Here is a 144,179-nt window from a genome sequence, read left to right on the forward strand (position 1 = left end):
GAGAATATGTGATTGTGATGTAGATGAGGTGATGTGGCCAAACCCAAACAGGAGACAGGATGCTGCCAAATTGTATCCCTTTGTAGTTCTTTCCTTTCTTTTTCTATATCACCTTCTGTATTTTTTGCCTTGAAGCATACAATACAGTATGTTCCTGCCCAAACACTGGGTTAAATGTATTTGTTTTTGGAAAAATAAACTTGATTTTTGCTATGAATGTGTTATGGACTACATGCATACTGTGATGGAATCCAGGGCATCAGTGAGCCCCACACTCCAACACGAGCACACCAAGCATCCCGGGTTCAAATAAAGAATGTTTTTTATTTACCAGAATACCAACGTAACACAAGCACAGAGTTTCCACAATTCACCTTTCACCACCGCACTACCTTCATCCATTTGAGTGTTGCTCCAGCTCACCTGGATAAGTGAGTGTGGTCCCAGTACTTCCAGTGTCAGGGCCACTGTCCGATGGAAGTACTTCCGGGTCATTTGGAAGTCTCATGAATTGGTGAGCGCAACTTCCTGCAGCACCTCCTTGTGGCACCCATGGACCCCAGCAGGGCTGTACTGCCGGACTACAATTCCCAGCATTCCCTGCTGGTTCCTGAATGAGCACCAATATGGAGAGCTGCTGCCATCTAGTCACAGGGGGTATTACATCTCCCTTTCAGACAATCCTTCCTGTTCCTCTTGTTATGTCATGGCCAGGGAAAGTATGAAGCCCATGTCCGGTTGAGATGCCTGTCCATTTCTTTGAGGCTTCCCGTCCAGGTAAGGAACCATTTGTTCTGGCTAGGAGATCCGTCCACCCATTAGGTCTGCCTAGATCCACTGCAATCTAAACTGAGTGTACTCTTTTTGTTTCCCCAATGTGTATAGAGAATTTTTCACCTTGACTCAATGGAGAGCCCTCATAAATACATCTTTATGGATGAAGCTACAGTGGTGTGAAAAACTATTTGCCCCCTTCCTGATTTCTTATTCTTTTGCATGTTTATCACACAAAATGTTTCTGATCATCAAACACATTTAACCATTAGTCAAATATAACACAAGTAAACACAAAATGCAGTTTTTAAATGATGGTTTTTATTATTTAGGGACAAAAAAAAAATCCAAACCTACATGGCCCTGTGTGAAAAAGTAATTGCCCCCTGAACCTAATAACTGGTTGGGCCGCCCTTAGCAGCAGTAACTGCAATTGAGCGTTTGCGATAACTTGCAATGAGTCTTTTACAGTGCTCTGGAGGAATTTTGGCCCACTCATCTTTGCAGAATTGTCCTTCAGGATTTTTTGGTAGACAGTAGAATTCATGGTTCCATCTATCACAGCAAGCCTTCCAGGTCCTGAAGCAGCAAAACAACCCCAGACCATCACACTACCACCACCATATTTTACTGTTGGTATGATGTTCTTTTTCTGAAATGCTGTGTTCCTTTTACGCCAGATGTAACGGGACATTTGCCTTCCAGAAAGTGCAACTTTTGTCTCATCAGTCCACAAGGTATTTTCCCAAAAGTCTTGGCAATCATTGAGATGTTTCTTAGCAAAATTGAGACGAGCCCTAATGTTCTTTTTGCTTAACAGTGGTTTGCGTCTTGGAAATCTGCCATGCAGGCCGTTTTTGCCCAGTCTCTTTCTTATGGTGGAGTCGTGAACACTGACCTTAATTGAGGCAAGTGAGGCTTGCAGTTCTTTAGATGTTGTCCTGGGGTCTTTAGTGACCTCTCGGATGAGTCGTCTCTGCGCTCTTGGGGTAATTTTGGTCGGGCGGCCACTCCTGGGAAGGTTCACCACTGTTGCATGTTTTTGCCATTTGTGGATAATGGCTCTCACTGTGGTTCGCTGGAGTCCCAAAGCTTTAGAAATGGCTTTATAACCTTTACCAGACTGATAGATCTCAATTACTTCTGTTCTCACTTGTTCCTGAACTTCTTTGGATCTTGGCATGATGTCTAGCTTTTGAGGTGCTTTTAGTCTACATCTCTGTGTCAGGCAGCTCCTATTTAAGTGATTTCTTGATTGAAACAGGTGTGGCAGTAATCAGGCCTGGGGGTGGCTACGGAAATTGAACTCAGGTGTGATACACCACAGTTAGGTTATTTTTTAACAAGGGGGCAATTACTTTTTCACACAGGGCCATGTAGGTTTGGATTTTTTCTCCCTAAATAATAAAACCATCATTTAAAAACTGCATTTTGTGTTTACTTGTGTTATATTTGACTAATGGTTAAATGTGTTTGATGATCAGAAACATTTTGTGTGACAAACATGCAAAAGAATAAGAAATCAGGAAGGGGGCAAATAGTTTTTCACACCACTGTAGATTCAGTCTTGCAAAACAGAGAAGAATAGGTCAATGTGCCATTATAGAAGTGCTATGGGATTGTCCACCAGCATGTTACTGTTGGGGCATACATCACTGAGCTGCTGCTAACATTCCTGGGTTGTCTATAGGATCTTTCAAATGGACAAGAGCAGAGATCACAAGCAGGCAGAGAATCCAATTTACGTTATCATTTGGGACAATGTGAAAAATAACCAGCATTTTATGGATGTTACTCTTCCACCATACCCTCCCCTTCTAAACCCTTTTGAGGATTTTTTCTCAGCATGGCAGTGGTAAGTATATGACTCAAACCCCTACACACAGAAAAATCTAAACCCAGCAATGGATGCAGCATGCAATGATATCGAAATGAAATTTTTCCAAGGCTGTATTCCATACTCCAAATGATTCTTTCCATGTTGCCTTGAAACAGTGAACATTACATGTGATGCAGATGAAGTCCTGTGGCCTGACCTGGTGCAGAGGCATGATTCTGAGGCAGAATGAATGATTAAGTTGTGCTGCAGTTTTTTTTTTTGTTGTTTTTTTTTTTAATTAGGGCTGGGAAAATTAATGTATTATTATCGTGTTAACTCATTAATTAATGCTGACAATTATTTTATCGCTTGTTACTGTAACGCAGTTTTTGTTATTGTTATTATTATTTTTAAAGCCTCAGTCTCATTAGCAATTGATACAGATCAGTAATCTTCTTGTCACAGCGCTTTTTGATATGCTTTTGCTAGAAGGAAAGTTAGCTTTGTTGATTTGATCTCAATTCCCAGCATGTGCATGAGTAGTGAAGAGCAAACAGCTTCCAAAATGGCATTTGGAGAGATATCCAAGTGAATGCTCAAAGCAAAATAATCCATGGATGACTTTTTTCATATTATCGCTGAATCAGACTCTGATTTGTTGGACTCCGATTTTGAGGCAAGTGATCGGGAGATGTAGATCAAAAATGAAAGTGAGGTACCAGCTGATCGGTCCCCAGCTGATAGTGGTGCTGAAATCATTTGTGTAGCTGATGCACCTGTGGCAACGTTCGCCTGGGAGGACAGACACTTATGATGACAGGAGGTACAAACCATATTGCGTCTCACTGTAACTGCCACCCCCACACACCTGTCTCACAAAGCATTTCTGTTGGCAGTTGAGCAGCCCCCAGTGCAACCGCTGCTGCTGCAAACTGCAAACAGGCATTGACAGTAGGCACAACAGGCAGCAACAGACTTTTTATATTGATTAATGCGTGAAACCATTGCTTTGTGCACATTTTAAAAAAAGTTTTTTTAGAAAAAATATTAGCCTTCAAAGAGTTGCTACTGAACACTCTGAGAGTAACTTGTTTTTCTATAACAAACTAGATAACATGTTAATGCCCTGGCAGTGGCAAATAGCTTTGGTTTTATATTTGATTTGATTACATTAATGTTTAAGTTGAGATTTACAAGAAATATTTTATCTGGTACCATGTAAATGGAATACTGCTGTTAAAAAGCACCTCATTTGATTAAAGTGTGTGCAAATCAAATACACGCAATACGCTGCTTTAGAGTTCATTATTGAATTTTGCACATAACAATGTGATTGTTGTGATTGTCTGCAATTAATCACGATTAAAAATTTTCATCGCTGCCCAGCACTAGTTTAAATATAACTAAGCTTTCATAAGTACAGTGATATTCAAATATTGTAAATAAAGATTATTCTCCTATTATCTCAGAGTGCTTGCATTTATTTATGTAGTGTGCTGTAATTGCTGAGTAGTGTTTATCCATTGGCTGACTTGGTGTGTTTTCTGACAATAGTGCTTGATTTTGAGCAAAGTTATAGTTTTGGGTTAATAGTTTGATTTTGCAAGACAGGTTAAAGGCTTTGTGAGTTTAGCTTGAATTTTAGGGTTTGTGCTTAGTGTTTTGAGAAAAGGAGAGCAGATTTTAGCAAAAAAAGTTTCAGCAGATCAGAAAAACTGTAAGTGAAGCTAATGTAAGTTTGCCGTAAGAAGTCATGCAAAATGACACCTTTTATTGGCTAACTGAACAGACTGCAATTTGCAAGAATTTGAGGCAGCTTGGGCCCCTTCTTCAGGCAACTTAAGCTGCCTCAAAAGTTTGCATATTGTAATGTGTTCAGTTAGTCAATAAAAGGTGTCATTTCGCTTGACTTTTGATTGTATTATGGCTAACATAGTATAACATCCCACTACTAAGTTTGCCTTAGAGATATAAAACAACTTTTAAATATTGAAATTAACTAAAATTTAACAAGAAAAAGCTAAGATTACAGAAGAAACCTTTTTCACATTTTACCTTTAATTCTGCACATGTAATAAATGTTTTCCGAATTTTAATGATTTGTTCCTTTTTAAATTTTCACTAACCTTTTAAAACTCATTTTATTGGACTGAGAAATTTCTTTTGTTACACGCTTGACTCATGTCAGATTCTATCTTGCTAGCTCAGTAACTGCTCAACTGCTCAAAGGACCACTTTGTGAGGGACAGTTGTATGTTGCTGGGCTGATTGTACACGTGGTGGCCTAATTCTTTGGTTAGAGAGAATTGCATCTACACAAGAAAGTTATTTGAACCCCTTTTCAGGCTTGTAGTGTTTTAATAGATGTCAAAGCATACAGTGGTGTGAAAAACTATTTGCCCCCTTCCTGATTTCTTATTCTTATTCCCTTTTTATAGGGAGAAAAAAAAATCCAAACCTACATGGCCCTGTGTGAAAAAGTAATTGCCACCTGAACCTAATAACTGGTTGGGCCACCCTTAGCAGCAATAACTGCATTCAAGCGTTTGCGATAACTTGCAATTAGTCTTTTACAGCGCTCTGGAGGAATTTTGGCCCACTCATCTTTGCAGAATTGTTGTAATTCAGCTTTATTTGAGGGTTTTCTAGCATGAACCGCGTTTTTAAGGTCATGCCATAGCATCTCAATTGGATTCAGGTCAGGACTTTGACTAGGCCACTCCAAAGTCTTCATTTTGTTTTTCTTCAGCCATTCAGAGGTGGATTTGCTGGTGTGTTTTGGGTCACTGTCCTGTTGCAGCACCCAAGATCGCTTCAGCTTGAGTTAACGAACAGATGAGCCGGAAATTCTCCTTCAGGTTTTTTGGTAGACAGTAGAATTCATGGTTCCATCTATCACAGCAAGCCTTTCAGGTCCTGAAGCAGCAAAACAACTCCAGACCATCACACTACCACCACCATATTTTACTGTTGGTATGATGTTCTTTTTCTGAAATGCTGTGTTCCTTTTACGCCAGGTGTAACGGGACATTTGCCTTCCAAAAAGTTCAGCTTTTGTCTCATCAGTCCACAAGGTATTTTCCCAAAAGTCTTGGCAATCATTGAGATGTTTCTTAGCAAAACTGAGACGAGCCCTAATGTTCTTTTTGCTTAACAGTGGTTTGCGTCTTGGAAATCTGCCATGCAGGCCGTTTTTGCCCAGTCTCTTTCTTATGGTGGAGTCGTGAACACTGACCTTAATTGAGGCAAGTGAGGCCTGCAGTTCTTTAGACGTTGTCCTGGGGTGTTTTGTGACCTCTCGGATGAGTCGTCTCTGCGCTCTTGGGGTAATTTTGGTCGGCCGGCCACTCCTGAGAAGGTTCACCACTGTTCCATGTTTTTGCCATTTGTGGATAATGGCTCTCACTGTGGTTCGCTGGAGTCCCAAAGCTTTAGAAATGGCTTTATAACCTTTACCAGACTGATACAGTAGATCTCAATTACTTCTGTTCTCATTTGTTCCTGAATTTCTTTGGATCTTGGCATGATGTCTAGCTTTTGAGGTGCTTTTGGTCTACTTCTCTGTGTCAGGCAGCTCCTATTTAAGTGATTTCTTGATTGAAACAGGTGTGGCAGTAATCAGGCCTGGGGGTGGCTACGGAAATTGAACTCAGGTATGATACACCACAGCTAGATTATTTTTTAACAAGGGGCCAATTACTTTTTCACACAGGGCCATGTAGGTTTGAATTTGTTTTCTCCCTAAATAATAACAACCATCATTTAAAAACTGCATTTTGTGTTTACTTGTGTTATATTTGACTAACAGTTAAATGTGTTTGATGATCAGAAACATTTTGTGTGACAAACATGCAAAAGAATAAGAAATCAGGAAGGGGGCAAATAGTTTTTCACACCACTGTATGTGTGTATGGGTGTAAGATATTTGGTCAGTAATGCATTACACACAGTTAAAAAAGGCAGCTGCAGACTTTAAGTTGTGTGGTGATTATTCTTGTCAAAATAATTCTTCACAAAACCAAACAAAGGTTTGGGGACTGTCCCCATATATTGTCGTCCAGACAAATAAAGAAATAAATGATCCAGTGTCTTAAATCAAAACAGTGAACAGTTTACTTCAACAAAAATGGCGGATTTATAGACAAAAAGATTATGGGACAGGAAATGGTTGGCATGAAGTGACGTTGTAACAGGAACCGGAACCAACATCATAATGATGAGACGGAAGTGAGGTGGTTTGATGGAGCCGGAAGTGACGTCAGCATGGTTGGCTGGAAGTGACGTCATCATGATTGGCTGGAAGTGACGTAATTGCGGCCATTTTGGAACCCGGAAGTGGAGGAATTATTTTTCTTCAGGTTTTCTGTTGTCCAAAAGAGATTTAGGTAAGTACCACGTGACAACCCTCTATCTCGTGATGTTTCACTCACCTTTAGGCTCTTTGACTGCCTCCTAATCGCACATGTGTGACAGTTGAAAACACAAACAAGAAGGAAGAGACTGTTAGTATGTTAGAACGGATGAACAGAAATGCCATTCATGCACAATAGTCCGGCGGGTCTTGTCTTTCCCAGCTTGAGAAGGAAGTATTTTACACAGTGGGAACCAAAATCCTGGTGAACTTGTACTGCTCCACTTTTGAAAGTATATTGACCAGATGCATTATGGTGTGGTTTATTATCCTGACTTGCAAGGATTGCAAGTCTTTCCCCAGAATATATATTATATATACAGTATATATATATATATATATATACACTGTGTGATAATGTACTGTGTCACGAATACATGACAGCAGCGATGAGATTAAGAAGATAACTTTGAGCACTTTGAGCACTGTGACACTGAATAACTGCACTGAGAACCATACCAAGTAAGCAGAAAAGCAAAGGACCCGACGCAATGTGAGTACACTAAGTTGCAAACATGGCATATATTGAAAAGATAGATGGTTCTGATAGCTTCGCGGAAGACTGGAACATGTATATTGAAAGACTGAAGCAATGTTTCTCTGCAAATGATATACAAAATACATGTTCCTATGCTACTGAGTGCCATTGGAGGGAAAGCTTATGGCCTCTTCTGTAGTTTAACTGCCCCAGACAGACCTGTTGAGAAAAGTTTTAATGACTTTAGTCCATGTGATGTGGGATCATTTATCACCAAAGACACTACTGATTGTGGAATGTCTCAGATTCCATAAGCATAATCAGAATGAGAAAGAGACAATTGCAGCATATTTGGCAGAACTGAAAAAGTTATCGGAACATTGTCAGTTTGGTGATGGGGTAAACGATGTGTTGTGTGATCGTTTAGTATGTGGATCCTCCAAGAAGAGTGCAGACAGTGCCACTAAATGGACCATATTCAAAATGTTTGCCATAGTGCAAAGGCAAAGTGTAGTGCGCAAAACAAAATGTGTCACAGTGAAAAGAAAAATGTGCATAATACTGACATTGACAGTGAAGATGCATTAGCCATTCTGGAATTATTTAGTCTTAGTGGAAAAGCCAAGCATGCAATCTGGCCCACACCCAAGATAAATGGTCAAGTGGTAACAATGGAATTGGACACAGACTCAGCTGTTTCAGTAATGTTACTGAATGATTACAAGGTGCTTTACAAGAAGGAGAAGCTGAACCTCACTTCCGTTCTTCTCAGAAAATACACGGGTAAAAAGGATATGCCTATTGGAGTGCTGCCTGTTACAGTATAAGAGAAAGAAAGAGGCACTTCATTTACACATAATATAGAATGGAGGTTCAGCATTATGGAGCTGTAAGTGATTAAGGAAGTTGGGAGTCGACTGGAAAGAGATTAGAAGCCTTCATGCTTTGCTTGTTGTGCAGCAGACCACAGAAAAGAAACTGGAGCTGATACAAAGAAATGTCACCCCTGTATTTAAGAGTGGCATTGGAACTCTTCAGCACAATAGAGCTAAAATCGTACTTAAGAATGGTGCAACCCCATGGTTCCACAAGGCTCATCCAGTATCATGCAATCCAACCCCTGGTTGAAAGGGAATTGGATAGGCTGGAATCCACAGGCAACTCCAGTTGTCCCAGTAGTAAAGAGAAATGGCACAGTCAGGGTCTGCAGGGATTTTAAGTTCTCCATTAATCCTGCGCCACAGGCTAAACAGTATCCATTGTTGAGAACTGAAGACATTTTTGCCAGTTTGTCAGGTGGGCAATGTTTTTTAAAGTTAGATTTAGCAAAATCGTACCTCCAGATGGAAGTAGAGAAAGACTCTAAAGTGTTCCTTACCATTAATACAATAAAAGGCCTTTATTATTACAACAGGCTGGTGTTTGGGGTAGCCTCTACCCGAGCTATTTGGCAAACTTGGTAACTGTGCTACATCCACTCAATGAGCTACTACAAGCTGGCAAACAGTATGAATGGTCCAAAGAATGTGAGCATTCATTTCAAGAAGCAAAAACACTGGTAACATTTGACACACTTTAATTCCTCCTTTCCAATCAAGCTGGCTTGTGATGCTTCTCCAAACGACATCGGAGCAGTGATGTCTCATGTCAGTGAGAGGCCCATAGCTTTTGCATTGCGCTCATTGTCTGCAGCTGAAAGGAATTATGCCCAAATTGATAGGGAGGCATTGAGTCTAGTGTGGGGTGTAAAAAGGTTCAAACAGTATCTGTTTGGTAGAATTCACACTTGTCACAGACCGCCAACCACTAACCTCAATTTTCAGAAGGGAGTTCCTGCCACAGCTGCTGCCTGGATGCAGTGCTAGGCATTGTTTTTAGGTGGACATAGGAACAAGACTGAGTACAAACGTACTGCCAGCCATGCAAATGCAGATGGGTTGTCATGACTGCCACTGGAGGCTGAAAAAGATAAGCCTGGAGGAACAATAGATATGATCTCCATCAGTAGTATATAGCCAGGGGATATATGTCAAAATGTCAATGAAAGATGATTGATGACTTGATGGCCCCCTTTCCTCTGATTGGTGGATTTAAATGATGTACCCCGCCCCTATTGTTTGACTGGTGAATTACAGCCTGTCACCGACCCCACCCCCTCCACCTGATTGGCCAGGGTTTGTGTCAAGAGGAGTTTGATGGGTGTTGACCCCGCCTTAATCCTGCCCCCATCCTACTGATTGGCCAAGGTTTGTGTCAAGAGCACTTTGATGTATGTCGGTCCCACCTTAATCCATTCCCACCCACCTGATTGGCTCAAGGTTTGTGTCAAGAGCAGTTTGACGGACGCTGCCCCTCGGTCTGTCAACACCTGTTTGTTGGTTGGCAAGCCCCTCCCTGCCCCTTTTCCCATGGCCCTTTATATCATAAGAACAACCTTGCCATGAACCCAAGGCCTGATCAACATGTCCAGACATGAATTGCCCGCCTCTGACAGGTGAAAAGAACACATTTAAATAAGTCCCCTCCCTTCTGAAAGTTTTGTATAAAACAGCAGTTCATCTTTTTTGCCTCTAAAGACTGTGAAGAAATGGAATCTATTACCAATGCCCCAGTGAAGCGTCAGATCCACAGGGTCTATTTGAATGACCGGCTGAAAGGTGTTAAAAGACATCTGTTGCCTGAGTTTCTTGAAGCCGAAGTGGCAGACAAGGATCAGACTAAGTCGTGCAAAGCATGAACAGAATCAGGCGATGATGAAAAGGAAAACTACCCGCCAGCTTTAGTATTCAAGGCACAAATTTCTGAAAGCTGAAGCAGTGGACGAACAACTCAGACTACTAAATAAATGTTTTTTAAGTTGATAAGTTGTGTCAGTGTCTGTTTTATCACTGGCAATGGAGCATGTCTTTGAAAAAACATATTATAAGTCTGAGAATGGGGGGGTCCTTGGCGGGTAAAGAATCTTTGAAAAGAGCGCTCTTGCAATCGGATCACAATATTAGGGTTCATGAGGTGTCCGAGTGGTTATCGGGGCAATACACCTACACGATACATAAATTGGCCAGAATCCTTTTTTAACTCTTTTAGGGCGGATGTCGACTTTTGTTGACAGGAAGGGTTGAGGACGCATGTCGACAAAAGTCGACATCCATGGGTAGAGGGCGACAATCAGCTGTTAATGGCAACAAAACTCACTGTCACGTCACAGGCATTCCCTCTGTGCTTGGAGGAATGTTAGACTCATTGACTCGCATCTAATCCTTGCGTGTGCGTGAGTTACGAAATGTAAACAAATGTTAACAAAGGCAAGATGGCATCGACTTTTCACGAGGGAGCGAAGCGAGTGCAGAAAAGAAAATACTCAGCAGATGATGTTTTGCACATTATCGCCAAGTCAGACTCTGATTTTTCAGAATCTGATTTTGTTGACAGTGATCAGGAGATCGTGCAAGAGAGTGAGGAACTGGCATCAGCTGATTGGACACAAGCTGATGCCGTCCCAGCTGAGCACAGCTGATGCACCTACAACAAGATTTGTGTGGGAGGAATACCCAGACATTGATCCGTGGGAGCCAAACTGGCTACTGAACTTCACAAGACAGCATGGCTTGCTGTTGGGCACGACAGATTACCAGCCCCTGGACTACTTCAGGCTGCTCTCTCCTGATGCTGCTTATCAGCTACTGTCAGACGAGACAAACAGGTATGCAGAGCATTTTTTGAATCGTGGGCTGTGCTTGCACTGCATTCTTGTTTTTCAAAGTGGAAACCCACAACAAAAGATGAGATGAAGGGCTTTGTGGCTTTACAAATAGAGATGGGACTAGACTGGTGATATAACTTCAGGGAGCATTGGTCCAAATGTGCTTTGTCCCCTGGTGGCTTTGGACAGGTTATGCCACATGATGAAAGGTACATGCTGCTGCAAAGTTTTACTCACTTCTGTGATAACCAGAAGCAAATCCCAAGGGTTGAGCCAGGCTATAACCCCATGTATAAAGTTCAGCCCCTGCTTGACATTGTGGAACCAACATTGAAACAATTTTATCAGCCTGGCCGTGATTTGAATCTATGATAAAATACAAGGGACTCCTTTTTTCCGCCAATATATGCCAGACAATCCCACAAAGTATGGCATAAAGGATTTTGTACTGGCAGAAGCAAACACTGCTTTCTGCCTTAAAGTGATTAAATATACAGGAAAGTATTTCTTTCAAAGAGAGAACTGTCCCTTGACAAGTCAGGTTGTGATAGAGCTGCTTCAGGGCTATGAAAATTTGGGTCATGTTGTGTCCATGAACAATTTTTATACATCACGAGAATTGTTCATGGAGCTACAGAGCAGGGGAATTGGAGCTTGTGGCACAGTGAGGGTGAAAAGGAGACACATGGCTTCACAGTTGAAGCCAGACAGGCTGAAGATGAAAAGAGGTGACAATACAGTTTTCATGCGGGCGGAAAACTTGGTGGCAGTGGCATGGCACGATGTCAAATGGGTGACCTGTCTCTCTACAGTACACACTAACAATATATGTGAGAAAGTGTAGCAAAAGACAATTGAAAAGGAGGCACCAGTGCAACACGTATTGTAAGCAGTGCGATGTGGCAATGCATGCAATTGACTTCTTTGAGCGAGATCAGACTTGGCAGGACTTTGCTCTGTAACATGTATGTGATATGTATGTGAAATCATATAGTATGTAGTCTCATACAACATGCAAGATGGTGACATTTGTCAAAAGTAAATATTTTTTGTTGATTTGATATGTTAAAACATTGCTTTGTGTTCTTTTTTTTTTAAAAAAAGTTCATTTTTGGAAAAATATTCAGCCCTGGGAGAAAAGAAACAAAAAAAAAAAAATTAGCCCTAAAAGTGTTAAAAGTAATAAGGTGTATGTTTCCAATGTAGACGGGCAATGGCAGATTGATCTTGCAGATATGACAAACCTGGCAAACTATAACCAAGGTTACAAGTATTTATTGACTTGTATAGATATTCTTTCTAAATATGTCTGGGTCAAGGTACTGAAAAACAAAACTGGTAAAGAAGTCATGAAGGCTTTTCGAGAAATTTTGAAGGAAGGTAGAGTTTTCGTCAAACTTCAGACTGATAGTGGTAAAGAGTTTCTCAATCGAGAATTTCAAAGCTTGCTAAATAAGCACAGGATAAACCATTTTACCACCACTAGTGAATTAAAGGCTTCGGTGGTTGAGAGATTCAACCGAACTCTGAAGACCAAACTATGGTGTTATTTCAGCTCCTGCAATACCCGGTCCTATCTGCAAGTGCTACAGGATTTGGTGAAATCTTATAATCTGAGCTATAACCGAGGCATAAAAATGGCCCCTGCCGAGGTGAATAGTTCCAGTTCTTGGAAAGTCTTTAAAACATTATACGATCTGACTAAACCCAAAAGACCCCCAAAATATAAATTCAAAGTCATTGATATGGTGAGAGTGTCAGAATCCCGGAATCCTTTTACAAAGGGATATGATCAAAATTTTCAGACGAGGCATTTACCATTTCTGAACTAGTCCTGAGGGATCCGCCTGTCTACAAGCTCAAAGATTATGACGGCAAAGACATTATAGGGTCCTTTTATGAAGTGGAGTTAGAAAAGATTTGACGTACAGACGTCTTCAGGATTGAAAAAATTTTGGTGAAAAAAATATCATTTGAAAAAAGCATATTTTGGTGAAGTGGCTTGGATGGCCTGAAAAGTTTAACAGTTGGATCCCTGAAAGCTGTGCACAAGACTTTAAATACTGAGAATCAAAAATAGTATTTCATTAACAGTGTGTTTACAATGGAGAGAAAAAGCATTCTTCCCAGCAATTCTTCCAGAGATGTTTTCTCTAATAATACCATTGCCAATTTTACCATCAAATTATCCGCCCCAATTGAACTACAGGGCCTCTGGGAAGTTGAATTGGCCAAAATTTCGTATCCGCACACCTGGAATACCCTAGACAAACCGGATAATGACTTTATTGTTGTGTCCCTGCGAATAACGAGATTTTATACTATTCCTGCAGGCTATTACTCTAGAATCGAGAAAGTTACATCCAAGATAAATGATGTTATTACGAAAGAACCAAAAGCTGTCAAGGCCGGTTCAGCAGTCACTACCATACCGGAAAACACCACAAGATTCCACTACAGTGCGCTGGAGCAAAGATTCTACATCGTAAACTCTGTGAGGGATAAAGCTCTTCATGTCAGGGGCAATGCTGGGGATGATTATAGGAGCTCATTCAGACATGACCATAGGCCTTGTGAATGAGGCTCCTTACCCCACAGATATCAGATTGGGGTTTTATACCTTGTACATCTACAGCAACATTGTGTCTCACGAAAGACTCAGAGACAACTATGTCACTCTCTTGAGATGTGTACATATTGAGGATGAGATGAATAAGATTACCACAATCACCTATGACAAGCCGCACTATGCTCCAGTCAGTAAGACTCAGTTTGATACATTGACTATTGAAATAAAGATGGATCAGAACAAATCGGTTCCATTTCAGTTTGGCAAGGTCATAGTCAAGTTACATTTCAGACCCTCTGAGCGGTGTATGCACGACTAATACAGAGATGAGAACTTACCAGGACCCTAGCCCTTACATGTATTATTATGAATCCCAAGCTGGCAACGGACTCCCCAGGTTCTCTGGGAACCCCGTGATGTACGGTTCTGGGATTGGTGGGATATTTTGCGGTCTCTTTAGAAGAGCTTTGCCTCTCTTGAAAAGAGGATTTGAAATTGTCATACCCCACATTAAATCGGCCACTAAGAATATTGACAAAGACGTGGTGGCTGGGGCCATGTCCGGAGCTATGACTTGAGGAAGCGAAGAAAATCAAGGGGGATCGGGGCTGATGGTGATGAGGAAAATTAAGCGTAAGAGGCCTCCCGGGTCACACACAGGATCGATCATCAAAAAGACACGATGTTCAGCTTTTACATCATTTTCTTCTCTCCGCTACAAGGATAACTCTGGCGTCCACAGAAAAAAGTAAAAAAAAAAAAAATCAAAAAACATTTTTTAACTCAAGATGCCTTTCGTTCATCAAATGTCTCAAGAGTGTGTAAAATCTGAACTGGACTTGCTTACAGTGCCCTATACTCAGACTAGCATAGAAAAAAGTATCTTCGTCTAAGTACCTCCTCTCTCAGCTCTATCTGAAGTCGCGCTGCTAGTGTTTCTGATTACTGGGAATGGTGAAGACTACTTGGACCTGAATAACACGCTTCTACACATCAGATGCAAAATCGACAAGGCCGATGGAACTAATCCTGCACCCGTGGCTATGGTAGCCTTTGTTAATTATCTGATACAGGTTTATTTTCACAAGTGGATGTGGCCCTGGGAGATCGCTTAATATCACAGAGTTCCAGCCTTTACCCGTACAGGGCCATTTTCAAGGGACTGCTAAATTACAGCAATGAAACTCTCAATCCCCAATTTGCGGGTCTTTTTTACAAAGACACGGAAACGAGCATGAAAACATGGCCTTGGACAGTCCGAATGAGGGATTCAAAAAAAGAAATGGTTGTACAGCCCAGGGGATAACAGTAGACATATTAATTCCAACCTATTTTTTCAATAAAAATGAATTCTAAATGGGGTGGACGTCAGAATTAAAATGGTGTGGAGCAAAAATGAATTCTGTCTGATGTCTGGAGATACCGAGAGCTACAAAGTTAACATTTTATCCACAGCTCTTTTTGTCAAGAAAGTTCTCGGGCTCATGGCAAGGTTGTTCTTATGATATAAAGGGGCAGGGAGGGGCTTGCCAACAAACAGGTGTTGACAGACCAAGGAGCAGCATCTGTCAAACTGCTCTTGACACAAACCCTGAGCCAAACAGGAGGGTGGGGGTGGGATTAAGGTGGGACCAACACCCATCAAAATACTCTTGACACAAACCTTGGCCAATCAGGATGGTGGGGGTGGGATTAAGGAGGGGTCAAAACCCATCAAACTGGTCTTGACTTGTGCCAGGAAGCCAGTTCAACAACTATGGAAGCACCGAACCGCACAATAAAAAAATATACAAATATATTTGATGACCCTTATCTCGTACATATCCCGTACATACTACATCCATGATATTTTCACGTACATATGGGAAATATACGAGAGAAGGGTTATCCCATAATGGTTTATTATTGTGTGGTTCAGAGCTTCCAAAAACAACACTACTGCAGAGATGAGGAAGTTATTAACCTCAAAGACTATTTCAGTATACAGTACTGTCTCGATAAGAGTCTGCAAAGTCAAGTTGCTGACATTGTATTCTCTCCGTGGTTACACTTCTGCAAAGGCTAAGTATGGTACCGGCAGTATTAATTTCTAAGCATGTGCTGTTTTGCATTTTTCTCAACTGTCCCTGTTAATCCTGCCTAAAACTGTCTTATTTTCCAAGTTATACCTTATCTTCTTTTTACTTTCATAATACAAAGCACCACACATGATGGGGCTGTATTTTTTAACATAAATGAATATGTAATGAATTATGTCTCTTTTGTTTAGCAGGGTGACACACCAGCAGAGTTGAGTTAGCCATTTTCAGAATTTTTGACACGCCGAGCCCAAAAGGTTCAGTATCACTGCCCTACATGCTTTCCTTACAGCTCACACTTTTTAGGTTCTATTCTGTGTAAAGAACTGATATATGTACTAAGCATTGTGCTGTCCTCATTTTGGAAACAGATTAGAATGGAGTTCAATGGTCACAGTTGGATTAGTATGACCTCCCAGAGAAAAGAAGTGATTGTAAAGTCCCACATCTTTTGGTCAGTCCAGATGGGATTTAAACTTGACTTACACCACTGGATTTATTTAGAATGCAAGCTAAACAGATGTTGTCGAAAATTGGAGCAGCAGAAGACTTTTGTTTAATTGATTCAATTTAGTAAGCATCCTTCTGGAATGTGGATCTGGCAGCTGGCATAGTGCATCATTGTTAGAAAGCGAGCTGTCACTTTTCACCCCAGCATTCCACAAAGCAGAAAAAGCCTTCTGTGTGTCACTGAAGGCCTAGTGAATTGGAAAATACCCACATCGTTTCAGAATATGTTGTCTTGTACCAGATTAGGTTTTAAATAGCGTGAAGGTCATATGAGTTCATAGTATATGGTCATCACAGTGCAAATACCATGTTATAGATGGGAAAACTGAAAGGAAGGGGTGGAGGCTTCATGCTGTTTCTTTATAATATATTTAATTCCCAGCAGACATTCACCATAAGTCAGATACTGGGAGATTTAATATTATAAATATCTGTCACTTATGCAGTAGCACTAGAAGTAGAAGCTTTTTATTTATTTAAATTATATGGTGCTGGAAAAGTGATTTAATTTAGTGTGTTTGAATGTGGGGAATGACAAGAATAATTGATATTTTTTATTGATAATAATTTTTATTATGCTCTTTCACTTACTTTACTTGTTTCTACAGAAAAAAAATGTAAATGGGAAGGTAATGAGGACATCAAGTGTTGGAAGCAAACAAGAGATCGAATAAACTGCACACAGAAAAGGCAGATATTTTTCTTGAAAATAATTTTTAGAATTTGTTGTTTTTTAATCAATATAAATGTGGCTTTGTTGAATACAGATGTTATGGATATTTTATGACTTTCTAAAAAAAAGAAAGAAATAATTATTGGTGTGTTTTCAATATTTTAAGCCATCATTGTTATAAAATAAACAGAAAACACTAGGATTTACAAAACAATTCAGAAAGAATTATATATTGTATACTATATTAACAAAATGATAGCTGAAAAAATTATGTAATATATGGAAACATTTACTAATATACTGTATTAAACAATTAATATGCACAAATCAGCACCTGTGGAGTAGATGAATATGTTAAAGATAAGTTTTGCAAGGATAAAATTCACATTTTTGATCAAGTATAACACTTTTCAATCAACATTCTTACGTGCATTACTACTTAATACAATTTAAAATTTTAAATGAATATTAAAAGTTTTTCATCTTCCTCATTTGCCTATGTTACTATTTTAAACTAAAGTTTTATTGTGAATTATTTGCATAATGGAGTAGAAAGGATTTCTTTCTTTGTAGCTATTATGCATTTGTATCTAAGTATAAGGGTCTTCTTCTTCTTCTTCTTCTTTTGGCTGTTCCCGTTAGGGGTTGCCACAGTGGATCATCTTCTTCCATATCTTTCTGTCCTCTGCATCTTGTTCTGTTACAACTATTACCTGCATGTCCTCTCTCACCACATCCATAAACCTTCGCTTAGGCCTTCCTCTTTTCCTCTTCCCTTGCAGCTATATCCTTATCATCCTTCTCCCAATATACCCAGCATCTCTTTTCTGCACATATCCAAACCAATGCAATGTCACCTCTCTGACTTTGTCTTCCAATCATCCAACTTGAGCTGACCCTCTAATGTATTCATTTCTAATCCTGTCCATCCTCGTCACACCCAGTACTACCGTCATGTAGATCTTCCCTTTCACTCTTGCTGATACCCGATTGTCACAAATTACTCCTGACACTCTTTTCCACCCATTCCACCCTCCCTGCACTCTCTTTTTCACCTCTCTTCCACAATCCTCATTACTCTGTACTGTTGATCCCAAGTATTTAAACTCATCCACCTTCGCCATCTCTACTCCCTGCATCCTCACCATTCCACTGGCATTCCTGTCATTTACACACATGTATTCTGTCTTGTTCCTACTGACCTTCATTCCTCTCCTCTCTAGAGCATATCTCCACCTCTCCAGGGTCTCCTCAACCTGCTCCCTACTCTCATTACAGATCACAATGTCATCAGCAAACATCATAGTCCACAGGAACTCCAGTCTAATCTTGTCTGTGAACCTGTCCATCACCAATGCAAATAAGAAAGGGCTCAGAGCCGATCATTGATGTAGTCCCACCACCACCTTAAATGTATCCGTCACTCCTACCGCAGACCTCACCACGGTCACACTTCCCTCGTACTTATTCTGTAAAACTGTTACGTACTTCTCTGCCACTCCTGACTTCCTAATACATACCACAGCTCCTCTCGAGGATACGTAAGTATAAGGGTAACCTTCAAAAATCAGTTTATAATATCCAAATGTAACCTTTTAGAAAACCCATATTGCCAATATTTATTTATTTTACACTTGAAATTAAGCATCCATACTGTATATGCAAATAAATGCAGAAAAGCCTAACCATTTTTGAATATTAGAACATTAGAACATTAGAACAATCTAGACGAGAACAGGCCATTCAGCCCAACAAAGCTCGCCAGTCCTATCCACTTGTTTCCTCCAAGAAAACATCAAGTCGAGTTTTGAAAGTCCCTAACGTCTTACTGTCTACCACACTACTTGGTAGCTTATTCCAAGTGTCTATCGTTCTTTGTGTAAAGAAAAACTTCCTAATGTTTGTGCGAAATTTACCCTTAACAAGTTTCCAACTGTGTCCCCGTGTTCTTGATGAACTCATTTTAAAATACAAGTCTCGATCCACTGTACTAATTCCCTTCATAATTTTAAACACTTCAATCATGTCACCTCTTAATCTTCTTTTGCTTAAACAGCTCTTTTAATCTTTCCTCATAATTCAACCCCTGTAGACCTGGAATCAGCCTAGTCGCTCTTCTCTGGACCTTTTCTAGTGCTGCTATGTCCTTTTTGTAGCCTGGAGACCAAAACTGCACACAGTACTCAAGATGCGGCCTCACCAGTGTATTATAAAGGTTGAGCATAACCTCCTTGGACTTGTACTCCACAGATCGTGCTATATAACCTAACATTCTGTTAGCCTTCTTAATGGCTTCTGAACACTGTTGGGAAGTTGATAGCTTGGAGTCCACTATGACTCCTAAATCCTTCTCATAAGGTGTACTCTCGATTTTCCGACCGCCCATTGTGTATTCAAACCTAATATTTTTACTTCCTATGTGTAATACTTTACATTTACTGACATTAAATTTCATTTGCCACAAATCTGCCCAAGCCTGTATGCTATCCAAGTCCTTCTGTAATGATATAACGGATTCCAAATTATCTGCTAATCCACCTATCTTGGTATCATCTGCAAACTTAACCAGCTTGTTACTTATATTCCTATCTAAATCATTTATATATATTAAAAATAGCAGCGGCCCTAGCACTGACCCCTGTGGAACACCACTCTTAACATCGGCCAGTTCTGATGAGGTTCCTCGCACCATCACCCTCTGCTTCCTGTGTTTCAGCCAATTCTGCACCCATCTAAAAACATCACCCTGAACTCCCACTTCTTTAACTTGATGCCCAACCTCTCATGTGGCACCTTATCAAATGCTTTCTGAAAGTCCAGATAAATAATATCATAAGCTCCACTTTGATTGTATCCTTTTGTTGCCTCCTCATAGAATTCCAACATGTTAGTAAAACACAACCTCCCGCTTCTGAACCCATGCTGACTGTTCAGAATAACTCCTGTCCTTGACATGTGTTGCTCAATCTTATCCTTAATAATTCCTTCCATTAATTTTCCTGTGATGCTTGTTAAGCTTACTGGCCTATAGTTGCTTGGATCTGCCCTGTCACCCTTTTTATATAATGGGATGATATTTGCCATTTTCCAGTCCTTTGGAATCTCTCCAGTGCACAGTGACTTCCTAAAAATATGTGTCATGGGTTTATATATGTACTCACTAGCCTCCTTAAGAACACGAGGATAAATATTATCTGGGCCTGGTGATTTGTTTGATTTCATCTTGTTTAATCTGAGCAGCACTTCTCCCTCTACAATTTCCAAATCCCTCAGTACCTCCTTAGTAGTTGCGTTTACCTCTGGAAGGTTATCCACTTGCTCACTTGTAAACACCTCAGAAAAATGTAAGTTTAGGGCATCTGCTATTTCATTGTCTGTATCTTTTAATTCCCCTTTACTATTCCTGATGAACTTGACCTCCTCCTTAACTGTTCTTTTACTACTAAAATACTGAAAGAATCTCTTGGGGTCTTCTTTCGCCTTATCTGCTATATTCCTCTCCAACTGTCTTTTAGCCTCTCTGATATCCTTCTTAATGGTTGCCCTCATGTTCTCATACGTGCTACGATTCTCTTTGCAGTCATTAGTCTTATATGCCTTATACAGCAGTTTTTTCCTTTGCAACTTCTTTTTTAAATCTTTATTAATCCATCGTGGAGTTTTTTTTAGTTTCCTATTACTTCCAAATTTAGGTATGTATCTGTCCTGCATTACATGTAAAACATTTTTAAACCTGTTCCACTGCTCTGGCTAAGAAATATCAATGTTTTATCATATTCATACAGAATTGTCAATATTGATACACATTAAGTGGTTAACTCTGCAAATATAATAAAGGGAATATAGAAACACATTATCTCAGGACAGCAGATATACAGATGTGTTCTCAGAGGCTGGCAGGACAACACATTAATTCTCTTATCTATGCTGTAGCAGTAACAAATCTCTAACTTGTGCTGTGTGGCCAAGATATCCGTTTTCAGCGATTGCCACCTTAGACATACAGTAGTTCTGTGTACTTGGCCCTTTAAATAAATATATGAGATTAAAGATACAGGGACACCTACTGCTTCCTGATTTAGTCACCTCTTTTTGAAAGATTAGTTAACGTTTTGATATTTCTGTGAACTGCCAAAGGGAACTTTTTTAGTGTGATATTTCAATATGGAAACTGTTGAATGTTGCTAATTGTGTAGCAGACAATCCTGCGGCAACATGTGAGCCTCTGGAACCAAACAGTTACTTTAAAAAGAACCAGCTAGCCACAAATATGTATATATCTATTTATGAGGGATATTCAAAATGTTTCCGCACTTTTTTTTAACTCTATTTTTAAGAATATTGAAAACAAATTACATCACTTTTCTACATAGTCACGTTTGTTTGCAATGCAATTTTCCCAGCATCATACCATCTTTTTAATGCCCAATTACTACTACTCCTCTTCCAATGAAATTATGAAAGTGTGGAAACTTTTTGAACGTCTCTCGTTAATGTATATGTATACAGTATATGTATAATATATATATGTAGATATATGTGTATATACTGTATATGTATAATGTTACAGGCAACAGACAAGTGGACATGATAATACTTGAAATGTGCATAAGTTGGTGTCCATCATTACATCATAATAAGAAAAAGAATATGAAAAGACCCAAACAGTCTACAATGCAAGTAATTGGCAGAGCAAGGCAATGCAAAGCTAACAAAACTGACAGGTATTGTTAAATCACCTGTGGAGGAGGGAATGAGCAAAATGCAACCAGGTATTCAAGGGAGAGGATTATTATACAATACATCAGGTGAACTGAGAATTGTGGCAAACATTTTCTTATCCCCACCAACCTCATCCTATTGCAGAAGCACTAAGATTATTAATAGAGACTAGCCATAACAGCACATCATTCCATCCGTGGAAAGAAGGCTGTAATACTGAACAGATGCATGGTGGTTGTTGCGTGAAAGGAGGATGATATATGGTATAAATAACATGTAGGCTTACATGCTTGTTGTAAATATACTTGTGTGCTTAAGTAAATTCTTTTTTGAATAAAATAACATATTTAAGCAATAAATACGTCCCTATGCACAAAATATTGAGTAAATACGTTGTCTGTGTTGGGAATAAGATTGATAGTGTGGCCACCAGGGAGTGCACCAGCTCCCCAAGCATCCGATAACAACAGACACAAGGCACAATTCCAGCACAACACATGTTTTATTTAGTTGTGGGAAATGCCATCCTTTCGTTCCCATCACCTCAGCACAGTTACCGTGAGCACAGCACAATACATAGCACAGAATTCCTTTTATTTTTTCTTCTCTTTTTTTCTCTTTCTTCTTCTTCCTCCACCCCTCCTCTGGTAAGATTTGTTGCTCTGTTTCCTGCCTAACACTGGCTCCTTGAGAGAAGTGAGGCAGCTCCATTTATGCTGCACTTGGGACCACTTCAGGTGGCTCATCAGCATTATCTGGAAGTACTCATACATGTGGTGGAAACCCAAAGTAGGGCTCTGCAGCTTCCCCTGGTGGTTCCACGGAACACAACATGTCTGTGCCAAACTCCAGCTTCCATGGTACCCTGCAGTAATCTAAGGCGCAGCTGAAACCCAGTGGGGCTACCATCTAGTGCTCTGGGGAGGCAGTGTCCTGTGCACAAATACTTCCCAGCTGGGAAAGGGCCCTGGCTGTTCATAACAATAGATAGAACAATTTGTCCCGGGGGGAAATTAGGTATTTTACAGAAGCTCTTTAAATAAATATATAGATAAACAAATATAGGCACACACTCTGGTCTGAGCACACACCAGAATGAATAAAAAGGAAGAAAGAAAATTGACTTGGTGGTCACAGTCACAGTGAGAAGCAGTTTTCAAAAAGGTTTTCTTGTAGTGAGATGTTTTGCTCGCTTTACTGTATCAAGAATTTTAACTTTTCTCTCAATGTGTTGTAGGCCAAGTAATGTGCTTAGCCATGTATATAAACTGGCAATGACACATAAATACCAAAACTATCAAAAATTAGCCAAGCTATAAAGGAGAAAGAAATGGAACATGTGCATGTGAAATAACAATTAATACAGTAATACAGTTATACACATGCACATCTGCATCCACCTTAAAATCTATTCTTTGGTTATTTGGTTATCCAATTTGGAGTTTCTGTGTGTTTATTACTATATACGTACATATTTATTGCATTCATTTCCAAATGTTCCAGACTGCATTCAGTTCAGCATGTTGGATTATCTAACAAAATAGTTTTATTCATTTTACGAATGCAGGGCACATTCAGGATAGACATCTGCACTTGCATCAGATTTGGTTTAGTTCAAAATTATTTAGAGCATTCAAAGAAAAAAAAAATGGACAAGTGACAAGAATCTAGATAGAGTCGTTTTCTTCTCCAGTGTGATTGCAGCCTTAAAAGACTCACATTTTATCAGCAACGGCTGATGCTGAAGAGCAAAATTTAAAATAATAAATGTGTAAAAATGACCAATATAACAACAATGAATTGGGGTTATATTGTAAATGCAACCCCCCTCCTTACACATTATGGAGGGAGGGCTGGCACAAATTCTTTTCTAAGCCAGTGAGAACAGCAACATATGTAAGAAACTTCAGGATCTCTGAAAGCTCTTTATTTATGCAATAAGAAATAGTCTTGCATAACCTACCACAAAGTAGAAATAGACAAATGTTCTGCCCTCACAGTTCTGCCTTCCTTCAGCTTGGTTGATTTTTTTTATCTAGCATGTTAGCCACATTACTTGCCACCTTTCAAGTGTTGCACTACACATCTCAGACCAGTCATTTCTTCTCAACCTCTTTGTTTCTCTTCCTGTGTGTGACTCTGAATTCTTCATTTTCTCTAGTATACATTCATTTCAACACTCGATAAGACTGTACACTCAGTACTGCTCTGGTCAGAGATGACATTAAAACCATCCTGGTGTCTGTTCTGGAAAAGTACCCCAGCATCGCTTTGAACAGGGACAGTACAGTAAACTGTTTTTTTTTTTGCTGTCCCTGGTGTGTTAGTACACCTGAGATTCCAGATGCCCTAAAAGTTTTGTGGTCCAAAGTAGTGTTTATATGTTTGTGTAGTGGAGTCCAACATATCCCAGCTATAGCATATCTTCTTTAAACGTGGTTAAGGGTTGTCTGCCCTTTAATATTATGGTGGTCCACTGGATGTTACCTCCCATGGTGAGATGAACTGTCATATGCTGTGGTGCTTTTGCTTATTGCATATGGATCTACTGCTTCATAGAAGACCATGCTTTTTCAGACTGGCATGCTTAGCTGTGCTCTTCCTGCTTGTGTGTATCTCTGTCATGTGACACCTTAGTGGTGCCTTTACAGCTGGCACACCTCTTTCCAGTTGGATATATATATTTCTAAAGAGCAGAAAAATAATTTTTTTTTACTGTAAAAATGTCATTTACTTTGGTAACCATGTTTTAAGATTCATTGACTGTCATATTGACACATGTACCTATTTTGTGAGGTGCATATTGTGGTATCTGAGTTGGAAAGTGGTAAGATTCCTTTAAGAGAATAGGAATTATGGGCTAAACTAGGGGTGTAGGAGATTGGGAGGAGTGGGAGGAGAAAAAAAGAAGTAATACAACAAGCAGTGAGTGGAACTTTATGTTGGGTACTGTGTTATTTAAAATGTAATATGTGATTAATGGCAATGAGGATCTGTGAATTTTCTGCTATTATAGCAGCATAACTGTAAAAGAACTCTCATTTATGCAAATTACAGTGGTGCAGAACTATTACAGGCACAATTTGTGCCTTTGCTTAAACTGTCACAACTGTGTATAACCGGATGAGTTACAAACATGACTCCAAGCTGAACAGAATCATTCCCAGCTTTCCACATCCACAGTGGAGCTCCAGGCACTTGGGATCAAAGATTGGAAAAGTGTTTTTCTCTTTTCAACATCATTTTATGTACACTGCATGGACATCAGAAATGATATGAGGAAACCTGACATGCTACTTTATAACGCTGGTGAACAGGTATTTGATATTTTATTACCCTTCTGAATATGGAAGAAGATAAATTCTTTGACAAAACCAAATCAGCACTGAGTCAATACTTTTTCCCAAAAAGAAACATGAATTTTGGGGTTTACAAGTTCATACAAGCTACCCAGTCAGAGACTGAGATGATGGGAGAATATTACGTTCATTTACGTGCAGTAACCTTGTCCTGTGAATTTACAGACGTGGATATGGATATTGAAAGACATATTTTCCAGAGTTGCAAATCGAATAAATTATGTAGACAAGATCATACAGACCTTACCATGACTTTAACAAGATTACTTGAAATTACAATATTGCATAAAGAGTTGGAACAACAAGCACATGAAATGGAGTGGCACGTCGATGCTCCTCCCACCACCATGTTAGTGATACAGCAGTAGGATACTAAGAGCATTAGATCTCGCCACCCATCAACAAAAGCACTCACACACAAGTCTGTATGTTTCCACTGCAGAGGGCCACTCCAGCATGTGGATGTATTTGCCACAACTGTGGTAAAAACAACCATTTTGCCAAAGTTTGCAGGTCATGGCCAAAGTAACACACCAACTCTCTCATGTCTGAGCCAGACAAATGCCAGTGTTAACACACTTCAGTTTAGTACAACAACATTTATTTATATAGCACATTTTCATCCAAAAAAAATGTAGCTCAAAGTCCTTTACAAAATGAAGAATAGAAAAATAGAAGACATAATAAAAATAAAAATAAGTCAACATTAATTAACATAGAATAAGTAAGGTCCGATGGCCAGGTGGACAGAAAAACAAAAAACTCCAGACGGCTGGAGAAAAAAATAAAATCTGTAGGGATTCCAGACCAAGAGACCGCCCAGTCCCCTCTGGGCAATCTACCTAACATAAATGAAACAGTCCTCTTTGTATTTAGGGTTCTCATGGAAGGACTTGATGATGATGGTCACGTAGACTTCTGGCTTTCAGTCCATCATTGTTGGAGCATCATGATGCTTTGAGTATGTGGTGGTGGTGCAGGCCGCAACCACAAAGAAACCGGAAAAAGAAACAGAAGAGAGTAGGGGTCAGTACGGATTTTAGAGCCACTATGAATAGTTATTATGATGAATTGAACATACAGAGTATCAGTATTAAGTTAAAGTGAAGTTAGGAAAAGGCCATGTTAAAGTAATGTGTTTTCAGCAGTGTTTTAAAGTGCTCTACTGTATTAGCCTGGTGAATTCCTATTGGCAGGCTATTCCAGATTTTAGGTGCATAACAGCAGAAGGCCGCCTCACCACTTCTTTTAAGTTTAGCTTTTGGAATTCTAAGGAAACACTCATTTGAGGATCTAAGGTTACGATTTGGCGTCAGACATTCCGATATATAAGATGGAGCGAGATTATTTAAGGCTTTATAAACCATAAGCAGAATTTTAAAGTCAATCCTGAATGACACAGGTAACCAGTGTAGTGACATCAAAACTGGAGAAATGTGTTCGGATTTTCTTTTCCTAGTTAGGATTCTAGCAGCTGCATTCTGCACTCGTTGCAAGTGATTTATGTCTTTTTTGGGTAGTCCTGAGAGGAGTGTACAGTAATCTAGTCTACTGAAAACAAAAGCGTGAATTAATTTCTCAGCATCTTTCAATGATATAAGAGGTCTAACTTTTGCTATGTTTCTTAAGTGAAAAATTGCTGTCCTAGTGGTCTGATGAATATGCGATTTAAAATTCAGATTACAGTCAACAGTTACCCCTAAGTTTTTACTTCCGTCTTAACTTTTAATCCTAATGCATCAAGTTTATTTCTGATAACCTCATTGAATCCATTATTGCCAATTACTAAAATTTCAGTTTTCTCTTTATTTAGTTTGAGAAAATTACTATTCATCCATTCAGAAATACCAGTAAGACATTGTGTTAGTGAATCGAGAGAGTCGGAGTCATCAGGTGCTATTGATAAGTACAGCTGTGTGTCATCAGCATAGCTGTGGTAGCTCACGTTGTAACCTGAGATAATCTGACCTAACGGAAGCATATAGATTGAGAAGAGCAGGGACCCAGGATAGAGCCTTGTGAAACACCATATCAGATATCATGTGTCTTTGAGATGTGATTACCACAACTCACAAAGAATTTTCTCCCTGCCAGGTAGGATTCAAACCAATTTAAGACACTGCCAGAGAGGCCCACCCATTGACTAAGGCGATTTCTAAGAATATTGTGATCAATGGTGTCAAATGCAGCACTCAGATCTAAGAGGATGAGAACAGATAAATGGCCTCTGTCTGCATTTACCCGCAAGTCATTTACTACTTTAACAAGTGCAGTTTCTGTGCTGTGATTTGTTCTGAAACCTGACTGAAATTTATCAAGAATAGCATGTTTATTGAGGTGGTCATTTAACTGCATAATGACTGCCTTCTCTAGAATTTTACTTAAGAAGGGCAGGTTAGAGATGGGTCTAAAATTTTCAAAGCAGAGGGTCAAGATTATTTTTCTTGAGCAGGGGTTTAACTACAGCAGTCTTAAGACAGTCTGGGAAGACCCCCGTATCTAATGACGAATTTACTATGTCAAGAATATTATCAATTAGCACGCCTGATACTTCTTTGAAAAACCTTGTTGGTATTGGGTCAAGGACGCAGGTGGAGGGTTTCAGTTGAGAGATTATACTATGTAATTCAGGTAAATCTATCCTGGTGAAAGCATTTAATTTGTTTATAATGGAGTACCGGGGCTTTGGAGGTTCTGCAGTGTTGGGGAGATATACTATGTTATCTCTAATATCATTAATTTTTTGATTGAAAAATACAGCAATGTTCTCACAGGTTTCACTGGAAATATTCTGGGGGCATTCCTTTGTGTTACCTGAGTTTAACAGAGGATCAATTGTAGAAAATAAGACTCTGGGATTACTAGCATTGTTATTTATAATCTTACAGAAATAGCAGCGCCTCTCAAGACAGACTGTGTTATTGTATTCTGTTATTTTAACCTTCAATATCTCATAATGGATAGTTAGTTTAGTTTTCCTCCATTTACGCTCAGCTCTACAACATGTTCTTTTAAATCAGACACTCTTTGGGTCTTCCATGGAATAATAATGCTAGAAGATTTTTTAACTGTCTTTTCAGGTACAACTATGTCAACAGCAGCTCTTACTTTAGAAATAAAGTTTTCCACTTTACTATTTACATTATCCTCGCTATTATAGTTGGCACTATAAACGGACTGATTGCTTAGAATGTTTGTAAGTTTTAAAGCTGCTGATGAGTCAAAGAAGTTTTTTTTAACAATATGCTTCTCATGAATGTTTTCTATCATTATTTCTATATTAAATAGTAGAAGGAAATGGTCTGATAGACCGATATCAATGACCTGCTTTATATCAACTTTTAGTCCTTTGGTAATCACTAAGTCTAACGTATGACCTGCTTTATGTGTAGGTTGATTAACGAGCTGTCTCAAATCAAAAGAGTCCAGGAGGTTCATGAATTCTTTTACTTTTTGGTCACACTGATTGCCGATATGAAAGTTAAAGTCGCCGACTATTAAGAGTGTGTCATAGTTCGTAATTAAAATTGACATTAAGTCAGAGAATTCCTCAAAGAAAGACATGTTATATTTAGGAGGTCTATACACGGATAATACTAGAACGCCCCCTTTTTTCCCTGGAGGTCTGCACGAGTAAAACTGTAATCCGGAGGTGCATCGATTAAAACAGCCGCGCCGTCTGAGCTAAGCCACATTTCACTTAGTGCAATAAAATCAATGTTTCTATCACTAATAAGATCGTTTATAAAAAATGTCTTGTTAGTTAAAGCTCTAACATTTAATAGTGCCATATTTAATGTTTCGGAGGGGCAGAGCTGAATTCTATGTGCGTTATTGGTATTTGGAACAAAAACTAAGTTATTTTTGTTAACGCCGCTCTGTGTGTATTTTTTATGTAATCTACAATCTGTTTTTATAGTTTTAATGCATTGTTGATCTAAAGTAGTAATTGCAATTAAATTATTGGTGTTTGTGCTGCATAGATTTTTTACGTGCATTAAGATTGGTTATTAGATTATTAATGTTGTGCACTTTAACAGAAGACTGTGTTAAGCCATTATGTCCTATCAATGCAGTAGCATTACAGAAGGGGTTTAAAGCAGAAATAGACAGTCAAGATAGACAAATTACCTTAGCGATGTTTTCGGAGAGGACCCAGGCACCAAATCTATTCAGATGCAGTCCATCGCGCTTGAAGAAGCGCGGCCTTTCCCAAAAAAGGTCCCAGTTGTCAATAAACCCAATGTCTTGAGTCTCGCAGAAGCCTCTCAGCCAGTTGTTTAAACCCAGCAGATGACTGTAGTATTCATTTGATCGTCTTACGAGAGGTAGTGGACCAGAGATGAAAATTTTTGTTGATGGGGTCCTCTCCTTCGTGTCTTTAACTAGGGCTGCGAAGTCAGCCTTGAGAACCTCCGACTGTCGGTGCCTCATATCGTTTACACCAGTGTGTAAAATAATGGATCCAACTGCCCTCTTGTGCTTCTCGTAGATGGTCGGCGCCCATCTCATCACATCTCGGACTCGAGCACCGGGAAAACAAGAAACAAAAGATTTTTGATTAGGGCATGTGATATTGAGGTTTCGTACAATCGAATCACCTACCAAGATTACATCACCCGGGGTTGAAGGAAAACTGGGGACGCGGAGAGGGTCGAACCGGTTCTGGATTGGGATGCTCGACTGTGCTGATGGAGGTGTTCTAGCCTTGAACCCCCGCCTGCATAGCTGAAACCCGCCGAGGTCTTCATCGGCGTTGTCGTTGCTCCTACAAGGCACGGGGGTGAAGCTTACTTGCCCTTGGAATTGAGCGGCACGAGGTGGGGTTGATGTTGCGTCGACTTCAGATGTCGAGGATGGTTTATCCAGCAGCCGAGCCTTCAAGTCTCTGAGGTACCTTCGTCTACACAGGAGTTTCTGAATCTGTTTGTCAAGTGCCTGGAGTTCTTCGACGACAACGGCAACGCGATTCATCTCACTGTCCGCCATTGTCTGCTTCTACTTCCGCTTCCGCTTCGTGACCTAGGAAAGAAAGAGAAAGACAAATACCTTTTCACAAAAATTGACCCACCCAGAATAACTCCTTTGAATACATTGCAACAAACTATTTGGAATAATGAATTCACCAAAATTGACAACCTCCTCCTCCTGTTAATGTTCAAGTGGACACTGATGTTTCTATAAATGTCATGGACTTTTGCACCTTTCAGTCAATCCCAGAAACTCCACCTTGACAAGATAGTTCCGTTAAAGATTATGCCTATGGCTCAAATACATCTTTGCTAATGCATGGACAGTTTCATTCATGTCTGGGGTTTTGGGACAAAGTAATTACAGACATATTCTATGTAATTGACCGAACAGCATCCCCAGTGTTAAGCTGCAATACAGCAATTGCACTTGACCTTTTACACCTAAGAAACAATATTGATAAACAGCACATTGACACATCTATTTAACCAGGTGCCTGGTTGCTCATCTGCTCATCCCATTCCACATGAGAAAATGGGTAGAAAAGGAACTGGAGAACATTGAAAGTCTACATATTATTGAGTTGGTAGAGGGCCAAATGCCATGATTGTCAGCAAATGTAGTGACTCTGAAGCTGAAACAACCAGGCAAAATAAGACACTGTGTTGACATGAGACATCCAAATTAAGTCGTGATGAAATCATATCAGATCTCAATGGTGCCAAAGTTTTCTCTAAATATGATCTCACAGCAGGTTACGATTAGCTAGACCTATATCCAGATTCTTGTTATGTGACTACATTCACCACTTATGTAGAGCTTTATCAATACAAGCATCTCAACTTTGGAATTTCCTCAGCTGCTGAAATTTTTCAAAATACTATTAGAAAGACACTGTCTGGCATTACTGGTGTCTTGAATATCAACAATGACATGTTAGTCTAAGGCACCTCCCCACAAAAAACAACGATGAGCACCTGGAACAAGTCCTGCTATGATTCAGAACAACCTAAAGTTAAATCCTGTTAAGAGCCAGTTTAATAAAAGAAACTTTTATTTTTTGACTATATATTCTCTGAACACAGAGTCTACGCTGATCCCAAGAAAGTTGCAGCACTAACTGAAGCCACAGCCCCATAGAATCCATGGGAAGTTAGGAGATTTATCGGCTTTGAAGCATATTGTGGTTGTTTCATTCCTGAATCGTCTACTTTGACAGGACCCTTGCGAGACCTTAGAAATGAAGACCAGCAGAAGTAAGCGTTAATTTTTGTTCACTCCCTTCTGGTGAATACCTGTTAGTGGTTATGGATGATTACTTGTACAGTAGTTTGCAGAGGTAGAGAAAGTACCTAGCACTAGGGAATCCATTCCCTGCTGTAATTCCCAGGAAACCGGGAACAGTCAAGCTCACATATCATGTAAAAGTGTAAAAATCGATCAAGAAATAACAGAGTTATAGTTGAAAACTGAAGACTTCATTGATGTCTGTCAGACAACAGCTTTAAACAGCAACTTGAAATCGCAATACGTCAGTCTGTTGCATCCGCATTATCTGTGCCAAGAAACTTTCCATCAAAGAATGATGACAAGAAACTGGATGCATCAATAAAAGCTAAAATGGCTGTGTTTCAGAGCAATGGCAAGCGCGAGCATTGTTTAGAACAAGTATATCTGTGTCTGATGACTGTGCTACCTACTTCAGTGGAGGCAGAGCGTGCTTTCTCAGCGGCTGGCATACTCTGCATGAAGTACGCTCTCGCCTGGAAGACCGCACGCTGAACATATTATGCTTTCTATGTTCTTATTACTGCAACTAACTACATCTAGGGTGCCCACAGTTTTTCGGCTTGTGAGCTACTTTTAAAATGACCAGGTCTAATGATCTACCTACATTAAAAAGTATATATATATTGTGAATGGGATCTGGACACAGACAGACAGAGTTTCTTCAACCACACACATATTTATTTACAACTATTTACAAATATTTTTAGTGCACGAACCCAGTGCCTCCAGCATCTATCCCCCAAAGTCCGGGCCTCTCACAGTCCTTTAAGCCTTTCTTCTGGCCGCCTCCAGTACTCTTTCCAGCTCTGTCCTCTTCCACCTGACTTCCGCTCTCGAATCCAGGGAGGCGGCCCCTTTTATCACACCCCGGATGGGCTCCAGCTGCTTCCTGGCATTCCTCCGCGGACACGCCCCAGTATGGCGGAAGTGCCGGCTGTGCACCCGGAAGCCTTCCGGGTGTCTCCTGTCTTCTTCCCCCAAGCACTTCCTGGTGTGGCAGAAGTGCTGGGCTCCAGGGTTCTTCAGGCACCGGGGCACCGCCTGCCGGTGGCCACGGGCCCCTAAAGGGTTGGGCTTCCAAGCCCCCTACCCGAGGCCACCAACAAAACCAGGGCGCTCGCCCCCTCATGGTCAGGAGGAGGCACCAGCCCTCCTCCAGTCCCCTTGGGCATTCCGGCTGGGCTCCACCCCCAGCCACCTGTGACAATAAACACTCACCTAAAGGATTATTAGGAACACCATACTAATACGATGTTTGACCCCCTTTCGCCTTCAGAACTGCCTTAATTCTACGTGGCATTGATTCAACAAGGTGCTGAAAGCATTCTTTAGAAATGTTGGCTCATATTGATAGGATAGCATCTTGAAGTTGATGGAGATTTGTGGGATGCACATCCAGGGCATGAAGCTCCCGTTCCACCACATCCCAAAGATGCTCTATTGGGTTGAGATCTGGTGACTGTGTGGGCCATTTTAGTACAGTGAACTCATTGTCATGTTCAAGAAACCAATTTGAAATGATTCGAGCTTTGTGACATGGTGCATTATCCTGCTGGAAGTAGCCATCAGAGGATGGGTACATGGTGGTCATGAAGGGATGGACATGGTCAGAAACAATGCTCAGGTAGCCCGTGGCATTTAAACGATGCCCAATTGGCACTAAGGGGCCTAAAGTGTGCCAAGAAAACATCCCCCACACCATTACACCACCACCACCAGCCTGCACAGTGGTAACAAGGCATGATGGATCCATGTTCTCATTCTGTTTACGCCAAATTCTGACTCTACCATTTGAATGTCTCAACAGAAATCGAGACTCATCAGACCAGGCAACATTTTTCCAGTCTTCAACTGTCCAATTTTTTTGAGCGCGTGCAAATTGTAGCCTCTTTTTCCTATTCGTAGTGGAGATGAGTGGTACCCGGTGGGGTCTTCTGCTGTTGTAGCCCATCCGCCTCAAGGTTGTGCGTGCTGTGGCTTCACAAATGCTTTGCTGCATACCTCGGTTGTAACGAGTGGTTATTTCAGTCAAAGTTGCTCTTCTATCAGCTTGAATCAGTCAGCCCATTCACCTCTGACCTCTAGCATCAACAAGGCATTTTCGCACACAGGACTGCCGCATACTGAATGTTTTTCCCTTTTCACACCATTCTTTGTAAACCCTAGAAATGGTTGTGCGTGAAAATCCCAGTAACTGAGCAGATTTTAAAATACTCAGACTGGCCCGTCTGGCACAAACAACCATGCAACGCTCAAAATTGCTTAAATCACTTTTCATTCCCATTCTGGCATTCAGTTTGGAGTTCAGGAGATTGTCTTGACCAGGACCACACCCCTAAATGCATTGAAGCAACTGCCATGTGATTGGTTGATTAGATAATTGTATTAATGAGAAATTGAACAGGTGTTCCTAATAATCCTTTAGGTGAGTGTATACTTATACGTTATACATAAAATATATGTTGTTGTACCTTGCATAACTGAATAACCTTTATGGCACAATAACAATTCAATACAATTATGGTTGCTACAGTATTTGGATTTAATAATCTTCATGTGGGAAAAGGCTGACTCGCATAAATAAGTACAGCCAAATAATGCAGTTAAGGAATTCAACTGAGTGAAAAATGACAGCTGTCCAATTAACTGCAATTTTAGTTCCCTCTGCTTTTTCTTTCTCAAATCGCTTTTCGTAAGGATGTCAGTTTCGTAGTTTTTGTGAACAGTTCGAAAGTGCCTTTCCACATTTTCCTTCTTTGGAATAGCAATGATAGATTGACAGATCAGACAAACGCACTCCGATTGTGACATTGTGAGAAAAAAATCCTCTTTCAATTCCACATCCAACCCATACCCTCCCCAAACATTTTTTTTTAAATCCCTTCTTTAGTTGATATAAATTGGAAAGCTAACTAGATCACAGCCAGAGTTTTGCAGTAGCTTGCACGTTTGATCGTGCGTGTGGGATGACCATTGTGTTAGAAGAGAAGAGATCTCAGACTGGTCGTCCTGTATGTCAAGCAAGTGGCAAATGCCATAGGGAGGATATATGATAGACTAACGTTTAAAAAAAACTTTTTGGAATGCAATGCGATCTACCTGCACTACCTTTGCGATCTACCGGTCGATCGCGATCAACGCATTGGGCACCCCTGAACTAGATACATGTACTTATATATGACAGCATGAACTGCTTGTAGATAAGGTTAGTCTTTTATTTGTGTCTACATATTGCAGTAGTTTTATTAAAAATAAGTGTCAGTCGTTCTAAAACTGTTCACATGTGAGATGCCCGTAAACTGTGTCATCTCCGGGAGCCTGTGATTCCCGGGAATGACATGCGGGATTTCAGAATTCCCGGGAATGGATTCCCTACCTAGCACATCTACAAAGGTTGTAAAAAAGCGAAAATGGACCTCCCTTCAGTTCAAAAGACTTGTCACAATTTGCTGAATATTCAAAATTTTATCACAGAAAGATCACCCCACACTGGCCACAAGCCAATGGACAGGTTGAATGATTCATACAGACATTAAAAAAATCATTATGCATTGTATGGCTTCATAAAAAAAAAACTCTTGTAAGAACTGTATCACATCCTAAGAGCATACAGACCCATTCCACACTGCTCCCCTGGGAAACCTGCTACAGCTTTGTTTGGAAGATCAGTCTATACAACATTACCAAGCCTCTCATCCACAAATTCAGATGAAGACATAAGGGTTAAAGACACAAAGAGTAAACAGGAAATTAAATAATAGTATGATAAACATTTTTGCAAATCCTCTCCAACCCTGGTTGTGGAAGACTACAGTATGTATTAATAAGACAACTGCAACCTGCTAACAAATTTCAGTCCCCATTTCACTAAGACCCCTACAGAGTAACTGAAGTCAAAGGTACAATGATCACAGCGCAGCATGGGCAGCATGTGGTGACTAGTAATGTATCACAGTAGCCCAGCCACCCATGCTCAATTTTCCTGATCAATCTACTATCACACCTCCTTAATCTGAACCTATGGAGATGTAAAGTGACCAGGACCACAATACTTCTGAAGATCCCTTGCAACAAGTAGGATCAGACTCTGCGGCCCCCTGTGCACAGAGATACCCAAGGAGAATGACTGTAAGGGAAAAAGTGATAACAGTTGGATAATAGTTAAGGGAACTGTGTTCTCATGTTTATTTTATTTGACCATTTCATGTTCACCTTTATTTGGAAGTGATGTATAATTATCTTCCCTGTTCTAATGAGATTTGTGTTTCAAAAGCGCAGAATTACATACAGTTAACCATAACATTTTACTGCCCCGACCTTCAGCTATTGGTATGTCTGGTGCTGCTCTTTCTTGGTTCACATCATACCTCAGTGATTGCCAGTATTATGTCTTCATTAGGGAATACAAATCTGCCACTACTTCACTCACACAAGGTATCCCTCAAGGTTCAGTTCTAGGTCCAATCATTTTTAACATCTATATGCTTGCATTAGGTGAGATTATTCGTCGGTATGGTTTAAGCTTCCACTGCTATGCCGATGACACACAACTTTATAGAAGTGCTGATGCAACTGCAACATCTTCACCTGTTGCACTGACTGACTGCATTCGGGTAATCAATCATTGGATGACAGATTATTTTACAACTTAATCCTGATAAAACAGAAATCTTATTAGTTGGTACCAAATCTGTCCTCTCGACCCTTCATGGGCTAAAAATTCACGTTGATGGGATCCTGGTTGAATCCTCAGCATCAAGTCTGTAATTTGGGTGTCATCTTTGATCAGCTTCTTATTTTTCTACCACACGTTAGCTCAATAGTACAGACAGCTTTTTTTCATCTTCGCAACATTGCTCATCTGCATTCTTTCCTCAGTGTGAAAGATACTGAAACACTCATTCATGCTGTCATCACTACCAGTCTGAACTATTGCAATGCATTGTTTTATGGCCTCCCGACTAAATATATCAATAGATTACAGTATATTCAGAATTCTGCTGCACAAAAATTTGCTCACATCACTCGTGTCCTCTATGATTTGCATTGGTTTCAAGGTTCTTCCAGAATATAAAATTATTCTTCTCACTTTTAAAGCCCTTCATGGCTTAGCCCCTCATTATCTGTCTGAGCTGCTGCTTCCTTACACTCACACCCATGCATTAAGATCATTGTAGCTAAATATAGGTTAGCAACTATGGGTGGCACCCCTTTCATTGCGATAGCCCCTAAAATTTGGAATGCTTTTCTACTCAGCCTTTGCGAAGAAAAATCTATTATTCATTTCAAACTCCTATTAAAAATACATCTTTTCAATGAGTATTATTCATTTTCTTATATGTAATTTCTACTGTCTTGTTAATGTGTTTATTGAATTGTAAAGTGTCCTTGAGTGTATGAAAGGCGCTCCATAAATAAAACTCATTATTATTATTATTATTATTAATATGTCGATCAGCACAAGTAGCAAGCAGCCTGCTATTCCATTCCTCATGCCCTTACTCTGGTTATGGGATCTTTGCCTAAATACGGAGTGGCATTGAATATTTACTTTGTCTCCAAATCTGCTGCAACCCAAAACTTTATGCCAAATTTGTCAGGCTTGGTTGAGATGTTTTACATGAAAGGACAAACGGACCATGGCTGGAAACAGTTGCTCATCAAAAATAATATGTTCCCATGGGTTGTAACTCAAGACACAGTTTTTAGCAAAATGTTGCCAGATGTCCAAAATTGCAGAAAATCTGTCATTTTTCACACGTTCTGCACATGTGTCTTTGTTGTCAAAGTGCAAATGCTGCATGATAGCATGATAGCGGTCATAAGGCATTGTATCATTGATTGCCAGTACAACAAATAGTTCTGAGCAGGCATCAACCACAGCACCAACTGTGGGCATCACTGCTATTGTGAAAAGAATGGAGATAAATGCCATCAACTCAGAGAGGGTGAAGCAAGTTCATTGTACGACGTGAACGTCACTGACAGAATAAAACTAAATAATAAAAAAGCGCTAACTTTTACAAGTAGCCAAAATTCACACCAGGTGTTACAGGCTCAAATCAAATGTATGTTTTTATTATTTTATAGTAATAAGAGCAGCTCACTACTCAAAACAAGGAGCACCCAGACTTAAATCCACAACCTTTTGGTTATAATGCAACACCTCTGCATTATATCTTACCTCTGCACCATATCAAATTTCTGTCAATTGACATTTCAGCTTGGGTTTTAACTTTAGCAACATGTAAATTTAATCTTTTTTATTTGGTTATATTCTTGACATGTTTATTTGATATTTGGACTAAAGTCCACACATTATACACTTCATGTCATTATTACTATAACATGGAAAAAGTTTCTGTTTTAGTTATGTGTTCAGCATTTCTTGCATCGGATTTCCTGTCATCCAACATTTACACAGATCGTTGTAGACACGGAATGCACATGAAATGCATGTACTGTATACCAAATAATGATATATGATTTACCTTATACCACTTCAGGCACCTCACACACAGATAAAGAGCCGTTAGCTGAGAGAGCTTCAGCTGCGTCGGTGGGAGATAGGATAGCAATCTGCTTGTTGCTTGTGCTGATCGACACATTTGCAAAACAAGCCGCTGATGGCGAGGTGCGAAGGAATTTAAGGTGGCCCGTGATTACAACTTTTTTCACAGGCTTCAGGGATTCTAGTGTTAAAGTGTAACACTTATGCATTCAAAGGTGTCATAAAGGTTAAAACTTCTAAACAGCTCCAGAGGCATTGGTTCAATTCAAAGTCTGGTCATTACTTTTGTGGATTTTATATCTTATTCCTGTGTCTGGAGCATTTTTTCTGTAGATACTCTGATTTTTCTCTCACACCCCAAATACAGTATATGTTAGGTTAATTGGATACTTGTTCATTTTCCTAATGTGCATGTTGTTTATATTGTGTCCTTGAATGAACTGGCACTCCATATACTGTTGATTGATATCTTTTGTTGAAGTAACCTGGATAGGCTTCCTAATATGGTCAGAATAATAAATGAATTTTAGACTTAAGTGTATAACCTATAGGCACGTAGATATCCTGTAATCATGTTAGCTCTGAAATGGCACACATTTTGGGGCTGTTTTCTGCCCACTTCATACCTGTTGCTGTCAGAACAGGTCCCAGCCACATTTATTTCTGATTACAATAATAATTTTAGAAAAGTAATTGATGGATTGATGGATTCATTTTTTAAACATAGAGTGATAGTGCCTATTATGAAAAAAAATTGTTAAAAACCCAATTAAATGGCTGCTTGATGAGTAAAAAGAGAATTAAATGAAAATATGTGTGGTGGAAAACATCATATAGTTTATTAATAAGTTCATTTACATAGTATAACAAATAATATCCCAATAAATCTTTTCATAAACATAGAGACAGAATGCAATACAGCATAGTATTAAGAAAAGAAGGTTATCAAAATACTGTAATGCCTCTACGAAAGTGATGTCTTCTCACAGGCCAAAAGAGAGCGTGCTTTGCAGGGAACTGCATACAACTGTTGGTTTCCCATCTGAACACAGTCATTTCCTTCTTTGTCTTGTTGTACACCTTCTGGAAAGCTAGAAAAATAAAAATGTTGTAGCGCTGTTATTTTAGTACACAAACAAAACTACAACTACCCATCCATTACTAAAACTGCTCATTCTGTTTAGGACTGGTGGAGCCGAGTAGCTAACAACCCTAGAAGGGATGCCAGTGAGACACTGTAAAAAAAAATCGAAGTGAATTGTTAACCAAAGTTAAAATATAAGAATAAAATTAAAGAAAATATCTGACATGTACTGTTTTGTTCAGTTTTTAAATATAACAAATACAACATTTTGGAAATGCTGGATTGCTGAACCTTTTATTTATTAATGTAAATTACAAACAATTTCCATTTTTTCAGAAATTTTAAAGGTGTCATTTATCATTGTGAGATGTTTAAAAATTTTAGAGTAAAAGTAGTTAAGTGTTTTGGTTTTCAGTGCAAATTGAAATATATAAGCATTTGTTTTAAAAATGTCAGGAAGAGACTTCAGAAATGGTCAAATAAACAAGCAGAATATTCCAGGGGTATGTTTCAAGAAACTGGCTGACGTAATGTTGTTTCATGCACCAAGTAAGACTTTCTAATTGGCATGTATACAGTTTTCATAACAGAATAAGGGTTGAATTCAAGAGATATTGAAGAACAAGGACATAATGGAGAAAGACTTTCATTTTAGTCTGGCTGTGCTCTATGCTAAAGCACCTTGTGTCTTTTAACCAATCATAGTATTATAGGTAAAAATTCATTCAAGAGTTGGTCTCGTCCGATGCGAGAGATGGACGTCTGAAGTGGAGCGGTGTTATTTTTCATATTATTTGCTTATTATCCTGAGATATCTTGTATTTATTCAACCTGAGAGGGACTGCTACAGTATATGTAAGCACATATAAACATGGCCAACAAGAAGGGGGGTCCGAAAGAATCGAAGACTAAAGCTACATTCAAGCTACGATCAGCAAGCCCTAGCTCGAGATACGGCCTCTCAGAGACAGACCTGGATCAGATGGGCGAAAGTACAGACTCCTCGGGACCACGGTCCGCTACATTGTCGCCGGCTGAGAGCGAAAAGGGGAGCGAGGGTGCAATCGTGAGTGCAGATCTGGATAGCTCGCCGATCGGAGAAGATCACCTGAAGCTGGAAAGGGCCTTGAAGTCCGTGGCTTCAATTACGCAACTATGCGAGCCAGGAGCAGCAGGGACACCGACTACAGTAGAGTCTGCTGCTTCATCTACGGTACAAGAAAGCACAATTGAACTATCTGAACTGAAGGTGCTGCTCGCTGAGCTCACGCAAGATATAAAGAAAACCGTGAAGGCTAATGAGAAAGCAGGGGCAAAGGCACATGAGAGACTGAAACAGGATTTGAAACAGGAGATGGAAAGGCTGCGTCAAGAGGTGCAACTTGAGCTTCGACAGGTGCTGGGTAAAATTGAAGAGCGCATTCAGGAAAACTCGGTTAAACTGAGCACGCTTACTGATCAATTGGAGGATCTCAAGGAGACATTCACGTATCGGATTGAAATGGCCGAAAAGGCAGCTGCCAGTGCCGAGGAAAAAGCAGTTAATGTCAGCTTCGAATGCAAAAAACTCGGATACAGACTGGCTGCTTTGGAAGATGGGAGAAGAAGGTATAATGTCAGAATTGAAGGTCTGCCTGAGAATCGAGAAAGCTCAAACCCTGTGAAATTTGCAGCTGAACTTTTTTCCAAAATAATCGGGGAGGACTTTAAAGCAGAATCTGAATATAGCAGCGGCTTACCGCATACGCGGATCAAACACCGTTAGACCCCGACCAAGATCTTTTATAGTTCGTTTTGAACGATTAGCATTTTAGCTAGAGGTGATGGCACTCCTCAGAAAAAAGGAAGATATTACATATGAAAATAACCACATTCGTATCTTCCCTGACTTCTCTCCAGCAACAGCTACTAAACGCGCAGCCTTCTATAACATTAAACAGCGGTTACGGCAAGCCAGTGTCAAATACAGCCTCTTGTATCCGGCAAAACTGAAAGTGGAATGGCAGGGCCAATTCTATGTCTTCGCTAGCAAGGAAGAAGCAGAGAAAGAATTAAGAAAGCTGATCCCTGGACTATTCTGATACATAATAGTGAGTCATGGCCGTTAATGATATAGCAATGATTAACAATCTACTGTCTGATCTGTTTGTTTTAAAATACGTGTTTTTATCAGAATATATTCTCATTATTACTTAGTATTACTAGGGCGCTATCTGTTTATGTTTTATTGTGCTTAATTAATCTTTTTTTTTTCTTTCTTTCTTTCTTTTTTCTTTTCTAATTATTTTATCTTTACCCTAAACGAGACTGTTCATTATCATAGCCTTGGTTTATTGTTATTGCTATTACTGCATTAAGACATGTTATGCTTATTCTGGACACATTTTTAACACCATCCCCCGGGTTTATTATCTGGGTGTATTATCTTAATGCACTAAAATTGCTGTAGACTATATATATATATATTTTAAGTGCAAAACTCTTTAATTTTTTTTATTTATTTATTTTTTTTTTTGTTTTTTTTTGTTTAAGACTATATTGATAATAGATATCTCTATCTTTTAACCCTAAAGCGCCGCTGCATTGGGGCTTGTTTTGCTTTGGACGTACTCTATCTCTGGGTATGTCAGAGGACTGGGACTATGTGAAGTGGGTTTTAGCCTCACTTGGGGAGGCAAAGAGGGAGGGTGGGGGTTAAGGGGGGGAGAGAAAGAGAGCAGGCCTGATCTATACCTAATCTATCCTCACAATCTTTATAATTATTACTACCAACATAATAATAAGCTATATGGCAACAACTCTAGGGGAAATAGGAAATTAAAAATTCATTCAGCACTTCAATGCAAATTCAGTTGTTTATAAAACTGACCTCTACCCTTACTTTATTGATCATTCTGTAACAGACTGTGATTAATGATCCTTGTTCAGTATATGTTGTAAGAACAAGCTTTCACCTACTTGATTACTGACTCAAAAATGTTTTATCAAACATCCTGGTAAAGGATAAGTTTCTTTCTTTAATTAATATGTTTGATTTTTACCATATCATTCTACTAGTTAAACAACGAATGAGTACTGAACAGGATCAAGTCAACTCATTTTAAACAATAAGTCATTCAGGCTAAAGTGAGTTTTGATTAACTGTATATGATTTTATTCAAAATGTAATAAAATAATGTAATTAACTGTTGCACAGATTACCCATTGCTGTCATCTGTTAGACTATCAATATTCAAAAAAGTAATTCAGTTATTTAAATTTTATTAATTTGTAAATTACTTTAGACCAAAGTAAACTAACAAAGGGAAAGGTTTTACAATATAGCTTTAAGGATTCTTGGTGAAATGTAAGCCAGCACATTACAGTAAAACTGCAATCCTATAATAGCTATTAAAGTCCAAAAATAAATATTGTAGCTTTTCTTCTTGAAATGAAAAGAAATGTAAAGGGCTGGGTTCCTTGTGTCTACTTCCCCATGATCACCCAGAGGAAAACAGGTGGAGCTGCCATTTGGACACCTGACTATCAAGCCATGCACCAAAATAAAATAAAAATTGATCATTGGCTTGGGTAAAGCTATGTGGATCTTAGATCTAAAAATAAAATAAAATTGTCTTTATGAATCAACAGTTGTGCACAATAAAATCTTCTAAAAGAACAAAATGTATAAGTAGTGCTTAATTTGGACAAAGATAGGCTTATGAGAGAGAGAAATTACAAAATTGAATTTAATTTGTAAATATACAGTGTAAAAATAAAGCTCATTTTCAACAAAATGTTGCCACCTGTATGGAAACAATTAAGCAAGACTTGCATAGCTGGTCAACCCTTCATCTCACTTTAGCTGGAAGAATTAACATTGTTAAGATGAATGTGCTTCTTAAGTTTCTTTCCAATATGCATCAATAAACTGTTTTTAAGAAATTAGATTAAACAATAACCTCATTTATTTGGAATTCAAAACACCCACGTATCCAAAGGCCGACCCTACAAAGACCTAAGGTGGAAGGTTGCATGACTCTACGTAACTTTCAATTTTATTACTGGGCAGTAAATATACATGCCCAGTGTACATGCTGTGTACATCCCATATACATGCTGTAAAAACCTGGACATTGACACAAACAGATGAACATACACAGGCTTGGTCCGCAATAGAAATGAAATCCTGCAGTACTTTCTTCTATTCCTTGCTTTGTACCTCAATAAATACAAGTCATCGCTAATATACTAGCAACCCAATTGTACTTCACTCACTCAGAATATGGAACCAATGTAGGAGGTATTTTAAGATAGAGAAGCTTTTATCTGTGGCACCTCTGCGTGATAACCACCCTTTTCCTCCCTCTCAAATGTATGCAGTTTTTAATGTCTGGAAAACATTAAACCACTTAGGGATCTGTACATAAACAGCATCCTTGAATCCTATGAATAATTACACTCCAAAGTTAACTTTCCAGCAACACATTTCTTTCACTTCCCTTCCACTTAGAAACTTTGTTAAACAGAACCTGCCCAGTTTTCCTCACCTCCCACCTACATCAATGCCAGAAAAAAACTCTGATTTTATTGGCCAGGGATTAATGAGGAGATCCTCCTCTTTTGTGTCTCCTGTCCAGAATGTCAACTGCAGCAGATTCCTCGGAAGGACCATGCTCCTCTCGTTCCTGTTCACTCAGTGATATTCCATTTGAGAGGCTAGGGATCAATATTGTGGGGCCCCTAGAACCCTCTTCCAGAGGCCATAAGTACATTTTAGTGATGACAGACAATACCCAGAAGCCATTCCATTGAGAGTGATGAAGTTGAAAAATATTGCACGGGAACTTGTTGGGTTCTTCATGAGGGATGGCATCCCTAAAGACATCCTAATGGATAAAGGGGCACCCTTTACCTTGGTTACGTTCAAGGAAGTGGCAAAATTACTTTAAATTAAGCATTTGAAAACCTTTGTACTTCACTCCCATACAGACGATTTAGTAGACAATTTTAATCAGAACTTCAAACAGATGCTCCGCAAAGTGATCAGCGAGGATGGGAGGAATTGGGATCCGTTACTTCCCATCCTTTTTTTGCCTATCGGAAGGTCCAAAAGCCTCCACGGGCTTCTCACCTTTTGAATTTTTATATGGGTGACAACCCAGGGGCATTGCAGACAGTCGATAAAATTAGATTCAATAAAATTAGACCTGTCCTAAAGGAAGACATTGAATGTGTGCAATCAATGCATGTTCGTCATTATGACCAGGACTGGGATCGTGTTATGGTCCTTGTTCCAACATCCCTAAATTATTGGCTCATTGGCAGGGCCCCTATGAAGTTAAGGAAAGGAAGGGCCTGGTTGACTGTTTGGTTAAACAACCAAATCGATGGCCGGTTGAGTGAGTATATCATGTTAATCTATTGAAACTGTGGAAGAAAAGTAATCCAGATCATTACTCCACTCGTTCCTTCTTTGTTTCCTATAACGTTAGAAAGACATGAGCTTGAAGAGGTTATCTTGTCCATTCTGAATGTTGTGAATGAGACACCTGGAATGACCTCCTTGATTGTGCAAGACATCGTTACCAATCCAAACACGCTGAAGTTGAACTAGAAATCAAATGTATGTTGGACTTGAGACTAACAGAAGAGAGTGTCAGTCCTTGGTCTAGTTCCATCGTATTGATCTCTAAGTCTTCTGCAACAACTTCCCCCAGCCTAGATATCTCAGTATGATGCCTACTCAATACCCAGAGTGGACAAACTCCTTGGGAATAAAAAAGTATCTATCTATCTATCTATCAAAAGGCTTGGACAAGCACAGTATTTGATGAAAAGATATTGGCAAATTCCCTTAGCGGAATCCGCAAAGGAAAAGACTATGTTTAGTACCCTGAGAGGGTACTGGCAGTATACGATCCTTCCATTTGGTTTGCACAGGACACCCATGACTTTTCAACGTCTGATGGATAAATTGCTCCACCCATACCAAACCTGTAGTGCCTTCTATCTGGATAATATAATAATCAAACCTGGAAGGATCATATACAACAGGTATGTGCGGTAATCCAGACGCTTAGTAATGAATTAATGCTAAAAAATGTTTTTTGGGCTAGTTGAAGTAAAATATTTGGGCTTCTTGAGGGGCTGGGGAACCGTACGCATTGTGTTCAAAGGTTGCTGCCATTGTAAATTGGCCCTGTCCCAAAACTAAGAGGCAAGTACAAGCTTTTCTAGGATTAGTGGGGTATTATCGCCGGTTCGTACCTCAGTTGTCTGAGAGAGATGTCCTTTTAACTGACCTAACAAAGAAGCGTGCTCCCGATTCTGTGGCATGGGAGAGGCCCTTACGTCAACACCTGTATTGATAATGCCAAATTTTTCTCTACCTTTTATACTGCAGACTAGAAAAAGGCTTGGGTTCCATGTTGAGTCAAAGCGTCTATGGTGTTGAACACCCCTTGATGTACATAAGTCAGAAATTGTTGGATCAGGAGAAAAGGTATGTAGCAGTGGAAAGATAAGCCCTGGCAATCAAATGGGCTGTTAATCAGCTAAGGTATTACCTCCTGGGACACGAGTCCACACTGGTGATGGACCATGTTCTTTACAGTGAATGGAGTTTCACAGGGAGACTAATGTTCACGTTCACATGACCATGTGGTTTTTAGACCTTCAGCATTTTTGGTTTAAAGTTCTACATTGCTGGGGATCGCTATATGCCAACGCCAATGCACTTGCATTCATGACCTTATGGCTCGGGTCACCCGATTCAATGGATCTGGGCTAAGGGGGGAGGGGGGGTTCTGTCACAGACATACACTTGAGGAACAACTTAAGGACTTAGTCAACTGTATTACCTCCCTGGAACACACAACATTGCTAGGCAGTAACACTTTTCTCCTCTCCCTTCTGCAGAAAGGAGGATTGATGTGTCGCCAATCATGACGTCACTTCCAGGGTCACTTCACCTGAACCCACCTCTTCCTCCCAGAAACCATCATTACCGGAAGAGTAGCCATCTTGGACAGAGTCGATCTATTAGAAAAAAGTCTCAACAATCTTGTGTCTAACATGTTTTTTTTTTGCATCTTTGCGCCAATTCAAAATATGGGGTTTGCTATTAAGGTGCCCCAGACCATTTATAATTGTCTGTCTTCTTCTTACAAAAATTTTAGTTTTGCTAAACTTGACTTGCTTGTATGGAATGTTATGTGTTTTTAATAAAATCAATAAAATGCTTAAAAAAAAGAACATTACATTATAAAACAGTTCGATTCTTTTGGTGATTGATGGGCAATTAAATTATTGGTATCTTGAGAATAATTAGTTTTTACAGGGCACAAAGCAGGGTATATAATGTGCATCAAGATTTCATTTTCATTGCAGACCAGACTTGTGTATATTCAACAATTTGTATCAATTTCCAGTCCTTTGCAGCTCGTATATTTGCTGTCCAGTAAAAACCTTAAAGGCTGGGTAGTGCCATGCCACCTTCTGCTTTAGGTATTTGTAGAATCATCTTTGGAATGTGTGGATGCCTTGAATTTCAGATAAAAGAGATTATAATTTAGTCTAGCTTCTTAAAGAACAATTTGTTAATGTATATAGGAATGCTCTGAAATAGAAAAAGAACCTTGGGAAGAACATTCATCTTGACAATATTGATTCTCCCAGCTTATGTGAGATGGAAGGTAGACCATCTGTTCACATTGTGTTTGATTTTTTCCATGCTGGTAGAAAACCGTATTGTAAAAGATCTTTATATTTACTTCTGATGTTTACCTCTAGATATTTAAATTATTCTGATAAAATGAACGGATACATGTTCAGGCTAGTATGGCATGCAGGAGAGTTCACTTTAAAATGCACACTTTTATTTAAACTGATTTTGAGTCCAGATATCTTTTGAAATTCTGCTACTGCATTAAGGATTAATGGTGAAGATGTTTGTGGGTCTGAAATATACAGTACCCTATTATCTGCATATAGTTAAACTTTCAGTTCAAGCCCTTTCTCAGATAACCCCCTTTATCACTAATGCATTTTGAAAGTGTATAGCCAATGGCTCAATGTACTACATTCTAATATGAAGTACTTCTTGAGATAATGTTGTTAATACAGACTGAGACTTTTGGAAAGTAATTTGTGCAATGTGGAGAATAGCTAATCTCATCTGACTCTGTCAAAGGCTTTTTCATTATGGATATGATTTAACTTGTACTTTCCTATTTCATTACTGGCTTTAGATTCTTTTACTTCTTACTTTCAACAATGATTTTGTTTATTATTTAGACTTGACATCTCAGTTCTTTTTATCTTGTGTTTTTTTTTTAAATTACATGCTTTTGACTACATAAGTTTGCCTGGTCCCTGTTCCAGTTATGTGCCATATTTTTCTCACAGGAAGAACATTTCTGTAGTGTTTCTTAGAGTACTGGAAGTTAAAACGCACTACAGAGATGAAATTAATATTAGGGCTATTTTGCTTTATTTCTTTTTTCACTTCATTTGTAGACTTGCATTTTTATTTGGTCTTTTGAATTTGCTTCTGTCTCTTTCAGTATGCAGACCCATGCTCTTCAATGTATGCTTGTTCCTTGTCTTGTTCTATTCCTCTATTCATTTTTATCTATCTGTACACTGTCCGTCCAGTCTCCTTAACATCATGGCTTGAGAATGCTGCATACTCCTGTGGTGAACTCTCAACCCGTGATCCATGGCACAGTGCTAAATTGCCTATCTTTGCTTAGTTCTGGAGCATCATCCCTGTTAATTTGATTTGAATGGACCATAGATAAACAGGTTGCAGGTAGGATCATACATTTTTTAAATTTAGACATTAATCCACTTTACCACCAGGAAACTAGAGTAGTTATTAAAGAAGCTGACTGTAAACAAGTTGTTTACTTTATAATAAACTTTAAACTTGGGGGCTTTGCTTTGCTTGTACACCCCCTAAAACCTAAAACCACATCAGCCTCTTCACATCGCTGCCGCTCGTGTTGTGTGGGGGGGGGGTTTTGGGGTGGAGGCGCCTGAACACACGCTAAGCAGATGCGGTCGGATGAGCAGCTAGCTTGTCTTTTGTGATGTCCATAATTGATGGGATGCTTAATAGACAGTAGTCTTGCTTGGATTTAACATTTGCTATTACTACATATAGTGATCCACAATTTTCCAGCAGAATTCCATTATTTTTTTACTAGAGTATTACAAATCAAAATTGCCTTCTTACACAAAATGAGTAATGGAGATACAGAACAGTGTAGTCATACTTTGAAGAACAGAACTGTAGTCTTCTTGTGGCAGAGACAGTACTATAATTCTAAACAGTGCTTTCTGAAATCTTTACAGTATCAGCCAGCATATCACAACAAATGTCTTTGTTCCTTTTTTACTAAGAAACAGACATAACTAGATAAATAATAGACATAACTAGATAAAGAAGAGAGCAGTCACTCATAATCTTAATGATTAAGGCTTAAGGAAGAGGCAGAGCTCTGGAATCTGCCAACTGATAGAAGACAAACACAAGTTTAAAATTAAGACATCATGCTAAAAATTAATATACTTGAATATGACAATATTAAAAAAATACTGCAAAGTTTATAAGGTATAAATATTGAGAATTCAAACTTTAAAAGGAAAGAAAAATCATCCCCGCTCATGTGGGAAAAGTTTAGGATTTCATGGGAAGTAAAGATAATACCTGGAGAAATTAATTACAGCATGCTGCATCCAATTTTCTGTTAGGCTAGGGAAAAAGTATTGTTTGTCTGGCACTGTGGTTAAGCAGCACTTTGGTCACTGTTGCTAAGCAGCACAACAAGCCCTTTGGACTAAATAACATACTGAATATTGGCAGATAGTCAATGACAGTGAATATGAAAACAACTGGTGCATGCTCTAGATACCATATTAACTGCATGAAAAACATCAAATAGGATCATGTGCTATTTTTGTTTTAATTTTCTTTATTAGTTTGTAATTTACTCACATTGTTCTATTAAGTGTGTTTCCATTCAACCAGTCCCAGACCTTTTCTGACTTTTTTATAAGTCCAACCCAAACAAAGTCTTTGAAATTTGAGAAATAATCCTGTCAAAAAAAAAAACTCTGGTCATTAGACAGCTACTGTAATAATAGGTTTAATTAAAATTCTGAAGTAACAGTTAACGTCTAAGCTTTAAATGTATATTTATTGATCTAACTAACTCTTCATTGCAAGTGTGCAAACACAGACACAGAGTATGTATTTGGCTACGTATATATTTATTTATTTTTATTTCCCCTTAACCCAGCAACAGTAAAAATGTTCCTCTGCAGAACTGAGAATCTTTTTTTAGAAGAAACCACTACCAAGTACAGCCACGAGAGTATGAGTATTACTAATGAAGTTGCACTATGTTATCATTTACTGGCAGAAAAGAGTTTGTGATTTTTTTTTTAACTTTCTCAGAGGAATTAAACCCAGATCCCCATAGCTATAAGGCAGCAAGTCAAGCCACTTAAGTTACATGTTACACACATTGCATTTTTCACTGCACATGTAAAGTACTAAGTAGTTTATTATAAACAATAAACTTAAAATTGCTGTCAGTAGCATTCACTGGGGGCTAAGCTTTCACAAGCAGCAAAGAATGCTATTCATGTTATTGCTCTCTGACCACCTAATTAAAAACAAGGCGTTGTACTTAAAAAAAAAAGATTGCTTTTTGTTTTAATATTGGAAAGTGAGGGGATGAAGTTATTTTGTTATTTTTTGAAAATGGCAGTTGCTTATGATCTACTGTCACCCAAACTATCATACACTTTTGTTACTGTGAAAGAAGTATTCTGGCCTGAAAACTGCAAAACACAAAATTCCAAAAGAAGATTAAAACACAAACAAAGACAACACAAAATAAAGGACAACTGAAACATGAAGGCTCAAAAAAAGATGACCGTACAAAAAAAAGGTGGAAACTCAAACAAACAGCAAAAGTCAAATGGTCACTAGTAAAAAAGGCAAAAGATTTGATCATGAAACTGGAAAATCCCAAGAAGATTTGGAAACTCATTTCAAACCATTTCTTCCCACTTTTCAAACCTTCAAGCAAAACAGGGCAATGATGCTTTGCATGTAATTCTAGAAATGTGTAATTCTAGAGATATTCTCCACACATTTAAATTATGTTTCTTTTAATTACTAATTTAGGTTTCCTTGCTATTGTCGACTTATTTAGTGATATGACAATAGAAAAATCAGACTAAGGCCAATGTTTCTCAACATACAGTAAATGATGAATGCATTAATATAGAAATCCATTAATTTTCAGATGATGTGTTACAGTGAATAGCATTTGCATGAGAAGTTTAAGGCCTTTTCATAAGCTCGGAAGTGAATAATATTTAAAGCTAGCCAAATAATCCATCTATAAGAAGTGGATTACTACTGTACTTCCAAACTGTGGAAAAACAAACAGCATTTGATTCAAGTTCTTAAAAAGATTAATTTTTATTCCACCTTATAATGCGCATCGATATTACATTTATGGAAATACAATTAAATTGAAATAAAAAATACAGTATGCTGTTATTTATATAAAAGTCATCTGATGTGAATGTATATCAGCTGTCAAACAATTGTTTCTTTATAAACAACACTTTTTATTGTAACCCAGGGAGTGTATATATGCAAAGATCTATGGTATTTGAACAGTGACAACATTTTCATAATTTTGGCTCTGTAAACTACCACAATGGATTTGAAATTAAGCAATCATTATGTGATTTATGTGTAGACTTTCAGCTTTAATTTAAAGGGTTTAACAAAAATATTTCATGAACCATTTAGAAATGACAGCGATTTTTCTGCATAGCCCCCCTCCCATTTTCCAGGGCCTCAAAAATATATGAAAATTTAACTGACAAGCTATTCCATAGCCATTTGGGAGCAGTTCCGTCATTATTTCATTAACTATTAGGCAGAAGGTGTGGAATTTGCATTTTGAAGTTGTCACTGTGAACTCAATATGAGGTCCAAAGAGCTGTCCATGCAAGTAAAAGCAGTCCATTATTAGGCGGAGAAAACAAAACAAACTCTTTGGATAGATAGCAGAAACACAAGGAGTGGTCACGTCAACCATTTGGTAAATTCTTTAAAAGAAGGAACACAGTGGTGAACTCAGCAGCACCAGAAAGTCTGGAAAACCACAGAAGACAACTGTGCTGGATGACTGCAGAATTCTGTCCTTGGTGAAGAAGAACCTCTTCATAACATTTAGCCAAATTAAGAACACCCTCCAGGAGACAGACCTAACATTGCCCAAATCTACAACCAAGAGATTTAATGAAAGTAGACACAGAGAGTTTACCGCAAGGTGGAAACCATTGGTAAACCTCAAATATAGGAAAGACTGACTAGACTTTGCCAGAAAACATTTTTTTTAAAAGCAAGTCCATTCCTGGAACAATTTCCTTTGAAAAAAAGAAACTAAGATCAATATATATATATCAATGTTAGAAAGAGAAAAATAAAGAGAAGAGAAGAAACAGCTCATGATCCCATTTGTGAAATATGGTAGAGGCAGTTTAACGGCATGATCATGCATGGCTGTGGAAGAAAGTTAGTCACTAGTGTTTATTGATGATATAACAGTTGGCAGAAATAGTAGGATGAATTCTGAAGTGTATAGGACTATATTCTGTTCAGATTTAGCCAAATGCTGCAAAAGTGATAGGATGATGCTTAACAGTACAGATGGACAATGAGCCAAAACATACTGCAAAAGCAAACCAATGCACTTTTCAAGGCAAAGAAGTGGTATATTCTTTAAAGGCCAAGTTAATCAACTGCCCTTAACCCAATTGGACATGCATTTCCCTTGCTGAAGACAAGACGGATGGCAGAAAGTCCAATAAACAAGCTGCAACTGAAGACAGCTGCAGTAAAGGCCTTGCAAAGTATCACTAGGATGGAAACCCAGCACTTGGAGATGGCCATGGGTTCCAGACTTCACACAGTCATTGACTGTAAAGGATTTTTACTTTTGAGCCCCTGAATATAGGGAGACCATGTATATAATTGTATATCTTTTCTTAACAGCTCGTGAAATATTTTTGTTAAACTCCTTGCATGAAAGCTGAAAGTCTATACTAAAATTGTATCTTGATTGCTTTTTTAGGTGGTGTACAGGGTAAAAATTTGAAAATTGTGACACTGTCCAAATACTTTTGGACCTGACTGTATTTCGTTTCACTAGTTAGCAAGCAAGCAAACATAAAGATGCACATGAGAGTAACAATCTGTTCTTAAGTCAATGTCTGCTGTTTTTAGGGTCTGATCTTGTGATTTGTTTATAGTCTTAGCAAAACAGACACAAATAAGAAATTGCAGATGTTTAAAAAAAGAACAGAAAATTATTGTGAATCAGAGGTAATTTTTTGTGATGAAAACGATTTAGCTGGTTCCATCGCTGGTCAATGTAAAGATTCAAGTGGTTATTTTGCTCCTCTTGGCTTTCAGAATCTCACATCGGACACTTTCTTCTGGCATTCGCAGATCTTGGATTTAAATAGCTTCTCTTTCTAAAAAAGTATATTATTTGAAAATGAATAAAAAAAGTAGTAGTAGCAATACCTACCGACTTTATTCCACAGAATGTGAATGGCTAGATCCAACAGGGTATACTCTCAATGAAAATGTTTAACTATTAAAGTCCGTGAGTTTGTCCCTGAGGGCAGTACAAAGGTACTTCGTACACTGCTTTTTAAGTGGATATACCTTTAATTTATCTCTAAACTTTCATGACAATATTTTTGTATGCATGGAACTAAAAATGTAAGAAAATAATGTGTTGCATTGCAATACTTCTTAAAGTGAACATCGAGCAATAACCTTCCAATAGACTGGGTGCAAAAAAAAGTAAGCTGCACTGTGACAGTGACCAAGATAAATAAAAACACTCAATTCAACTACAACTACAACCTCAATGACTTCTGCTAATTACCCTTATATCTGCCATGTTATCTGTATATGTTACATGGTCTGCTTAGATTTTGTCCTGAGAGCAAACTAGCAGGTAAACAAACATTTTGAGCACAACCAGGAGATGCATGTAGAACAACAAAAAGGGAGGAAGCCAGGAAAACAAAAATAGAAATGAAAGGCAAATCAGAACACAAAAACAGAGTTTGAAAGGACAAACAAGGTCAAAACCAAAAGAAACATGCAAAAAGATTCAAAACAAAGGTTTTTGACAGAGTTTTGGCATCTGTAGATTAGATAAGGAAATTAATCCTTAGCCATCCTTTTGCACCGTTAAACAGGCCACAACCTCTGAGGCCCCTAGAAATTCAAGGAAGTGGACCTAATGATGGGAACTCAAAATGACAAGTGACTAAAGACCTAATATGGTATTCAAGATGTTGCAAAAACAGAACACAACATCTACACCATAAGGGATTCTGTGTATGTAATGACATAGAATCGGCAACCTCAAAACCCCCGATTCAAGAACAAGATAATACCATATAATAAGCAGCAAAACCAAATCCTGACATAACCCAATCCATCATCCTCCAGATGTGTCCATCAGGTTTCGGGGGGAACCTGCTGTTAAAATGAGCCAACAATCAGGGGGCATGAAGGGCATCAAACCAGACCCAAGAACAGTCTTTGGGAGTGTAACTTTTCCAAAGTTCAAGATAAGATACTCCAATGCAGATCAACATGTTCTAGAATTCACAAAGTATTGAACTTCATATTTCTCAGCACCATTCTCTGAAACAGCTGGGGTGGGGAACAGGGATAATAATAGGATAACAATGAACCAGTTGTAACTGGAAAACATTAAAGTGGAGTGGATCTCGAAGTGTGCTGGCAGGGACAAGCTGCATGATACTAGATCCAATCTGTGCCTAATGACATAAGGACTAATATTTCTAGAAGCCAGTTTGTGCAATAACACCCAAAAGCAAATGTCTTTAGTGAAGTGTTTAGCCCAAATTGCAGCTGTCTTTACATTCTTCCTTACGCTTTTCCACTTAGAATAGATATCATTGACCTAATAAGTAACATTAGGGACCTCATATATAATGGAATTCATAGAATTCACACTAAAACATGGCTAATGGACAAAAATAGAAATGTGCATATGCACAAAAAAATTCAGATCCATAAAACTGTGTATTAGCAAAGCTTTCCCTTTATAAATCCAATTCAACATGAATTTTAATGCACATGGACATACCTACAGCCTCATCTCGATTCCTCCCATAATTTCACCTATTTGAATATGCAAATCAATATAAATAGCCCCTTCTGTTCAGTGTTTTGTTAAAAGATCATGGCAAAAGTATGTGTAAAAAAGAAGAGTTTCAGCAAATATGAAATGGAGGCCCTGATCAGTGAAGTGGAGGCACAGAAAAACATACTTTTTGGTGGCTTAAGTAGTGGTATAAGCAACAAAAGGAAACTGATGGAGTGTTACAGCATGATGGAGGCACTCAAAAGTTCAAGTTCAGAAAGTCGCATAGCACTCAAAATAAAAAAAAGAAGTGGTCACAAATCAAAGTCGACATGAAAATTCGAGTCAGCCCATCAGTTTACTTTGTCATTAAAGTAGAATGTTGTTGACTTCATCTTACATTTGATGTTTAATTTACTAGAGTTTTTCAAACCCCATCGTAACGAAAGTGGCACATTAAATGTTTCGTATTCTAAGTGTTCCCTCACCCAGTCATTAATTGCTATGTGCTTCTTAAATGGGCTTTCTCTTACACCACCAGTAGCATGCAATAGCCACACAGAATACATTACATTCATGATATTACAGTTCTCTGAACATTTTAGTCTTGTCTAAAAGAATAACTAAAATAAGTTAAAATTACTGTCAAATGCTGAATATTAGACAATAATTTATATATACTTATATATATTCTTAAGGTTGGCTGGGATTGGCTCCAGCAGACTCCCATGACCCTGTAAGTTAGGATATAGCCGGTTGGATACTGGATGGATGGATGGACATATTCTTAAGACATTTATTTTGAAACATTATCAATAATGCTGCTTTAATTATTTGAGTAAATGTGTCTAACCATCAAAATGTTGATTTACTTGTGTTTTTTGGGTGTTAACATTTAAATGGCATGGACTAGATGAAAATGGGGGTGGATTTTTATGAAAAGCCTCTATAAATGTAGTATTTTCAAAAGCAGACATAGGCAATATTGACTACTAAGATTTAAATTAACTGTCCACAGACCTATAATCTTGTTCCAGGAATCACATCTGACCTTTCAAGTTCAATTAAATGCCTTCTCCTTTTTCTTACTGATCTATCCACTTCCCTACATTTACTGTAAATCTTGGCTAGCCTGCCATAGCTATTTGCTGAGGGAATCTCCACGATTCAATTATTGTTTTACATAAGAATCAGTTACATATCAAGTTTTAACTGGATTGGGTTTATGTTTTTGGTTTATACAGTACACTATATTTTCTCAAATGATAGCATGGTACAATTTTTTTCTTCTTTTATTTTCTGGAACATACATTTTATAAAGTAGCATTTTTGTGATATAGTTGTGTTTTTGAGCAGCATGTGAAAATTCAAATAATCTAAGTTAATGAACTATTGTCATCATTAAAATAACAGAAGAAGTCTTACTAAATTCAAGATACAGGTAAGTCTCAGAATTTGTAACTTTGCCACATGTACATTCATTATAACGTTACATATCATTTATTATATTTTTTCAGTATTCCATTAGGCCTACATATGAATGATTACATTCATTTTTCAATCTTCATTATTTTTGGTGCTCTGCTTCAAGGATGGTTTGAGGAAATCTATTGTTCCAGGTCTATATAACCATGTCTTTTTTCCTTCTTTTCAAAAGTGCTAGGTTTTATTTTTTACAGTTTTCTTAAATGATGAAGGCTGGCCAACCCATATTTAAACACAACAGAAGTGTAACACCATGAATCATTAGAAGAAGAAACTAAATAACTTTTCTTGCTTGTTCTCAAGCGCTTTCTCACCTCTTTTTATTTATATCCTTTATTATGTGATCTCACTATTTTCAAACCCCAAACTAACGTCTTGTTTCCTTTTTAAATAGCTGTTAAGTTGTCAGGAAATTCAGTATGAGAAGTAGCACATATCTTTAGATGATGTTATATGCATGATTGGTATATGAATGTATCATTGCAACAGCATGGCTATTAATGCTTTAGTATTCGGAAAGCACAACAGTCACTTATCAAAGATGGCCATCTGGTGGCTAAATGGTTTAAATAAGGCAGCAACATATACAGGTGGCTTCTAGTATTTGAGCTCTGCTCTACAAAAATCTTTAAAAACTAATCCCTGTATTTTTTCTGATTTAGTGAAAATTATTTGCACAGTCTGTTTTGGACTTGATTAATGAAGGCAGAAGTTTCAAGGTAAGATTGTTATACTCACTCATCATGGCACTATAGTGTGTCAATGTGATGGACGTTTATTAGCACATACAAAAAAAAACAAATTTCACTCTGTTCATAAGACAATAATGACCCTATAAAACTTTTAAACATATTTCCACACTGTGAGATTCTTCTTTACATTATAGTATAATGGTATAATACAATAACTCCTGATGTCAGTAACTGAATAACTTAAGTCTGGAATACCCGCCTTAAGCCTGATCATGGAACACACATAATTAAATTATCCAATTCATATTTTAGCATTTCTTTGAATTTTCTTTATTTTATTGCAATTTTTGGTGATGTTGCAAGCCAATGTAAGCAAAAGTGGCCTGGTGTGCTTCGCTGGAAGCTTAAATTGCACAACAAGCAGAGAAGTCACCAAGGAGACAGAATAATACAGGTTCTTTACATTTGTTTCCATTACATTACATACACCATTGCAACATCAACTGCATGGAATTTGATTTGGTGAAACTTATACAAATATAACATTAACAAAAACATGAAACAAGAGGACAATGAACATAATTGCTAATTGGTTATCAAGCTACCAATTTAATAAAAACACACTGACATATATTAATATAATAAAATTATTATAGATGTTAAGTCAGGATATTGTATTTCTCCATCCCAGTTGGCCTAATTCATGTACTACACAGAGAATGAACAGAGGGTGGGAGAGGTTACAAAATTGGATAAGATGTTAAGGACTTACTGTACGTTTCATTCTGGAAAAACAAAGTGAATCCACAGTGGGGATATTGCAGCCAAGGATTTTAAAAACTGCATACCATTTACTCAAGCCTCTTCCTGTCCTTTGCAGGGATATTGACATCCCAAACTGTGACAAATAAGGTCAAAATACTTTCAATATGACGAAATGGTCATTGCTTCCTGTGGAATGTTCAAACATCTTCCAGAATGAACAGCTTATCGTGAGCTTTGCTGACTTTAACAGATATCTGGTAGTGGTTTAAATGGTGGTGGACAGGAACTTACATCTACAACCTGAGGATTTATACAGTATGTAAAGGTGAAAACAATCTTTTGGCCTGCTTAAAGTTCACCACAAATTACTTTGTTTTCTTGAGATCAAATTTCATATTCCAAAGCTTTTAATTAGTTTTATAAATCTATTTCCGTACATAATTTGCCATAATTTACCCGAGAAACACAAAAGTAATATTATCAAAAAATCTGATACTACTGAAACCACGTGTTATGCTGTCATTGGTGTACAGTGAATGAATGAAAGATAAGATAAGACACAAAACTGTGGGGCTTCTGTACTCATGATGAGAAGCTTAGAGAAGAAGGTTGCCCTTCAGCTTTACCATTTGTATTATGTCGAAAAATTCCAATAATTAATAACCCAAGAACTGATTTATTTCCAAATAAATCGGTTTATCAAAATACCTGAAAGAGGTAGTTGTGTTAATGACAAACTGAAGTCAATAAAGAAGATGCAGATATACTGTATGCACTTGGGGGTCTTTAAATACTGAAAAATATATGCAATCTCCCTGGGGTACTTGTCTACTGTTTTTGCCCCGAAAGCATATTGATACTATTGAAAGTGCACGTTAGAAAGGATAATGGCTATGAATCACCAAAATACTTTTATTATAGTAGAAAACTTATAATGAAATGTTTTAGTCATTAAGGAAGCAAATTGCAGAGGTCTTTGGAAAAGGCATTATAACATCCACCTTGAAGCAGCTTGGAGTCTTTATAGGCACACTTCTCAGTATGTCGCACAACAAAACCACTTATGCATTATTAGTCAGACGTTGCTGTGCATGCCACTCCCATAATTTGATACTCTCCGAGTCTTTACATCCTTCAGATGATGTCAGTTGTGTAAAGTGCTCAAAATTTAAAACTAATATTTTGGATCTGAAATCAGTTCTAAAATCCTTCTGTTTATCCTTTGCTTTTGAAGAATCTCTTTACATACACTTTTTCCTCTTAATAACATTAGATCTCTCATCTCTAATGTGGTACATAGAAGGGGATACTTTTTAAGACTGTATATCTGTCACTGTATTATAACAACCTTCTTAAAATCATACCGTTATGAAATACGATATCCTCATTCAAGTAGTATTACATACATTTTTTATTGAAATATGTCAGGAGAAATTAATGGTGAATAACTTTATGATCTTTGAATATAAACTGCCCCTACTCAGATTGTGCAAGTGCTAATGTTTCTGTACTTTTTGTAGAATCAATTGTCTGCTTTAAGCAGGCTGTGGAATACAAGCCTGTAATCATGTATGTGAAGTCTACACTCGACCCATCTCAAGTAGGCAATTACAGACCAGTCTCTCCCCTCTCTATTCTATCCAAAACAATTCTCTCTAACAATCTTTTTTTCCTTCCACTGAACTGATCACTTGATCCTAATTAGTTGGGCTTCACAGCGGTCATTCAATTGAGACACCTCTTGACTAGAGCTATCAACATACCATTTGGCCTCATATATGAATATAAAAAACAGCATACTTACAGATTATACTTTTACAAAGGCAAATGAAGAGCAGGTATAAACAGATGTTTGCTACCTGCTTCACTGTTTGCTGCTTTTTTTTCAAAATGGAGTTTTAATAACAATTGAAAGCAATAATTAAGGAGGCCTCCAAAGACCCATTTAAATGGAGGGCAGAATATTCTTTGCCTGGCATCTGTAAAATGCCAAGCTTACATTTGTTAACAAAAACTTAACAAATACATCCAACCATGTAAAATACAATAATATCCATTGATCTGTACCCCTAGATATCAGAAAAAGTACCTCAGAGACAGGTCTTAGGAATAAATTGAATGCATCATCTTTCAAAATGTTCACCTCAAACTTACACCCATGGCACTGTCACTTTTCTCCTTCACTAAACTTACCTGAGGGTACAGAAGTACTCCAGCCTTTTGAGCAGGAAGCATAAGTAGAAGTAAGAATAAGTGGTTGATCTGGAGCTGTACATATTGGAGCGAGCGGCCAGAAATTGATTACAGCAGTAACATCAGCCATAAACATAAATTAAACTTTGTGTGCAAGCTTCCTGGATCCAAGCTGGATAAATAAGGAATCTAAGATTTGCTGTGCAATGCCAATCTTCAATTGACACTTGCTTCTCATATGTGAGGAGTGTGGAGGGTTAAACTGCCAGGCACATCCTTGATCTACAAGATAGCTGTTCACATCCTTGTTTGTGCAGTCATTACAGTGTACTGCATTTGTAACTATCTGCAGGCTCCTAAAAAAGTTTTGTCTCCAGTCAGACCTTGGCTTCTTTGCAAGTTTTCTGAGTGCAAATAATATCCTGAGAGCATTAATAAAACGAAGTGTCCACTGACTCAATGACCTTAGGGTCACACCTTGTGTGCTTTAGTTAGTACATATTACCAGCCAATGTCTAGAATTTAGGTAGCCTACATGAATTTTTCATGCAGCTACAGTCTATGGACCAAATTCATCTAATCTGACATGAGCGAATGGAGGATCTGAGCTTAGGTGATCTGCAGGCAAATCTGACATCTTTCATTCTTCCAAATTTTCCTTTAGTTTGACAGATTGCACAATTGTGGATTGTACTCCTGATGCCTTGCATTTTCCCCAAAAACCCATAGAGTAGCTGTTCATACAGATTCTTCAGTAAAATGCCCCACCTATTCATGTTAATGTTAAATGAGTAATCGGCAACATGGTGTTTACAAGAAATAATCACTGGTTGTACTTCATCCGATTATAGTTGTGCCTTTCTCAGCTTGTCTCCAATCTGAAATAGACCTTGTGAGATGACAAATGGACAAAGTCTGCTTAGAGGGCTTTGCGTCTGAACTGCCTTTCCTGACAGTACATAATGGATTTTTTTCTGCATAGGCCTCAGTCTGGACAACGATTGGTATGCTAGCTTTGGTTTGGTTATACTGTTCCATGGTATGAGATTTATTGCAGTCATGCTAGCCATGACAAGTTTTTTTCCTTGGCTTCTTGTGTAAACCTATGGACGATGTTAGGTGAACAACAGATTTACAGAGTGGTTTTGAACTCAAAAACTATTCACAACGTGCACTGACATTTGTGAGACACACAAAGACACCTCAGGATTGAATTTCTACATCAGATGCAGGATCGATGAGGTCAAATACTTCCATCTGTAGCTGACTTTGTCTGGCACCAGCTAGGAGTTCTGACCAAGCGAACCATTATAAATAAGCAGGATGGTTTGTGCTCTTGTTGATCAGCTGGGTTTAGGTGGGAGGGAATATAGTTCTACTAATTTGATTGAGATGCTTGATGTGTTGGATTTGGTTGTGTACATAAATGTAGAGCCTCCTGGGTTCATTAAATATATAGCTTAGCACTACCTTGTTGTCTGAAAAACCTTGTGTCATCGGATTTGGTGTCCAATTTATTCAGAAATAACTTCTGCTATGTTCATTGCAAACATGGCTGCATAGAGCCCCAGCCTTGGAAAGGTACATTCAGGTTTGGGAGCTAGTTTTGCCTTACCAAAGATGAAACCAACTTCATTCTGTGATTTGCCCTCTGTGATATTAAGATAGACAGTTGCAACAATTGCTTTAGCTGATAAATCACAGAAGGGAAATATTTCTTTTTTTGAGCCGACAAAAAGAACAGTGATTTGTAAATTCTGGGATTCATCAGGAATTTGCAGGTATTGAATGGCTTTGCTCCACTTCCGCTTCTCATTGGGAAGTGGTGTAACCCATGTGCATGCAATGGAGGCAGGTTCTGTCAAAATAACAGGACTCTGTATACTTAAAGGAGTAGCAAATCCAAGTAGACTGTTTATTGTAGATAACTTACCACTCTGTGTGAAGGGGATTTCACAGGCTGTTATTTGAAAAGTAAATGTGTCTTTTTTGAGATGTCATCTAAGGTCTTGACTGCAGTGCATTGAATTCAGGTCCTGTCCAAAATCAAGGTTGCACAGATTGCTAGCTAGGTCTTCTCCTGAGAATGTTTGCATCACTTCAGTGCTGTTGTAGGCACTCTTGTGCACCGCCTTAGACTTTATCTCATCTGCTCAAAATTTGCCCTACCAAACTTAAACTTAACAGTTTTGGACTTTACAGGATCAGTGTTCCAGAACACTGAGAATTGTATTATATTATGATCACTTGATGATAGCAGTTAAATCATCTCCACTCTCTCAATTCTATCCTGATTTTTACAAAATATTAAATCTAGACAGGCTTGCCATGGCACTGGTGTTTTAACATACTGTGTTATAAAACAGTCACTGATTATATCTAAAACTGTTGCTTATATGCTCCACCATTTGCAAGGTTAGCCCAGTTAATACTTGGATAATTAAAGTCTCCCATGACTGTAATACCCCCCTGTAAAATGTGCCTTTTTAATATTACTAGAACGATCTGCATTAAAATTACTGTATGCATTGGTCTGTCTATAAACACACTATTAAGATAATGTTAATTTGTTTTTGAACATTTGTCCTGCAGTCCATGCTATCATTTTTATACCTGATCTACATGGATACAAATACAGATGCCAGGGGCTTTTGAATCTTGAGCTTGGGAAGTTCATCCAAGTACTCAAGGACATGTCCTACTTAATCAGAAACAGAAAATTGATTAGTCTCAAGTAGACACTGCATGGGGACCTAATTCAGGTCTTCAGAATTCTTAAAAATGTTGATAACTAGATACAGCAGAATCCTTTCAACTTAAATTAAAATTTACTGGAACTGCATTTAGGACTAAAGCCAGGAGGCACTTCTTTACTCAAAGAGTTGCTGGAATCTGAAACAAACTATTGAGACATGTAGTTCAAGCAAAAACCTTGACAGCCTTTAAGACGTATCTGGATGAGATATTGGGACAACTTAGCTATTGGCTAAACAAATAAGCCTGATGGACAAAATGGTCTCCTCGCATTTGGCAAACTTCTTATGCTATAAATTATACAATTATAACACCCACATTGCACCATTTAACCACATACAAATGAGAAAACATTACTTTTCACAGAATATTTATATAAAATGCAAAAAATAGTCTACTCTTGAATGAATTTCATTGTTGAGGTTAAAGCACTCTTAAATTGCATGAGACACATAATTTTGTTGCTATCCAATTTATAAATAATATAACTTATGTACTGTTTGTAGAAAAGGAAGATATTTTATGTATTAAGCCTAGCACTTTATGGAGATAACACTGACTACTAACAAGTGACAAATGAGGATTACAAGTCTTCTAAATGTAGTGCTATTGAAACATACTCAAGATATCATGGGTTGATCGGGTCACAAATAAAGAGGTTCTCAGACCACCTAGGCAGAAAAGAAAACTATGGGATCACCCAGTGAATAGAAGAAAAAATCTGTTTGGTCACACTGTCAAGCATATTGGACTACTATGCATGCTCATCAAAGGTACAGAAGAAGACAGAAACAGCAGAGGCAGACAAATAACTCAGTATATCAGTTAAATAACTGAAGATGCCATCTATACCACTAATCAGCCTATGAAGAAAAAAAGCAAGGAAAAGGGAGGAGTGTAAAGCTTTCAGACAGAACTCATCCATGGCATTCAAAATAAAAAAAAAAGTATACATCTTGGTGTTTTATCTCAGTTTTTACAACCCTACTATACCCTATTTTGGTTGTTTGGTAAAACAACCCCCCACATTGCCCATCCCAATCAGACCAGACAGAGAAGCTCAACAGACATAGAAAACCCAAAATAAAGACTGGGAACGTGATGGATGCCATAGAATGGATCTAAATGTAATGGTACCCATGGAATTTAAAAGATAATTTGCCCTGTGATATTTTACATGCATTAATGATAAATTATCAAGAATAGTATATAAAAGAGAAATGCTGAAGGTCAAAGTATTACATTTTGTCATTGTATATAATGTTTATTTGCTATTTCATATATTAACCATATTAACACCTCAAGCTGAATTTTAACTATCAAGTGAGAGAAGGTAAGAATGTCATGTGAGAACAGGACAGTAACAAGCCAACTGGTTTACTGTTTTGGGAGTGTCTCATGTGGCCCTTACAGTAGGAGTGGGAGAAGACTGTAGCAAGGTGTCTGAAAAAAATCAATATACTCAGAGGTGTTTTTCATTTGACAAGTGACTGCAATATATTTAGGCAAATTTGTGACAAACAGTAATAAATGGGTCCTCTAGCACAAACTAGTCTAACTTTATTTATCAACACTTGGTGGACAGTATCAGTAATTTAACAGAAAAAATAAGAGACTAGCTGATAGTATATTCCTGTAAAAAAAGGGGCAAAAACAAATTTTGGCAAAAAATTTTTTTTTATTTAACAGTACAATTTTGGTGAGTGTATAGTTATGTCTGTGCAGCAGCCTCTTTGAGAGTCTAACAGGAGCACCATAATTGACACACCTGACTTTTTCCAAACCCAGGAAACATGTAATCCTTAGTTCTAGCTAATGTTCATTTGCAAATGATTTACAAAACTGACTCCATAAAAATAATGTTTTTATGTTCTTTTACTGATCTCCATGCATATTTGTTTGTCAGCACTACAACTTAAGATTTTCTGTTTCAATCATTATCAAAGTCCTTCTGTTTTCACCCTTTACTGACACCTTCTGTTTGAAATGGCAAATAAGGGTAACACATTGATGTAATTAAACAAAATGAAACAAAATATACATGATTTTAACAATGTTAATGAACTACAAGAAATGAGAAAAATTAAATTGCCTGAGAAAAAGCCTATAAAAGAGATACTTGTTGGTCAAAACAAATGTAAATACTGGAATTTGAAATACTTTGTTTTTTCAATAACCAATGCCACAGTTTTGAATCAAACGCAGAGGGAAAAATATTACTGATACACTGCAATAAAAAATGACAGTAAAGGACTGCATACTGTAAAATAACACTCATGAGACTGCTCGCATGAGATTGATCTAATACTGGAGATTCTGTATATTGTCTAGTGATTTCCTGTTGATGTTAAGTAGCCACCTTCTAACAGCTCCTGGGTCCTAAATTTGATTCCTCCTGAATGTGAGGAGATTGTAAATGAACACTATATCTATATGGGTTTCTCCTACATGTCAAAAATGTGCCTAGTGTGTCTATAGGTGTTAATGTGCCAAGGATCAGTGCATGCTTGTACTATACAAACAGGCACTAACTTTTTGTGACTCTATTATGGCTGTTTTAGGAAATTAATGAATGATGACCGAAACCTCAAAGCCACTGTTAATTAGGTACACATTAGTAAAAAATATAAATTTATATAATTTACCTAAAATTATAAATTTAGTAGGGGAACATAACGGAGAGAATGAACAGAATATAAGAGGATGTATCAAAAATAATAAAAAGGCAATCTTACCCTTTGCTTTATGGTCATTATTTGAACCATTCCAGACATTTTGTAACTGCAATTCTTTTGGTTCTCATTCCAGTTTACCTTTCTATTGTCTACAAAGTAACATTTATTCCTGTAGAAATTCCATCCATCCTCACAGGACGTAGCTGGAGCTACTGGAAAACCGCAAACAGATAAAAGGCATTATAGTTTGTACTGCAGGATAGTTTAATCAACTTGGACCTTAAATACTGATTTCTCACTTGTTTTGTATTAGCTAAGAGCTAAATTAAGGGACACAATAAATATTTTCAAATTTTAAATACACAACTAAATTGTCTTGTAATACACAACTAAATAGTCTTGTATTTTTCTTTATAAGCAATACTAAACATAAACAATGTTCTAATTTTAAAATTTACTTTAGTTCAGTAAAATAAAGAGCACCACATAAATTGTACATGATATTTAAAAGTGTATTTATGTGATGCTTTTAATCCTCTACTGTAAAGAAAAACAAAGTGAAAAATATATAAGGCAATAAGGGTATTAACGTAAAAATTCAAAAAATATTGTACTCTATGAAACTTTACCAAAAATAAACAAAAGACAGAAAACACCCTGTTTCAACAACATTTAAAAAACAAATAATTTATATAGTGAAGACAGTATTACCACTTGTAGTTGGAGCTCTTTTCATATCTTCTTTTGACTCGGGTATAGTTAATTCATAGAAGTATTGGTTCATAACCTTGATTGAATCTAAAGAAAGCAACATACAGATTGTACCTATACACAATTCAATTCAATTTTATTTGTCATTAAGCAGAACATCCGAAATGTGCTGCAGAACAAAAAAAAAAATGCACAAGACATTAATAAAAACACACAGTTAAAATCAATTACATTCTAAAAGTGCAGAAAAATTTCTGATTAAAAGTGCATAAGATTCTGATTTAAAGTGCATTCAGTGAAATGCTAAAGTACTTTTAAAAGACGAACGGCGGTAGGAAAAAAATGGTTTTTAAACCTGAAGGTTCTGCATTCCAGGCTGTGGTACCTTCTGCTTGAGGGAAAAAGAGTTCAAAGGCAGGATGAGTGGGGTCTCTGGAGATCTGCACAGCTCTGGCCAGATAGTGTTGTGTTGCCAAGTCTTGTACATTAGGCAGCGGGGCTCCAATGATCCTCTCAGCAGCCCTCACCACTTTCCTCAGTGCTTTCCAGTCCGAAGCGCTGCAGCCCTCCTGCCACAGAGAGCTGCTGCTGGTTAGCACGCTCTCTATGGTCCCTCTGTAGAAAGTGGCGAGGACTGACGTGCTGAAATGGGCCCTCTTTAGCCTCCGCAAGATGATCAGGTGCTGGTGAGCCGCCTTGGTGATGGAGGTGTGCAGGGACCAGGTGAGGCCGTTCATCACATTGACTCCCAGGAACTTGGTAGCCTGCACAATTTCCACAACAGTGTTCTTGATGTAGACCGGGGTGTGTGTCAGCTGTTTCTTCCTGAAGTCGATCACCAGTTCTTTCGTTTTTGACATTCAGGATCAGATTGTTTTTATTACACCATTCCACAAAATGACTTCACCTCCTCTCTGCAATCCCCCTCCTCATCACCTCGAATGAGACCCACCACTGTTGTGTCGTCCGCATACTTGATGTGGTTTGTGCTGAACTTGGCACAACAGTCGTGGGTCATGAGCGTGAAGAGGAGGGGACTCAGAACACACCCCTGTGGAGAACCTGTGCTCAAGGAGATGGTGTCCGATTTATCTTCCCTTACCCATACGTACTGAGGCCTGTCCGTTAGAAAGTCCAATATCCAGTTTTACAGAGGTGTGATCAGTCCCAATAGGCCCAGTTTGCTGATCAGATTCTGTGGGATTATGGTATTAAAGGCCGAACTAAAATCAACAAAAAAGCATGTGGACCAGAGCGTCTCCGTTCTCCAGATGCTCAAGTGAAAGGTGGAGTGTAATGGATATGGTGTCCTCAGTGGCACCGTTGGAGCGGTAGGTGAATTGGAGTGGGTTAAATGACAAGGGTGGGACAGAAATAATGTGGTCCTTGATCAGCCTGTCAAAACATTTCATCACTATTTGTGTTAGGGCTACAGGGCGATGGTCATTCATGGTTGTAAATGTGGGTTTTTTGGGAACCGGGATAAATTTCTGAGGTTGTAAAGCAAGATGGCACAACAGCCTGATACAGGGAGATGTTAAATATATCCGTAAGGACATGCGTCAGCTGCTCCGCACATTCTTTGAGTATGCGCAACCTGGTATCTGGTCTGGTCCTGCAGCTTTCATTGGATTAATTCTCCTCAGTCTGGAGAACATCATCCGGTTTCAGACACAGTGCCTTCGTCAGGATGAGGGGTGGCCTTCGCTGGTAATGTGTCATTCAATGTTTCAAACCGTCCAAAGTACTTATTTAGAAAGTTGAAGCTATCATCACAGGGGTGAGAAACTGTTTTGTAATCTGTAACATATTTAATCCCCTGCCACAATCTTCTGCTGTTCCTGTGATCTTGAAAATGACTCTGTATTTTCTTTCTATGAGCCCTTTTAGCTCTTCTGATAGCTTTGAGGTTGGCTCTTGCTGTTCTGAGGGCAGCTGTATCTCCAGATTTAAAAGCAGAGTTTCTCACTTTCAGCAAGTCTCGCACCTCAGCAGTTAGCCACAGTTTATCGTTTGCCCTGACAATGATGTTTTTGGCGACGCAGACATCATCCATGCATTTATGTAGCCAGACATAGCCTCTGCATATTCACTTATGTCTGTCCTTTGATCTGTGGTAGCTGCCTCACTGAACACGGACCAGTCGGTGCACTCAAAACAATCCTGGAGTGTGTTCATGGCTTCTTCTGGCCAAACTCTCACCTGTCTGGGTGATGGTTTTGATCTGATGAGCACAGGTCTATATGCTGGGATTAGCATAATAGAGATGTGGTCGGATGAGCCAAGATGGGGATGTGGGGATGCTTTGAATGCTCCCTTTGATGTTGGTGTAGACATGACCCAATATATTGGTTCCGAGTTGCAAAATCCACGTTTGCCTGGTTAAAATCCCCAGCAACAATGACCACTCCCTCTGAGGTGTGGTTTGCAAATCGTTGACGTAGTGGCAGAGTGTGTCAAAGGCTGTCTTGGTGTCAGCGTATGGGGGGAGGGGAATATAAACAGCTACTATAAGTACAACGGACACTTCCCCTGGCAGATAAAAAGGCCGGCATTTAACTACCAAAAACCTCAAATGTCCGGAGAGCAACATGTGTGGATTGTTTTTGAGTCAACACGCCATCTGTTGTTTATGTAGACGAGGATACCTCCGCCCCGCGTTTTGCCGCCGAGACTGCTGCTCCTGTCTGCCCGGTGGATAGTTAGCCCCGCTGGACCGATAGCAGTCTCGGTTGTGGAGTCGGTGAGCCAGGACTCCATAAAGACAAAAGCACAGCAATCCTTAATCTCCCGCTTCGATGTAAAATCCAGCCGAATGTAGTCCAATTTATTCTCCAGTGAGCGGATATTTGCCACCAAAATCTATGGTAGTGCCGTTCTGCATGGATTAGATTTAGCCTTAGCACTTAGCCCTCTGGGGACACCTCGTTTTTGTTTACGCATGCACCGCCGCCATCCTGTTCTCAGGGTGCGGGTAGCCCTGGTAGATGATTTCGGTGCAGAGCAGGCTTAACCGCTCGTCCGTAGCAGTCCGAGTTCTTTCAGTAGAACCATGATGTTTGGATTTACTAGTCCTTTATCCTGTTCCATACCCAGTGACATAAGGTTTAGACGAGTATACGTCTGGATTTCCATGTTAAGTGACATTAGATCACTATAAAGAACGTGTTTTTATCATAAGCCAGTGCAGCCGCAGCCTGCATGGCGCCGCCAGAAAGCATCATTTCTGAAACACTCTTCTCAAATACACCAGTAAACGGTAGTATTTATTACATGCTAAAATATGATATACAAAAGTTACATGGGTTACGTGGAGGTATTTGAGATTGGCAACAAAATCTGAACTATGGGTGAAAAATGCATTTTAAATGTAATTGGATCATCCTCTAAAAGGTTCAAACGGTGATCCCAGGTATCCTGACACTTAGTCCTAATTCACCATAATAGGCAACAGAGAACCACATATTTCCTAAACAATGAGCTTGCTTCCACTCACTGATCAGTAAGATTTCCATATTCCTGCCAGTTACAATTCTCCTGTGCCACTGGAGTAAAAACATCTGGTGTACTTTTTAAAACTCTTAGGCCAAGTTCAACCTAGTGGAGCTAAGCTACAAACCCTGGCATGGTGAAGTAAGTCTGTAACCAGTGCCAATATTTGCTATTTTCTCATTCTTGGAGTTTTGTAATACTCTGCTCTTGTACCATGAAACGTTTCCCAGTTGCAATGTCCATTTCTGCTTGGTTCTCCATTATAACCATTCCTTTCTTCTGTAAATAAAGGGGAATTGCATTGACCAGATTCTCCAATTGAAAGCAACATGGGCAGGCTATGAGGACTATGAAAACCATCTGAAAGTAAAAGTCCGTCTTTTTTCATTAAACAGAAAACACTTATTGTTAACACAGGCTATCAATAAACGTTTATTTAGTATATATGCTCTGTATCTAAAATAAAGTGATACGGAAAATATCTGGGGTTGAATGCATTAACCCACACAGTTTGTATAATTAGATATGATTTAGATTACTTTATCATGCACATGGTATTAAGACATATTTGAAATATACATGTTTCTTCAGTTATGTTGACAAGTTGAGTGTTGCCAACAACTTTTACAAATTATTATACAGTAGTGCATGTCTTGTGATTTCCTGTTGATGTTTTCATAAACCTCATTTCCGTGAGTTTACAATGTGCTTTGCAAAGGATGGGCCTATTTTGCTAATTTTATTTAGTAATAATTACAATTAGAAATAAATAGAAATTAAATATTTTTTTAATCAAGATACGGTTATATTAATACCAACCAAAACTAGTGCTGCTAATGACTATTACTGCTTGAAATTACTCATTTTAAATTATTCACATGACCCCATTTTTAGCAGCCATTCCTTCGTCTCAAGAAACATGTCAACCTATTGTTTTTTTCTAAATGAAAATTATTCCATGTGATAGATGGGCAATCTCTCAGCACTTTGTTTAATATGTATCAATCTAATTTTTTCAGTTTTTCTCAATAACTTAGAATTATTCTGTGTTCTCTTTCAAACTCTGTAAATGTCATGAACTGCAAGATAATAGCAGCACTAAATATATGTTGAAAGAATGGTTACCTGTAACATTTTGCAGTGGAGAGTTGGTCAAGTCACTGTCATGGCAGCAATTACTTAAATCTAAAAAGAAAGTTTTGATTCAGTTAGTCTTTAACCTGTTCAACAGTCATACCTAGGGTACGTTCAAGACCCTTCTGATAGCTTACTGTACAAAGTACCAAAATGAAATGTAATCGAATAGAGCAAATGAAATCCAACCAATTTTATTTTAATGATGGATTTGCTGGTTGAAAATATTTGTTCTTTTCCCTTGAAAAACACATTAGACACTTAACTTTCTAAGTATATGTATATTAACCTTCTATAAAATTGAACTTCAGGTTTAGATTGCTGTCCCTACTTAAAAGCCGTTTTATTTTATACGTGTTACTGTTGGGGCTCCAAATTTTATCCCCTTTGCGCATATACATATATACAGTACATACATACATACATACATACATATATATATATATATATATACATACATATATATATATATATATATATATATATATATATATATACATACATACATATATATATACATACATATATATATATACATACATATATACATATATATACATACATATATATATACATATATATACACATATATATATATACATATATATATATATATACATATATATATATACATACATATATACATATACATCTTTAATATACTGTATAGGCAGTTCTTGTATTGTCAACATAGTTTCATAAATAGATGACGTGGTAAAAAAAACAACAACAAACCGATTAATAAAACAGATTAGTTAAATCACTCAATACACAACCCATGATGATTATGCTATTTATTATTAAATAATGAATTAATAAAACTAGTTAGTAAAATATTTTTATTCTAGACTATAAGTGAAGAAAAAATAAAGCAAGTTACAGTAGGCGGTTGATACGACAGCTTGCGTGGTGCAATGCTAAGAACTGCTGATTTCCGATCCGTGCTATATAAAATCATCACATTCAAATATTAACAATTCCCACACACCCTTCCTACATTCACGACATGTGTACTTGTTGCAGTGTACACATCTCTCTGTGCTATGGTTCCTATTACATTAGCACCTGACATTGTACTTTCTTCCCTATATAAATAACATTCGAGTATAGCGTCTCCAAATAAATCACATTCGAGCTATAGCGCGTCTCCAAATAAATCACATTTGAGTTATAGCGCTTTTATGTGAAAACAGCATTGTCAGATTTGGGGGTGGGTCGTGAACGCGACTGAGAGAATGGAACTGAATTTTTTAAAAAAAGCTAACCTTTACAATTATCATGCATTTACATATTCGTTTTCAAACAATATTGCATTATTATATAGGAGCTTCCCTGTCTGCCTATCATATAGTGCCTTTCCTTCCTACCTATCTATATATCTATCCCCTTAGCTGTTTTTTATATATCTATTATACAGTGCCTTCCCTGTTTATTTATATATCTAGTGCCTTCTCTGCCTGTCTGTCTTTCTGCCTGATTGCATATAGCGCTAAACTCACTGCTCTGTACTATTCTGTCCCCTGCATGTCCTGGAGTATAAAAGAAACAGCACCATACAGCAACATGTGCGAACTGGCAAGTTCGGGGAAAAAACACGCGGTCACTGATTACAAACCGCAAGATGAATGAAAGAGACAATATATGTAAAAACATCATCGCACTAATGCAATATTATTTGAAAACGAATAGCGTCAGATCGGGTTTGAATATGCGCCCGATCTGACGCTGTTCGTTTTCAAATAATATTGCATGTACTGTGCGTTGAAAGTGCTGCACTGAATAAGCTGACTCCTTCTGTAACAGCGTGTATTCAAACCCGATCTGACGCTAATATTGCATGTACTTAACTATTTTAGAATAAAACATAAATTTGATTTCAGTCAGTCTGTAAGAGCCAGTGTACATTACGGAAGCGTATTAGGGCCACGGTGAAAAAAATACGGACACAGTGAAGAAAAAAATCTAAATGTCGAGATTAAAGTCGACATGTTGACTTTATTCTCGACATTTCCACTTTATTGTCGCCAATTATGTCGAGATTAAAGTCGACATTTTCCACTTTATTCTAATAGTTTATTTTGTCAGTAGAATGTCGCAAACTAAACTAAATCTTAAAATGAATGTTTAATTTACTAGATTTTCTCAAACCCCGTCATTAATTAATGTAGCACATTAAATGCTTTATATTAAGTGTTCCCGACCCAGTTAAGTTGTGTTTACACGGATTACTGTAGAAACGGAACACACGTGAAATGCGTGTATTCCAAATAATGATCTATTCTTTCCACTCTAAAACTCCACTTCACTCCCAGATAATCAATCAAGGCATGAGCTGGGAGAAGTTTGTGCACGTTTTAAGTCGTTGGGGGGATGGAATAGCCGACTCGGAACCAGTGGTGCGCTGTCAGATCCGGAAATCTCTGCATGACAGTCTCGTGCACATTCTCTTTTAAATTCTTGGACAATTTGGCTTTGCCGTTTGTCCCACTCCAGTTCAATGTAACCCATGGGTCTCAATCACAAAATCAGCCAACACTGTAAACAGATGACACAACAAATTATATACTCTGAAACGTTCATTTGAACATTTAAAAATACAGTATATACAAAAACATAAATATAAAAACAATCAACTATTATTGTTAAAGTCAGTCTGCTGTTCAGGATCAAGTTTACGGGGCTTCGTTTAACGTTGAAGCACTAACTGCCAAAGTGCCACCGGTGTGTGTGTGTGTGTGTGTGTGCGCGCGCTCCGGCATTCGTCAGGTTTGTCTGAGCTGGCTTTAACACAAACACATTTGCGCGCCAGCAGGACGAAAAAAAACATTTTAGCACCATCTAACAGTCAGTAATAAGGAGAAGTCAGTACATTCTCCGTTGAGATTTCTCACATTCCACTCCTCCTAAGTTTGTCTTTTAATGAAGTTCTAAGAAAACTAAGAAAAATATTTTGGGTCACTTAAGCACGAAATAGCACGGACGCAAATGATCAAGATTTTAATTGTTGTTGTCATTTTCTCAAACATGATTTTCCAACTTGGCGTTTATAAAGATTTAGACAGACTGAATTTAAGAATGCACCCCTAGTAACCTAAAAACACACACACACCGAAGAGCAAAGCGGAGCTGCGCATTCACACCTCAGACCGTCTTTTGTCTTGTAAATGAGGTATCCTAATTCACCTTCCAATCCCCACCAGCACACACTCTTTGTCTGTACTGTACACTGTTGCTGTTTGTTAGGGCACTTGGTTATACAGAGTACTTTAATGTATAAAACACTAACTTCCTGGTTTGTTTTATTTTAAATATAGCTTATTACCTTATTCAGCAAAATAAACAATGTTATCTTTGTGTTAATTATTAACGTATTGATGTCTTTTAATTAAGGACAAAAATAGACCATGCGCTTGTGTTTAGGACTGCTGAACAGCTGTGTTCATAGGTTTAATCAACGATTTACAAGACAACAGTTAAAGCATTTGTGGATGAGAGGTGTGTGTGTGTGTGCGCTCCTGCATTTCTCCGTTGGCTTTAACACAAACACATTTGCGCAGACAGGTCTAAAGAACCCCTCCCCCCGCCAAAAAAACACACACAGAGCAATTAGCGCCACGTCATAGTCAGGATTCTCCACTGAGGTTTCTCACCTAAGTTTGTGTTTGCTCTTTTGATGGAGTTCTTAAAACCCAAAAAATTATTTATACTGAGAAAAAATTATTATGGGTCACATAATCACAAACACAAACTAGCACAGATACATATGATCAAGTGTTTAACTATTGTTTTCATTTGTTTCTATGACCAGTAATAATATTAATAATAATTATTATTGTTAGCCCAACTCTTTGACTATTTAAAACAAAAGCGTCTCCCATTTTTTGCCCATTTACTGTAAGTAGTTGGTTCAAGTAAATGTTTTTTTTAAATACCCAAACAATCCCCCAACAATTAAAACACGCACACACGACTTTAGAAATAAAATGTATTCTTCCAAAACTAGTCAATCGCTTCTTAAAACCGTTCTCACCTCTCCGCCAGTGTCTTTTGTTAATCTAAATGTGCTGATAAAAGAAAAGCTGCAAGTAGCCGGCTATTCCATCCCCCGAACGACTTAGAACGTGCACAAACTTCTCCCAGCTCATGCCTTGTTGGATTATCTGGGAGTGAAGTGGAGTTTTAGAGAGGAAATAATAGATCATTATTTGGAATACACGCTTTTCACGTGTGTTCCGTTTCTACAGTAATCCGTGTAAACACATTTTTAAAACAGAAACGTTTTTCATATTGTAGTAGTAAATGACAAAATGTAAGCATAAACTATATAATGTATGAAGCCTGAAGTCCAAATATCAAACACTTTCACAAAAGGAACAAATATAACAGAACAAGTATGCTTTTATTCAAAAAAATATAACTGCAGAAAAAACCGCCTTAACATGCGACATTGACACTTGTTTATCGCGACTGCCTCCGTAGAGGATATCGCGCATGAGTCGAGGTACGGCTGCAATTCTTGAGAGACAACCTACCAAAAATTACTGCAGGGACGCGAGTTCGAATCACGCTCAAGGCACATTGCCGAATGGAAAAAAAAAACTTTCTCTTCAACGAACGGTGCTTTGAATCCTACGTTGTAGTTTGTTTATTTTTCTATTTTGATTAAACGAAAACTGTTTAGTGTATGATTTGTCAAGGAGCACACAGACAACAAGCAAAGTTAAAAATCACACTTAAACAAACTGCCTGCCCGTTTTATTGAATCATAATTATAACAAATAATAATGCATTTCACTTCCTTATAAAGTGCCTTTACTATCGTCTGAGACGGCTGCACAGATAATCGAGAAGGATAAAATAAAAATGAAAGCACAATAAAATTTAATAAATAATAGTGCACAGCTTTGTGTTTGTATATATTTATAACATTTGGGAAGTAATATATTCTAGTTGATGCTGACAATTAATTTGAAGTAGGTAAAATTAAATATTTGGAAATATTGCAAAGTAAACAGTAAACAGCACTTATATATATATAGCATTATATATATATAGCATTGTCTGAGTATTAAAGGTGTAGGTCTACTTTATAAGCATAATTTATAACATCAATGTTAATATAGAGTATTATTATTCTATATTGGCCTTGATATGAACGATTTCTGAAATTAGTGTTAAGTATTAAAAAAAAAGCATACCGGTCTCTTGTTTTTACAGGTACATATATACACAGTATATATATAATTTTTACTGCAGTAATTCATTGGTCTTTATATACCAGAAAGACTTTCCAAGAGTCTTTTGTAGGAAATATGTACACATAGTTGATTTATCATTTTCAGATAAAAATGAACTCGCCCAAACAATTCAGTTTAAAGTTTTTAATAAAGTCAAGAAGATAAAGTCAAGAAAAAAAGCTTTTCACTTTCTATGATTTGTATTTTTATAATTATAGAGCACTTCATATTATTTTTAAAGCTCACTATGTAAAATTGAACTGATTATACAATTCAATGTTTATTATATTTATAGATTATTATACATGTCTTTACACTTGTTGCATAAATATTTAATAAATGTAATAAACTTAACCAAGAATGTCATTCAAAAAATGTGCAGGTAAATGTAATTATATCTGCACAAACTGACATTCTTGAAGTAGGTAAAAATAAATATTTGGAAATATTGCAGAGGGAAATGTTTATATACTTAGTGCAAAATAGCTATATGTGTTCTAGTAAACAAGCATAATTAACTATATATATATATATATATATATATATATATATATATATATATATATATGCTATTCTACTGCATGATATATCTATCTATCTATATATATATATATATATATATATATATATATATATATATATATATATATATATATATATATATATATATATCTATATCTATATACAAGATATATATCTATATAGATAGATATACACTCAGCAAAAAAAGAAACGTCCTTTGACATTCAACTGTTTTTACTTTCAGTAAACTTAATATGTAAATATTTGTATGAACACTAAAAGAGTCAACACCATAAGACAAACTAAAAATGTTTCACAATGTGTCCCTAAATGAAGGGAGGCTCAAAATCAAAAGTACCAGTCAGTATCTGGTGTGGCCACCAGCTGCTTGAAGTACTGCAGTGCATCTCCTCCTCATGGACTGGACCAGATTTGTCAGTTCTTGTGAGATGTTACCCCACTCTTCCACCAAGGCACCTGCAAGTTCCTGGACATTTCTGGGGGGAATGGCCCTAGCGCTCACCCTGCGATCCAACAGGTCCCAGACGTGCTCAATGGGATTGAGATCCGGGCTCTTCCACTGCGAGGATGATCAGCTGTCCTTCCTGTCTCCCTGTAGCACTGTCTTAGGCGTCTCACAGTGCGGACATGGCAATTTATTGCCCTAGCCACATCAGCAGTCCTCATGCCTCCCTACAGCATGCCTAATGCACATTCAAGCAGATGAGCAGGGACCCTGGGCATCTTTCTTTCGGTGTTTTTCACAGTCGGTAGACAAGTCTCTTTAATGTCCTGCGTTTTTGAACTGTTACCTTAAATGCCTACTTTCTGTAAGCTGTTAAGGTCTTAACGACCATTCCACAGGTGCATGTTAATTAATTGATTATGGTTAATTGAACATGCATGGAAAACATTGTTTAAACCCTTTACAATGAAGATCTGTAAAATTATTTGGATTTTTAGAACATTATTGTTGAAATACACAGTCCTGAAAAAGGGACGTTTCTTTTTTGCTGAGTGTATATGTATATATATATATATATATATATATATATATATATATATATATATATATATATATATATATATATATATATATATATATATATGCTATTCTATGGCATGATATATAATTAACTATATATATCTATAATATGCATGCTATTTTACAGCATGTATATCTATAATATATATGCAATTCTACGCAGCATGAGTAGAATCATCTGAGTATTAAAGGTGTAGGTCTGCTTTATAAGAATAATTTAGTGTTAAGTATTAAAAAAAAAGCATACCAATCTTTTGTTTTTACAGGTACATATATATACATATATATTTATATACCAGAAAGACTTCCCAAGGGTCTTTTGTAGGAAATATGTACACATAGTTGATTTTCTCTATGATTTGTATTTTTATAATTAATGAGCACTTCATATTAGTATTTTTAAAGCTCACTCTGTAAAATGAAACTATGATTATACAATTCAATGTTTATTATACTGTATTTATACATTATTATATCTGTCTTTACACGTGTTGCACAAATATTTAGTAAATGTAATAAACTTAACCAAGAATGTTTAAAAAAATCATTCAGAACATGTGTAGGTGAACGTAAATATATCTGCACAAACCGACACTAGTGAGTAACATTTTTAGACAGTTCAAAAAGCAACGCAAATCGCGAAGCGTCTCTGTGTGCCGACTCGAAGAAGCTTTTGCAGAATACATTAACTGACAAGAGGTTGGCCCGCCCTCTCCGAGTTTTGCTAGTCGTGATTCGTCAATTCTTGGTAGCAGAGCGAGCCGTCATTGGCCAATTCTTGGTAGCCGAAACGGGGCGCGATTGGTCAATTCTTGGTAGCCGATACGGGCCGCGATTGGCCCGTGCTTTCAATTCTTGGTAGAATCTTGGTAGCGGAGAACGATCCGATTGGTTCTCGCTACCAAGAATTACCTCGACTCACGGCTGCTGGGAGGCGCCGTAGCGCAATTGAATCAGCTCCCGACTGCGAGTCAGAAGACCGTGAGTTCGATCCTGCACCACTTTGTTTTGAGAAGTAAACTGCTCTTATTCTTACTATTTTAGAATAAAAACATGCATTTGATTTCAGTGTGTAACAGTGTAATTTAGGATACTTGTAAAGGTTAGTTTTTTTTTTATTCACTTTTCATTCTCTCAGTCGTGTTCAGGATCCTTCCCTACCCCCCATCTGAGAATGCTGTTTTCACATAAAGATGCGCTGTAGCTCTGCAGTGTACTTGTGACTGCATTCTCGTACCAATGCTTGCGAACTGAAGTGCCTGCATGCAGTTTTCGTGGCATTACACGTCTATTTTTTTGAGCATGCCCATGTCGCTCAAACACAGGAACATATGTTGGTGTACAAGAATAAAAAACAAGTGCACTTTTATTCTAGACTATAAGTGAAGAAAAAATAAAGCAAGTTACAGTAGGCGGTTGATACGACAGCTTGCGTGATGCAATGCTAAGAATTGCTGATTTCCGATCCGTGCTGTATAAAATCATCACATTCAAATATTAACAATTCCCACACACCCTTCCTACATTCACGACATGTGTACTTGTTGCAGTGTACACATCTCTGTGCTATGGTTCCTATTACACTGAATGAGCACCTGACATTGTACTTTCTTCCCTGTTTAAATCACATTCGAGTATAGCACGTCTCCAAATAAATCACATTCGAGTATAGCGCGTCTCCAAATAAATCACATTCGAGCTATAGCGCGTCTCCAAATAAATCACATTTGAGTTATAGCGCGTCTTTATGTGAAAACAGCATTGTCAGAGGGGAGGGGGTTCGTGAACGCGACTGAGAGAATGGAACTGAATTTAAAAAAAGCTAACCGTTACAATTATCATGCATTTACACTGGCTCTTACAGACTGACTGAAATAAAATGTATGTTTTTATTCTAAAATAGTTAAGTACATGCAATATTAGCGTCAGATCGGGTTTGAATACACGCTGTTACAGAAGGAGTCAGCTTATTCAGTGCAGCACTTTCAACGCACAGTACATGCAATATGTAGGCGCATATTCAAACCGTTTTCAAATATTGCATTAGTGCGATGATGTTTTTACATATATTATCGCTTTCATTCATCTTGCGGTTTGTAATCAGTGACTGCGTGTTTTTTCCCCGATCTTGCCAGTTCGCACATGTTGCTGTATGGTGCTGTTTCTTTTGTACTCCAGGACATGCAGGGGACAGAATAGTACAGAGCAGTGAGTTTAGCGCTATATGCAATCAGGCAGAAAGACAGACAGGCAGAGAAGGCACTAGATATATAAATAAACAGGGAAGGCACTGTATAATAGATATATAAAAAACAGCTAAGGGGATAGATATATAGATAGGTAGGTAGGAAGGAAAGGCACTATATGATAGGCAGACAGGGAAGCTCCTATATAATAATATAATATTATAATTATAATAAAATATAATGTTAAAATCACGTGATTGCAACTCAGCGCAGCTAAATTGCTGGCGTGTGTTAACGTGTTCTTGAGAACAAAGCGCCATCTAGTGGTGGAACCAGGTAAATGAATAAATAGGGCATGAATGGGCGTGTTTACTGTGAAATCTTGACACGCCTTCTATCAGTAGAGGAGGGGGATCACGGCGTGCATAGGGCAGCCGTACGCCATTCGCACGCCATTCACACGGCCGCGGCTATTTGACGTGGCTCCATCTGTATACACATATATACATATATATACACACACACACACATATACATATATACATATATATACACACACACATATATATATATATATAATATATTTCATTAAGATTCAACCAACTTAATCTAAGTGTAATACAGTCAGAAGCCAAGGACCACAGTGATCCAGGACTGAGGCACATTCAAATACACACGCACACTCAAGCCGATTTACTTTAAAGCTAACATATTTCACATAAGAGAAATGAATTAAGAGTGTATAATTTGTGTCTTACAGTTTTTTAAAAAAAAAAAAAAAAAAAAACCAATATGGAAAGAAATCAGAGTAGCCAAAGAAAAACCACATGGACAATGGCGGGTGGAGTTTAATATAAAAAAAAATAAACCAGTTGTGTTGCCTCAAGTGGTACACCATTTTATTCCAACACGTATTATACATGGATATTTCCAACACTAAAAACGTTTATTTTGTTATTTTCATTGTACTCTTTCCATACTTTACCTAAAAATGTATTATTTGTACCCGGTTTGATTTCATTCAGGCTCATGTGACACTGTAATTTGTCATTTTTTAAAATCATCTCTCAGAAGACAGATCAACATTGCCAAGTGTAAATATATTTATCAAGCATTTAACAGTAGTGATTAAACAGAAGTATGTTTAACTTGTTTTTAATTTGTATTACTTAACTGTTAGTCCATCTTTCTAATGCTTTATATAATTTAAATGTTTCTAGATCAGATTTATTTCAGTGCAGATGGTCCATTTTCTCACTGCTTATGTCTGTTTTATCCAGAATCTCCAGTTTATTTCTGCCTGCTGGTTGCGTTTGTGTTTTGCAACACCAGGTTTCTCTCCACCAACAGCAGGATAAGCAGCAGAAGGTATTTGTCTTACCTATTACTTTTGTGATTTAGAAAAATTACATTCTGAAGAAATATGGTGCAGGACATATTTTCACAAAGACAGGCAATATATTCAGGTTCCAGGCATTGCAATGTACTAATATAGGCATTAATGAAGTGTCATAATCATTATCTATAAAATATGAAGGATTAGCAGAGGTGGGTTGAGTAGCCAAAAATTGTACTCAAGTAAGAGTAGTGTTACTTCAAAATATTACTTAAGTAGAAGTAAAAAGTAGTCATCCAAAAAATTACTCAAGAAAGAGTAAAGTACTTGGTGAAAAGACTACTCAAGTACCGAGTAACTGAACATAAATGATTTATCTTTTAAAAATGTAATAAGACAGACAAAAAAATAAAATAATGTGCAAATTCTGCCATTTCCAAATAATAAAATTAAAAATGAGTAGAAATAAACATCTTTACAAAATAAAGATGCACAAATAACAAAGTTCTAAATCTCAGTTTTTCACAACAAAGCTTTTGAAGCTAGTACCTACAGTAGGCAACATGTATGTTTGAACAGTGCAAACTGCTTACAGTGATAAGATATACTATACATCCATCCATCCATTTTCAAACCCGCTGAATCCGAATACAGGGTCACGGGGGTCTGCTGGAGCCAATCCCAGCCAACACAGGGCACAAGGCAGGAACCAGTCCTGGGCAGGGTGCCAACCCACCGCAGGACACACACACACACCAAGAACACACTAGGGCCAATTTAGAAGCGCCAATCCACCTAACCCGCATGTCTTTGGATTGTGGGAGTAAACCGGAGCGCCCGGAGGAAACCCACGCAGACACGGGGAGAACATGCAAACTCCACGCAGGGAGGACCCGGGAAGCAAACCCGGGTCTCCTAACTGCGAGGCAGCAGCGCTACCACGCCGCCCATATACTATACACTGACAGTATAATACTGGATATTCACTTGCCCTACAAATAGCACAGCTGATAGAAAATAACATAAGAAGGCAGCTTGTGCATGTACAACAAGTCTCACTTTACCTTGACTGGCCAGTTGCGGATAGTTGACACAGATTGCTCAGCCAATCAGAGCGCAGCAGGCCTGCTGTGCCTCACAGACCCGAGTTTGATGCCCTGCTGGGGAGGAAGGGATTCGTTTTTCTTTAACCTCAAAACGGACATAAAATTTATAAACTGGCATGCGCTGTTAATGAGATTATATTTTCATCTGGGATGCTCCTTTTAAAATATTTTTAACAATTGAGACTGCAATTAAACATGAACAAGTGTCCTTATAACTTTTTAAGATCCATAACACTGAAACAGAGCACTGCGTAAGAGAGAGAGAGAGAGAGAGAGAGAGAGAGAGAGAGAGAGAGAGAGAGAGAGAGAGAAGTCACTAGTCATAAACAGGGAAGGCACTGCATAATAGATATATAAAAACTACTAAGGGGATAGGGATAGAGATATATTATATATACACACACAGACAGACAGAGAGAGAGGCACTATATGATAGGCAAACAGGGAAGCTGCTATATATAATTCTTTTCGCATTTGAAATGGGAATTACATATGACAATGCAAAACGGAAATTACGTATGACCACAGAACATATTATAATACAGGAACTAATCACTTAGTTTGTGGACGCCATTTTTATAACATCTTTACGAATTGTTATTTCGGAGAGAGTTATTTCACCGATATTGAAAAGTAGTAAAATACAAACACGCCAATCTATCCCATAGAAGTGTGCCCCGCGTCGCCCTCTCCCAGCCCTCCTCTCTGGACTCCAGCACTGAGTTTTATTTATTCGTTCACATCACTGTCGCGGAAACAGCCACATTGTAACATTTTTTAATTGCCAGTGCTTGATAGAAAAGAGGAAAACATCTTTGCATCTTTCTACTTTTTAACTGCACAGAGCTGTAAACAATGTGAAGATGACACCGCCTTCAGCGGCGAGGGGTCGTGAGAACAAAGAGAACGCTGGGAAGCCACAGAATGTTGGGCTGATCTGCCTAGGTCGAGAGTTTTGCCGTTTCGGGCAGCATCCTCTATTCTCGCACTGTTTGTGACACCGAGTGCTCCATCAGCTCCTGGGAGAGTTGAAATCTTTGCAAATGAGTGTAACTGGCACCATCGAAGCAAGACTTTGTAAATTGCGCTGCATGACTACTTACTGTCCCTTAAGGCGAGTTTGGGTCACTAAAACCCTGCAACATTCAAGGTTGCTTTTGTGATGAATTCTTTTAAGAACATGGAGGGTTTACATCTAAGAAGATGTACCAACCTCTTCATGTAAAGTATTGGACATGGGAATTGTTTGGACCTACTGCTTGTTAAGCACAGAAAGGGAGTGTCCACATTTTTCAGAATAATTTTTCTCTTAAAATCACAGGCACGTAGTGCAACGTTGTCAGGCAGAAATTTGGAGGATCACATAGAAAATGTTATTTCTATACCACAGCAGTCGTGTAGCGCCTTTCACAAGGGATCTGCTACTGAGAGATGATCCAAATACATTTAAGCTGCTGTTAGTACTACTTACCTGTTGTGTTAGCGCCTTTAAAATGTACTTTACCCGAAAACACTCCAGTACTGCTCAATGCATCTTTACTTCGTAAATGTTAATGTTTTACTGTTTAATAATTTATATACTACATTTTATTTTTTCCCCTTGCACTCAGCGAGTCAAGCCACTGGGTAATCAGCTAATATAATAATAAAATTATTGTTACTACTATATAGATAGCAAGGGAGTTCACTGTATAAAACATAGACAGAGAAAGCACTACTAAATGAAAAATTATACAGCCTTTTTATCAATCAACGGATACTTTAGGAAGGCAAGCAGATAGTGAGAGTACATGTAGATGTGAAAATCACTAGACAGACAGATATGGAAGGCACTGTATAACAGATACAGTAAATATACAGGCAGAGAATCCACTAGATAGTCAGACATGAAAGGCATTATACAAGACAGATAGACATGAAATTCACTGTATAATAGGCAGACAGCGAAGGCACTATATACGAAAATAGACACAATGCACTAGACAGATCTCAGCATTAGCAATACACACACACACACACATATATATACATATACATATCTGAGATATGTTAAAATGATTCCGTCTATTTATTATTCAACACATGCTTCCGGAAAGCAAGAAGGCCATTAGGGTACATATAGGTCTGAAAGGCACTGGATAGACAGATGAATAGGCAAGTCACTGTATAACAGATGTGGAGTGCTCTTTTTAAAAGTATTAAGCATTAAGACTGCAATTAACATAAATAAGTGTCCTTTTAACTGTTCTTATTTTTAAGTTCTGTAAGACATACACTGTCAGATCACAGAATAATGCACAGACAGAGAAGTTACTAGATACATAAACTGGGAAGGCACTGTATAATAGAAGATATAAAGCTGTCAGGAGAAAAAAAAAAAAAATAGTGCCTTTCACATCTGCCTATAGGATAGGTGCTGCAGAAAGGCAAGCAAACAGTGAGTATATTCACATGTGAAAGGCACTAGATAAACAGATATATAGGGAAGGCACTTATATAAATAGGCAGACAGAGAAGGCACTAGACAGATACATAACAGTATTAATCTATAAAATGAAACTACTATATAGCTATGTACTGTATATGTATTTTACAACTTGGAAAACTGTCAAAAAGAAATACATTAAATCATATATCAAGGCAAGCGGGCAGTGTGAGTGAACATAGATGTGAAAGACGCTAGATAGATTGTATACAACAGGCAAAAATAGCGACCACTTGATAACAGTATTAGCTGTAATCAATGAAAGCATGAATTAGCCAACAGAAATAACCGCGATGGACGTTTTAAACTTAAGTTTACTTAAGAAAAAAAATAAACGCTCCAGCACGTCTATGAAAGCTGGTAGGCAGGCAGAGCCCCCAATAATATCCAGTTGCAGAGCCACAGCACCATACGTCACTGCAGTTGTAGACCCGCAGTTACAGACCCGGAAGTGGAATCACCTTCGTGTCAGGACAGACTTCGTAAAATTACTTTTGGCAGGTTTTGGCAAAGCCCGGAAAGTAACGCTGGGTCAAGAACCCGTTCAAAAATTAAGCAATAAAAAAGGGGAAGAAAAAAAAAAAAAATAGTACATCAAACCAAATAATACGCATCATTGTGAAGTTAAGAGGGTTTCTGCCATCACGTCGTGTCATACATCAAACTAAACAATACGGATCGTTTCCGTGAAACACGATTAACATTTACGTTGTGTTCGGGTCCGTGGGTACCATTTAACAAGTCGACAAAATTAATATCATCAAGATCTGTGTTAATTGAAAATAGTTTTTCGTTTACATTCATGAAACGAAATATACAATACAATTACAATGTTTACACCACGTTAGAGTTTAGAAAAACGTTAATAATAAAAGTTATTACTTTTTTAAAAATGTACAGTGCAATATTGTTCAAAACCAATTTAGAACAAACATTTATCCCAACTTAATATTTTTAAACATGTATGTGAAGAAAACAGCTATACATATTCTACACTGAATTATGCTGTATATTAATTGCCTTATATAGAACTGCTCTTAGTTTTTGTCACTTACTATTATAAACGATGGGCCATCAAAAGAAAAAATAATAATAATACTAATAAAAACACTATTTATATAGCACCCTTCGTATGCCCAACATTCACAAAGAACAACAGGGCCTATATAACATTGGCTACAAATAATATCTTCACTAAGTAAAGATAAATAAAGGATATACAAAACATTCAAATTGAATAAAAGACAATTCAGACTAAAATACAACATATAATACTACAAAAAACTCTTGAACAAATAACATAGATTGTGATAAAAATTCAAACCCTGAGTACCTGGACAGATAGAGGCGGTAAACTGAATGAAGGGGCAGAATGTCGGGTCTGTTTTATGTCTTCCTAAAGTAATGAGTTAAAAACAAATGAATGGAGTCAGCTGATCTCATTAATTTCGGGAGGTCATTCCACAGTCAGGGCAGTGGCGTAGCTCGAGTTCGCGCCGCTCGGGGTGGGGCTTCAATTTGCTGCCCTCCAACATATCTGAATATGTTAAACTATTTAAATAGAAAATTAAAATGACGTATAGAGAAAAATTAAGATGCATGTTGCATAGATTTATTCATATATAAAGAAACAGCAATATGTTTATATACATTTATAAGCATCAACTAGACAAGAATATAGTATAGACGCACTGATAAGCCGGTGTTCTAATTATTAGTTTAATATAATTACGCAAAGTAGGGTACAAGTGATAGGTGGGGATGTTTTCTGCGCAGAGCAAGAACGCATTCGGATTAATAACGAAATTATAAATTGTAAATTAGTTATTTTTCTTCCTAGAAATTATCGGTGTAATGTTTATGTTTATTTTTGTCATTGCCTCATACATTTAAACTGGTGTGCCTGGTGCAGAAGGACAGTCTGAACATTATTTTTCAAGCATTTGTGGTTAAAAACTCTGAGAATTTGACTTTTTTCATGCATGAGTGAATAAAAAAAGGAGGAATCAAAGTGACACCAAGAAGATCTGATGAGATCATCACCAAGAATGATTGAAGAGGAGCTTGTTTTCGTAAGTTGCACTTTAGTGCCACTTTGGAGGAGTTCAGTTATGTTGCAATTTAATTTTAAAAGGTTTTGCTCTGTTCAGGTTTTAATTTTAATTTAATTTCACTGAGGCAAGTTGTGAGCTGAGAAAGCTGTGATGAAGTGTCACTTTTAACACTGAAGTAGATCTAAGCATCATCTGCATAAAAATGATAAGCCAGTCCAAAACTATGAATGACTTGCTCAAGGGGAAGCATAGAGATATGGAAGAGAGAAGGATGTAATTTCATTAACAAAGGAAAGTCAGATGGCGGAATTCCTGTGAGAAATTAAGGCATGAGGGTTGCCCTGGACATGACATAAGCTGCATGTCCACAACGCCATATACAATAACTTTTACTTTTACACAAACTGGGACAGCAGCTCCTCAAGAGGAAGGTATCAATGCTTAGCACAATAAGGAAAAATAAGCCAGAGCTCCCATCTTAACTTCTGGTGACACAGAATAGGCCAGTGAAGACATTAAAGTTTGTTTAAACAAATGACACATCCTTGGTGCACAATGTGACCTACACAGGACTTGGAGATTCCATGGCCAGAAATGATAATAGACTATAATGCTACAAAAAGAGGAGTGGAGAATTTAGACAAAACATTATGCTGGATGCTGGCCACAGGCAATTTTTTCAACATGTTGAACATCTCAGAAAAATACTTTTGTCATCTAGACAACCTTGAACTGAGACTGGAACAGATAAAAGGAGATAGAGCCTTCTTGAGGAGCAGGGTAAACCATTGGTGACACCTCACATGCTACTGGGACGACAAATGCCAAAGACCCCAGCATGCACAGCCATTGTGTCGATTCAACAGTCCAATCCACAGAGGAACCAATGACAGCACCTGTAGTATGTATGAATAGTGAGTGTGTTTGTGTATCTCACTGTGTTATTTTAGCCTACTGAACTGTACAGTTATTACAGTATTGTGTAGAAAATGAAAATAGGGTAAAGAGTAAACTGGTTATTTACATTGCTTGTTAAAATAAAGTGATCATCTGATTTAAAAAAAAGTCCCTCAATAGTACATACGTAGCAAAAATGTAATCATAAGTTGAGATTCACCACAATTATCTTTCAAGCTTCTCAAAGAGAAATTAAAATATGATGTTTGTAAACTACTGCATTTTTGAAGGACTGAAGTGTGAAGGCTTTCTAAAACTATCATTGACTATATTTCAGTAATTTATGTAGTGACTTATAAAACCACAATATTACATTAAAATATACTGCTCAAAAAAATGAAAGGAACACTTTTTAATCTGAGTACAGCATCAAGTCAATGAAACTTGTAGGCTATTGGTCTGGTCAGTGAAGGAGCAGAGGGGCTTGTTAATCAGTTTCAGCTGCTTTGGTGCACTAGAGGGGCAACAACGAGATGACCCACAAAACAGGAATGAATTGTTTAACAGCTGGAGGGAGGCCACTGATATTTTTCCCTCCTCATCTGTTTTGTCACTAGTTTTGCATTTGGCTACGGTCAGTGTCGCTACTGGTAGTATGAGGCCATGCCTGGACCCTGCAGAGGTGGCACAGGTAGTCCAACTTCTCCAGGATGGCACATCAATATGTGTCATTGCCAGAAGGTTTGCTGTGTCTCCCAGCACAGTCTCAAGGGCAAGGAGGAGATTCCAGGAGACAGGCAGGCAGTAACTCTAGGAGAGCTGGACAGGGCCCCGTGTAGAAGGTCCTTAACCCATCAGCAGGACCAGAGGAACAGGATGAGCACTGCCAGAGCCTACACAATTACCTCCAGCAGACAGGCCACTGGTGTGAATGTCTCTGGCCTCTGACAAAAAGAAACAGACTTCATTAGGGTGGCCTGAGGGCTCAGCGTTCTCTAGTGGGCCCCGTGAAGCTTGATTGGCATTTGCCATAGAATACCAGAATTGGCAGGTCCACCACTGTCACCCTGTCCCTTTCACAGATGAGAGCAGGTTCACCCTGAGTACATGTGGCAGACGTGAAAGGGTCTGGAGAAGCCATGGAAAACGTTATGCTGGATGTAACATTAGTCAGAATAAGCGGTTTGGTGGTGGGTCAGTGATGGTCTGGGGAGGCATATGCATGGAGGGACGCATAGACCTTTACAGGCTAGACAACGGTGGGCAACTTGACTGCCATTAGGTACTGGGATGAAATCCTTAGACCCATTGTCAGACACTATGTATTTTATGTCATGTCCAGGGCAACCCTCATACCTTAATTTATAATATAATAATATAATCGTATATCACAGCTCCAGCTGATGCAAAACTCAACTGCAACAGTCCTGACATGAACCACCAACAGCGAGCACATCACAGTCATCCTGCTGCATCTTCACTGCTCCCTGTGTCTTACAGGATTGAATATCAAATTCTGTTATTAACCTGCCCACTAAGGTCCTCTCATTCTGTGCCCCTCACTAACCTGCACTCTGTGGGTGACAGCAGGGCCTTCAGCTGTATATAGCACCCTGACTGTGGAATGACCTGCCAAAATTAATGAGATCAGCAGACTCACTTCAATTGTTTTAAACTCATTAGTTTAGGAAGACATTAAACAGACCTGACATTCTGCCCCTTCATTCAGTTTACCGCCTCTATCTGTCCAGGTACTCAGGGTTTGAATTTTTATCACAATCTATGTTATTTGTTCAAGAGCTTTTTGTAGTATTATATGTTGTATTTTAGTCTGGATTATTGTCTTTTATTCTATTTGAATGTTTTGTATATCCTGTATTTATCTTTATTTAGTGAAGATATTATTTGTAGCCAATGTTATATAGGTCCTGTTGTTCTTTCTGAATTTTGGGCATACGAAGGGTGCTATATAAATAAATTGTGTTCTTATTAATATTTTTATTTTTTTATTTTGATGGCCCATCGTATAATAATAAGTGACAAAAACTTAAACAGTTCTATATAAGGCAATTAATATATAGCATAACTCAGTGTAGAATATGTATTGCCGTTTTCTTCACATACATGTTTAAAAATATTAGATTGGCTTAAATGTTTATTCTAAATTGGTTTAGAACAATATTGCACTGTATATTTTAAAAAATTAACAACTTTTGTAATTAACGTTTTACTAAACTCTAACGTGGTCCAAACATTGTAATTATATTGTATATTTTGTTTTATGAATGTAAACGAAAAACTATTTTCAATTAACACAGGTCTTGATGATTTTAATTTTGCCAACGTTAAATCGTTCCCACAGACCCTAACAAAATGTAAATGTTAATAGTGTATTTCACAGAAACGATCCGTATTGTTTAGTTTGATGTATGACATGACTTGATGGCAGAAACCCCCTGAACTTCCCAATGATGCGTATTATTTGGTTTGATGTGCTGTTCTTATTTTTATCGCTTAATTTCTGAACGGGTCTTTCACCCGACGTTACTTTCTGGGCTTTGCCGAGACCTGTCGAAACCTTTCAAAAGTAATTTTACGAAGTCAGTACTGAAACGGCGAAGACATCACCTCCGGGTATGTAACTGCGGGTCTTCAGCTGCGGTGACATATGGTGCTGTGGCTCTGTAAGTGGATGCTACCTGGCAGGGCAGAGAAAAGCGCAGAACAGCGCAGAAGTGGCAGAAAATAGACCGCATCGGTAGTGGTTTAGTACTACCATAGAGAAAAAATGGGAACGATTCGAGTGTTGCCCAATGTTGTGGAGTAAGAGTAGCGTTTCTTCTTCACAAATGTACTCACGTAAAAGTAAAAATTATGGTGCAGTAAAACTACTATTAGAAGTACATTTTTTTTTAAAAGTTACTCAAGTAAATGTAACGGAGTAAATGTAACGGAGTAAATGTAACTCGTTACTACCCACCTCTGAGGATTAGTAACAACATTGAAGTCACCATGCTAATCTATCTATAATGTACTCATCTACAATACTATACAGTATGTTAGCCTTACTGTTTAAATGAGGATACCAAGTATCAAGGCACCACCAGGCTAACTTGGAAATGATGTTTTGTTAACTTAGCTTACGAAATTGTCTTGTAATTGCGACAAAATTAATGAAAGAAATAAAGACCTTGCTTTACATTAAATTCTTTATGTTAACTTTGTGTTTTCAAAAATGTACAAATTTTTGCTTACATATCAGGGACACACCAGTTATTGCTGCCTTCGCAGTCACCCAGAAAATTATCCAGATAAATAGCAGGATCCATGAATTATATTTTAAGCTCCCTAAAACAAAAAAGAAACAACATTATATAATGCATAATACATATATAAAATTTTATCAAGTCACCTCTTTATCTTAGTTTGCTTAAGGTGAAAACATGTATCTACTTTAAACACATGGAAAAAGTTGATCCACTATGGCAACCCCTAATGGGAGCAGCCAAAAGTAGAAGAAGAAATGCATTTTGGCAGCTATTATGTCTCTTAACAGCTTTGCACATCTGGACACTGCAGTTTTTCCCCATTCTTGTTTGCAAAACTGCTCAAGCTCTGTCACGTTGCATGGGGATTGTGAGTGAACAATCATTTTCAAGTCCAGCCACAAATTATTAGTTGGACTGAGATCTGGACTCTAATATGAACATTGTTTTTTTAAGGCTTCCTGGCAACTTTGGCTTTATGCTTGGGGTGTTGTCATGCTGGAAAACAAATCTTCTCCCAAGCTGCAAGTTTCCAGAAGACTGCATCAGGTTTTCCCTGTATTTTGCTACATTCCTTTGACCCACTGCCTTCACAAGAGTTCAACGGCATATTTTGGTCTCATTAGATCATAAAACTTTCTTCCATCTGACATAAGGGTGTCCCATGTTACCTTCTGGCAAACCCTAGCTGAGTTTTTTAACAGTGGCTTTCTCTTTGCTGCTCTCCCATAAACCTGTGACTGGAGAAGCACCTGGGCACCAGTTGTTGTATACACAATCTCTTTAATATCATTCAATGCAACATGTAACTCCTTCCTAGTAGCCTCACTCACCAGTCCTGCACTGTTGTGTTAATTTACATAAGTTAGTATATGCCTTTAAGAATAGGATAATTTCAAATTAACATTGAGTAACTGGAAGATTTAATCAAATAAGAAGCTGGCCTGTGTAAGATGTGTTAATAAGTAACAAGCTATTACAGCAAAAATGGCCATGCAAGTAAGTAGGTAAACTCAGCCTTGTAAATTCACTTAGATGCTGCTCAGAAAAAAATACTGTTATTATTAAAACCTAGCAAACTAAGTACTTTCAAACATCTCACAAGTCTGTTACAGTCAATTCAATGAAGCTCACTATTAAATCCATGACAAGCAGTATTTCTAATGTGTGATGACTGCGAAAGTGTGAAAAATGAGTATAAAGTGTATGTGTTTCAGTAGATAGATGGATAGATGGATAAATAGATAGAGAGATAAAACTTTATTTGTCCATAGGGGTAAAGTTGGCTTTTACAGAAGCTCTTTAAATAAATACATGCATAAATAGTAAAGACGTTCTGAAAAAAAGACGAATAACAGTATTAATTACAGAGCTTCTGTATATGATATATTTGGAGAGGTTTGGGGGTAAGTGAATGTGTGGTGCGGGGGACAGGGGGTAATGAGGTGGGGTTAGGAGGGTGTTAGTCCTAAAGTTTTATTTATTATGAGGATGTTCTTCTTCTCCTTAAGTTTGCATATGCTGGGTTCATGTCCAAATGTCTGTTAATGGCATTTTCATTTGATATTCAAGATTCAGCCAGCTCTCTGGCACTTTTAGTACTGGCCTTAAATCTTACTTGTACACTGTCCCAGTTAAATGTATGTCCGGTTGAATTTGTGTGCATGTAAATCAGTGATCGTGAGTCCTTCCTTCTGACAGCGTTTTGTGCTCCTGTATACGTGTTGTGATTCTTTTTGACATTTGTCCTATGTACACCACTGAGCAAGAACTGCATGGAATGCTATAAACTGTGTTTCGTGTCTCTGCTGCTGATTTCTTGTTTTTGGCATTAAAAAGGACAGTGCGTAGATTGTTCATAGATTGTTGTGCTATTCTGATGCCTGATTTTGACAGGATACATGCTGCTCCTTCTGACACTCCATGATGATAAGGTAGTGTGTGCCAGGTGGGATGGGGGGGTCAGACTGGAGTAGACTGTTTGCTGGGTTCTCTGGCGTCTCCTGTGTAAGCATTGTTTAATGAATGTCTTTGGGTAGACGTTGGAAGTGAAAAGATGGAAAAGATAGTGCCTTTCATTCTATTTTGTCTCCTTCCTATTACAATGGGTGTGAATTCTTCTAAATAGGGTCTTAATACAGCTCCGTTCATGAGATGCTGGGTGATTGCTGGCGAAATGTAATATCTCCTCTGAATAGTATTCCTTACTGTAGGCACTTGTAATCAGGGTGGAATCATTACTTCTTTCAATGGAGATGTCCAGGAAATTGATGCGTCGCTTTGTTTCTTTTTCTATGGTGAATTGGATTGCAGAGAATATTGTGTTGATGTGGTTGTAGAAATTGTTCAGCTTTTAATTTTTTAAAATGACGAATGTTAATATGGTCGAATTGCTGCATTACCAGTTCCGCCAAAAGTCCTGATAACAGCGATCCCAATGGCATGTCTTCTTTTTGAATGTAGTATTTTCCGTTGAAATGAAAGTGAGTTTTCTGACAAAGTGATTGCAAAAAAGGCTTGTGTGCCTTTAAGGCACTAAAGCATGGTCACGTGAAAACCATGGAGTGTGCAGTGAGCATGTGCGTTTGTGAGATGTACCTCATGAAAGCTAGAACTACTGGAGCCACTAGAGAAAGTTTAAGTTTGTGTGTTGTTGACCAAATAACACACATACACCTACTCACCTACCTGTACATTTGTTCTAAATCATGTGAATTTTTGGCATTTCAACATTAAAGCAGTGTTCCTGAAATGGTTGGATTAGTTCCTGTATTCTAACCAACACACCTCAGCGACTACAGCGTATTGCAAGTCTGCCTTCTCAAATTACTTCACAATAGTTTTGGTCCTTCGAGCCAGAATGCAGTGGTCACTGTGGAACATGTATCCTTACTCCAACCAGCAAGCTGGAACAACCTATCCAAGAAGACAGTTGTGCCCTCAGAGGATTATGATTTAAGCTATGCAGGCTATAGGGTTCTAGAAGTATCATCTTCACTCCGGCCAGGAGTACTGCACACAATTTACCAAGAAGAGGATTATGATGCCAGCAGAATGTTGTTACCTCAAACTCTGCAAGCTCAAGCAACACCAAATCGTAGAGAACTAGAGATAGCTTCACCAGGAGCACAGAATAATTCTCATAGAAAGTTACAGGTTAAGAGAGACTATGAACACTCACAAAGACTACTAGCCCTTCTAATATTAGTCCTGACTCATTAAGAAAGGCTGGACCAGTTCCTGCACCATGGACTGTCTATTGAACACCAGTGCCATCTCTTAGGACTTCAAATGCCCCTTGCAACTACAACTATAACGAGGACCTGCCAATTAAGCAGAAACAGTGGTAAGAAGATAATGTAAGTAATAGCAGTTTTAATGCACTTTATTCACCTGTCCATGTGTAGGAGGATCCTCAGCCTAGCCAGGAGTCTGATGCGATGCTTGACCCAATGGAAGAGATGGTGGCACGGATGCATGAAATGAAAGCCCAAAGTAGACAAGCCAGAATTCCGCCCTACTCTTCTCCACCTAGACCAGATTCCCTTTCCCATTTGAATCGTGATGCACTTCCTCAAAGGACACCAACCAGGCAACAACCTACCTTTACTTCAGTAAAGTGTGGATCCTAACACACCTGTTCCTACTCATCTTCCTCGCCTTCCTCACTTGCCTCGCCAGCCTCCTCCGCAGCCACTTCAACATTATATCCTGCAACCTCCTAGATCCACAGAATGTGATCAGTACACTCTTGATCATCCCCAATGGGAGTACTTTCTACAGGCACAAGAGACCTTCTATAGGGGCCCAAGCCTTCAATCACAGACTTCATCCATAAAGATCCCGGTGAGTTTTCACGGCTCAAGATAGCTCTAACCATCCTTCTCGCTGCAAGCAGTACAGAGCTATTCAAGTACCAGATTTTGGTTGAGCACCTGAAGCTAGAGGAAGCCTGTTTAATAGCTGCTGATGCTTACCTGAACTCTCCTTATGGTATACTGATACCATGGCAGCGCTTACTGAGAAATATGGACAACTTCATCAATTGTCTTTAAAGAAAATTTTGTAGTGGTGATACTTTTGAGAAGTTTCCTTTAAATGTGCAAGCATTAGTAAGTATGCTGGGAACCATAGGGCCTGAGGGTGACATTGAACTCCGATGTGGATCTCATGTAGCTCATCTGTTGACAAAGCTTCCACCAGCCCTTCGGGTGAACTTCCGCAGACACATGCTGCATAGACCAGGAGCAACCTATATTTAACTTGATCTCTCAACTTCATTAAAATTTGAAGTGTGGTGTCACAATTCAGGAGGACAGCCCAGACAAGTGGAGAATCACAGAGAACTTAAACGTGGACCAAAACCAACTACGGTCTTACTTGGAGCAAACCAAAGCTCTGCGACTGAAACTTCCAACTCTTCTATAGATGAGCCATCAGAGAAGAAGAAAGAAAAGCCTAAACCTTACTGCCCATATTGTGAAAATACAGAGCATTTCCTTAGTCAATGTTCTACATTCCAGCAGTTCACTAAAGAGCAAGTTATAGACTGGATCAAAACCAAGAAACGGTGCTGGAGGTGTGGACGTTCACATCAAGCAGCTCAGTGTAATCTCAAAAAACCCTGCAATATATGTAAAGAGAAACATCTTAAAGTCTTGCATGAAGTTAACACTCTCCCACCAAAACAGGATACCTGTGTGCTGAGTTCATCTACTGAGACGCTTTATGGTGACAGACCCAGTGATGGCAGTTATTTGTTGCTTAAGGTAGTTAAGGTAATGCTTTATAATGGCAACAGAGCCTTGGAATATTAGACGATGGCACCAAATGAACTCTTTTGCTTTCAGCAGCAGCCAAAGAGCTTGGCTTAGAGGGAGAATCTGAAAAGATGATGTTAAGGACAGTTAGACATGACATTGAGACATTGGAGGGAGCATCAGTTTCATTTATGCTAACTCCTGCAACACAGCCACAAAGGAAATTTAAGATCCAGCATGCCTTTACTGCAACACGGCTAGCATTGGGTGAACATTCCTACCCGATGACTACTCTTCAGGAGAAGTATCAACACCTTAAAGGCTTGAATATTCCTCATTTTGAAAATGCCCATCCCCTTCTACTCATTGGAGCTGACCATCCCCACTTACTCAACCCAATCAAGCCTGTACACCATGGACCACCAGGAGGGCCAGCAGCAATCAAGACTTCTTTGGGATGGACATTGCTAGGGCTTGTAAGGGGACTTAAACATCAGATGTCTTCCACTCAGTGCTTGTTTTTCTCCTTCCAGTCCCCAGATACTGAACTGTTTAAAAATGTGGAAATACTTTGATAACTAGATTGTATGCCCTACAGGAATGTTGAATCAGTCACTCAATCCAAGCAGGATAAAGAAGCCATACTGCTTCTTCAAAGTCAAACTACTCGAATAAAAGTGGACGGAATTTAGTTATACACAACCCCTTTGTTACAAAGAAGTGACATGCCCTGCCTGAGTTCTTCATCAGAAGCAGTGATGCCAAGTCTCAGAAGTACAGAGAAAAGACTAGCAAAAAATCCACAACTTGCAGACATCTACACTGCAGAAGTAGAGAAACTAGAGAAAGCAGGCTATATCACTAAAATACTGAGGGAAGCAGTAGCTAGTCAAGAATCGTGGTACATCCCTCACCATATAGTTCATCATAATGGTAAAAACAGGCTAGTTTTTAACTGCTCATTTCAGTTCAGAGGATCAACGCTAAATGAGTACTTGTTACCTGGCTCCACTTTAGGCCCATCACTATTAGGAGTGCTAATTTAGTTTAGAGAACATACTGTGGCTGTTAGTGGAGATATTAAGGCTATGTTCCACCAGGTACGCCTGTTAGAAAGGGATAAGGTCTTCCATCGAAATCATTTGGTGAGATATTAGACAAAAGATGCATCCTGACATCAATGAGTGTCAAATTTTTCCATTTGGCATGACTTGTAGCCCAAGCTGTGTTAACATTTACCCTGCAGACTCATGTTCACAATCATAGTGAACCTGGTGATGAAATAAGATTAGCAGTTGAGAGGCATTTTAATGTTGACAATTTTCTACAGTTTTTCCACATTTAAAGAGGCAAAGTACTTGGTGGATAAATTAATAAATCTTCTTAATGTAGGAGGTTTTCAGTTACGACAGTGGGCTAGTAACAATCCTACTGTAATAGGTCACTTACCAACAGTCTGAAATTAGTGAACTGTGGCTAGCTCAGGATCAAATACATTCTCCAGAGCCTACACTGCGTTTATGATGGTATTGCTCTTCTGACACTCTAGGCCACAGGCATCAGGCAATTAAGTATGACAGGCCCACACTAAGGAATATTTTTAAAGTTATAGCAAGTCAGTATGACCCAATAGGGTTTCTTATTCCATTCACTACTTAAGCAAAGGTATTAGTTCAGCAGCTTTGGCAAAAGGAGCGACATTGGGATGACCCCCTCTTCCCTGAAGATTTACTTCAGGCCTGGAACTCATGGGAGGCAGAGCTAATTCACTTGTCAAAGATTACATTACCCCGGTGCTACCAAACAACTGATATGGATGTCCCAGAAACCAGACGGGAGCTACATATATTCTGTGATGCCTCAGAACAGAGCTATGGTTCAGTGGCCTATCTCAGAATGGAAGACGGTAAAGGCAACCGGCAGGTTTCCTTTGTAATGGCTAGATCCAGAGTAGCCCCAAAGCGTCAGCTTTCAATCCCAAGGTTAGAACTTTGTGCCGCTTTGACAGGGGCTCAAGTTTCCAAGCTACTCAAAACAGAAATATCCATACCGATCAGCACTGTCATTTTGTGGACAGACTCAACACCTGTTCTTAATTGGCTTCATTCTAGTTCATACCAATTTAAGGTATTTGTGGGCACCAGAGTAGCTGAGATTCAAGAGCTAACAGAACATGATACCTGGCACTGTGTAGACTCTGTTAATAACCCTGCAGATTACATTACTAGAGGAAAGACCCTAATAGAGATAGCAAAATTAGGTCACTGGCGATTTGGACCACCCTTTTTCTTACAACACCAAAGGGATTGGCCTGAAATGACTTGCACCAAAGTTGTTGAAGATATAGCTGAAATAAAGCTTCCTAAACCCTGTACAGTCCTCCTACTTTCAGTACAAGCTATTCCAGATACTAGTCAGTTTCGCACTTATTGTGAGTTCTTAGAAGCCACTATGAGATTAGTTGAAGGAGCTGAGCAAGATCATCAACCCTGTGCTTCTGATTACAAAAAGGCTGAATTGCTACTTGTATGAAGGGCTCAAATAGATAATTTCCCTGTTGTTTTCAATCAACTACAAGAAGGTAAACCTGTTTTTTCTAGTAGCAGACTGATAGCCTTATCTCCGGGAATTTGACCATTCCAGTGAAATTATCAAAGTCGGTGGTAGGCTGTGACGATCTGAGCAGTTGGAATGTAATGCAATGCATCCTATTATATTGGATCCTACTCACCCTGTGACAAAATTTGCTGATTCAAAGATTTGATGAACAATTTAGTCACCCTGAACCAGAACGTTTATTTGCTGAAATTAGGTGCACATACTGGATCCTGAGAGAAAGAGAGGCAATTAGGAAACATCAGCATGTTTGAAGAGAGTGTCAAAGATGGCGAGCTAAACCTCGAATGCCTAAGATGGCCGATCTGCCACTAGCCCAGCATTCTATAGTACTGGAGTGGATTGCTTTGGGCCTTTTACTGTGATGATCGGCCGTCCAGTGGTATTCAAATGTCTTACAACCAGGTGTCTATTTGGACATATTTAATAGCATGGACGCAGACTCTTTCTTAAATACTCTTCAACGCTTTATTCCACTGAGGTACAGGAAGACCCTATGAATTGCTTTGTGATTAAGATACCAATTTCCGTGGAAGTAGTCGAGAGTTGTGCGAGGCCTTTGCAAGTTTAACAAGTGATCTTAAGTTGCTTCTGGCCAAACAAAAAAATTAGGTTCCACTTCAATCCACCAGGTGCACCACATTTTGTTGGTGCTTGGGAGTGGGAGATTTGTTTGATAAAGACTGCACTTAACATAATCCTGGGGTCCCAAACAGTTGCTGAAGAGGTGCTGAGGACAATCCTAGTGGAAATAGAAGGGATCTTAAACGCAAAACCTTTGGGGTACGTTCCTTCCAATTTAGCTGATCTTGACCCAGTGAACCCCAACTATCTGCTTATGAGGCGGCCTGACTCATCTCTTCCTCAGGTTGTCTATCCTGAATCAGATCTCTTGACTAGAAGGAGATGGAGGCACAGCCAGGTGCTGGCAGATCGTTTCTGGTCATGCTTTCTGAAGTATTACCTACCGAATCTTCAGACACGTCAGAAGTGGCACAAAGAGGCAGCTAATCTAGCAGATGGAAAGGTAGTAATGCTTCTTGATCCACAGTTTCCCAGAGCTTCGTCGCCTGTAGGTAGAGTGCTGCGCGTCATACCAGTAGCTGACAGACGAGTGCAAACAGCTGAAGTAATGATTAATGGAAGAGTGTACACTCGACCTGTGACCCGACTTATAGAACTTCCAAAAGTATCTGACGATGAGCCTTCCAGTGACAAACCTTCGGAATGATGTAAGAGGTCAAATGGGGGCGGCTGTAAAAAAGGCTTGTGTGCCTTTAAAGCGCTGAAGCATGGTCATGTGAAAACCGTGGAGTGAGCAGTGAGGATGTGCGTTTGTGAGATGTACCTCGCCGGAACTACTGGAGCCACTAGAAAATGTTTAAGTTTGTGCGTTGTTGACCAAATGCCACACATGCACCTACTCACCTACCTGTACAGTTCTACTTCATGTGAATTTTTGGCATTTCAACATTAAAGCAATGTTTCTGTAATAGTTGGATTAGTTCCTGTGTTCTAACTGACATACCACAGCGACTACAGCATATTGCAAGTCTGCCTTCTCAAATTACTTCACAATAGTGATATTAGGTGCATTATGTCTTTAGTGGACAGCTTCATTCTTGTCTTTATGGTGGGGTCATTATTCAGTCTCATTAGTAGTGTTTCTGTGGTCAGATGAATCGGAATCATAGTACACTATATAGTGATATGATATCAGACGAGATCATGACCTCATACTCAGCAATTGATACATCTTTCAGGCATTGCAATGCCAACTCAGCACTGTTCACAGAGTATTCCGAGTCATAAGTTAAATGTTTGAGCACCTGAAAAAGTCTTTTTGATAAATTGTAAGTTGGTCCACCTATTAGGCTGACCACTGGTCTGAATTTCAGAGGTGTTTTATGTATTTTTGGGAGTCCATAAAATATATAAATAACAAAACCTCAATATCTACCCTGGAATTAAGCTGACAGGCGGCACGGTGGCGCAGTAGGTAGTTCGGGTTCGCTCCCTGCATGGAGTTTGCATGTTCTCCCCTGTGTCTGCGGTTTCCTCCCACAGTTCAAAGACATGCAGGTTAGGTGCATTGGCGATTCTAAATTGTGCTTGGTGTGTGTGTGTCTGTGTGCCCTGCCCAGGGTTTGCTTCCTGCCTTGCGCCCTGTGTTGGCTGGGATTGGCTCCAGCAGACCCCCGTGATCCTGTGTTAGGATGTAGCAGATTGGATAATGGATGTATGGAAGTAAGCTGACATTTGGGCCAGTCCCTGGCCCTAGGTGGGCAGCCAACAGTGGTACAATTGAGATTTGCACATTGGGACAGAATTTACACTAAAACACTTGTCTACTGTGGGAAAATAGACAGGAAGCTCAAATTTGATCATGAACCTGAGAAAAGTCCATACCTTACTGGTCCATCCATTTTTATACCTGCTTATACAGGGTACGTTTACTGGGCAGCTGTAGCCTAACCCAGCAAGTAACAGGTACAGACAGGAACAACACCATTGACGGGGTGCCAGCCTGTCACAGGGGGGACATATACATTAGTAGAGTCGGTCAATCCATTATAGGCAGCTGCCTAGAGCGTGGTTACCTGGGGGTGCGCCATTTATGAAAATTAAGGGGCACACGTTCCCCAGTGCAGATACAATCACTAAATTGATTCCACTGGGGGAAAGGTTTTAACCTCAAGACAAAATTCCATTGATAAAATCCACCGCGGAGAGCAACTTTGCATTCTTATTGTAAATCCTAAAAATGCCACGTTGGGCACTTCTGTAATAAATCGCAGGGCAGTCAATAAATAATGTTCTACAAGAAGGAAAATCCGGAACGAAACATGGCCCATTGTCTTCACCTGTATAAATAGGGAATGCGCTCAAAATGTGGCTAATATATTGTAAACGCTGTGAATCTGCACAGCGGACAAACACCCATTCAGCTTTATATATTAGAAAACGAGGGTGAGATATTGCAGTAATACAGCGCGTTGCCGCACCCACCACACGAGAACCACTTCAGGATCTCAAATTTGGAACAGAGCGCAACCATGCAACAGGTGACACCTCAGCACTACACTACCTCAAATGGAATCGAACAGTGTGATGTTTTTTACGGTATATGGAGTGCCAATCCTGCCATCGACCCCCAAAGTCTTCCTGCAAGCTGAAGGATCTGCTTATACATTAAGTATAAAACGACGCCTTGTAAGAATGTGTATACCCCCAACAAAAACAAAGAGTGGTCGAAAACCGGTGTCCGAAACTGGTAGTCGAGCTAATCGCCCAGTGAATGTGCCACGAAGAAATATATTTAAATTCAATGTACGGGGGTCGTTGAAAAAGTTTCCGCACTTTTTTTCTACCTCTATTAAGTATTTCAAAAACAAATTACATCACTTTTCTACATAGTCACCTTCGTTTGCGATACATTTTTACCAGCGTGGTACCAACATTTTAATGCCCAATTAGTACTACTCTCGCCTTCGCCGATTCCAACGAAAATATAAAATTGCGTAAACTTTTTGAACGCCCCTCGTACTTAAATAATATATTTTAAAAATACAAAACTGTTGCATTTGCAGTTGAGATATTAAAAAATACTGCAACAATCAAAACTGTAATAACAACGCTGAGCTGTCTTCACTATAGCTACTGTACAGATGCAATGTAAAATAAAATCAGGTCAAAAACAGATTTGAAAAGGAAAGGCATCTAGTTTATGCGTGCATGTGCAGTTTAACCAATACAAGTAAAAAAAAAGTCTCAAGTACTCAAGTAAGTACAAATATAATTCTTACCTCCGGGCTGAACAAATGATGAAAAAAGTCTCTGTCTGTTTTCACGGTCCATTTTGCTTAGCTTCAGTTGCCGGATAATTAACAACGCAGAAGCTTTATTTCGTAGAGGTAAAAACGGAAGTGGAGATTACATTTTTTTTTCAAGGTAATACGCGCAGCATCATTTGATCTTTCGATCCTTTATGCTTTTTAAATTAACAAAAAAAAAAAGTGTTTTGTCACACTCTAAGAGCGACTCGGTTTATTTTAACAACAAGTTGCTATATATACTATGTTCTAATAATAATACTATCTTAAATTTTCTGTGATGATGATGGCGTACCCAGCTCCACTATTAAGTTCCCACACCATTCATTTATAGTTTGTTTTAAACGTAATGGTCGACTCTGGCACGCATATTGTGCTACCCTTTGCGTACAATGTATTGAAAACAAAGTTAAACAATGGCTACCTGTAATGTTGTAATGTGCCTCATTTAAGTCCTTAAATATGTAATTATGTATTAAGTAAAGGCACTTTAGGCATTTATGCAGGACAGAAGAAAGGAATTCACATTAGCACAAAAAAACTGCTTTTGACTTGTATGATACTTCTCAGTTTTTAAAATTGTAATTTTCAAGAGAAGCAATCAAAAGGTTAGTGAACACAACCAAAGAAGATAGACTATTTTTATAATCAAGTTGGATGTTCTCTTGAGATGAGTACAGTTTTCTTAGTGGAGGAGTTTAACTATGTCAAGGTCTTGCTTAAAAGTAATTAAAAGGGCAGATGTGCATTGGGGTTGAGCCGCACTGTACTAATGTTCGGTCTCCCCTTCTTCATCTATATTCAGATCCTTTTTATTAATGGTTTAAAAGCACATAGCTAAGTATAATTTGGAGAAGAGTATACCTGACAGCTTCTTTATAAGAGTGATGAGTTTAACAGTCTGGCAGGAACTGTTGGGGAAACTCTACTATTTTAGATTCAGAGGTGTCTATTTTCCACTAACCACAGGAAACCACAGCAATATTGACTAGTTCTTTAAACAGTTTTTTACACCAAAAACAAAAGCTACAGAAGATGTTATTTGCACTTTAATTTACTACCTGTGCGGCCCTTCTGAGATGGTTTAAATCTAAGTAATCAATGTTAACATTTGCAGTGCACCATGCAATGCATATGTCTCTGTTATATGCCATTTGCTATGGGATTTGTAAAAGTATTGTTAATGTTTGTGTGGCACCATCTATTGGAATGACAAATGCAAAGCACTTTTTACTAAAAAAAATTAGTTATTTGCCGTCTTATAGAATGTGGAAACTTATTTACTTACTCAATTAGCAGCTATGGAGTAAATTAGTATGTTTATATTATTTATTTTTATTTTTTGCTTTTCTTACTTTTCCAGAATTGTTTACCTTTTTGTGATACATTTCTTCTCTTTGCTTTTTCCTCTTTGTAATTGGTGCCCCTTCCAAGCAATGTCATTGTTGTTACTGTTAGAGACTTTGAGTTTGAGAGAAAAATAATATGGTGTGAAAATGAATGGAGCATTTATTTATTTGTTCTGTATAATTGAATTTTCCTAATTGTGTTGAACAACACTTTTCTTAGCTTCCCTAAACTCACAGTTAATCTGCCATCTAGTATACTTGAGACTCCATCTTGTCAAAAAAATTTAGCCCTACCAAATGCATGAAATAGTCTAATAAAAATTAGAATGTACTTTGTCACAAAGATTTTTCTGAAGGTACACCTGGAAGGGTACAAGTTGTGGATGTTGGACATTTCAAGGGTGGTTGCCAAACACTTCAAAACAAGCATCCCCAATGGCCCCATTCACTGCTTCATTTTTCATATTTTATGTTTTGTTTTAGGTAGTGAGAAAGAGGGAATTGGCATTGACAATAACAGAGCAAGGCATTTTGTTAAAGAGGTGGTGGGGGTTTTGTTAAGGGAATGATGGGATTTTGTCAGAGTGAGGAGGATGTCTTAAATTGGACACCTCAATCATAACTACACTTGGAATTTGCAGATGAAGGTGTAATTTGTTGTTGCAGGTAAAGAAATCTGGTCATTGCTTCCTAGTTTTTTTGCCAAAATTAACACAATTAATTTAGAAGGAGCATGGAATAAGTTGTAAATTAACTAAGATAATGGTAATGCATACTAATTGAATTATAGAATGCTCTGTAATTATTTTCTTATGATTTGCATATTTTATTGGTTTATTTAGAAATGGCTGAGGGAGACATGTTGGTATCTGATTTTGCAGCTAGAAAGTAGTTGGCCCATTGTTTGTTATTTTTAGGATCGATATTGTGGGAACAATGGTTTCTGCCTCAAAAGTGTTTGTGTTTGAGTATGTGTTACACACAGTGCCTAGCTGATACATACATTCTCTCTCCAGTGGTTCATTGTATATTTTTCAAAGGTACCATTATTTAAAGACTTATTTTAGTCATGTTGTTCATCTGTGCACTGTGGCTTGTTTCTGTAACCATTTCTGTGTTTTAGTATCGCTTTGCTTCAAAGCTTTTGGTTCTCTAATATGACATGCAGTTCTAGTCATCCAAGTAGGCTGTAAGGTTCAGAAACATGCCTTGTCTCTCAGCTACATATGGGGACATATAGAAATCAGAATGCTCAAATACAAAGTATAATAACAAAAAAGTCAGTAAAAATTTAAAAAATGCATACTGGTAAGGAAAAATTTCAAGGAACATTTGCAAACTAATACAACATTTAAATGCCTTTGGATCTGTATTAAATGAGAAGGCAGTGGCTATATTTTGCTTTACTTCTTCTTCATGTTATCTCATTTCTCTTTGCCAACACAAATGCTTCCCATACTGAGATAAACCACCAACTTTAAAAAAGACGAATGTCGTCTTCCTCAGCTCATAGACTTATAAACTAGTGTGCTGTTACTTCTGGGATTTGAAGTAATTCTTAAGATAATTGTGCCCCAAATGAGGCATCACAAATTACAATTAGACCACCAGCTTGGTGAAAGGAGCTATTTAATATAAATATATTAATATATTTTAATATAGTATATTATTTGAAATTGGAAAAAATCAAATACTCAGTTAGAGGATCCGTACAGACGTTTTTCAAAACATGGCAGGATCTAATCAGTAATATTTTAAAATAAGTTCATGAAGCATAGAGAATTTATTAATTTAGGTATGTTTAAAAGCTGTAAAATTTTTATGCCATTTGGTTTGCTCTCTCTCTCAAGGGTGGGGATCGATCTGTTCTTAACTCTATTTTTCTTTTTGTAAAAACTTGATTGCTTTTATGGAGTGTAATACAATTAATAAAAATAATAAAAAATAAAAAAAAAGAAAGAAAGGAGTTATTTAATTACAAACATGAACACTTATGTAGGATCTCTAGGATATCTGCAAAGAGAATACATTGCATTAAGCAATGACTATTTCCATAGTAGTGTGAGGTCAATTACTGCTTTGATTTTTCTATTTATTTTATGTTGAAAATAATGCCCATTTCTATCTGTTTTTTTGACATTCATCTTTATGTAACAATTAAAAATAGAAGTTTCCATGTTACTATGAATGCCACCAATAAGCCCTTGCAGTTCATTTGTGGATCAATTGACTTGTTATTTCAGTCTGTTTAAAAAGCAAGCATTGCACAAAAGAAATACAGGCAACTGAAAAGGATCTTTAATGCAGGTGTGCAAAAAATAAAGTTTTGCATACAGTTATATCATCTGCATGACAATATGGGCTGATGGCAGTCAGAGTGATATCATCACAGCATAATTCAGGATTTGCTAGAAAGGTAATTATTCCGTATAAGGAGCAGGAACCAGCCTGATCAAAATATTTCATGGGTGGTTTCAGGAATCGTTAGGAAAAAGTGCAAATTATAAATCAGACAGAAAGGAAAACAGTGCAGACACTCGGTTATTCTACAACCATCAATAATATTTCTTGCTATTGCATTAATGTCACATGTGCAGAGTACAGTATAGCAAATTTCTTACTTATATGTGCTAGTCAACATGCAGTGCAATATGTTGCCACTCCCTGGTGCCATGATTAGTGAGTTTAACTACCTAACCTTAAAAAATTACCTTCGTTACCTTAACAAAATCTCAGATCACAGACAGACTGCGATAGTAAGAAAAATGAATACAAAAGAAAGTAATGAATTTGTCCACCAAGGAATGTACCGTTCTGTCTAGTTTTTGGGGCGCTATGAGTCCTTAAACATTTATCTTTACAAAAGAAAATTTCAGCATTGTAGTTAAGTATTTTTTATATTTCATGCATTATAACTAACTTTGTAATTTCTTTCTCAGTTTCTCCCAAGCTCACCCGGTCTGTCTTTTTTTTTGCTTAATCCTTTGCTTGATCACATCACCACTTCATTTCATAAGCTTTACTATTATGAAATAAATGTATACATTAAAATCAGAACAGTCTAAATCCATGTTATCTCACTACATTAGTTTTATAGAGGGTGTGCACTTAAACATTTCAGTTTTACTTTGAATCAACCTGATTTAAACATTTATGTATGCACAAAAGAAACATGCTACAGTAAGTACCTTAAATACTTCAGTAATTATTTTCCAGTCATTTTGGTACTTCACAGGAAGGAAGTGTTGTTTAGCTAAAAAGGAGACAATATTAGATTGCACTGACAAGCTTAATTCCATAAGATGGCAAAATACATCCTATTGGTGGAATCCAAATTAAATTTGTGCAAGGCTTTGCAGCAGATTCCTACCAGTTCAGCTGACAGACCTCTCCTTTGATAAAAATCAGCCAAATGGTATAGTCTTAATGATAACAAAATAAGGAAATGCCCATTAGCTTTATCAAAGTAACCCTAACTCTAGTAGGTCATCCAACAAAAACAGATTTTATCTTGCAACTCCTAAATACCATGGTATTTGTTTTATCTTTGGTGAACACAAGCCTTCTTCGTCTTTACTTTTTGGCCAAGAAGCTGCTATTTGGTTTGTCTATCAAAAATGTACATTTGTGTATTTTTCTTAGGTGATGTCACAAAGGTGATTAACTTAAAGACATATGATGAGAAGTAAAAACACAACTTGAGAAATGAAGAAGTACAAACCACAACTCTTAGTATTTTTTATACCCTGTGGTTGACTAGCAGCCTTTAAGGGAAGGCTGTTGCAGATTACAATAACTATAATACATGCATCAACAATTATGGTATTCTATGGAAAATGCCAGTTTAGCTCCACGGTGCCGGGCAGTGAGCACAGGGCCCACTAGAGGACATCAGGCCCTCAGGCCACCCTCATGAAGTCTGTTTCTGATTGTTTGGTCAGAGACATTCACACTAGTGGCTTGCTGGAGGTCATTTTGTAGGGCTCTGGCAGTACTCATCCTCTTCCTCCTTGCACAAAGAAGCAGATACTGGCCCTGCTGATGGATTAAGGACTTTCTACAGCCTTGTCCAGCTCTTCTAGAGTAACTGCCTGTCTAATGGAATCTCCTCCATGCCCTTGAAACTGTACTGGGAGACACAGCAAACCTTCTGGCAAATGGCAAGCATCGATGTGCCATCCTGGAGAATTTGGAGTACCTGTGCAACCTCTGTAGGGTTAAGGTATCACCTGATGCTAACAGTACCAACACTGACCATAGCAAATGCAACACTAGTGAAAAAACAGTCAGAAAAAATGAGTCAGTGTTCTCAAAATGCAATTTATTTATTGTATGATAAATAAAGGCAGACCCTCATTTGCTTTCCCATCCATAGAGTTACGAGTAACTTTGTTTTTTTGCATTTCTAAATCACGTCATGCTAATTAACACGTTTATGTTTTTATCAGAAAAATAACTTTTAGAAAAATTGTTGTTTTGACTTAGTCTATAGTGGAAGCTCCCTAGAGTTTTATGTTTTACAAGCTTTGCAAATAATTGGCTTATTTAACTACCTCACATTTGTCCCTTTAAACTCTGTTGCATACCATTTTAAGAGTCAAGCGTTAAGGTTTTCAGACACTCTGCAGAGGTGCACCACTTCTATTTCAAGTGTCATAACGTTTGAACATTTGTTTGAACATTTAAATAAAAAAGTAAAAGGGGCTGAGTTTATGAATGTAGCGCACTGCTAAAAACCACAGAAACAAGCTTATTTCTGCATTGTGAAAACTAACTTTCGGTAACACTTAAAGGTATATCAGAACCCTACATTTCTGCAAATGTGGTATGAGCAATAATTATGAAAGGTGTTTATTCAGGTTTGGTGAAATGGTGTTGTGAAACTGAGCCTTGACCCTACTCTGGATAAGTGGTATGAAACATGAAAGAATGGAAAGGTGCATTCATTATTAATTATAGCTGCCAAGATAATGACTAGAAGCTAAACATGGCACTCTGAAAACAACACAAGCAAAAAACATAAGAAAATTAAAATTCTTCAACTTCTGTTGTTATGTAATTGGTTTTAATATTCAAACTAGCTATGTAACCTGTTGAGAAATGGCAATGGAATCAATTTTTAAATATTTCATATTTGACATCTCTTGCCTTATCTGCACTCTCAGCACTCCTACACCTTTCTTCAGTATCATCATGAGTGTCAACCTGTCTTGTCTGGTGCTTCCTCGCTCGATTATCTTCCCATAAAACCTGCTTTTTAGTCTGTCATTTTAAGGAACCAAGCCTCCGTTGTAGGGTGGGTGTTTTTTCTGAAAAAATGTAAAAGTTAACTTATCATTTTGTTCAAGTGAAAATGTTAAAATAAACAGATAGACCTGTAGAAACAATGAGATTTATTTTTCAGAGCAAAACTTTCTCATTCCAAGTCTTAAATCAGTATCAAGTTAGTGTTAATTTCAAAGCAAAATGCAGCCAATGTTTTTCTAATCTATACTAATAAAAGGCAAAGCCCTCACTCACTCACTCACTCATTGACTGACTCACTCACTGACTCATCACTAATTATCCAACTTCCCGTGAGGGTGGAAGGCTGAAATTTGGCAGGCTCATTCCTTACAGCTTCCTTACAAAAGTTGGGCAGGTTTCATTTCGAAATTCTACACGTAATGGTCATAACTGGAAGCTATTTTTCTCCATATACTGTAATGGAGTTGAGCTCGAAAGCCGTGGGGGGCGGAGTTTTGTGTGACCTCATCACTCCTCCCACGTAATCACGTGAACTGACTGTCAACTGAATACGTAGAAAACCAGGAAGAGCTCCAAAAAGCGCTGAAGAAAACATGCATTATATAATTGAGAAGGCAGCGAAACAATAAGAAGCGAGCGAGTAACATATACAACCATATTCATGAATTTTGCTACTTCGGAAACAAAGCACGGTGTAAACCTAAAATTTAAATTAAGTTCATAGACAGACTGCCGCTGGCGTTTGTCATGCCCACGGGTAATGCGGGATACAAGTTTAATGAGAGGACGCAGGATATAAATGAGAGTTTTGATCACTTTGTAACTAAGTTAAAATTGCAAGTGAAGGGCTGTGCTTATGCAAATTCCGAGAGACTGTGTTTGTGGGGAATTGACAGTTAAGGCGGGTGGGGGAGTCACGTCATCATCTCCCCTCCCATTCACCTCATTTCACTCTGAGCTGAGCTCCGCACCTAACGCAGTGTTACGGAAACGACTTTGTGACGCTGCCACCAAATACTCACAGAAAAATTCACAAGTTAATACACACGCTGTCTCTAGAGTTTCTCCACACTGAATCCTCCAGGCACTACTTACAAAAGGTTACATTGACAATCGTGTTACGTTATTTTTAAAATGTTTCCTTTTCTTAGCACAGGCACAGCTGAGAAGCTTCGATGCATGTGCTCCATAACGTGTTAAAAAATACACGCATTTAATCACACTTTGCATTACAAACAAAGGGGAACTTCTGTCAATGTATGATTTCCTGGTACACCGATTACATTGATCAGCGTTTCCCGATTCATTTTTCCCTCGCACCCCCTTGGTTTGAGAAGAAGTATGAAAAAATATGAGGTTAACACAGAAAAACAGATCACCAATTGAAGCTTTATGAATAATCGATTCGCCATTAATAATTGTTTTGGTAAAGCCATGCTCAGTGTAATCCTCCTTCCATTTTATAATTTTTCCGCCACTACCCATGATTAAATGAACGGTAAAAATGTAAGAGCGAAGCGATGGTGACTTATTCAGGCAGGCAGGCGACAGCTCAATAGCTCGTATTTGGATATAAGTGGGTTCTATTTAGTCGCCAGAAATATCTTTGTTAGGAATGGAAGTTGAATGTAGTCTTTAAATTTCAATGGTAAAGAAAAAGTTATGCAATGATAACTAAATTTAACTATATAAAGTCAAAACATGTATATATAAAGTCATTCCCGAATATATAAAGTCAAAACTTGATTATATAAAGTCACTGTCGGAATAAATAAAGTCAAAACTTGAATATATAAAGTCATTCCCAAATATATAAAGTCAAAACCTGAGTATATAAAGACGGCGTTGGAATATTTCGGAATATATAAAGTAAGCGCTGGAATATATAAAGTCAAATCTTGAATATATAAAGTCAGCGTCGGAATATATAAAGTAAACACTGGAATATCCATCTATTTCCCAACCCGTTGAATCCGACCATGGTTGAATCCGGTCATGGGGGTCTGCTGGAGCCAATCCCAGTCAACACTGGGCGCAAGGCAGGAACCAATCCAGGGCAGGGCACATGCATCATTTTCAAAACATTAACCGAACAGTGTTTTTTAAATTTATTTTTCTGAATATGTTTTTGTTAACTTAGTTCAGTTCAGAGTCTTTTCAATCAATAGATTTTGACTTTCACTTTATATATTCAGGAGTGAGTGTATATACTCCGATGATGACTTTATATAATCAGGAATGACTTTATAAATTCCGACGCTGACTTTATATATTCAGGTTTTGACTTTATATATTCCAGCGATGACTTTATATATTCAACTTTTGCCACCAAGCGTCCCGGGGAAGGTACTGGACTGTCCATGGCGGCTCCCCCGGAGCATAAGCAGCAGGGGCGTCCCTGCCGGGCATGGGACCTGGCTGTCCTTCACAATATATATATATATATATATATATATATATATATATATATATATATATATATATGCCAGCAACACTCATGACAATGACAAAACAATTACTTTGTCAATCATGTTACTGTATGCGTTATCATTAAAATGTTTCCTTTTCTTTTACTTCTCCGCTGCTGGTATTTTGATATATATATATATATATATATATATTTAGATATAGATATAGATATAGATATATATATATAGATATATATATATAGATATATATATATATATATATATATAGATATATATATATATATAGATATATATATATATAGATAGATAGATATGACAATAACACTCAACACTCACAATGACAAAACAATTACATTAACAATCATGTTACGTTATTTTTTACATTTTTCCTTTTCTTTTTCATAACTTCTTTAACACACTACTTCTCCGCTGCGAAGCGCGGGTATTATGCTAGTAAATGATAAACATAAATAAAGATATCTTGAAAAATAAATATAAAATAGATCACGATATTTGATAATACTTAACACTAATACTAGTTACTATGATATGCTACATAAATGTTTTAGTTTCAATAATTCAACTTTTCATTTGACTTTTGCATGTGGTATTTAAAAATGAACAAATTTTCATGGCTGTTTAAATTTCATAGTTGAACATTATCAAAAAGGGCGGCATGGTGGCACAGTGGTAGCGCTGCTGCCATGCAGTAAGGAGACCTGGGTTTGCTTCCTGAGTCCTACCTGCGTGGAGTTTGCATGTTCTCCCTGTGTCTGCGTGGGTTTCCTCCAGGTGTTCCAGTTTCCTCCCACAGTCCAAAGACGTGCAGGTTAGGTGCATTGGTGATCCTGAATTGTGGGTATTTGTGTGTGTGTGCCCTGCAGTGGGCTGGCACCCTGCCTGGGGTTTGTTCCTGCCTTGTGTGCTGGGATTGGCTCCGGCAGACCCCCCTGACCCTGTGTTAGGATATAGTGAGTTGGATGATGACTGACTGACTTTTTCAAAATAGGTAGTTATTTATTTGAAAAGGTCATTTTAAGTTTTTTTTGCCTGTCAATCAATCTTTTATATACATTGTTTCAGGTTTTCAACATTATATGTATATATATACTGTATTTATATATATATATATATATATATATATATATATATATATATATATATATATATATATATATATATATATATATATATATATATATATATATATTAGTCCTGAATTGCAAATGACACACAACCAAATATTTTCAACTGACAAAGTCACAACAGCAGCAAGCCTATGTTAGCTAGTAAAATATTAGCAGATAAGCAAGCCTATATTATATTCTTTGCAACCCAATGGAGCAGGCTTTTTAAATAAAATAATGTAAAATAATAACATAATATTAATGTATTGAAAAACATGAAAAGTCCAACTGAAAGCCATATCTGGTGTTCTTGATTTTTCGGAATAACTGTTCTGGGACAATTGTTTCCTTTTTTTCTTGTTACTTTTACCCCAGTTTGAAAAACTAACACCATTTTTTGAAACTGGAACCTCAAAAAAGGCCTCAAGCAAGATTATATTGATATATGCATAAACCCCCCTTGGATGTTTTCACATTTTACTGTTATACAACAGTGAATCACATAGGATTTCATCTGTATTTTTTGGCACTAACCAAGCTAAAAAATATGTCAAAGTGAAAGTAGATCTTTTAGAAACTGGTCTAAATCAATTGCAAATATAAAACAAAAAATAATTGATTGCATAGATATTTGCCTTCTTTAATATGAAACCCCTAAATCGCCACAAGGTGCAGCCAATAGGTTTAAGAAGTCACATAATTGCAGCACTCACAGAATTTCAAAAGCTCTCTGGTCTCAGAATTAATCTGAATAAAAGTGTACTCTTTCCAGCGAACTCTCAAGCATATAATATTAGATTAGATACCCTACCTTTTATCATTGCAGAACAGTTTAAATACCTAGGGGTAAACATCACAAGTAAACATAAAGCTCTATATCAACAAAATTTCGTCGTCTGCATGGAAAAAATTAAACAAGACTTGCATAGATGGTCAACCCTTCATCTCACACTAGCTGGAAGAATTAACACTGTTAAGATGAATATTCTTCCTAAGCTCCTTTTTTTATTTCAAAACATACCAATATACATTAATAAATCGTTCTTTAAGCAATTAGATTCAACAATAACCTCATTTATTTGGAATTCTAAACATCCACGCATCAAAAGAGCGACCCTACAAAGACAAAAGGCAGAAGGCGGCATGGCTCTACCTAACTTCCAGTTTTATTACTGGGCGGCAAATATACAGGCAATAAGAACCTGGACACAAATAGAAGAACATATACAGGCATGGACCGCAATAGAAGTAAAATCCTGCAGTACTTCTTTGTATTCCCTGCTCTGCGCTCCAATAAACACACGTTATCGGCAATACACTAATAACCCAATTGTGCTCCACTCACTTAGAATCTGGAACCAATGTAGAAAGCATTTTAAGACGGAGAAGCTTCTATCTGTGGCACCCCTGCAAGAGAACCACCTCTTTCAACCTTCACAAACATATGCAGTTTTAATATCTGGAAAAATTTGGAATTAACTTGCTTAGAGATCTTTATATAGACAACGTCTTTGCATCCTATGAACAATTACATTCCAAATTTAACATTCCAACTACAAATTTCTTTCACTATCTTCAAATCAGGAACTTTGTTAAACAGAACCTTCCAGATTTTCCTCATCTTGCACCCTCATCCACGCTGGAAAAATATTGCTCAATTTTGAGGAATTAGACTCCATCTCTACAATATATAAAATCATTTTACAATCCCTTCCTTTCAAAGATCCAAGAGGACACTGGGAAAATGACCTCTCAATTAATATATCAGAAAAGGAGTGGAAAGTAGCAATGCAGAGAATTCACTCAAGCTCCATATGCACAAAGCATACAATTATACAACTCAAAATTATATATCGAGCACATCTGTCTTGACTAAAACTCTCCAAAATGTTTCCAGGGCATGATCCAACCTGAAAGTTGCAACCAAGCCCCAGCCTCACTGGGTCACATGTTCTGGGCCTGCACCAAATTAGCATTATTCTGGACAAAAATTTTAATTACCTCTCAGACAGCCTTGGACTCACAATCCCTCCTAACCCATTAACAGCTGTGTTTGGGGTTCTTCCAGAGGGCTTAAAGTGGAGAAGGACAAACAAATTGTGATTGCATTCACTACACTGTTGGCACGCAGACTTATTCTGATAAACTGGAAGAACCCAAACTCTCCTCTTTTAAGTCAGTGGGAAACTGATGTGTTATACTATTTAAAATTGGAAAAAATCAAATACTCAGTTAGAGGATCTGTACAGACTTTTTTCAAAACATGGCAGGATCTAATCAGTAATTTTTTAAAATAAGTTTATAAAGCACAGAGAATTTATTAATTTAGGTATTTTTACAAGCCTTAAATTTTACACCGTTTGGCTTGCTCTCTCTCAGGGGTGGGGATCGATCTGTTCTTAACATAATTCTTTTTTTGTGTAAAAACTTGATTGCTTTGTATGGATTGTAATAAAATTAATAAATAAAAAAAAAAAAAAAAAAAAGGAAGTCACATAATTAGTTAAATGGAGATTTCCTGCCTGTCAGTCAAGGGGTTTCAAATGACTGTAGTGTAAATGTGCCTGTATCTGGAAGGTCCACCTTGTCAATGGTCAATATCATTGTCTAGCTTACAGAATGAATGCATATTGAACACTCCAAGCAACTCTGTGAAACAGTGATTGAAAAGTACAAGGGAGGGGATGGGCACAAAAATATTCAAGTTACTTAATATCACCTGGAATCATTAAGAAATGGAAAGTCTATGGCAGAGCTGTATATCTACGTATAACAAGCTACAAAAACTGAGTAATTTTGTAGGAAGAAGACAAGAGGGAGGCCACCAAGTGTGCAATGATTAAATATGATGGAGTTACAAGATACAGTGACTCTCACTAGAAAGGCTATGAATATAATAACTGTTACGCAGATGGTTCACCAGTCTCAGCCGTATGGGAGATTGGCAAAGAAAAAGCCACTGTTAAAAAAACACCCATGAAATATCAGGTAGAGTTTGTCAGAAGGTACATGGGAGACCTGAAGTCAGTTGGAAAAAGGTTCTATAATCTGATGAGAACAGAATTGAGCTTTTTGGCCACTAGACAGAACACCACATTTGACGTAAGCCAAACACTGCGTATTATCAAAAACATACCTTTCCCATCATGAACCATGTTGGTGACATCATCATGCTGTAAGGATACTTCTCCTCAGGAATCCCTTGAAGGCTTGATAGGGTGGAGAATAAAATGAATAGATCAACATACAGGAAAGTAATCCTTGCTAATCCATTGCATTTCCTGATTCAATGTCTCCACATCATCCAACCTCTTCTCTCTCTTGTTCTCTTCATTCATCAGCCTCTCAAAGTACTCTTTCCATCTGCTCAACAAACTCTCCTCGCTTGTGAGTACGTTTCCATCTTTATCCTTTATCACCCTAACCTGCTGCACATCTTTCCCAGCTCGGTCCCTCTGTCTAGCCAATCGGTACAGGTCCTTTTCTCCCTCCTTAGTGTCCAACCTCTCATCATATGCCTTTTCTTAAGCCTTCGCCACCTTTCTCTTCACCTTGCGCCTTATCTCCTTGTACTCTTGTCTACTTTCTGCATCTCTCTGACTATCCCACTTCTTCTTTGCCATCTTCTTCCTCTGTATACTCTCCTGTATTTCCTCATTCCACCACTTGCTTGCTTTTCTCAGCTATCTGGTAACTCTTCACTGCCACCCATTCCCTGTCTCACCTCCTCCCTAAACTTAACCTAGCATCCTTTTTCAACTTACACCATTTGATCCTTGGCTTTGCCCTCACTCTCTTCCTCTTCTTGATCTCCAATGTCATCCTACAGACCACCATCCTATGCTGCTTAACTACACTTTCCCCTGCCACCACTTTGCAGACTTCAATCTCCTTCAGATCAGCTCTTCTGCATAGGATGTAATCTACCTGTGTGCATCTTCCTCGACTCTTATACGTAACCCTATGTTCCTCCCTCTTCTTAAAATACGTATTCACCACAGTCATGTCCATCCCTTTGGCAAAATCCACTGTCCTCTGACCTTCTTCATTCCTCTCCTTGACACCATACTTACCCATCACCTCCTTGTCTCCACTGTTCCCTTCACCAACATGCCCATTGAAATCTGCTCCAATCACCACTATCTGTCCCTTGTTTACACTGTTCATCACTTCATCCAATTCATTCTAAAAATCTTCTTTCTCACCTATTGCACACCCAACTTGTGGTGCATATGCACTAACAACATTCATCATAACACCTCCAATTTCCATCTTCATAATCAGTACTCTGCCTGACACTCTTTTCACCTCCAAAACACTCTTGACACATTGGTACTTCAGAATAACTCCTTCCCCATTTCTCTTCCCATCCACACCATGATAGAACAATTTGAATCCACCTCTGATCCATCTGGCCTTACTCCTCTTCCATTTAGTCTCTTGCATGCATAATATATCAACCTTCCTTCTCTCCATCATATAAGCTAAATCTCTCCCCTTACCAGTTATACTGCCAAGTTCCTACCCTCAGTTTCACTCTCTTTACTTTCCTCCTCTCCTCCTGCCTCCAGACACGTCTCCCCCATCTTCTTCTCCTCTTCTTCTCCTTCTTCTTCTTTGGCCAACAGTAGCCTAATTTCCACCAGCACCCTGTTGGCTAACAGTACTGGTGGCGGTCATTGTCAACCCGGGGCTTGACCGATCCGGTATGGAAATTTGTATTGTTGTCCACATATTGATTTGGCAAAATTTTACACCGGATGTCCTTCCTGACTTACCCTCCCCATGTATCCTGGCTTGGGACCAGCACGAAGAAACACACTGGTTTGTGCATCTCCTGTGGCTGGGTTAAACAGAGGCCAAAATCACAGCAGTGAATTCCCTCAGTAGATAACAGGGTTGGCAATTCAGCAGTAAAAACTCCCCATCTTGTGAGCAGTGCTTATAAACAGTCCGTACATTTCCACAGCACAAGTTGTTAATAAACACACACACACACACACCTTTAGCCTTACTGGTGGCTCCAGTGCGATCTCCTCAGTGCATGGAGTGAGTCTGTAGTTGAACGGTGCATTCTGGGACTTTGTCTGAAAGCTAGGTTTCGGTGAAAATTAGAGCGCAGCACTCTCTTATTTTGCGCCGCACTATAATCCTGGCTCTTAGCTCATCTAGTTTGTTTTCCAGAGACCGAACATTGGCTAGCAAGAGGCAGGGTAACAGTAGTCGTCTAGCGCGGACTTTCAGCCTAGCGTGGAGCCTTCCCCTCTTGCCTTGCTTGCATCGCTGTCTCCGAAGCACTCTCCTGGGGTCAGCTTGGTCACTCGAGCTTGGTGCTACGAGGTCTTCCTGTGTGTGGTTGTGGTGTTGGCTGCGGGAGTGAACAATGAACTGTAGCTCAGATGGTATAAAACCGGTAATCTATCTATCTATCTATCTAAATTGCAGAGGACTGTGTGAGTTAGCAATGTCCAGCAATGCCTGTATGTTGTGCAATAGTAGTGCAAGGCATTTGTGTGCTGTAGAGAAGGCAAAAAACAAAAACACAAAACAAAACATAATGGAGAAAAACCTGATGTAGTCTGCAGAAACACTGCTCTATGGGAGAAGATTTGTTTTTCAGCAAGGCAACAACCGCAAGCATAGAGCCTATGCTATATAGGAATGGCTTAAAAACAATGAAGATAATGTCCTGAAGTAACTGAGTAAGAGTCCAGATCTAAATTATGTTGAGAATTTGTGGCTAGACTTAGAAAAGGCTGTTCAATGACCATCTCCATGCATTCTGGCAGAGCTTGAACAATTTTGCAAACTTGATAAAGAGCTGTCCACACAGACTAAAGGCTATCATTTCTACCGTATGTGCATCTACTAAATACTACTTTGAAGGGGGTGAATACTTATGTGATCACTTATTCTGTGCTTTATATTTGTGGTCTGCGGTGGGCTGGCGCCCTGCCCGGGGTTTGTTTCCTGCCTTGCGTCCTGTGTTGGCTGTGGTTGGCTCCAGCAGACCCCCGTGACCCTGTAGTTAGGATATAGCGGGTTGGATAATGGATGGATGAATGGATATTTGTGGTTCATTAAAGTGTCATGCTCTCTGTATATGTGTCAAAATACCAAATTAAATTCACTATGATTCAATATTGTACAACAATAAACTGAGACAACTTCCAAGTGGTTTAGGCACTGTCTTCAATTAGTTGCCATAGGCAACTACAATGTGCAAAACTGCAGAGATTATAATGAACCTGTTGATAAAGCTTCAAAAAGTACCATTTGGAGTGCATTTTTTCATTTTTTAGTTCATGGAGGCTTTCATTAAGGGTTTTGTGTGCTTTGTTTTCTTTCAGAATATCTGTCTTCTTGTCTTTCGTGTTTGCTGACTAGCTCTATTTACAGACAACAGTACAATTGGCAACTAAAATTCTTGAGTTGTAAATAGGCAAAGTGAATTTAGTGACTTTCAGTTTGCTATTATGATCAAGTAGCCAGAAATTACTTCTTCTGAAAGCTCTTTTGCACAACATTCTGGATTACACTCAGAGAAAATGGTATTTTTAGTTTGTTTTTCCACTGCAGGAACCAGTGCATTCCTGCATGATATAGACCCTGGGCAACTTGTGGTACCTGGCCAAATTCTTGTATTTCACGCTTATCACATATAGGCACTGTAACTTTTATGCAATTTATCTGACATGGAAAAAAGACTGATGCAGTGTAAAGTTGTTAACATTCAGAAGTTCATAGGGGCCAAGTGAACCTTATTGCTTCAAAGTTATTGTAAATTCACAGGGGAAGATTATTGATTTGCATTGTACCAGGGAGGCGGCTATGAAGAGTGATGTGGTGAGAAGTGACGTGCTCTATCTTCACTGATATCTTTCCAAATTCCAAGCTACTTGTAAATTTGTAAGATACCGTGAATGCTTGTGGTCAACCAGTCATCACAATTCATCGCCCGTGTCCCACCTATGATAGTTCCTGGTTGAACGAAATGTAGATACCTTGGGGTAGGAGCTGAATAAAGTACCAAGAACTACCTACTAGAAAAATTCCAATGGCCCAAGTTCCTACTGTGGATATTCAACTGAGTTTCTAAATAGTCCTTCTTCTTCTTCTTCTTTCGGATGCTTCTGTTAGGGGTTACCGCAGCAGATCATCTTGTTTCATATCTTCCTGTCTTCTACATCTTGCTCTGTCATATCCATCACCTGCATGTCTACTCTCACCACATCCATAAACCTTCTCTTAGGCCTTCCTATTTTCATCTTGCCTGGTAACTCTGTTCTTAGTATCCTTTTCCCAATATACCCAGCACCTCTCCTCTGCACATGTCCAAACCAAAGCAATCTCACCTATCTGACATAGTCTCCCAACCGTCCAACCTGAGCCGACCCTCTAATGTACTCATTTCTAATCTTGTCCATCCCTGTCACACCCAATGCAAATCTTAGCATCTTTAACTGTGCTACCTCCCGCTCCTTCTGCAGACCTGAAAAATGTCACACTTCCCTCGTACGTATCTTGTACAATTCTTACTTACTTCTCTGCCACTCCCGACTTCCTCATACAATATCACAACTCCTCTCAAGGCACCCTGTCATATGCTTTCTCCAGGTCCACAAAGACACAATGCAACTCCTTCTGGCCCTCTCTATGTTTCTCCGTCAACAACATTAGAGCAATCATTGCATCTGTGGTGCTCTTTCTTGGCATAAAACAGTATTGCTGCTCACTAATCATCACCTCACTTCTTAACCTAGCTTCCACTACTCTTTCCCTTTACTCTGTCTCTCTTTCTTTCCCTCTTTCAGGCCCCACCTCTTCGGAGTAGCAGCAAGCGGAAGCATAGCACGTTGCCCTTAGCAAACATCTGAGTAAGTTCAACTAGACTAAAGACGACAGCCGGTCAGGAGAAATAACCGGCTGTGAAAAATCAAAGTCAATCGCCCAGTTGGTGGTGGAAACTTAAGGCCGTCGGTTTCTTATTGATTTAGCTGAACGCGGAAAGGGGCGAAAGCTCTGAAGTTGCTGCAGAAAGAGAGAAGATGATATCAGTGCTAAACGTAAGTTCCATCTGATCTCTGTCCATCGAGGGCACTTTTTATATGTTGTGTGTCCTGCAGAATCTACAGTTCAGGTTTTCCGGCCAACAATGTAGATAGTTTCACCTGCTAAAAGTGTTTAGTTAATTTAGATTTGGTTTGGGAAAATACACGAATTGGAGGACCGTGTTAGGAACCTGATAGCAATTATTCAAATCAAAAATTGGATCGACTTGGCTCATTTAGACAATTCGGCTACTTCTGATTCGGCTTTAGTCTCTCCAGGTCTCACTGTAGTCAGTGCGTGGCTGAAATCAGCAGCACCATTTCAGCCACAGGGCAAGTGGGTAACAGTAAGATGGGGGTCTAAGAAGCCAAAATTTACTCCCTCAGCACCCAGGTCACCAATTTGGACCCAGAACAGATTCTCAGCACTCTGCAGTGCATCTGTGGATACTGAGAACAACAAAGTGCTCATAACTAGCTATTCCATAGTGTGGAATGTTAAAATTCTGAACTATATTAAACCAGCAGTTAATGTTAAATGCCTCACAGGGGCCAAGATTTCTGACATAGAGGCCGCATTGGACCATGTCGCAGACGATGAAGTATCTACCTTATTGCTGCATGTTGGCACTAATGATATTTATTTACAGCAATCTGAGGTATTAAAGAGGAAATTAATCTCTCTATGCACCAAAACTAAAAGAAAATGTTGGAACTTAGTTGTATCTCGCCCCCTGCTAGGATTATACAGAGATGATGTGATTTATTGCAGATTGCGTTCCCTTCACTGCTGGCTAGAAACCTGGTGTGCAAATAAAAGCATAGCCTTTGTGAACAATTGGGATGATTTTTGGAAAGGCCTGGATTTTTCAAAAGAGATGGTTTTCATTCTAACTGGAGGGGATCTTTTGTATTATCCCAAAATATGGCAGCAAAACTGCCTGGTTGACTGATTAGAGCACCATCCAGGCGCAGTCATGTGATCTTAAATCACAGGCTGTTGTTTATCCCACCTGTTATTTTCCTGAAGCTGTTACCCATAATCCCTGTTGTGGGGCATCCAGTAAATTTAGTCTTGATACAAACCTTAAATTACTTGATAACCAAAAAATAAGGTGTATAATTAGACCAAGGGATAAAACCAGACCCTCCACCAGGGGCATCTGTAATAGAAATTTAATTCAAATTAAAACAAAAAATATATCACCAGTTCAGAAAGAACCATGCAGTTTTAAATGCTGTTTATTGAACATTCGCTCTCTTGGCACTAAAGCTGTTTTGGTAAATGATATTATATTAAGTACAAAATCTGATCTGTGTCTTCTCACTGAAACCTGGCTTAGTAAATGTGACACTGTTTCCCTAGCTGAGGTGTCAGCAAATGGATACACATTTCTTCATAAGTCTGGAGATTCTGGTCGAAGAGGAGGCCTTGGAATAATTCATTGTAACAAAATGCAAATCATTTCTAAAAATTTAGGCGACTTTACATCCTTTGAGGCATTCATTTTAAATATTAAAACAGATTCCAACACAATTATAGTGCTAGTCTACAGACCACCAGGGCCATATTCATTGTTCATGACTGAATTTAGCAACCTTCTATCTGATTTGGCTATAAATTATGATCACGTAGTGTTGATGGGGGATTTTAATGTACACACTGATGTGGAAAAGGACACCTTTAGCAAATATTTTACTTATTTATTAAATTCAGTAGGATTTTGTCAGATTGTCAAAGGTCCAACTCATAATCATAACCACACATTAGATTTAATAATAATTTAAAAAGTTCAAAATTTAAATATTACTCCATTAAATGAAGTTATTTCTGATCACTACTTAATTACGTTTGATTTGGTTCTGCCCTTACCAATGCACGTACAGATTAAAACAAAGACGGTCCAACATCTAGATTGTAATTCTACTTCAAAATTTATAGATACTTTGAGTAAGTCAAGTGTAATTGTGGAAAACCATTTAGATCAGTTAACATCAAATGTAAACATGAAAAACAATTTAGATCAGCTAACATTACATTATAATATGACCTTGGGAGATGCTCTGGATGCAGTGGCTCCCCTTAAAACAAAAGTGATCAAAACACATAGAAACTCTCCATGGTTTAATGAAAACACTTGATCTCTTAAATTAGAGTGTCGAAAAACTGGAGAGCAGATGGAGAACAACAAAGCTACATGTCTTTCAAATTACGTGGACAGAGAGTGTTAAAAAATATAAAAAAGCTCTCTTTAAAGCTTGCTCAGGATATTATTTCTAAAATAATAGATAGCAATAAAAAAAATCTTTTGGTACTGTTTAGAACAGTGGCTAATTTAACAAATGGGAATTCAGGTCTAAAGTGCAAAATACCAACAGATATCAGCAATACAGACTTTATTAACTTCTTTAATGAGAAAAATACAAATACAGGCATCCCCGGGTTATGTACAAGATAGGGACTGTAGGTTTGTATTTAAGTTGAATTTGTATGTAAGTCAGAACAGGTACATTATTTTAATAAATGCTATTGTTGACTGACTGTAACCAAGTGCTCTGCCAATGAATGATGGAGTTTCACCTCTCTCTGACCTTTTTATCATTTCTACTTTATTTTCAATGGTGATGGTTTTTCTCTTCTTTACTGTATCACCTGCATTTGCATCGGATTTGTGTTTCAGAGACATTCTTAAAGGTTGAAGACTAAAGGTTAAGGTGAGTTCTTCTGCACAACACTATACACGTTATCACTGCAGGAAGGCACCCATCAACACATTGGATGTACCGACAAGAGACAACTTCCTGCTATGTGTGTAACAGTACAAGCAGGCTTACTATTGAGAATGACTGCGGGCGTTGAGGGGCGATGCTGCCTGTAGTGTCCGCCCACTGAGAACGAACACGGTGCGGCCAAAGGCAGGTAGTGAATCGCCCAACCCCAATTCAACAGGCAGCCATCCGAGGCACACTAAAATGTTACCCCTGTTCCCCCGTTCACCCTCAATGGCCTCCATTCAGCCACTACCGGGTCACAGCTTGCAGCATTACCAGCCGTGTGTGCTGGGAGGGCAGTGAAATGCCCCCCTCCGCTCCATTCAGCCTGCGTCCAGTCAGGAGCAGTAGCTGCGGCAGCGAACCATCATCCTGCACACAAATGATAGCTGTGGCCCCGGTGACTATGGACCACAGGTCACTGCTTGCCGCCAGGAGCCGCCCGAGGGACACTACACTGCGCGAGCAACGAAATCGCCCCCCTCCAGCAACCGCTTGCAGCACCCCCAGGCCGAAGATGGTGGAGCGGCAGTTACTGATGTGCATACGTCGCAGCTGCGTCCTCGTTTGTACGTCGTAGGTCGGATGTCCGTAACCTGCGGACTACCTGTATAAGATCCCAGATTTCAGCATCACAAAGCATACTAGTTTGGCAGACCCTGTCTCACATTGCATTCAACACATTTCAACACAATTTTAATCCTGTAACTGAGCAGGAAGTCTTGACTTTAATTTCTCAAATGAAGCCTACTACTTGTTCCCTAGATCCGGTACCAACAAAACTAGTAAAAAGTGCAATGGATGTTCTTGCAGTGCCTATTCTTAACATTATTAATAGTTTATTAATACCTGATGCACTGAAAGTGTCAGTCATCAACAACAACAACAACATTTATTTATATAGCACATTTTCATACAAACAGTAGCTCAAAGTGCTTTACATATTAAAGAATAGAAAAATGAAAGACACAATTATAAAACAAAATAAATCAACATTAATTAACATCGAATAAGAGTAAGGTCCAATGGCCAGGGGGGACAGAAAAAACAAAAAACTCCAGACGGCTGGAGAAAAAATAAAATCTGTAGGGATTCCAGACCATGAGACCGCCCAGTCCCCTCTGGGCATTCTACCTAACATAAATGAAACAGTCCTCTTTGGATTTAGGGTTCTCACGGAAGGGCATGATGATGATGATGGTCACGTAGACTTCTGCCTTTTAATCTGTCCATCAGTGTTGGAGCATCATGATGCTTTGAGTAGGTGGTGGTGGTGCAGGCCACCACCACAAAGAAACCGGAAAAAGAAACAGAAAAGAGAGTAGGGGTCAGTACGGATTTTAGAGCCACCATGAATAGTTATTATGAGGAAATTGAACATATAGAGTATCAGGATTAAGTTAAATTAAGATTAAATTGAAGTTATAGAAAAGCCATGTTAAAGTAATGTGTTTTCAGCAGTGTTTTAAAGTGCTCTACTGTATCAGCCTGGCGAATTCCTATTGGCAGGATATTCCAGATTTTAGGTGCATAGCAGCAGAAGGCCGCCTCACCACTTCTTTTAAGTTTTGTTCTTGGAATTCTAAGGAGACACTCATTTGAGGATCTGAGGTTACGATTTGAAATATAAGGTGTCAGACATTCCGATATATAAGATGGGGCGAGATTATTTAAGGCTTTATAAACCATAAGCAGAATTTTAAAGTCAATTCTGAATGACACAGGTAACCAGTGTAGTGACATCAAAACTGGAGTAATGTGTTCGGATTTTCTTTTCCTAGTTAGGATTCTAGCAGCTGCATTCTGCACTAGTTGCAAACGATTTATGTCTTTTTTGGGTAGTCCTGAGAGGAGTACGTTGATGTAATCTAGTCGACTGAAAACAAACGCGTGAACTAATTTCTCAGCATCTTTCAGTGATATAAGAGGTCTAACTTTACTTATGTTTCTTAAGTGAAAAAATGCTGTCCTAATAATCTGATTAATATGTGATTTAAAATTCAGATTACAGTCAACAATCACCCCTAAGCTTTTTACCTCCGTCTTGACTTTTAATCCTAATGTATCCAGTTTATTTCTAATAGCCTCATTGTATCCATTATTGCTGATCACTAAGATTTCAGTTTTCTCTTTATTTAACTTGAGAAAATTACTATTCATCCATTCTGAGATACAAGTCAGACATTCTGTTAGTGAATCAATAGAATCAGGGTCATCAGGAGCTATTGATAAGTACAGCTGTGTGTCATCAGCATAGCTGTGGTAGCTCACATTGTGCTCTGAGATAATCTGACCTAACGGAAGCATGTAGATTGAGAATAACAGCGGACCCAGGATAGAGCCTTGTGCAACACCATATCTTATATCATGTGTCTTCGAGTTGTAATTCCCACAACTAACAAAAAATTTTCTCCCTGTCAGGTAGGATTCAAACCAATTTAAGACTGTGCCAGAGAGGCCCACCCATTGATTAAGGCGATTTCTAAGAATGTTGTGATCAATGGTGTCAAATGCAGCACTCAGATCTAAGAGGATGAGAACAGATAAATGGCCTCTGTCTGCATTTACTCGCAAGTCATTTACTACTTTAACAAGTGCAGTTTCTGTACTGTGATTTGTTCTAAAACCCGACTGAAATTTATCAAGAATAGCATGTTCAACAAATTTTCATGGCTGTTTAAATTTCATAGTTGAACATTATCAAAAAGGACGGCATGGTGGCACAGTGGTAGCGCTGCTGCCTTGCAGTAAGGAGACCTGGGTTTGCTTCCTGAGTCCTACCTGCGTGGAGTTTGCATGTTCTCCCTGTGTCTGCGTGGGTTTCCTCCAGGTGTTCCAGTTTCCTCCCACAGTCCAAAGACGTGCAGGTTAGGTGCATTGGTGATCCTGAATTGTGGGTATTTGTGTGTGTGTGCCCTGCAGTGGGCTGGCACCCTGCCTGGGGTTTGTTCCTGCCTTGTGTGCTGGGATTGGCTCCGGCAGACCCCCCTGACCCTGTGTTAGGATATAGTGAGTTGGATGATGACTGACTGACTTTTTCAAAATAGGTAGTTATATATTTGAAAAGGTCATTTTAAGTTTTTTTTGCCTGTCAATCAATCTTTTATATACATTGTTTCAGTTTTTCAACATTATATGTATATATATACTGTATTTATATATATATATATATATATATATATATATATTAGTCCTGAATTGCAAATGACACACAACCAAATATTTTCAACTGACAAAGTCACAACAGCAGCAAGCCTATGTTAGCTAGTAAAATATTAGCAGATAAGCAAGCCTATATTATATTCTTTGCAACCCAATGGAGCAGGCTTTTTAAATAAAATAATGTAAAATAATAACATAATATTAATGTATTGAAAAACATGAAAAGTCCAACTGAAAGCCATATCTGGTGTTCTTGATTTTTCGGAATAACTGTTCTGGGACAATTGTTTCCTTTTTTTCTTGTTACTTTTACCCCAGTTTGAAAAACTAACACCATTTTTTGAAACTGGAACCTCAAAAAAGGCCTCAAGCAAGATTATATTGATATATGCATAAACCCCCCTTGGATGTTTTCACATTTTACTGTTATACAACAGTGAATCACATAGGATTTCATCTGTATTTTTTGGCACTAACCAAGCTAAAAAATACGTCAAAGTGAAAGTAGATCTTTTAGAAAGTGGTCTAAATCAATTGCAAATATAAAACAAAAAATAATTGATTGCATAGATATTTGCCTTCTTTAATATGAAACCCCTAAATCACCACAAGGTGCAGCCAATAGGTTTAAGAAGTCACATAATTGCAGCACTCACAGAAGCTCAAAAGCTCTCTGGTCTCAGAATTAATCTGAATAAAAGTGTACTCTTTCCAGTGAACTCTCAAGCATATAATATTAGATTAGATACCCTACCTTTTATCATTGCAGAACAGTTTAAATACCTAGGGGTAAACATCACAAGTAAACATAAAGCTCTATATCAACAAAATTTCGTCGTCTGCATGGAAAAATTAAACAAGACTTGCATAGATGGTCAACCCTTCATCTCACACTAGCTGGAAGAATTAACACTGTTAAGATGAATATTCTTCCTAAGCTCCTTTTTTATTTCAAAACATACCAATATACATTAATAAATCGTTCTTTAAGCAATTAGATTCAACAATAACCTCATTTATTTGGAATTCTAAACATCCACGCATCAAAAGAGCGACCCTACAAAGACAAAAGGCAGAAGGCGGCATGGCTCTACCTAACTTCCAGTTTTATTACTGGGCGGCAAATATACAGGCAATAAGAACCTGGACACAAATAGAAGAACATATACAGGCATGGACCGCAATAGAAGTAAAATCCTGCAGTACTTCTTTGTATTCCTGCTCTGTGCTCCAATAAACACACGTTATCGGCAATACACTAATAACCCAATTGTGCTCCACTCACTTAGAATCTGGAACCAATGTAGAAAGCATTTTAAGACGGAGAAGCTTCTATCTGTGGCACCCCTGCAAGAGAACCACCTCTTTCAACCTTCACAAACATATGCAGTTTTAATATCTGGAAAAATTTGGAATTAACTTGCTTAGAGATCTTTATATAGACAACGTCTTTGCATCCTATGAACAATTACATTCCAAATTTAACATTCCAGCTACACATTTCTTTCACTATCTTCAAATCAGGAACTTTGTTAAACAGAACCTTCCAGATTTTCCTCATCTTGCACCCTCATCCACGCTGGAAAAATTATTGCTCAATTTCAAGTAGTTAGACTCCATCTCTACAATATATAAAATCCTTTTACAATCCCTTCCTTTCAAAGATCCAAGAGGACACTGGGAAAATGACCTCTCAATTAATATATCAGAAAAGGAGTGGAAAGTAGCAATGCAGAGAATTCACTCAAGCTCCATATGCGCAAAGCATACAATTATACAACTCAAAATTATATATCGAGCACATCTGTCTCGACTAAAACTCTCCAAAATGTTTCCAGGGCATGATCCAACCTGCGAACGTTGCAACCAAGCCCCAGCCTCACTAGGTCACATGTTCTGGGCCTGCTCCAAATTAACATTATTCTGGACAAAATTTTTAATTACCTCTCAGACAGCCTTGGACTCACAATCCCTCCTAACCCATTAACAGCTGTGTTTGGGGTTCTTCCAGAGGGTCTTAAGGTGGAGAAAGACAAACAAATTGTGATTGCATTCACTACACTGTTGTCACGCAGACTTATTCTGATAAACTGGAAGAACCCAAACTCTCCTCTTTTAAGTCAGTGGGAAACTGATGTGTTATATTATTTAAAACTGGAAAAAATCAAATACTCAGTTAGAGGATCTGTGCAGACTTTTTCAAAACATGGCAGGATCTAATCAGTAATATTTTGAAATGATTTTATAAAGCACAGAGAATTTGTTGATTTAGGTATTTTTACAAGCCTTAAATTTTACACCGTTTGGCTTGCTCTCTCTCTCAGGGTGGGGATCGATCTGTTCTTAGCATAATTCTTTTTTTTGTAAAAACTTGATTGCTATGTATTGATTGTAATAAAATTAATAAATAAAAAAAAAAAAAAAAAAAAAAAAAAAAGAATAGCATGTTTATTTAGGTGGTCATTTAACTGCATAATGGCTGCCTTCTCCAGAACTTTACTTAAGAAAGGCAGGTTAGAGATGGGTCTAAAATTTTCAAGAGCTGAGGGGTCAAGATTATGTTTCTTAAGTAGGGGTTTAACTACAGCAGTCTTAAGACAGTCTGGGAAGACCCCAGTATCTAGTGACGAATTTACTATGTCCAGAACATTATCAATTAGCACGCCTGATACTTCTTTGAAAAACCTTGTTGGTATCGGGTCAAGGACGCAGGTGGAGGGTTTTAATTGAGAGATTATTTTCTTTAAATCAGGTAAATCTATCCTAGTGAAAGAGTTTAATTTGTTTATAACAGGATGCTGGGGTTTAGGAGGATCCTTAGTGTTGGAGGGATATACTATGTTATTTCTAATATCATTAATTAATCAAACCATTACTTAAAAATTCAGACCTAGACCCACATATACAGTATTTAATGATTATAGACCCATTTCAGCTTTACCCTTTCTCTGTAAAATACTTGAAAAAGTAGTCGCCAATCAGCTTCTGTTACAACTTATACATCACAATTTACTTGAGAAATTCTAGCCTGATTTACACACAGGTTATAGTACCGAAGCGGCACTAACACTTGTTGTAAACGACATTCTGATATCCTCTGATAAAGGAAACTCCACTGTAATTATGTTGTTAGACTTAAACGCAGCATTTGACACCACTGACCCCTCTATTTTACTACACAGGCTGGAAAGTGATGTTGAGCTTACAAGCACCACTGTTAGAAAACATAATGTTAATTTTCACTCATACACATATGACACCCAGTTATACCTTTCTTTTAGAACAAATGAACTTTGCTTTAATTAGTTGTGTTAGTGAAGGGAATGATGCTGATCTCAACAATATTTTGTCATCATTTAACTCAGTTTGAAACACTATTAATTTTACAGAATCAGCTAGCAATCTAGGAGTTATCTTTGACTCTAGCATGTCATTTAAATCGCACATTACAAAGTTGTCTAAATCATGTTTCTTCCATCTTAAAAATGGTGGGAAATTAATACATTTTTTAAATAAGCAGGACTCTGAGAAATTAATTCATGCATTTATTTCTAGTAGGATTGACTACTGCAATGTGGTGTTTACTGGATGTTCAAACCATTCTTTATACAGCTTCCAGTTAATCCAAAATGCTGCTGCAAGAATTGTTACAAGAACAAGAAAATACGAACACATAACACCAGTTCTTAAATCCTTACATTGGCTCCCGGTTAAGTTTAGGGCAGATTTCAAAATCCTCCTTTTAACATATAAAGCCTTAAATGGCCAAGGTCCGGCTTACTTGTCTGAACTTATCATGATTTACAAACCAGAGCACACATTAAGATTTCAAGATGCCGGTCGGCTTATGATTCCAAGGATTAATAAAATAACAGTAGGAGGTTGAGCTTTTAGTTACAGGGCCCCTAAACTGCGGAATGGTCTGCCTGCTACTATAAGAGAAGCCCATTTGGTCTCAGCTTTAAAATCCTGGCTGAAGACTCACTACTTCAGTTTAGCATATCCTGATTAGAGCTGTTGATTAACTGTACAGACTGCATCTCTGTTGTTAGTTATTAGCACTAAAACATAAGTAACGTGATAGTTATAATTTGTTACTAACCCATACCTATTCTGTTTCTTTTCTCGGTACTAAAATGTGGCACTTGGTGCCACTGCCCACCTGCCAAGTTTTTTTCCCTGCCTAAAGTAAAGTCATCTCTGATGGAGAATCGCAGGAATCATCGGGTAGAGGGGTTCTTTCATCAGATTGGCTAGCCCAGCAATGACTCAGCTGTGAAATGGTCAATACGGGGAGGCAGCTTGATGGCCAAGATCTCCAGGACTCTGAACAAATCCAAATTGTATTATGTGATATCATCTAGTGTTGAATTCTGCTCTGTACTTGTAATATTTTTATTGCACTATTATATTGTACCTTCGGTGGGCTGGTGCTCTGCCCGGGGTTTGTTTCCTGCCTTGCACAGTGTGTTGGCTGGGATTGGCTCCAGCAGACCCCCGTGACCCTGTAGTTAGGATATAGCGGGTTGGATAATGGATGGATGGATTACATTGTACTGAGGATTACTTGTGTACTGTTTGGTGTATTGTATTGTATTTACTCCCTCTTTTTTTGACACCCAATGCACGCCCAACCTACCTGGAAGGGGGTCTTTCTTTGAACTGCCTTTCCCAAGGTTTCTTCCAATTTTTTCCCTACAACTGTTTTTTGGGTGTTTTTCCTTGTCTTCTTAGAGAGTCAAGGCTGGGGGGCTGTCAAAAGGCAGGACCTGTTAAAGCCCATTGTGGCACTTCTTGTGTGATTTTGGGCTATATAAAAATAAACTGTGTTGTTTTGTATTGTATAACTTCATGTTGTGGCTCATGAATTTTATCCCCCTGTTGTTTCTACAGCTCTGCACATCCCCCTTATTCTTAAAAATCAGCACCAGTACATTTCTTCTCCACTCGTCAGGCATCCTCATACTTTCAAAGATTCCATTAAACCATCTGGTTAAAAACTCCACTGCCATCTCTACCAAATGCCTCCATCCTTCCACAGGTATGTCATCTGGACTAATGGCCTCTCCATTCTTTATCCTCTTCATAGATACACTTCCTCCTTGCTAATCTATTGCACTTCCTGATTCACTATCTTCACATCATCCAACCTTCTCTCTCTCTCATTCTCTTCATTCATCAGCCTCTCAAAATACTCTTTCCATTTTCTCAATTCACTTTCCTTGCTTGTATGTTTCCATCTTTATCTTTTATTACCCTAACCTGCTGCACATCTTTCCCGCCTCAGTCCTTTTGTCTAGCTAATCGGTACAGGACCTTTTCTCCCTCCTTAATGTCCAACCTTTCATACAACTCATCATACACCTTTTCTTTAGCCTTTGCCACCTCTCTCTACACCTTGCACCTTTATCTCCTTGTACTCTTGTGTACGTTCTGCATCTCTCTGACTATCCCACTTTTTCGCCATCCTCTTCCTCTGTATACTCTCCTGTACTTCTCCATTCCACCACCAGGTTTCCTTTTCCTCCTTCCTCTGTCCAGATGTCACGCCAAGCACCCTTCTACGCTTACTACTTCTGCTGTAGTTGTGTAGCTGTCTGGTAACTCTTCACTTCCACCCACTGCCTGTCTTACCTCCACCTTAAAATCAACCTTGCAGTCTTCCTTTTTCAGTTTCCACCATTTGATCTTTGGCTCTGCCGTCACTCTCCTCCTATTCTTGATCTCCAATGTCATCCTACAGACCACCATCCTATGCTGTCCCCTGACACCACTTTGCAGTCTTCAATCTATTTTCAGGTGGATTCTCCTGCATAGGATATAATCTATATAACCTGTATAGATATATAACCTGTGTGCATCTTCCTCCACTCTTGTACATCACCCTGTGTTCCTCCCTCTTCTTAAAATATGTCCGCAGCCATGCACATCCTTTTTGTAAAATCCACTATCATCTGACCTTCTTCATTCCTGTCCTTGACACCATACCTACCCATAACCTCCTCATCTCCTCTGTTCCCTTCACCAACATGTCCACTGAAATCCATTCCAATCACTACTTTCTGCCCCTTGGGTACACTGTCCATCACTTCATCCAGCTCACTCCAGAAATCTTCTTTCTCATCCATTACACACCCAACTTGCGGGCCACATGCACTAACAACATTCACATTCAAACCTCCAATTTCCATCTTCATAATTATTACTCTGTCTGACACTCTTTTCACTTACAAAACGCTCTTGACATACTGTTCCTTAAGAATAAACCCTACCCCATTTATCCTCCCATCCACACCATGATAGAACAATTTGAATCCACCTCCGATCCACCTGCCAGTACTCCCTTTCCATTTAGTCTCTTGCATGCATAATATATCAGCCTTCCTTCTCTACCATCATATTAGCTAACTCTCTTCCCTTACCAATCATACTGCCCTCAGTTCCACTTCCTTTACCTTCCTCCATTCCTTTTATCTCTGGATATATCTTCCCCCTCTTCTTCTCCTTCTTTGGCCAACAGTAGCCCAATTTCTGCCAGCACTGTGTTGGCCAACAGTACTGGTGGCGGCCATTGTTAACCTGGGACTTGAGTGATCCGATTTGGAAATCTGTATTGTTGTTCACATGTTCATCTGGCAAAATTTTACAACGGATGCCCTTCCTGATGTAACCCTCCCCTTTATCTGGGCTTGGGACCAGCATGAAGAAACACACTGGTTTGTGCATCCCCTGTGGCTAGTTCGAGTTTCTAAATAGTCCAATGTTAATGAAAAAAGTTCCTGTTGTAGGAAAGCACCTTTTGTTGTTCCTTTCAAAATTCTGTCCTTCTTCCACCTGCTTTATTTGTTTTCAACCATGAAAGCATGTTTCTGTATGTTGTCACACATGTGCACTTGGGAGGCAGGCTAAGGGTTTAACTGAGGGCGGAAAACAAGAGCAGTGTTTTCAAAGTTCATTGTTCTGATCCCCAGAAGGGAAACTAACATAAAGTACTTCCTGCTTCCCTTGCATGACTGTACCCCCTACCAAGGTCACATCCTGCTTCAATTATTGGACCCCACCTCTTCCTCCCTGGCCATTACAAAAGCACATCTTCTTCTTTCTTTAGTTGTCCCTGTTTTGGACATGGAACCAGACATTGCTCTGGAGCCATTTTTGAACGCTTTGAGTTATTTTGATTTGTACACTGTACAATATAGGGTGTGATTCCCCAAACCTTTTTCTGCATTCTTTGTGCTTTATTATAGTGCAGAAGCTCAAAGTACATTGCTGTATAAATATTGAATAGTCATATACGGAAAACATTGAACCCCTATTTTAAATAAATTTTCAATTTATTTATAGAGCACGTTCAAAACAACATCAGTAATGCTGTAGCCAATGTGCTTTACATTAAACATACAATGAATCTATATAAAATAAATAGAAAAAAAAGTACATTAAAATTAAATACAAATACAATAAATCCAGCGGTGAGTTAAAGAAAAGAAGGAAAATGACTAAGAGTAGGGAAACCATCAGTATCAGTGAAGATCACTGAAAGCTAGAGAATAAAAATGGGTCTTCAATACTGTTTTAAACCATTCAATTGAAGGTGACTCCTTAATGTAATAAGGTAAAGAGTTCCACAGACAAGGTGCAGCAGCTGCAAAAGCAAGCCCTGTCCTCCTTAGTTTAACACTTAGTACGAGGGACCATAAGAGACAACTGATCAGAATATCTAAGCTCTCTGGATGGCTGTTGAGAAACACACAATTCATATAAATAGGCAGGAGCATACCCATGTAATGATTTAAAAACTAGCAACAACATTTTAAAGTCAATTCTGAAAAGAACAGGCAGCCAGTGTAAAGAAGCTAACATTGGAGAAACAGCATCAAATTTTCTTGTCCCAACCAAAAAACGGGCAGCGGCATTCTGAACCAGCTGCAACCATCATATCAGGGATTTACTGTTTCCAGAATACAAGTTACAGTAATTGTCATGCCACCTTGGTTTTACTTGATTAAAGAAAGTCAAGATTCAAACGGGTTACTGAATGTAAAGCATGTTTTTTACTACTCAAACCAACTACTCAACAAATCACCCATCACTCCCACAGTCCATGTACTGTATGTCCTGTCCGTGGCATCGTGGGAACTGTAGTGCTCATCATCTAATTATATACAATGTATATATATACAGTATATCTATATAAACTGCTCAAAAAAATTAAAGGAACACTTTGAAAACACATCAGATCCCAATGGGAAAAAGAAATCCTCCTGGATATCTATACTGATATAGACTGGGTAATCTGTTAGGAACGAAAGGATGCCACATCATTTGATGGAAATGAAAATGATCAACCTACATGAGGCCAGGAATTGTCGTTCACCAGGAGCCACTGTACCAGCATAGGGTCTGACAATGGGTCCAAGGATTTCATCCTGATACCTAATGGCAGCCAAGGTGCATTTGTCAAGCCTGTAGCGGTCTGTGTGACCCTCCATGGATATGCCTCCCCAGGCAATCATTAACCCACCACCAAACTGCTCATGCTGAATGATGTTACAGGCAGCATAATGGTCTCCATGGCTTCTCCAGACCCTTTCACTTCTGTCACGTGCTCAGGGTGAACCTGCTCTCATCTGTAAAAAGCACAGGGCACCAGTGGTGCATCTGCCAATTCTGGTATTCTATGGCGAATGCCAATCGAGATGCATGCTGCTGGGCAGTGAGCTCAGGGCCCATTAGAGGACATGGGGCCCTTGGGTCACCCTCATGAAGTCTTTCTGGTTGTTTGGTCAGAGACATTCACACCAGTGGCCTGCTGGAGGTCATTTTGTAGGGCTCTGGCAGTGCTCATCCTGTTCCTCCTTGCCCAAAGGAGCAGATACTGGTCCTGCTGATGGGTTATGGACCTTCTATGGCCCTCTCCAGCTCTCCTAGAGTAACTGTTGTCTCCTAAAATCTCCTCCATGCCCTTGAGACTGTGCAGGGAGACACAGCAAACCTTCTGGCAATGACACGTATTGATGTGCCATCCTGGAGAAGTTGGACTACCTGTGCAACCTCTGTAGGGTCCAGGTATTACCTCGTGCTACCAGTAGTGACACTGACTGTAGCCAAATGCAAAACTAGTGAAGAAACAGTCAGAAAAGATGAGGAGGGAAAAATGTCAGTGGCCTCCACCTGTTAAACCATTCATGTTTTGGGGGTCATCTCATTGTTGCCCCTCTAGTGCATCTGTTGTTAATTTCATTAACCCCACAGCAGCTGAAACTGATTAACAACCCCCTCTGCTACTTAACTGACCAGATTAATATCCCATAAGTTTCATTGACTTTATGCTATACTCTGATTAAAAAGTGTTCCTTTAATTCTTTTGAGCAGTATATATATAAAGTGTTCCATGTTGTCAAAATTCAAAACATTTATATTAAATAGAAAATATTACTCTGTTGGTAGTTCCCAATAGGTTATGCAAACATTCACTGTTGTATTTAATCCGATTCAGTGAAAAAAAAAACACAGGTTGAATGTGTCTAGATCTCTTCTAAGCACTCTGTAGTGTTTATGTCCTTTATAATGTATACAAACTAAACTTCAAACTATTTAAATGTGGGGCCTTGCAAGCAGCTTACATATTTGTGCTATGTTGCTTGACTTGTATTCCACTGATGGTTACTCTTCAGCATTTTTAGTTGCAACTTTACACTAATTGTTGATATCAAGTAACTGGTCATTTATTCTGTATATACTATGTTGATCATGGTAGACACAAAATAGTGTACATTATATTTTGTCTGTGGCAAATAAAATAATTTTAATCCTCTCTCTGGAAGGAAGGGTATACCTACAAATACTTTTGTCTTTAGTGACTGAAATGTTCAAGTACTATTTAAACTATTAAAAGAGATTGATAACTGTTACTTGTCACATATGTAGCTGTTTGTGTTATGGTTAAGAGATAGATAGATAGATAGATAGATAGATAGATAGATAGATAGATAGATAGATAGATAGATAGATAGATAGATAGATAGATAGATAGATAGATAGATAGATAGATAGATAGATAGATAGATGAACACTTTAGTTTTTTCCAGGCAACACATAGTAACTACAGTCAGATCAGTAAGACTAAGAGGAGTCCTTTAAAGTCCTATATCTTATTCAAATCAAATCACATAAATTGCCCTACTCTTCTAGCTAGCAAATAGTTGATCATGGTGTCGGGTACAGTCACACACTGTTCATGATAGCCAGCAGCTTTGCCAACAATCTTCTCTGTTCTGTTGTTCAGGTTAGTTCATAGAAAAAATTGGTTAAATCTGCTGGCATCTCCTGTTTTAATGAAACCTCCCAGGCATATCATCTACATGAAACAGCACATTTGTGGCTACAGATTCACAAAACTTATCAATTTATAATCATATACCAAAGTGTTCTCACACCCTGACCTTTTTTCACACAAGGCTTCAATTTTTACAACCCAATAAAAACTTCTGTTTAAGATAGGTATCCAAGGTGGTGGGCAAACTCAATATATACTTCATGGGTAGAGACTGAATCAAGGAAAACTTTATTCTTCATAACTCTGGGGGGAAGAGAGGCAAACTTACAACACTAGATGTTCTAATATTTGCTTCAGTCACTCAAGATATAAACACAGAGTATAGAAATGTAAAAGCAAAATGGCATTTAATAACATAATAATACCAAAAAGAAAAAAATATATAATAGAAAATCCATCCATTTTCCAACCTGCTGAATCCGAACACAGGGGTCTGCTGGAGCCAATCCCAGCCAACACAGGGCAGGAACCAATCCCAGGCAGGGCGCCAACCCACCGCAGGACACACACAAACAGCCAATTTAGAATCACCAATCCACATGTCTTTGGGAGGAAACCAGAGTGCCCGGAGGAAACCCACGCAGACACGGGGAGAACATGCAAACTCCACGCAGGGAGGACCCGGGAAGTGAACCCGGGTCTCCTAACTGTGAGGCAGCAGTGCTACCCACTGCGCCACCATGCCGCCCTATAATTGAAAATAAAATAGCAAAATCAATATATATATACAGTATATATAGATACTGTAGTCTTATAAAAGCTTACTGAAACATTAGCAATGTCAGGAGTGGATGTTGTTCTCTGCGGCATTTGCTTTAGAGATCAGTTTTATTGATAGATTATAAACTAATTGAAACAAATCCTGGTCCATACTTTTATTCTGTTCTCAGATTATAAATTAATCAAAACATCTGCCTTAATGTTATAAATTACTGGTGTAATACAGAAAGAATGTATGAAAGAAAAATACTTCCAATGTGAATTCCAATGTGAATACGTAGTCTGCAGTTTATTCCAATTCAGGACACCATTGTTTAGGTTCATCACCAATTCCTTGAGCTGTACATTTTAAAACCTAAACCAGTCAACTAAGTCATCCATCAAATCTCTGTATCTCCAGTCCGTCACTTATGCATGCAAAGTAATTTGAAAACAGGTACACCTAAGATAAGCAGGGAAGAATTTAGGAGAGTATCTTGTGCCCCATGTAATTTGGTATGGTTAGGTTAGAGGGTTGCAAAAGTGAAGAGTCAAGCGGTGGCTTGGGAGTTTTATAGGGAGGTGTAAAGACATTCCTCTTTTAATTAGGATTTCCAGAAAAAATTGGCTTAATTCCTGGAAGAGTTGTTTCCTATTTAAGCAAATTTCTTATGAGCCAAGAGCTGGTTTCCATATTATAAACTTCAAGGTACTGTTTGCAGTTCTTGTTTCCTGTTAAGCCATATTTATCTTTTCATTTGTTGGTTTTGTATTAATTTCTTTGCCAATTGGGATTGATATGGGATTAAAAGTACATCATTTCTTGGTTAATATTAACATTTTATAAGTACAACAAATATAGCAAATTGAATTTTACTTAGCATTTTACATGTAACTGTACAGTAGGTGTAGGAAATTGAATTTATTTTTAAAAATTGAATGATTTTTTTATATACAGTGTACAGTTTCAGATTTGTATCTCTCCATCAAGGAACAGTAGTATTGCTCTAGACCTGTTCTTTCTAACTGAATGTTCTATTTGGATAACTTTACCACCCAATACATTGAACATGATCACTTAACTTTATTCTTCAGAAAAGCTTATAATTATTCTTGCATTATTGGCAGAAGGCAGTGTTTTTGTTAGTGTTACAATGTCATTTGAAACATGCTCTTTTATAGTTCCTCATCCACTGTTGAAATTGAAGAGATTTTCTTTAATTCTCTGTGCCAGAAGACCTATTAGCATTACAAAGATAACTGGGTATAAAGCACAAAGGGAAGCAAAGATAGTTTGGAAAGAATAGCACTTGAATATGTTATAGGAATAATTAAGTTGCGTTTATACTGCTATTTACAAGGTGTCAAATATTATAGCAACATACTATTCCAGATCAAAGCTGCCTTGCGACAAGAAATATTATGATCAAAATTAAAAGTGTTTACACTATTACCCAGGGTTGTTTCTAGTCCTGTTTCATTTTGTGTTCCGAAGCAACATGTGCAGTGGCCCATCCACTCTTTTGTATATATAATCGTATTTATTCTATATGAAGATGCAACTTGGTGATGATTAGTCTGATTGTTGATTGGTGTGGCAATCTCCAAATACAATGTCATGGAATGGGCTATCATTTTCTTTCATTCATTGTACTGTTGCAGTGTTCAAAGCAAAAGAAGCGGTTACCCACATAATGTTAAAATATGGCTAAACAAAGCAATTTGCTTAGTTCTCATGTCAAAAAAGACATGATGACAAGGATGAAGACAGATAGATAGATACTTTATTAATCCCAAGGGGAAATTCACATACTCCAGCAACAACATTAAAGAGTGATAACAATGAAGGAATAACAGACAGACAATAATTTTGTATAATATTAACGTTTACCCCCCTGGGTGGAATTGAAGAGTCGCATAGTGTGGGGGAGCAACGTTCTCCTCAGTCTGTCAGTGGAGCAGGACAGTGACAGTAGTCTGTCGCTGAAGCTGCTCCTCTGTCTGGAGATGATCCTGTTCATTGGATGCAGTGGATTTTCCATTATTGACAGGTGCCTGCTCAGTGCCCGTCACTCTGCCACGGATGTTAAACTGTCCAGCTCCGTGTCTACAATAGAGCCTGCCTTCCTCACCAGTTTGTCCAGGCGTGAGGCATCCCTTTTCTTTATGCTGCCTCCCCAGCACACCACCACGTAGAAGAGGGCGCCCGCCACAACCGTCTGATAGAACACCTGCAGCATCTTATTGCAGATATTGAAGGACGCCAGCCTTCTAAGGAAGTATAGTTGGTATGACTATATGATGATTCAGTACAAGGTCAGTTTTTGTCACTTTCTTCAGTGGTTCCTGTGTGAGGCCTTTGAATGCAAAATACGGACAAAATGAGCATCTCTGCTAATTTAACACCATCAAGTGACATGGCAAAACTGATTCAAATTCTTCCATTATGCATGGGCACCCATCTTTTCCTTTATCCTGTGTAGCTGAGCCCATGACCTAGCCAAAACACAATTCATTTCCAGTTAAAAAAACTGGTGGTATGAAAAGTTCTCATGACTGAATAGTTACATTATAGTTACATTATACTATTTTGTAAGGAATGTTGCCATTTTATGAATTGTCTACTGTGGATTGATTAATAAAAAATGGCTTTAAAGACTGAAACCAAATTTCCCCTGTTTATGTTAAACACACTAATAGCAAGGCAAACGCTGAAGCACAGGGCAGAATGGACGGTTAGAAGCAATGAAAGTTGAAGAAATGTTAATCAGCTAAACCTGTCATCTTTTGAAACAAAGAGAGACCACATAAAATCTTAATAGACCTGTATTGTTCTGTACAAAACATGATATTCCATTGTGTGAGCATTGTGGGAATATTTAAGCAATAGAGTCAATTTTCTGTAATTATTTACACTGCACTCTAAGTTTGATCCAAAAATAAAACGGCGATTGGATATTTAATCTAAAAATGGAAAACATTTTAGCCCTGACATACTGGATGAGATACTTGAAATCTCAGCATTGCTCCTTATCTATAAAATAAAGTTTGAACTGCATGATGAACCAAGCACATATGTTGCAGTCATTGCAAATTAATGTAAAGACATTTCAAAAAGGAACTAACTGCAGTGTGTATCAGATACTTATACAAGGGTACATTGAAGGAAAGAGGTCTAGGTTTTTTTAGAGGCTGATGAAATGACTGCAATGTTGTTATCTGGCAAGATAATACTGCTGCTAGAGCCACTGCAGCTAGAACTTATTTTTTTAAAGAGAACTGCTTGTATCTTTGGACTGTAATGAAATAATTTTAGAATTCAACAAGAATTGTCTCTTTTATGTAATGATCTGAAGTAGGCTCATATCTATTTACAGGCTGTAGCATTGGTCATTTTTAAAATATACAGTATTATTCCATCCATGTTGGAAACAGTCATAACCAAAATAAAAAGTACATTGTAAGGTGTTGGGTTGGGCAACAGGATTGTACATTAGTGTTGTTCTTTTTAAGCAATGTTGTAATGATCATTTTAGGTGGACATACTTAAATTATTAATGGTGCGTCTGTTGCTTCTGCCCGCTGTGCATGTGTTAGATTTGTGATGGTGTTGTGTTTCTAGTATTGTTTGCAGTATACACACTGATCTTTACTGGTCATCTGTTGGTAGTGGTGTTATTTATTTCTCTCAACTTAAACTGGCATATTTTTATATGCCAGTCTAAATTACATACAGTATGTATAAAATATGACTGGTCTTATACTGGGCCTACCTGATTTTATTGTGTACCCACCTATATTTCAATTTCTGGCTACTCCCCTGTCTCCAAGGCATATGACTAAATAGCTGCAATGGTTTAGTTTCTATTGACATAGGTTATATAACCATTTGCAGTGGTTATTATTGTCTTTACTCTAAAGAACCTATCAAAGTGATCCCCTCAAAACAGAATAAAGAAAATGACAATCTGATAAATAACATTGCTACATTTCTATCCATTTTATAACCCACATAGTGAGAGTTAGAACCTTTCCTGACAGCATCAGGTGCAAAGTAGGAACCTGCTGTGGATCATCATTCTTAGATATCAAACCACCTGGTTTTGATCTGAGAACCTTTTGTATGTCAGGCAAAAGTAATAACCACTACACGGTGGAAACACCAGTCTCTGATGTTACTAACTGTGTAGTTTGTGAATTGAAAAGCCCAAATACAAATTAAAGATCCCATCTGATGACATCAGTAAAGAAGCTTGGGTACAAACCTCACAATTCAAATGTACTCCCAGAAAGAGCCAGTGACCTGCATTAATGAGAGTAGTGATGATGGCTTCCAAAATGAGGAGTGACACCTACTGTTATCATGTTTACTTTTGATCTTTAGTAGAGAACAATATGGGAACCTAGTTTAGATCACAGCTGGATAAAAATCAGGGCAACTTTGTGGATACAGGCATGGTTGTTTTTATAAGGAAGCTATATCTGGTAATTGTTATACACATCATTGGCAACATAAGCCCGAAATATTTGCAGATTTTGAAGTAAATACTTGCACTCTCAGTGTCACTACCATCAGTTGTACTAAATGTTCTGATAACAGACAAAATATTAGACACATTTTTGTAAATTAATAATGCTAATATTTTTTGGATAACAAGACATACAACATTTTTATCATGTAGTTATTAATAATATGTTATCATTATAATTAGAACTTAAGTTATGGGACACATTTCTGAGATTTAAGAAGGGAATAATGTAATAAATACTACTTTCATGCACACAATTTAGACAATTGGCAATACACAGGGCTAAAGTAGAAAAACTTCAATCAATTTTAAGTAATAGTGAAACTTCTTTGAAAAGTAGTCAACCTATGTTAATTTAACTGCATGGACAAACCTTTGTTACCATTTTACAAGCACTCACAAAACTGTCCAAAAATGATTTAGGTTTGTATATAAATATATCATTACTGTATTTGGAACATATGCATTTCAGGTGTGTGCTGTATCTACAATAACCTATGTAAATGTAGGATGACAAGAAATGCAAGAAATGTTGAACACATACCTAAAACACAAACTTTTTTCATGTTATAGTACTAACAACAAAATTTTTATATGAAGTATATAATGTGTGAAGACTGAAGTTCAAATGTCAAATGAACACTTTAACAAAAGGTACATGTATAACAAAACAAGTGCGCTTATGTTCAAAAATATAATTGAAAAAAGACAACGGTAAGAACCACTAGTTCGTAATCAAAAGGTTGTGGGTTCAATCCCAGCCTTTTCCCAGAATTTCCATTTTGAGTAGTGAGCTACTCTTATTGTTACTATTATACAATAAAAACATATATTTGATTTGAGTCTGTAACAGCCGGAGTAAATGTATGGTACTTCTGTTTTTAAATTAAGACGTGTTATAACAGAGATGAACTTAGATGAGGATGAGCAAGGCATGCCAAGCTCGTTAAGGTATCGTGCAAAGTTCTGTTTGTGATTATGTTTTGTGATGGCCTTTATATGAAAAAACATTTGTATGTTACTTTTATAAAAACCACATTGAATGTTATTTACCTGTTTAGCTTGATTTATTTACTTATCTTCCTACAGCGTAAAGTCACAAGTAGACTGCACAGCTTCCTGTGTTTAATCGACATGGGCATGCTGACAAAGATATTTGTAATGCCACGAAAAGTGGGTGATGTATGTGCCCAAAAAAGAAGTCTGTCTGCATACTCATACCATTGCTTGCATAATGAAGAGTCAGCATGGCACTGTCATATCTAAACACTAGTGTGGAGAGTCGAGATAAACAAGGCTTGAGTTGGGAGAGCTTTTTGCCCGAGTTGAGCTCCATCGGTAGGGGGGATGGGACAGCAGTCTGCTTGCTGCTTGGGCTGATCGACACATTTACAAAACAAAAGACGCTGATGGAGGGGTGCGAAGGAATTTAAGGTGGGCCAGGATTACATGTTTTTCATAGGTTTCAGGGATTCTAGTGTTAATGGTTCTTAAATTGTCTGTAGATAATACAAGTTTATCCAGGTTTGCCCAAAAGTTAGTGTGGGAGTTGGTATTTCTGTTCACTCCAGACTGCAACTGCCACCCTATCACAGAAGGAAAAGGACAACAAAAGGATTTAAGCTCCAAATAAACCAAATTCCGAACTAGAATATGATCTTAGATGTCAAACCACTATCCTTTAATAATGATTAAAATTACATTTCTAGATGGTAACAGGACTTGCTCCTAACAGCTGCTGCCGATTCTTATTGTGGTTGTCTTTATGTTAAGAAGATTGAACTTTACTTAATGAAAACTATTTTTGAACTAAGACTTAGGATACATCTGGTGACTTTTATGATAATGTTAAAAACTTAGTTAAAAACTTTTATTAGTTGTTCTGATAGAAAATAAGGGAGGAATTGTATGGGGGAAAAAGTACTTGAAACTGTCTGCCTGTTAAACTAGAACACCCTGACTTTATTTGTACCAGCACACTTTATATCAGGAAATTAGGTCATATGTAACATTTAACTTTGTTCTTTGTTCTATGATTATTAAGTAGCCTTATTCTATAAACCATATATTTAGATAAGATTTTTAAGGATTAACTATTTTGGGAGCTTTGCATGTTATTTAATGGAAGAGTGATATAGCTAGAATTTACCATTTGTCTGAATGCTCGTCGATGTGATTGAAATGTTTACTAACTACTATATGTAAATGAACGTAAGTGCTAACAGGAGCTGTTCTGTTAAGACTAGCTGGACTTGCTACTTACATAGTGAGCCTCCACCTGTTGGTGTACATAAAAGATATCCTTTGATTAAATTTATACATTTACATTCATTAATCAATCTTTAGTTCATTCTGCAAAAAATATTTATAACTTGCCCTGTAAATAATGTAAGAATTCATGCAATAATTTTAAAAATGAAGCCATTTATAATTTTGAGTTTGTTTGCTGCATGTGTGATGCCGTATGCTATTTTAAAACACAATACATGCAGACTCTACTATGCAGTACAAATAGAAAGACAAGACAATAACACTCTTAGCAGGAAGTGGTGAAAGTGGAAACACATTTGTTATTCAGGTTAATTTAAATGAATGCACATAGCAATTATTACATAAAAATTACTATAGCAACATTGCAGATTTTTGCACAACCAGGCCATAGAAAACAGGCTTGTCAGGGCAGCAGATGACAGTAGTACAATATGTCTCATAGTGTTTTGTTGCTTTTATACATTAACGCAAAAGCACTAGGAAAACAAAATTTACAATGTACCTATTTTTCAATAAAATGCTATGTGTGGTTGCCACCAATTTTACCAGTATAATATTTTTCCCAGTAATCTAAATCCCATTCAGGGTTATTACAGTTTGCAGCCATCTTAGAAACTTCAACACAAGGTAGCCACCAATTATCGGGCCCACTCTTTGACACAGAGACAGTTTAAAATCATTAATTAACTTAACACATATCTTGGAAGGAAAGCTGCAATATTTAGAAAAAAGGTCCACACACAGGAAGAACATGCAAACTCCACGCAAATAGCTAAAGGACATGACATTTCAA

At 38.1% G+C, this 144,179-nt stretch overlaps 1 protein-coding gene across 2 annotated transcripts; it reads right to left on the reverse strand.

The window, feature by feature from the left end:
• Positions 1 to 38,695: 38,695 nt before the first annotated feature.
• LOC120535660 (C-type lectin domain family 5 member A-like) lies at positions 38,696 to 101,451 on the reverse strand. Of its 2 annotated transcripts, none has more exons than XM_039763621.1 (7): positions 101,385 to 101,451; positions 90,192 to 90,284; positions 70,060 to 70,119; positions 65,443 to 65,529; positions 64,792 to 64,940; positions 48,935 to 49,035; positions 38,696 to 38,959 (listed from the first exon to the last, which is right to left on the reverse strand). In XM_039763621.1, the coding sequence occupies exons 1-7, from the start codon at positions 101,434 to 101,436 to the stop codon at positions 38,833 to 38,835; spliced, it is 669 nt and encodes a 222-aa protein (XP_039619555.1). In that variant the 5' UTR covers positions 101,437 to 101,451; the 3' UTR covers positions 38,696 to 38,832. The 2 variants fall into 2 exon arrangements, with proteins under 2 accessions (XP_039619555.1, XP_039619554.1); XM_039763620.1 differs by having other exon boundaries at positions 64,792 to 64,943.
• Positions 101,452 to 144,179: the final 42,728 nt, after the last annotated feature.

This window comes from Polypterus senegalus, chromosome 9 (assembly GCF_016835505.1).
Source record: "Polypterus senegalus isolate Bchr_013 chromosome 9, ASM1683550v1, whole genome shotgun sequence".
In the NCBI taxonomy this organism is placed as follows: Eukaryota; Metazoa; Chordata; class Cladistia; order Polypteriformes; family Polypteridae; genus Polypterus; species Polypterus senegalus.

Excerpts from the sequence above, each read along its gene's own strand:
- LOC120535660 (XM_039763620.1), bottom strand. The coding sequence starts at position 101,436 with ATGGACCGTGAAAACAGACAGAGACTTTTTTCATCATTTGTTCAGCCC. Across the intron at positions 64,944-65,442 it reads AAGAGCTCCAACTACAAGTG|TAGCTCCAGCTACGTCCTGT; the intron begins GTAATACTGTCT and ends GCGGTTTTCCAG. Across the intron at positions 49,036-64,791 it reads TAATGACCATAAAGCAAAGG|GATTATTTCTCAAATTTCAA; the intron begins GTAAGATTGCCT and ends TTTTTTTGACAG.